Source organism: Dama dama, chromosome 23, assembly GCF_033118175.1.
Source record: "Dama dama isolate Ldn47 chromosome 23, ASM3311817v1, whole genome shotgun sequence".
Classification (NCBI taxonomy): Eukaryota; Metazoa; Chordata; class Mammalia; order Artiodactyla; family Cervidae; genus Dama; species Dama dama.
Genome location: NC_083703.1, coordinates 62,181,288 through 62,323,835, shown reverse-complemented (window position 1 = coordinate 62,323,835; position 142,548 = coordinate 62,181,288). Strand labels below are relative to the sequence as shown.

At 47.4% G+C, this 142,548-nt stretch overlaps 4 protein-coding genes and 1 non-coding gene across 8 annotated transcripts in view; 2 read left to right on the top strand and 3 right to left on the bottom strand.

Moving 5' to 3' along the window:
- Window positions 1-45,612, bottom strand: part of EFCAB8 (EF-hand calcium binding domain 8) — a 51,940-nt gene extending 6,328 nt beyond the window's left edge. Inside the window, exons 1-23 of the mRNA XM_061127069.1 lie at window positions 44,473-45,612; window positions 40,127-40,178; window positions 37,275-37,443; window positions 32,735-32,853; window positions 31,111-31,214; window positions 30,503-30,638; window positions 27,229-27,334; window positions 26,912-26,996; window positions 26,227-26,351; window positions 24,216-24,289; window positions 22,004-22,134; window positions 17,391-17,458; window positions 16,916-17,067; window positions 14,873-15,010; window positions 13,416-13,529; window positions 12,058-12,285; window positions 10,565-10,635; window positions 9,325-9,529; window positions 8,289-8,501; window positions 7,221-7,355; window positions 4,906-5,127; window positions 4,225-4,362; window positions 1,205-1,373 (exon numbers count right to left, since the gene is read on the bottom strand). Of these exons, the coding sequence (XP_060983052.1) occupies window positions 1,205-1,373; window positions 4,225-4,362; window positions 4,906-5,127; window positions 7,221-7,355; window positions 8,289-8,501; window positions 9,325-9,529; window positions 10,565-10,635; window positions 12,058-12,285; window positions 13,416-13,529; window positions 14,873-15,010; window positions 16,916-17,067; window positions 17,391-17,458; window positions 22,004-22,134; window positions 24,216-24,289; window positions 26,227-26,351; window positions 26,912-26,996; window positions 27,229-27,334; window positions 30,503-30,638; window positions 31,111-31,214; window positions 32,735-32,853; window positions 37,275-37,443; window positions 40,127-40,178; window positions 44,473-44,561 (3,043 nt within the window). The 5' untranslated portion in view covers window positions 44,562-45,612. The remainder of the gene's footprint in view (window positions 1-1,204; window positions 1,374-4,224; window positions 4,363-4,905; window positions 5,128-7,220; window positions 7,356-8,288; window positions 8,502-9,324; window positions 9,530-10,564; window positions 10,636-12,057; window positions 12,286-13,415; window positions 13,530-14,872; window positions 15,011-16,915; window positions 17,068-17,390; window positions 17,459-22,003; window positions 22,135-24,215; window positions 24,290-26,226; window positions 26,352-26,911; window positions 26,997-27,228; window positions 27,335-30,502; window positions 30,639-31,110; window positions 31,215-32,734; window positions 32,854-37,274; window positions 37,444-40,126; window positions 40,179-44,472) is intronic.
- A 5,775-nt stretch (window positions 45,613-51,387) lies between these two features.
- Window positions 51,388-80,081, bottom strand: MAPRE1 (microtubule associated protein RP/EB family member 1). Of its 3 annotated transcripts, none has more exons than XM_061127071.1 (8): window positions 80,031-80,081; window positions 75,650-75,773; window positions 64,350-64,495; window positions 64,113-64,211; window positions 62,460-62,667; window positions 59,779-59,900; window positions 54,834-54,986; window positions 51,388-53,098 (listed from the first exon to the last, which is right to left on the bottom strand). In XM_061127071.1, exons 2-8 carry the CDS (start codon window positions 75,768-75,770, stop codon window positions 53,042-53,044), a joined length of 906 nt encoding a protein of 301 aa, XP_060983054.1. In that variant the 5' UTR covers window positions 75,771-75,773; window positions 80,031-80,081; the 3' UTR covers window positions 51,388-53,041. The 3 variants fall into 3 exon arrangements, with proteins under 3 accessions (XP_060983054.1, XP_060983053.1, XP_060983055.1); XM_061127070.1 differs by lacking the exon at window positions 80,031-80,081 and adding an exon at window positions 77,776-77,798; XM_061127072.1 differs by lacking the exons at window positions 64,113-64,211; window positions 80,031-80,081 and adding an exon at window positions 77,776-77,796.
- A 5,761-nt stretch (window positions 80,082-85,842) lies between these two features.
- DNMT3B (DNA methyltransferase 3 beta) lies at window positions 85,843-120,069 on the bottom strand. The gene is made up of 22 exons (XM_061127068.1): window positions 120,002-120,069; window positions 107,561-107,741; window positions 106,763-106,824; window positions 105,212-105,319; window positions 104,200-104,325; window positions 103,355-103,564; window positions 102,215-102,373; window positions 100,431-100,538; window positions 99,463-99,607; window positions 97,765-97,890; window positions 97,608-97,652; window positions 96,438-96,517; window positions 96,023-96,135; window positions 95,480-95,663; window positions 94,913-94,997; window positions 93,873-94,018; window positions 93,478-93,568; window positions 93,050-93,198; window positions 91,957-92,042; window positions 89,475-89,544; window positions 88,663-88,781; window positions 85,843-87,374 (listed from the first exon to the last, which is right to left on the bottom strand). The coding sequence occupies exons 2-22, from the start codon at window positions 107,733-107,735 to the stop codon at window positions 87,233-87,235; spliced, it is 2,529 nt and encodes an 842-aa protein (XP_060983051.1). The 5' UTR covers window positions 107,736-107,741; window positions 120,002-120,069; the 3' UTR covers window positions 85,843-87,232.
- TRNAG-GCC (transfer RNA glycine (anticodon GCC)) lies at window positions 115,895-115,966 on the top strand. Its single transcript has one exon. It is a non-coding gene; the product is annotated as a tRNA-Gly (tRNA).
- An 11,876-nt stretch (window positions 120,070-131,945) lies between the features above and the next one.
- Window positions 131,946-142,548, top strand: part of COMMD7 (COMM domain containing 7) — a 23,172-nt gene continuing 12,569 nt past the window's right edge. Inside the window, exons 1-3 of one of the 2 annotated variants that reach the window (XM_061127067.1) lie at window positions 131,946-132,111; window positions 139,994-140,047; window positions 140,145-140,247. In XM_061127067.1, the coding sequence (XP_060983050.1) occupies window positions 132,028-132,111; window positions 139,994-140,047; window positions 140,145-140,247 (241 nt within the window). In that variant the 5' untranslated portion in view covers window positions 131,946-132,027. The remainder of the gene's footprint in view (window positions 132,112-139,993; window positions 140,048-140,144; window positions 140,248-142,548) is intronic. The other variant, XM_061127066.1, reaches the window with a different exon arrangement.

Genomic DNA, 142,548 nt, shown 5'->3' with positions numbered 1-142,548 from the left:
GCAGGCTGCATACAGGAGACAAGTTTAATGAGCTGGAAGGCAGATCAGTAGACAATATTCAAACTGGAATGCAGAGATAGGGAAAAAAATGGAAAGAACAGAAGAGAGAATGAGAGACATGGGGCAACTATAAAATATATAATTGATCAATAAATACATAAATCGATGTTCAACCTCACTACTCATCAGGGATTCAAATTAAAACCACAATAAAATGCCACTACATATTCACCAAAATGGCTAAAATTTAATGCAATGACAATACCGAGTGTCTACAAAGTTATGAGACAGTAAGAGTTGCTGTATGCAGCTGGTGAAAGACTGAAAACTGGTAAGCACTTTGAAACATAGTTTAGCAGTATCTACTGAGACTGAATGTGTATACTCTGTGGTTCAGCAATTCCATTATATCTAACAGAAATGCATACACTTGTTCAAAAAAAAAACCTGTATGAGGGTGTTCATAGCAGTGTTTGTTTTTAATAGCCTGAAATAGCCCAAATGCCCACCAACAGTAGCACAGATAGATAAAGTATGGTATCAACAACAGAATACCACTCAGCAGTAAGAATGAATGAGCGACTACAGTCAATGAATGGCTAAACAGCACAAGTATATGGTGTTTGAGAGAAAGAAGTCAGACACAAAGGAGAAACTGTCAAATGATTCCATTTAGACAAAGTTCAAGCCAGGCTAACATAAGCTTTGGATTTAGGAACCATAACAGTGGTTACTTTTGGAAAGGAGTAGGTAGAGATAGCAGAGGTCAGGAGATAAGGGAAGCCCTGAGTGCTGGTGATGTTCTGTTTCTTGAAACAGTGGTGGTTATATGGCTATATGTTTACTTCCTGAAAATTCACTAAGCTGAAAACAGTTCTGGTTTGTGTGCTTTTCATTACATATGTTATACCTCAAGAATTAAGTTTATTTTTAAAAAGAGACTGTAATGTACCTTATCAGATATATGATCTGATATGCAAAGGCAAATAGTGTTGCGCAGATGAGTGAATGAGCAGATGGACAGACTGCTGAATGGACAATTGGACAGACTCACACCTTGTGATACTACTTGAGGAAAGACAGCTGCTGTGGTCTGAAACTCCCACCCCATGGGATATGAGGTTTATGCCAGCTTGTGTTCTAACAGGGTCAGGGCCAGGAAGGGCCATGGGGCATGACTGAGCTTCAGCAGGACCCTCCGTACCAATGGCGTCACCAGAGAGTTTCCAAGCCTTGACATCCCGGTCCTGGCCAGCACTGATAACCAGCTGGAGGCTGTCCACATATAGGATGTCTGCCACACTATCCAAATGGGCCTTCCAGGTAATCAGAAGCTGGGGTGGAATCAGGGAAATGGTCTGGCCGGCCTCAACCTACAGGGGACAGGGCAAGAGAATTAATTAAACGCCCAAGACACTGGCTCATGAGAGGGCACCCAGGGCTGGAGGTAGCAGAGGCTTCTGGAAGGAGCTGGGAAATGGGCCAGGGTTCTAGTTCTAGATAGACCCCCACATGAACTTTCTGGTGACCTTAGGTAAATCCAAGCAGTTCTCTGGCCCTCACTGGTCCCTTCGGTAAAATCATTAAAAACAAACAAAATAATTGCATATTGTTGTATTGCTTGCCAGCTTCCTGTGTACAGATTATTTCATTTGAGCATCAGAATAACCTTATGGGATGTGTATGAGTCTCACCACTGCAGAGCGGAGAGAAGTGAGAGTCAGAAACATTCAGTAACCAGTCCAGAACCACACAGCTAGAAAGTGATGGGGCTAGACAAGAACCCAGGTCTTTTTTTCAAGCTATTTAGTTGAGCATCAGGCATGGAATAGGGTGAGAAATGGCGTAATATATCACATTGCACTATGAAAGAAAAAAACCTTACTTAATTGGAAAACAAGTGTAAATATCCAAGACTATTTTCAAATAAAACAGAAAAATTGATGCTTTTGAACTCTGGTGTTGGAGAAGACTCTTGAGAGTCCCTTGGACTGCAAGGAGATCCAACCAGTCCATCCTAAAGGAGATCAGTCCTTGGTGTTCATTGGAAGGACTGATGCTGAAGCTGAAACTCCAATACTTTGGCCACCTCATGCGAAGAGTTGACTCATTGGAAAAGACCCTGATGCTGGGAGGGATTGGAGGCAGGAGGAGGAGGGGACGACAGAGGATGAGATGGCTGGATGGCATCACCGACTTAATGGACATGAGTTTGAGTAAACTCCAGGAGTTGGTGATAGACAGGGAAGCCTGGCGTGCTGCGATTCATGGGGTTGCAAAGAGTTGGACACGACTGAGCGACTGAACTGGACTGAACTGAACTGAACAAAGGAGGACATGTTTTATCATACTCAAGTACTTTACATCACAGTAATAAAAACTAGACAATGGAAGACAATATCTCAGAAACCAACCCACATATATATTTAAAACATTGATAAATGACAAGAATGGTAGGAAATTGGTGGTAATAGAGAACAGGATTCAATCAACAGTGTTGGAATTCCTGATAAACTAAGTAGTAAAACTTAATTCATTGCCCTATATCTTATAAGTAAACACTAGAAGGGTTGAAGAATCCTTTTTAATGAAACCATAAAACATTGAAGAGAAAGAATGAGTAACTATTATCTCTGAATTATTATCTCTGATAAGAAAGTGATAAGCAACAGGAAATATCATAAGGGGAAGAAAAATTGACCACCAAAAAATATGTTGTAATTTAAAACTCATCATAAATTAAAAGGCAAATGACAAACTGGGGGGAGGAGATGTTTGTAATACATATGACAGGCAATGAGCTAATATCTTTTAATATATTTTAAGATGATTGTACATCATTTATAAAAGATGATCACCACAAAAGAAAAATGGACCAAGGACATGAAGAGGTAATTCACAAAATACATATAGCCAATAAAATAAGGGCAGATGTCAACATAAGCAAAAATATTTTCATAAAATCAAAAGAAACTATTTATATCTAAAAATCAGCTAAAAGGTTTTTTTTTTTTTACTTTAAACATTTATTTATTGAATGCCTTATATATCTATCAGGGGGCACTCACTCAAATAAACACTGTTAATGATAAAAACTTTATGCTGTCAAGGATAAAGCAAAACAAACTAATAAAGTGAAAACCTATATAAACTTTCTGGAATGCAGTATGGCAGTACACATTAAAGGCCTTAGATTTATGTCCTTTTACATACTACTTCCTTGGGATAAATTACCACATGTGTAGATAAACAACTACAAACAAGGATTTGTAAAAAAAACAAAACAAAACAAAAAAGAATATCTGCCCTATTGTTTCTATAGCCTTTAAACACAGTTTTATTGAAATACAATTCACATACATCTTATCTAATAAAATTCACATACAACTTATCTGAAGTGCTGGCTTCAGTGGCTTTTCATATATTCAGAGTTGCGACCATCAACATAACCAGTTTTAGATGGTTTATCACCAGTTGACCTATATTCTTGCCAATATTTGGCATTGCCTATCCTTTCAGTTTTAGTCATTCTGGTAGATATGTAGTGATATCACCTTTTGGTTTTAATTTGCATTTTCCTGACAACTAACGAAAAACTGCTCAAATTCACTAGTCATCAGGGGAATATCAAGTGATTTTTGAACTATGTAGATGCATTATCTGGGCTTCCTAAGGTGGCCTTGTTGGTAAAGAACCTGCCAGGAGATATAAGACACGTGGGTTTGATCCCTGAGTTGAGAAGATCCCCTGCAGGAGGGCATGGCAACCCAGTCCAGTACTGTTGCCCAAAGAATCCCACGGACAGAGAAGCCTGACAGGCTACATCCATAGAGTCACAAAGACTGGGACACGACTGAAGCGACTTAGCACACATGCAAATGCATTACCTACTCAAGAAAATACATAAATATTTTCATTATTTTTTAAAGGAATTTATGACCTCAGGGCCTTCATTGCAAAGATCAAAGCCCATGGAAGGTATGCATATGTGTACATATGCATACACGTGTATACATGTGTGCATATATGTATATGCACATGACTATTTGGTGTGCGTGTACTTATGTTTCACTGGTTAATAGTGACTTCTGGTGAGTAGAAAACCTTTTCCACACCAACCAGACAACCTTGAACAGAAAAACATGAAAGATTCAGAATCTCAGTGTGGGACTCTGGTGGGGCTCAGAGGCACTTTTCTCAGCAATTGTCCACTAATCATCCTACCTTTTTCTCCTCCGGGGGACTGTAGTTTGGGAGGCTGACCTGAATCCGTTCAGAAATTAAGAACCGAAACTTGTTGATATCACTAGGATGGTTCGTCTGCTTGTCAGAATGTGCGCAGTAATCCTTGATGTCCCAGATCTAGGCACAAAGCGTGGATTAGTAGCCCAGCACTCCTTGACCCCAAACACCTCCTCACTCTGAGGATCCCTCCCAGACCATTTCTCTTCACCTCAGGGAGCTGGTTCTTACTCACACCCCTGAGGGGACCACAGCATCTTCTAGGCCAGACCTTTAGCTAGCATACAGGGAGAGTGTGACCGACCCAAGGACGGGACAGTCACACCTCACGTCACCACAAAGCACAAAATCAGCTGCTGAGACAGCTGATCACAGATCAGATGCACAGCTGGGGGTGAGGGAGTAGCAGGAAGAGAATTCTAAAGCACAGGACCCATAGGAAGGCTTCTGGGCAGGGGGCCTCCTAACCAAGCCCTCCCTCACTTCCCTGGGCCCACAAGGGCAGGAGGGGACTCTGAGGTAACCCATCCCACTGCCCACTGCGTCACAAGTGAAACGAGTGCCCAGAGGGCATAGGGACTAGGCAAGGACCACAGATGGCAAAGAGGTGGCCAGAGCTTTGCTCATGCCAGCCCCTCGATCCCAGCGCCAGTTCTTCCTCACCTTGATGCATCCTTTGCAATCCCCTGTGACAAGAATCCAGTCATTCTGATCCGTGGCCATGGCACCCACAACCACGTCCCCCTTGTCTACAGCGTCCACAGGGAACTTGCCCAGCAGGCCTCCGCTCCCGTGGATGGACCAGGCATAGATGTGACCGTCCATGCAGCTGCTCAGCAGGGCCGCCGAGTGGGGCAAGCGGGGCCTGGTCTGTAAGAAGATTATCTATGCGAGAGAGGGGAACCCGCTCAGGGGTGTTGTGAGTCAGAGCTCCCCTGTGGCACAGTGTTGAGATGCCCAGGCAAGGAGCCACACCCGCCTGGTCACCCAGTTTCCTAGACGCCCAGTGAGAACAGTGATGCAATACCACCCTACCTACCTAGTTGGTGACCAGGAACTTTTGGCCAGATTATGAGCTCCCCAAGGACTGGGATTTGTATCTTTTTTGTTCACGACTTTATCCCATACGACACTGCCTGACACATCATAATAGACTGATGAATGGTTACCAAATGAAGACATACAAATTTGATTGGTCCAAAGGCTCAAACAAGATATTCTAAAGACCTGTACTCAACTGAATGATGTAGAGAACAAACTCATTCCCCTTGATATATTTGTACAGTGAAATGCCAGGGTTCAATCCCTAGTCCGGGAAGATTCTACATGCCACGGAGCAACTCAGCCCATGCGCCACAACTACTAAGCCCGCGCTCTAGTCCCCATGAGTCGTAACTACTGAAGCCGCATGCCCTAGCGCCCATGCTATGCAATAAGAGAAGCCAACGCAATGAGAAGCCTGTGCACCTCAACAAAGAGTAGCCTCTGCTCGCCGCATCTAGAGAAAGGCCTGTGCTGTGTCACAGCAATGAAGACCCACAGCAACCAAAAATAAAACTAATTACCTAATTTAAAAAAAAGTTAAAACCTCAGTGTGACACCATGAAGGCTGATGAGGTGAAAATATTTCCAAGACACAACAGGCAAAGGATTCATTTCCAGAACATATAGACAGCTCCAAGAAATTAACACAAAAAAGAATGGAAAAGGATATGAATATACATTTATTCCACTGAAGAAATGCAAATGTCTAACAAATTTACAAAAAGCTCAACATCACAAATAATCAAAGGAATATCAAAAGACAATGCTATTTTCCACCTACCAAACTGGCAGAAATGAAGACAAGGCTGATGTCTAGAACTGGCTTAGTGTGAGGACAAATGCAGATTCATGTACTATTAAAGACATGGAAATTTAAGAAAATAATTTTTTAACCTAATAAAGGGATACTGCTACTGCTACTGCTAAGTCACTTCAGTCGTGTCCGACTCTGTGCGACCCCATCCCTGGGATTAAGCTGAATCCAAATTACTAATGAGAAAACATATCTATAATATAGTATAGCTAAATTTAAAAAGCAAATACACATAGCTATATAATTTAACATCACTCCCCTTAAAAAAAAAAGACAAAGCTAAACCAACCTGTTAGCAGTGATTGTGACTACTGCTATTGGGGGATGAGATGGAGTACACAGGGAGAAACACGGACCTTTTATTTTTTGCTTTACACATATTTCTATTTTTTTTTTTTAACCAATACTACTTTTTTAAGTTTTGGAGGGTGTTCTTAAGCCATTTTTTTAAAATAGAGGAGAGCACTTTCAGAACCTGAAGGACAGAAGGTCCAGCCACTGGTGGCTCTCTGCTCCATTCCACAGGACCCAGTCCCACAGGACACTGCTCCCCTGTTCTTGAGTCCCAGAAACTAGGCCATGGAGCAGTCCTGCTGCAACATACAGCTATTAATTATGTTCTCACTGGGCTCATGGTAGGAACCTAGGAGACCCATATAGAATTACCCTATTATTTCAGATTAAACCTGGAAGGGGCCTTAGAGGTCACCTTACCCAGGGGTGACAGCAAACAGAGATGTGTCCAAGCTCAGAAAGGAGGAAGGTACAGGAGGAGGAAGAACAGAGATAACCCGGTCCCCACTCACGTGTCATGCAAAATTCAGGAGGGCATTTCACCAGTGGGTTCTGAAAATGCCACATCTCCTACTTCCCAGTCCAGCCCCCCAACCAGGAAGGAACACTGCCCCCCTCCCTAGACAGCCCCCCAACACTGGGGACACCCCCCCAAATGGCAGCCCCGTAGCCAAGATCCTGAGCACTGCCATCATCTCCAGCAGGCCTCTCCAGGTCCTGGGAGAATGAGGCTGGGCCCCCAGACCTCCAGGTGCCACATCTCCAGTCTGTATCCCAACTGGCCAGCCCCTGGCTCCAACCCAGCCCCTGCCTGAGCATGGCCAACCTTCTCCACCGATGCATTGGACTGCAGCAACATCGTCTTCTGAAAGTCTGCTTTTTTCCTTTCAACCTCTTTGAGAGTTAAGTATCTGCCAAGGGATAATCTTGACTGACTGAGGCTGTTAGCACTGAGAGGTTTCTGGAAAAAAAATAAGTGGACCTCTCAGTTCAGGTTGAAACAATCTCTGGGGAACAGAGACAGAGGCAAATGCTGAAAGAGTGGACACCCCACTCCAAAAGATACAGCTGGGTGTCCAGAGGATCCTGGGCATAAAGACACTCCGACGCTGGAGAAGCTCTGGTTTAAGTTACCGGCAGCATCTGCTCTCTGGGCAGAGAGCACAGTTGGCTTTTGGGGAAGCCCCCTCCTTCATCCTGGGAAAGACACTGTGGCTAGAGGTGAGGATCAAGGGGTGTGTATGTAGTTATGCAACCCTGACACTTCAAGGATGGTCTGAGAGCCTCAGAGTGACAGGTGTGCATGTATCCAGCAGGTCGTGTGGGTCGAGGTGCAGATTGCCCTGCGCCTCACAAGCCCTCTGGGTCTGCCCAGCTCCCCGGAATGGGAATCAGACTGCAGGTGCTGATTCAATCTGACTGGTCCCTCAAGCCCCTCACTGGAGATCACGGTTTTTGTGGTTAAGGGTCAGAGGCCAATGCATGTTGGGTCAGCAGGAGAGAATAGCTACCCCCTGCTCCTCCTTCCAACTCCCCCACTCCAAAACAGGGCTGTCAGACAAGCCTGGGAAGGTTAACCTGGGGCAGAGGCCAGGACTCAGAGGAGGAGGGAAGTAGCGGCTGCCTCTGGGCTTCAGACCCCCACAGCTCGTTCTCTGGGGCAGGAGGTATGGTGGCTCATCTCTGCCTGGGTGATGAGAGCCCAAGGACAGAGAAAGGCTTTAACCTTAGCTGTACCCTTAACCCTTGAGCCTGCAGACACTAGGTCTGTACTGGCCGTGCTCCTGGAAGAGACTGGGCCCAGGCCCGAGGCAACCATGGGCCTAAACGGAAGGGACCCCACCCGGGCCTGGCCAAGGCGCCTCTTCGGATGGTGGGGACACAGGGCAGCTACCTTCAGGGGCACTGGCTTTGCCGGCTCCTTGTCTCTGGGGTCTCTCATCACTGGAGGCGCTGACATCAGGTTCCGCCGCGGGTTGGCATCGACTGTGGCCTTCGTGCCGAGGCCCGGGGGCTGCGGGTGCGGCTTGTAAGCCCACTTCTCCTGCTCAACGCAGGGCTTGCTGGGCCTGTGGCTATCGAACACACAGTCGTCCACATCCTTCACCTGTGCATGGGAGGGAGACCTGTGAGGCGCTGCTGCGTCCTGGATGGAAGGGAGGCCTCCCCGCCCAATGCCAACACCATGGGGCCCTCCGGGTGCATTGGGCTTGCTTCCCAGATGGGAATCGAACCAGAGCTTAGAAGCCTGTCCCCGGGGCACCCACAGGCAGGGGACAGTGCCCATGAAGGACTCAGTCTCCCCATCTGTAAGTGGACAGTGCTTTCCAAGTATTTTTGAGGTAGCTTTTAGTCTGAAGGGAAACTCCAAAGTGTAAAATAGACAAAAAGCTGAAGTGTTCTGGAGAAGCTGCTGTAATAGCCTCCAAGCCTCTCTCCACAAGTTTGGAAAACTACTGGACGGGGTGACCCTGAAGGCCCCTTCCAGCTTTAATCTGCAAAGATAGAGTCATTCAGAGACTGTGGGGGCTTCCCATGTCCTACCAAGAGCCCAGTGAGCCCAGAGCAGTAATCTGTAGTAGCGATGGGTCAATGTGAGCCACCTTCAAGGAAAGAGTAATCTCCTTGGGAGAATAGGACTAGAGCCACAAGACTCTGGAGTCAGACAGCCTGGATTTGGATCTATTACTTGATGGCTATGTGACCTCAGGAGAGATACTTAACCTTTCTGTGCCTGTTTCTTCATCTGTCAAGTGAGGATAATTATAAGAACTACCACCTACCTCCCTAGCTCCCAAACTCCTTCAGAACAAGTCACCATCACTCCCTTCCACTTCCCAGGGTGTCCCTGACCCACCCCCCAGCCCTACATGGTTCTGGCCCACAGCTGAGAGAGCGCGAAGAGGACAGCATGCTTCTGCTGACTGTACCCTCTTGGGCAGCAAGGGCAAGGGGCTCTGAGAGGCGTTGAAATTGAGGATGGGCCTGAAGGTGCCGATGTTCCAGAACAGGATGTCCCCATTGTAGGAGGAGGTGGCGATGAACTGGTTCTGGTACTTTGCCATGCTCAGGACATCCTCCGTGTGGAAGGTCTGCCAGTGGTAGCACAAGAGCACCGGCTTGATCTTGTGGAACCTGCACATGTGCCCGGAGGCAGGAGGATGGAGCACTCAGCTTTATTGGTATCCTGGGAGAAGAACATCAAAGTCTCTAGGATCCCAAGCACTGACCCAGAGAAGGACCCCTCCAGAGAAGGCGTAGAGCAGAGTTGGAGCTCTGCCCTGCTGACCGCATTAACTGAGCATCTGCTATGTGCCTGCTGTAAGGGCCCGGTCCTAGGGGCTTCACATACATTAATCTTACAGATTTGCCCCATTCAGACACCTGAGTAAGACCTCAGGCTGAAAGAAGGGGAAACCATGACTCTAGAAAGGCTCTCTGAAGAGGACGGGACCCTACTCTTGCTACTCCTCTGCCTATAATGTCGCTCCTGTCCCCAGCCCCTCACTGCTTCACTAAGACCTCTCCTGCTCACTCTTCAGATCCCACTCCATCCATGTCACCTCAGATGACCCTTTTCTGATGGCCCCTGACACTAGATCAGATTTCGTCCCCTCCCCATAGAAACCTGTATTTTTTTTTCATAGCACTGAGCAGACTATCATTATAAACTAAGTTATTTGATTAGTGTCTGAGTTCCAGGAGGATGGAGACTTCATGTTCTTGCTTATATCCATTCCCAGCACCTAGTACAAAGCTTATTGGCCTCATGGAGTGATGAATAAGTGGATAGATGAGAGGACGAAGCAGTAAACCTTACCCGGCACTAACTTCCTGCTTGGTGTTCCAACCGCCAGCAAAGTTAGGGATGGAGGAACCCATCTTTAGTAAAGAGAGAAGGGTCAGCTGCCCTCACCTCCCACGTGCACCCTGGCCGGTGGTAGTGATTTCCTCACTCAGTCGTGTCCGACTCTTTGCAACCCTATGGACTGTAGCCCGCCAGGCTCCTCTGTCCATGGAATTCTCCAGGCGAGACTACTGGAGTTGGTTGCCATTTCCTTCTCCAGAAGATCTTCCCGTCCAAGGGATCAAATTCAGGTCTCCTACATTGCAGGCAGATTCTTTACTGTCTGAGCCAAATCAGGGAAGCCCTGAGCCCTGGCTACTCACGTGTAATAAGTGATTCTCTTACTCCATCCAGTCGTGTAGAACACTTTGTTCATGTGGACAATCCCACTAATCTATTGAAGAGGAAAGGAAACAGAACTCTAAGGTACCTCAGAGAAAATGGCCCCAGGCCCCAAATGTCTTCCTAACCATACCAAGCAAGAAATCCAAATTCTCCATGATGATGAGACTTTCCCTAGCAGTGAAACCACCATATTTTTTTTCAGAGTGCTCTCACATCCCGTTATCCATGTGATGGACTTGGAGGTGGCAGGCTGGGTAAGTGTCCACGTCCATCTTATAGGGGACAGGAGGGAAGCCAAGGTCAAGCCTGGCTAAGGTCACACAACTGAGTCATAGGATCTGGAAAGTGAAAGTGAAGTCACTCAGTCGTGTCCAACTCTTTGCAGCCCCATGGACTGTAGCCCACCAGACTCCTCCAGCCATGGAATTTTCTAGGCAAGAGTCCTAGAGTGGGTTGCCATTTCCTTCTCCAGTGGATCTTCCCGACTAGGGGATCGAACCCGGGTCTCCCACATTGCAGGCAGATGCTTTACCATCTGAGCCACCAGGGAATAGGATCTGGACCAGCCCCTAATCCCTGGCTTGTTGGCCAAGTGCTCCTTCTGAGTTTCTTAAAGAACTGTGTCACGAGTTTGTAATAGGCTCAAGTCTCAAAGAGGAACTGCTGGCTTTGCACTTTGCCACACCCAGAGACCTTCCTCACCACCCTGGTGGGTATTTCCCAAACAGGGGTATGGGTGGCTCTGAATCACATGACCTCACTGCCAACAATGCCACCTAAAGCCCTAAGATGTAGGGTGCCTGTGTGCTCAGTTGCTCAGTCATGTCTCTTTCCGACACCATGGACTTCAGCCCACCAGGCTCCTCTGTCCGTGAAATTCCCCAAGCAAAAACACTGGAGCAGATTGCCATTTTCTATTTCAGGGGATCTTCCTGACCTGGGGATCGAACCCACTGACCCAGGACCTCCTGAGTCTCCTGCATTGGCAGGTGGATTCCTTACCACCGAGCCACCTGGGAAAATCCTCCCAAGATATAAGATGAGTAGTGCTAACACACTAAAAGAGCAAGAGTAGCTGACATCTGAAGAACGTCTGTGGAGGACAGGCCCTATTATCTATCTTCATTTTATTTAAGATTTTTTTTTTATGTGGACCATTTTTTGTCTTTATTGAATTTGTTACCATATTGTTTCTGTTTTATGTCTTGGTTTTTTTGACCTCAAGGCATGTGGGATCTTGGCTCCCCAACCAAGGATCAAAGCCCCACCCCCCTGCAATGGAAGGTGAAGTCTTAACCACTGGACCTTCAGGGAAGTCTCAACTATCTTCATTTTATGCACAAAGGCTCAGGAAGGCACAATGCCAGGGAGTCTGTGTGCACAGCCTTTCGGGGAGATGTGAAAATAGCATGTGCTGGGGTCACAGGAGCTGTGAGGGGCCCCCCGGCCCCAGCTGATGGGCCAGACTGACCTCTAACTGGTCCGCGTTGGGGAAGGTCAGCAGGCATTCGCCAACACTGTAGTTCCACATCTTCACGGTGCCGTCACGCAGGCCCGTGAGCAGGCACCCCTCTGACTCATCCAGGGACATGGCGGTCAGCTCCACTTGCTGGTCCCCCGTCACTGAGAACTCCATCAGCCTCCTGCCCGTCACGACCTCCCACACACTCACCATGCCGCTCAGACAGCCGCTCACCACCTGCAGGGGAGCACACAGCCGGGGCTCCTGGGGAGGGGAAGTCCCCCCTCCCAAGGGCTGGGCTGGCAGCCCAGCCACCACTCAATGTACTGAGAAGACAGGCGCTCTGGGCCCTCCTGCTGCAGGACAACCCTCTCTTGAAAACAGGCCTTCCTCTGCCCTGTGCAAACTGGCACGGTTCTTTTAGAAGGAACCGCTCTGGTGAAATCCCCTTTAACTCTGAAATGGAATTTATCAGAATCTTTCCAGAGAAAATCATATCTAATCCAGAAAAGACACTTACTGAAAAAGCATTAACAATGGAGGATAGGAAAAAAAACAGGAAATACACCAATGACCCCCTAAGCAGGGAAATGTTGGGTAAAGATAGGTCACTCCACCTAAAGCAACATCACGACTGTGACGATGAAACAGTAACAGGGGATGTTACTTCAGACTAACCTTCCCATTGAGAACATCTAGAAAAGCTGGATAAGGGGGATTTCTTTTTAACTGTCTAAGGGCATTGAGGAGCCCTAAGGTATGGGGAGTGTGGTGCCAGGAGCCAGAACGAGAGGGAAACCCAAAGAGGTAAGCGCTGGCCTCCCACTGCCAAGGCCACATTGCAGCCGACAGAGCCGCCCTACCCAGAGCCCGGGCCAGGAAATGGGTACCAGTGGGAGGGGGCAGAGGGCCCAGGAGCCCTTCCTGTCCCCACGCGTCAGAATCTACACACCCAGTTGCTCTGCCCAATGCAGAGATCTCTGCTCAGGACCACAGCCTGGGCCTCCCTCCCCCTTCCATAACAAAGTCGAACCACTGTTTCTCTGGAAATGACCTCCAGGGGCAACACCCACTCCAGGATCCTCAAAGAGCAGCCCACACCCCGTGTCCCATCACACACAATGGAAAGAAGGCTGCCCATCCAGAAGTGACCTGGGGTGGCACCCAGGGGCACACAGGCTCAGAGGAGTTTGGTGACCCAAAGGCCACTTGGTGGAGCTCTGGTCTTCCCCAGGGCGACCCCGGTGCAAGACGGCTGCTCGCCGACCTCCCGCTGCTCCGTACGACCACGCACACTCTCAGAGCGCTGCCGCACCCCAACCCTGGTGCCTGCTGCCAGCCCTGGAGATGGGCTGCTGCCCGCTGACCTGCTTGAAAACCTTGCTGTAGAGGACAGCGCACAGGGGCGAGCTGTAGGTCGTGGTCTTCTCCTCTGCTCTCCCAGGCCCGTGTGTCTCCAGGTACCCTTTCAGGATTCCAATCTGCAGGGGCAGAGGGGCAGACGGCTGGGCAGTCAGAAGGGCCCGCTGTCAGTGACTGGCCCCAGGGAGAAACTTCCAGTAAACCAAGACACCAAGACATCCTCGACTGCGTGCAGGCTTGCTGATTCCTGACCACAACTCCATGCCCGCACTTCCTGAGATCAGAGCTTCCAAACCCTAGAGCTCCTACAACCCCAAAGCCCAAGTCCAAGGTCCCTTTTATAACTTCTGAAAAGCACAAGGCCTCGATCTGATGTCCCCTCATCCAGGAAGCCTTCCCTGACTGCCTTAGCCTCCAACCAGGCTCAGGATCCTTTCTCTGTGCTCCATGAAGCACCCAGCCCACATCTACATCATAACACACAGTGTTTTCTATTAAAATTATCTGTTATGCTACTCCCCCATGAGTTCCTTGAGGGATGGGCCAGTGCCTAATTAATATACTCTCTGCTTTGAAATGGACTTCAAAGGTCTGTTGAATTCAACAAGTGCTGACAGCCGTCCTGACGCTCAGCAGAGGGGAAGGAACCCACCAACTCCCTTCTCAGGACACCTGCCATCTGGGGGAGTCAGCCAAGGGCACAAGGACACTGTGTGTCACCTGCCAACAGAGGGAAGAAGAGCCGTGTAGAGCTACCACTTCGCTCAACCACAGATGACACCCTCGTCTCCCTTTCTGGGTCGAACCTCTTCTACTGGCTGCCAAGCATCCCTGTAGCCCCCTAACCTCCATCTGGTCACAGCCCTCCCCAACCGGCACCCTGGACAGTCAGCCCCTTGTGCTTCTCCCAGGCTGTCCCGTCCTGAGGGGTTCAGGGCAGACCTCACGTGGGCACCAGCTAAGTCATGGCTCACAGACAGGCTTCACGGTAGGTGCCTCCAGGTTCTCACCTTCAGAGGGACTGCTCGGGTGTGGGTGTGGGCCCTGCCCTCCTGGGGTTCCGATTTGGCAGGAAAGACAGTCATGTAACCCTGACAGGACAGTCATAAGGGCTGTGATCCAGGGCAGGCAAGGGAGCTTGGAGTGAAGGCTTCTAACCTAGCCTGGGAGTCAAGGTGGGCTTCCAGAAGGAGAGACTGGAGGAGACAAAGGTCAAGAGAGCAGCAAGAGCAACATAGAGGGTGACCACTGGGGGCCTAGAAACGGCCTCCAGGAAATCGCAGGGGACAGCACTTTGAGGGCCAGGCCACAGAGCCCAGTGGCTTTGTCCTCATGACATAAAGCAGTCTCGGTTCGGACAGGATGTGACCACCCCTCGGTGTCCCGTGGGTCAGAGACCATGGCCCTGGCCCCTCCCCTCCTTGTGCAGCCACGGCCCGCCTCCCTCCCGCACAGCACTCACTGAATAGGTGCTGCAGATGAGCGAATTGTCCTCTTTGTGGAAGTAGATGCTGGTGATGGGGCAATGTCCCAGGGCAAAATGCTTCCCGCAGAAGGACTGAAGGCAATGGTAGTCTTGCATGTCCCACACACGAATATTCTGGGGGTGGAAAATCGGCAGGGAGGTCAAGAGTGGGTCCTCAGGGATGTGGCTGGCCCGAGGCCTGGGGGTGCTCCTGGGGGCACAGCCACCGTGCTAAGTCACTCCCACAGACCACAAGCCTATGACAGAGACACCGTGCATGTGTGCTTAGTCGCTCAGTCGTGTCTGACTCTCTGCGACCCCACAGACTGTAGCCTGCCAGGCTCCTCCATCCATTGTGTTTCCCAGGCAAGAATACTGGAGTGGATTGCCATGCCTTCCTCTATGGGATCTTCCCTATCTAGGGATCGAACCCGCATCCCTTACATCTCCTGCATTGGCAGGCGCGTTCTTTACCACTAGCTCCACCTGGGAAGCCCAGAGACATCGTTCAGTTCAGGTTCAGTTCAGTCGCTCAGTTCAGTTGCTCAATCATGTCTGACTCTTTGCAAACCCACGGACTGCAGCACGCCAGGCTTCCCTGTCCACCACCAACTCCTGAAGTTTACTCAAACTCATGTCCATTGAGTCAGTGATGCCATCCAACCATCTCATCCTCTGTCATCCCCTTCTCCTCCTGCCTTCAATCATTCCCAGCATCAGGGTCTCTTCAAACGAGTCAGTTCTTTGCATCAGGTGGCCAAAGTATTGGAGCTTCAGCTTCAGCATCGGTTCTTGCTTATGGTCAAATGAGGAAGCTGAGCGATACACACTACTCCCAGTTTCCTCCTCCCAAGGTGTCTATCCTGCTTGAGCACCTGCTGCTCATCAGCTGAGGATGGAGCCCTCACCAGGCCACCCGTGCCCCACCCCCAGACACTCAGCTCCGACCCCGGCCTCCCTCCAGTAAAGCCAGGTGGTGAACAGACAGAACTGCCAACATAGGGGCCCAAAAGGCCAGCCTGTCCCCCTGGGTGCCTCCCAGGATGAGGAAGTGTCCCCAGAGGGGCCCGTGGAAGTCCCTGCAGGACACTCCTCACCTGGGGGCATCGGCAGCAAGCTGGACAGGGCAGGGGCTTGAACCCACAGACCCCATCCACACCCTGGCTCTGCTCATCACTGACCGTGAGCGTCTGTTTCTGTCTCCCCACTCCTCCAGCCTCAGAATCTTCATCAGAGGTGACGATGCCCAGCTCACGGCACTGCCAGCAGCATTCCAGACAATAACAAGTGTGGGGTGTGCTGGGGAGCATGTCCTGGTGACCCAAGGGCCCTGCCTGCTCCTGATCTACTGAGTCCCAGAAGACACAACCTTGTCCCCTGCAGGAAGACACCTGCGACTGTTGATGTGCAACCTCCAGTAGGTGGGGAGAGACCCTGAACCCATAGCTCAGAGGAGCAGAGTAACGGACCTGAGCAGAGGAGCTCAGGCATTTGAAAAAGGTCCAGTCTGGCCCTGACAGCCAGGGCAGCCGAGAGAGGTCACTGGGAGAGCTGAGGGCAGCAAGTCTGGGTCTGGGGGAGGGGAAAGGCTCACCTGTGTTGTACATCTACTCTGTGCCAGTCAGGCCACTGCTCCTTTACCACCTGACCTCCTCTAAACCCCTCAACAGCCCTTCTCTGAATGAGGAGGCTGAGACCCAGTTAAGCAAAGGGCCCCACCCAGGGCCCCAAATTAAGTACCCAGGCTGGGCTACATGGAAACAGCTCTGGTGAGCAGCTCATAGCTGGGCTCAGGCTTCTATTGTGGTGGGGGGTGAGGTGGTCAGAGACCCATGGTGCCACCTGGGCACCCTCCTCTAGGCCTTCGGTCAGGGGTGGGACCATGGGCAGGGAGGTCCCACCAGTCCCTGAGCCTCAGGCCCCTGCCAACTGGCAGCCCCCTGGCTGACTGAGCTAGCTCACTATCCATGAGCCAGCATCTTTGGGAAACAGGGACTATGGGCAGGGGGGCATCAGGGCTGGGCTCCCCGAGGGTGACACCTTGTCCTTGGAGACGCTGAGAAGGATGCTGTTGTCCTTGTTGTTCACAACGATGTGTGTCACCGAAGTCTGATGCCCCTTCATCATCCACACAGGCTTTCTTGAGAAGAAGGGGTTCCACAGGCGGATGAGGGGGTCATAGCCACCAGTCACTGGAGTTGAAAATCGGGTATCAGCCACTAGGGGCTTGTGCTGGCACCTTGTCCTGGGCAGGCCTCAGACTCCAGCCAGGATTGGCAGACGATAGCTATTGTCACAACGCATCCGTGCCCTCCCCGCCCCATCCCCTCCATCACCAAGCCAAGCAAGCCCATGTCACCACTCCACCCCAGGTGCCCATGAGCAGGCACCGGAGCGGCCAGAGGCCAGGCGCCACGAGGCCTCCCCCTCAGCTCTGATGGGTCCCACACCCTCAGGATCCCTCAGCCTAGTTCTGCCAGACCAGCACCTTCCACGTGATAGAAAGGTCACTTACCCAGGACGTTCTTTCCTGGGCAGTAATCGAAGCAAAGAATCCCTTTTCTCAAATTCAGCACTGAAACCCTACAACAGCAAAGGAGGCAGGCTGGGACCAGTGGCCTTGGGAGAGCTTCTGAGCCTGGGGTGGGAGAAGCTGGAGGCAGGGCCGTGGGGGGTGGGGGTTACAGGGACAAGTCATTACCTCTCCATCCAAGGAGAGGAGCAGCCCCTGGGACCCTGCCCTGGGCTCACCCTGCAGCCCCCAGCTCATCGGGAACCAGCAGCGCCTGGAAGAGACGCCCACCCCCACCTGCATGTGAAGGTGAGAGCAGCCCCCAGAGCAGGAGACTTCACTCCATCGGCACCTTCACTCTCCTGGGATGAGGGTCCTCCCACCCAGGACGCAAACCCAAAGGCGGGGGAGGGGAGGGCCCCCAAAGGCTCGGGGGAGAGAATAAAGTTCCTGCTGCCTGCTGGTCCCTGTGTGGGGTACCGTCTTGTGAGTCACCGGCACCCTCACACAACCCTGAAGACTGTCAGCAGCCACGATGAGAACGTGGAAAGAAGGAGCTTGGCCAAGGAGGCGGGTGGGGGGTGGGGGAGGGGTGTCGGGACTCAGACCCAGCGTGGGCGTGACAGGAAGAGGAAGGAGGCTCAGAACCGGAGCCCCAGGAAAGTAAGAGGTGCGGTAGGGCTGGAGGGTAGGGGGGTTCAGGGGGTGCTCAGGAGGGCAGGTTGGCCCAGGCAGGGGTTCCGGGAAGGTCAGGGAGAAAGTCAAGCCCAATGGCCTCACAGGCCCCAGAGCCCTAGAAGCTCTGTGCCTTTGCATGTGCTGTTCCCTTATGTCCACACATCCTACCCCACCAACTCTTTCCACTCAAACTCTCCCTTCAAAACTCAACTCCAGGCCTTCACTGGTGGCACAGTGGATAAGAATCCTCCTGACGACACAGGGGGTACGGGTCGATGCCCAGTCCAGGAAGATTTCACATGCTGTGGAATGACTAAGCCCATGCGCCACAACTACTGAGCCCATGTGCTGAAACTACTGAGCCCATGTGCTGAAACTACTGAAGCCCGTGTACTAGAGCTTGTACTCTGCCACAAGAGAAGCCCCCGCAACGAGATGCCACCGCACTACAATGAAGAGTAGCCCCCACTCACAGCAACTAGAGAAAGCCCGCACACAGCAACGAAGACCCAGCACAGCCTTAAGTAAATAAACTCAACTCCAGCATGTTCTCAACCAAACTGGGCCTTGAACTGCTCCTCTGCCACTACCCAGGGGCCTAAACCTGCTTATCACCGTAGAGGCTCCCTCTCCTGAATTCCCATTATTCAGCCGAGCCCCAAATCCTCTTTGCCCACATCCCACCAGGGCCCAGGCCCCCTTCACTTCTGTATCAGCCTCCTTGGGTGGGGGCTCTTAACCTCCTGCCTTTCTCCCACTTCCCTGTGCTCCCCACTCCACAGCCAGAAGGATTCCTCTAAAACTCAAAGGTTCAAGAAAAGGATATGAAACACCTGTGTTGTCAAACCACATATGTCTCCCTCCATGCATATGTGTTGCAAAGGAATATTCTGGAAGAACTGTCACAAAATGTTACTAGAAATTATTTCAGGCTGATTCACCCATTTATTCAACCAAGGTTTCCCAGTTCCTATGCCCTTCCAGGATGAGCAGACAGGATGCTCCTGCCTTCACTGGAGCTTGCCTTCTAGAGGAAAACCGCCTGAGCGAGTAAAGAATAGAGAGACAAGGAAGTGGGCATATACCCATCATGGCAAGTCCTGCAGGGAAATAGACAGCTGGAGGAGACCAGGTCTGCAGGAGACTGCTGTGTGGAGAAGAGACTGAAAGGTCAGGGTGGGACTCAGGGAAGAAGTCCACAAGGCCACTCCAGAGGCAGAATTTGAGTTGACAGTGCCGGCCCCACCTGCAGAGGCCATGCCCCAAGAGGGTATCACCTGACTCACTGGAAAAGACCCTGATGCTGGGAAAGATTAAAGGCAGGAGGAGAAGAGGATGACAGAGAAAGAGATGATTGGAAGGCATCACGGACTCAATGGACGTGAGTTTGAGCAAGTTCCAGATGTTGGTGATGGACAGGGAAGCCTAGCGTGCTGCAGTCCAGGGGCGCGCAGCATTGGACACGACTGAGAGACTGAACAAGAGCAGTCAATGGTGCCACCTGCTGGCCAGGGTGTGAACTGCACTCACACATGAAATGGGGTTTGTGCACTTGTGTATATATTCTGCAATCCACCCCTAAAATATATCTCGATTTCCACTCCTGGCGGACTCCAGGCCACTATCATGTGTACCCTGAATTAATACAGTGGTGTCCTTACTGGTGTCCTTATTTCCCCTCCTGCCCATATACGGCTTCCCTCTTAGCTCAGTCGGTAAAGAATCTGCCTGCAATGCAGGAGACACAGGTTCGATTCCTGGGTCAGGAAGATCCCCTGAGAAGGAAATGGCAACCCACTCCAGTATTCTTGCCTAGAGAATCCCATGAACAGAGGAGCCTGGCGGGCTACAGTCTATGGGTTCACAAGAGTTGGACACGACTTAGCGACTAATACCACCACGACCACCACTTGCAACAGAGCAGCCAGAAAGATGCTCCGCATGTCAGACCACACCATTCCTCTGCTCAGAACCGTCCTAGAACCTTGCCCATCTAATTCCAAATCATAATAAAAAGATGCTTTCGAGACACTTGGGTAAAGATTAACTTGGACTAGTACTAGGAATATTAAAGTGTTAGTTGCTCAGTTGTGTCCAGCTCTTTCCAACCCCATGGACTGTAGCCCACCAGGCTCCTCTGTCTATGAGATTTTCCAGGCAAGAATACTGGAGTGGGTAGCCATTCTCTTCTTAAGGGGATCTTCTCAACCTAGGGATTAAATTTAGAAAGCATTATACTATTTCTCTACTTCTATGTGTTTAAAATCTTTCATAAAAGGAAAAATGTTTAAAAAACAAAAAAGCAGGCAGAGAGGAGCAATGCAAAGGCCTGGGGGCAGGAACATGCTCGAACCACGAGGGGGCCAGTGTGGCTGGGGTGGAAAGGCAGCAGGGCCAGCCACCGAGGCCCTCGTGGCCACAACGCGGTAATCCCCGTGACAGCCTCCTGCCATTGAGACCCAATAAAACAAGAACCTGAATGAAAGACAGATCACCAAGATGAGGTAATACTCCCACCAAATCAGAGGAACCAAACCAACAAACCAGCTCCAAGCAAAATGCCACCACACCACTTCCCTCAAAGCACAAAAAGCAAGATGGAAGCCTCCCCAACACCTCAGAGATATGCTCCCCTCCTCCAGCCTAGAGTTAGTTCCAGGACTTGAGGATTGGATAAGGGAATGGGGAGGCGGCCCCACAAGATTCCAGATTCATTTATGTTTGAATCTTTTTTACATATATACATATACCTGTGTGACTAACAGTTGATTTTATTTTCTTGGCTGCACAATGCAGCTTGTGGGATCTTAGCTGCCCAGTCATGGATGAAACCTGGGCCCTCAACAGTGAAATCATGGAACCCTAACCACTGGACCACCAGGTAATTCCTAACAGTTGATTTTCAAAAAATAAAAAAAGACAGCAGAAGAAAATATTCCCTCTGGGGTAAAGCAATAAAAAATGAAGGAAATATATTAGAACCATCTCCAAAGAATTAGTGTGGCCAACTACTGAACACAGGCCACGTACGGCACTCACTCACGTAAGCCTTGAGGTAAGTGAAGGGCTGTTATTGTCTCCTTTGACAACAGGAGGAAACTGAGGTTCACAGAAGTGAAGCAACTCACACTCATCCCTTCACTCAGAAAACATTTTTCTGACTGTCTCATACTATGTGCCAGCCTTTGTGCTGAATTTTGTGTATAGATAGGTGGATAAAAGAGACCTTATATTTTTGCTGCTGGTGGCAATGCCAGAATGGTTAAAACCAGACTCCATAAAAGTTCTCATCACAGGAAAGGAAAAAAGAAAGGTGTAACTGTGTGTGGTGATAGATGTTAACTAGACTGTGATCATTTCACAATATATGTGTTTAGTCACTCAGTTATGTGCGACTCTTTGGGACCCCATGGACCGTAGCATGCCAGGCTCCTCTGTCCGTGGGGATTCTCCAGGCAAGAACACTGGAGTGAGTTTCCATGCCCTCCTCCAGGGGAATCTTCCCAACCCAGGAATCGAACCCAGGTCTCCCACACTGCAGGTGAATTCTTTACTGACTGAGCCACCAGGGAAGCCCTCACAAATTATATATGAGTATCGAATCATTCTATGGCACACCTGAAACTTAATATAATATTATATGTCAATTTTCAAAACTGACAATCTCAATTTAAAAAAACAAAAAAACAGACTCCAGAGCCCACATTCCAACCACCACAGCCCACTGTTGGCTTTCAGGACACACAGTGGTTCTTCGTACCCAGCCTGATCCACAGGCCTCTGTACTGCCCACAGGAGAGTCCACTGTCCTGGAGGCAGGCCACCTCTCAGCAGTGACGGCCACGTGTGGCTAAAGTGAAGCCGGCATCCCAGAGTCAGCGTCACCACCCACCCCCTCCCAGCCCCACCACCTCTGCCTGGAAGTGGGTGCCCCTTACTTGAGGCTCTCTGGGACTTTGGATGGCAGCACTGTCAGCACCAGAGAGGACTTGTCAATGGCTGAACAGGAAGCCACCAGGTTCAGCTGGGGGATGAACTTGACCTGTTGACACCAGTTGAGGTGGAGAGCCTGGAAAGAGAGCGGTGGTGGTGGGAGACCCAACCCAAGCACAGTCGTCCAGGCCCAGCCCCACCTCGTCCAGGTCCAGCTCCCAGAAAGTGGCAGGTATCGGGCGCTAGAGGGGCTAGGAGATCCCGAGTCTAGTGCCTTCAACAAAGTGCTCCCGCCCCGCAGTTCTAGCCCAGGTCACGTGACCAGGACAGTATGGCCACCAGTTGTCCATGGAACAGGTGAGAAGCACTGAAATCTCCTGTCACGTGAACTCTTGTTTATAGATTAGAGGACAGGCTAGGTCAAGTGCATGCTAATACCATTCTCTGTGGCCCCATCCCAAAGTGGGAGGAAGGATGGATCCAAGTCTGCCTAGTCCACAGTCCCTGTCATCCACCCTCATCCCTAGTCGACAGGGAGCCAGTGCTTCCCGGCTCCCCCATACCCGCCTCGTGTTTGTCAGGATGAGGTATGCAGAATAAGAGGATGTCATCTGGTGCAACTTGGGTGGAAAAAAGGCTGCAACCCATAGGCAAGGGCATGGCCTGGCTGGATGCACTCTGAGGTCTGGCCCCATGCTTGGCCTACCAGTTGGGAGATTTCCCTCTCCAGGACAAGAATGGACAAGGTGACTGGAGGGGTCGTCAGGCACAGCTTGGTTTCACATGCGCTGTTTCACCAAGTGCCTGTCACAGTGAAGGCTGGAGGATGATTTTATTACCAATGGCTGAGGAAGCGATCAATCATGCCTATGTAACGAAGCCACCATAGAAACCCAAAAGGACAGGATTCAGAAAGCTTCTGGGTTGGAGAAAATGTACAGGGAGAGTGGGGACCCAGACAGGGGTGGGAGCTCCACCCACCTTCTGCCGTGCCTTCTGCATCTCTGCCACCTGGCTGTTCCTAAATTACATCTTTTCATTAAAAAAAAACAAAACGGTTATCTAGTAAAGTAAAACGTTTCTCCAAGTTCTGTGAGCTGCTCTGGCAAATTAATCGAACCCAAGGAGGTGGGTCATGGAAACATCATTTATGCTGGTGGGTCAGAAGCACAGGTGACAACCTGAACTTGCACTTGGCATCGGAAGTGAAGGGCAGTCTCATGGGACCCTTAACCCGCAGGGTCTGATGCTATCTTTGGGTAGACAGTGTTAGGATTGAGTTGAATTGTAGGAAAGCCAACTCGTGTCACAGAACAGCTCAGAGGTATGGGAGAAAAACAATCATTGTAACAGATGCCATAATCCTATATGCCAGGGGGTACCCAACCTCCAGGATCTAATGCCTGATGATCTGAGGTGGTGCTGATGTAACAATAATAGAAATAAAGTGCACAATAAATGTAATCACCCTGAAACCATCCCCCACCCCAGTCCATGGAAAAACTGTCCTCCATGAAACCGTTCCCTCATGCCAGGTTGGGGACCACTGCTATTAGCGCTGCAGTGAGGGGATGACGGCAGAGGCGGATGGCGGGCAGGGCTGTGCGAGGCTGGTTGGGGAGGACCTGAAGGAAGTAGAGGGGTGCGTACAGTAAGTGGGGGGAGAACATGGTAGCCTGAAGGAATGGCACGTGTCAAGGCCCTGCAGTGGGAAGGGCTCCATACTCAGAGAACAGCACAGTTTGCTGGCATTTCTGTGGCAGAGGGAGGAGAAGCGGGGTAGAGAGCAAGACCAGAAACAAGCCAGGGGCCAGAGCCCTTCCTGTCCTGGTCGTGGGTGCACTTGAGACTTTGTTCAAACAGGACAGCTACTGGGATTTTGAGCAAAGGAGTGACCTGACTATATTTCTAGCTCATCTTTCTTGAAGTTGCTGAATGCAGAAAGCACCATGTGGAGAAAGGAATTGGGCAATGGTGAGAAGCCACCCAGGAGGGGCGTGTCTGAGCAAGGAAGGTGGTGAGAGGGACCAGCCTTGCCTGGGGATTCTGCAGAAAGAGCCGGGCGGGATCCAGCAGGTGCCTCCACCCCTTCCTTCCCCAGATACCAGTGCCCAACGCCACAGACCCAAGGGCAGATCCACCTGCTGTGTTTATTTCTGAGTGGTACATGTGTACAGCTAGTTACCATGGAAGCAGCCAAGGAAAGAGCCCCCTTACCTTCAGCCGGTAACTTCTATACATAGGGGACTTCTCACTTAGAAGCCTCTGGGTAGAAACGTTGGTCCAGTTATCTGATAGGGGAGAAAATCAAGGCCCAGGTCACCAGGTCTTCCCATTTGCAGCACAAACAAGACCTCAAAAGCAAGACCCCTTGAGCTGGTTTGCAACTCCCATGCATCTCAAACGGCATTCCCATACAAAGGCTTGCTCAAGCCTACCTGTGTCCTGGCAAGTTCAGTGCAGACACTGAACTGGGCACCCAGAAAACAGACCCGAGCCGATAAACACCGCTGCCCAGAATCCCCCTGTCAGCCCCTGGCAGAGCTGGAGCCAGATTTTAGAGACTCAAGTCTCCCCTGTTGAGTCTCCATTAGAGAGCTCGGACTCCGCAGGGGCAGAGAATGAACTGAGATCCTGGGCTCTTATTCATTCTGAAAACAGTCATTTGGGAGTTTGTCATTCTGCTTCAAACTACATGCCCCATCTTGTCTGGCAAACACAAGTTCCAAGAAGAAGTTGCATGCATGCATCGTAAAGCAAGCATGTCTGGAGCATGTGTGGTGAGCACAGCCCTGCCCCTCCACTTTCTCTCCTTCCACCTTCTAGCAAATCCATGAACTGAATGTGTTCATCCCCATTCGAATAAGGGAACCGAGGTACAGAGAGGTTAAGCAACGGGGTCCAGGTCACACAGAGCTGGTCTGTCCAGCCCCTCCCAAGTCAACACACTGCTGGATGCCCCTTCTTGTTTGTCCCCAGCCTCCAGGCAGCATGTGGTGTGGAAAGACTCCCATCCAACACTCCAGTCTCATCTGCCTCCCTTCCAATTTCCTGTCCACCACTCAGCTCAAAGACCACCACAACCTCCTGTGCCAATCTGCAGGGTGGCATAGAGTGTCCAGGGTAGGCTGGCTCAGGGCAGGGTGGGCACCAGGGGTAGAGGCTGATGAGGCAGGCACATGGGGTGCCAGACCCCTTCTGCGTCCAGGACAGGACCCATCTTCCACCTGGCCAGTGATGGATGCTGCCCAACAAGCTAGGCAGGAGATGTCACCAAGGCCTGGGAGCCCCTGGAGAGAGTCCTGCTCAGAAACTCCAACTGGAAGCTCAAGCGGCCGCTCTGGAGTCCTGGATGGAGGGGAGTCAGTGTTCCTGGGGGCTGGGGCCCCTAGTGGCCTCCGCCTCCCCTAGATGGATGTGGAGCGGCCTGGAGGACTGACACTGTGGGTTGAAGCCTCGATCCTGGCCAGGGTCCAGTCCAGACAAGCCCCGGACAGCCCCAGACTCCGAGGCCGTGGGATCCCTTGCCACTTGGCAGAGCATCCCCAAACAGCACCCTCCAGCATTTAGTCAGCTTGAGATACAGCCCAGCAAGAGGTTCAAGTGCCAGCTCTGGGGCAGACTGCCTGCCTGGGATCTCAGTCGTCACTGTGGGGCCTGTGCAAGCCTTCACCCCCTTTAGCCTCCCCTGCTCCTCCCTTAACAGACGGTGAAACATCAGCCGCTCCTGGCACAGGTGAACTGCAGGAGGTGCTCAGCCCCCAAGGGCTCGGTGAAGGTCACGTGCTGGTTCATGCTGGGGAGGTGGGCTTTCCTCCGGGCCCCACAGAGCCCACCTTCAGGGCAGCCTCTCAGCTCCGCCCCACTGCCCACCCACAGGCAGCTCCTAGCCACGGGGAGCAGAACTCTGCTCACACGATGGAGGAAGCATGCCCTGTCCCAAGGCCCAGAGGGGTCACACAGCTGCCACAGGTTTTCTCTCCCTGGGATGAGGAGGGTTCTGAAGACTCCCTGCTTCAGCCCCCAAACCAGCTCTCACAGGCACAATTTCCCACCTTCAGAGAGACTGCCCGTCTCCTCAGCCCTGTCCCTGCCCCGCTGTCCCCCACCCCCTACCCCCTATAGGTGGTTCTGAGCTGAGCACACGGGTGTACCACCTCCCCAGGGATGGGACAGGGAGGAGCTCCCAGGACAGGACCATCTCCTCCGACTCCCCACGTCTCCCTACCCCATTTGGAGGTCCTGGGGAGGACTCGGGGGTTGAAGAGGCCGGTGGTCACATCGTCAGAGGTGAAGATGATCACATTGCCTTTGGTGTCCCCATAGCAGAACACAGCCCTGTGATAGTCCGACCTGGGAACAGGGAGACAGAGGAGATCGCGGAGCAGCTAAGCACATCCGGCACCACCGCCCACCCCTCCCTGGCTTCCGAGGCCCTCCTCCACCTCAGAAGGGAGGGCAGAGCCCACACAGCTTTCCAGCCTGGACCCCAACAGCCAACAAACATGGGCCCAGCCACCCGGATCCAGACCATCAGGGAACCAGGTCCAAGAGAAATCAGCACATTTTAAAAAAGCAAAATAAATGGCTCCCTGGTCCTTCGGCTGCTCTTTGCCAGGTCACCCTACCGATGGACCATGACATGCTCAGAGCCCTCAGGCCACAGCAGGACAGGTCAGCTTTGATGGCTGACCTGGTGCGGGAGGGAAAGGAAGAGGAGCTGACGACGACTCTGCGGTCTGAGTGACCCCGAAGAGGGGCCTGAAAGAGGAGCGGCTTGGGGGAAAGAGGACATAGGCACAGAGGGTGGGGTCACTCCAGAGCCGCTTCCAGAGAGGTTTTCTGGAGACCCCAGACCCACGGAGTGATGCGGCTGCTGCCAAGACCCTGCAGCGCTCTCCCAGGATTCTCACCAGTAATTCATGGTCAGGACGCAGCTGTCCAGATCGGTGAAGGTGAAGACCCGGGCACATTTGTGGCTACTGATATCAAAGAACTCTGGGGAAGAGACAGAGGAGGAGGCCCGCATGGGAACCCAAACCCGTGTCCCAGGCCCGGGGTTGGGGGGTGGTATCTCTGGTGATGGTGAGCAGCCTCACTAGTCACCACTTAGCAGTCCTCCCAGGGGACTCCAGTCCAGCTCCTGGTTGGCTGAGCGACAGATCTCTCCAAGTGCAAATGCATGGCTCCCAGTGGCCGGGCGCAGGCCTGGGGAGCAGCGGGGACTCACCTATCTTCTGGTCCGTGGACGCAATGGCCACCAGGTTCATGTTGTGCAGACACACCATGTCAATGACCCACATCTGCTGGCTGTGGAACGGATGGATCTGGTAAAGCTGCCAGAGGGGGACAGAGGAGACCTGGTCTGGGGCGGCTCACCCGGAAGACCACAGGAGAACAGGGTCCCCACAAACCCTCTCCTGTCCCCTGAGGCCCCAGAGCCAGGCACAGACCTGGTGAGGAGCCCAGCCTTACCACCAACTACAATGATGGGGCCTTGGATAAGCTTCCAATTTAAAAACCAATTTCCATGTCTGTAAAATGCTTGCTCCTTGGAAGAAAAGCTATGACAAACCTAGGCAGTGTATTAAAAAGCAGAGACATCACTGCGCCGACAAAGGTCCTTCTACTCAAAGCTCTGGTTTTTCCAGTAGCCATGTATGGATGTGAGAGTTGGACCATAAAGAAGGCTGAGTGCCAAAGATTTGATGCTTTTGAACTGTGGTATTGGAGAAGACTCTTGAGAGTCCCTTGGACAGCAAGGAGATCAAACCAGTCTATCCTAAAAGAAATTAACCCTGAATATTTACTTGTAGGACTGATGCTGAAGCTAAAGCTCCAATACTTTGACCACCTGATGTGAAGAGCCAACTGGTTGGAAAAGACCCTGATGCCGGGAAAGACTGAAGGCAGGAGGAGAAGGGGACGAGAGGATGAGATGGTTGGATGGCATCACCAACTCAGTGAACATGAGTCTGAACAAACTCCGGGAGACAGTGAAGGATAGAGAAGCCTGGCGTGCTGCAGTCCACAGAGTCACAAAGAGTCAGACACAACTGAGCAACAGAACAACAAAAATTGGGCTTATAGAACACTTAGCCTCACAACCCCTTTCTAGAGCAGTTTGACAAGCTCATCAAAGTTTTAAATGTGCAGTTTGTGATCCTGGGATCCATTTCCAAGAGGCATCATCTGATGTGTTTGCAGGTATTCACAGGGAAGTGTAAGCAGGAACGGACACTGCTGCCCAGCTGTGATAGCAACAGGCCAGACATTGCCTGGAAAGGATGCCCTACATAAACCCACACACCAACCGCTCGCTGCCCAGACATTAGGAACGAGGGAGCTGTGTACATGCAAGGCAGAAAAGTTACCAAGATCTGTTATTAAGTGAAAAAGTGAGGTGAAAAGCAGCATTCTAATGTGCTACCGTTTGTGAATTTAAATAGAAAGGTGGGGGGTGTGTACAGGCTGGTCGCTGCAGTTGCCTCCAGTGAACAGAATTAGGGACGGAGAGAGACAGAGAAACTGACTTTTCCACACCTGCCCCTCAATGCCTGAATCTTTTTTCTCCGATTTTTACTGAGATATAATTGATACCTAACATTGGTATTCATTCTGTTTGTTTTGCCTGAATCTTGTTTACCATCTGCCAGTGTCACCTGGCTTACGAGAAACCGTCCTGCCAGGTTGTGAGGAATGAATGGAACCATGACAGACGAAGCATCTGAGTGCTGCCTGGCATTGGGGGGAGCTGGGCCAGGCAGGGGTGCCTCCCGCCCTGGTGCCAGCCTCACACAACTCTTACACAGACAGAACCTGAGCTGGCATTCCCGGCGGGGGACACCCCATGCAAAGATGGGTCAGCAGAAATGAGCGGCGCTATCCAGGGAAGAGGAGGAATCTGCATTTTACTCCCTGAATAATGCCACGCAGGCTCTGAACTGTCCCATCAGAACCCAGAGCAGCAAGAGCAGGGGCCTGCACTGACAGCAGGGATGGTGAGGACAATGGACCAGGGCCCCAGAAGCCCCTCTCTGGCACTAGGCTAGGGTCTCACCCACACGCAATGGAGGTGATGGTAATGCCCATCACACACACCCCCCACTACATACACATACACACACGCTGGTGTTCAGACTAGAAACAGACCCCTGGGAAGTCTCAGAGACTTGCCCAAGCTTGCACAGCTGGTAAGTGAAGCCCAGACTCTGGGGCTTTCAGTCTGTACGACCGTGGACCTACAGTGAGTGTGTGAGGCTGGTGTTTGGTGGCTTACTCTTGCCAACATCCACTTGCCCAAGCAGCCCGCAGGGAAGGAGACCCACGTCTGCGGCCCTCTAGGGGACCCTCCCTCTGTCCTCTTTGTCCCTCCCAGACTGTGGCCCTTGGGAGCGCTGAGGTGACCATGTAGAGCCACAAGCAGAATCTCAGGCTATAATATGTTCCCCCAATAAGCACAGAAGAGAAAAAGAGGGTGGAATGTGCCAGAAACCCCAGCCTCAGGAACACAGGGACAAATTTCCAGGAGCACCCAAGAGAGTTCCTGGAACTCCACAGACCTCGGTTCCCTCCTTCGGCCACCAGGGATGGGGGGATGATCTAGAATCCTCCTGCCCCGAAGGATGACATGACCCCCGATGCAACTAGGAAACACTCTGCAGGCACACACCATGCTCACTCAGCCTCCTCTGAAGAGCAGGGCTTCCTCGTCTGCTGGAGGAGGCTGGACTGGCCTGGCAATGCCAAGTCCGCAGCGGGTGTTTCTGAGCATTTTATCATTCACCGCACTGGGCCGGGAGCCAACGGCTCAGATGACCGTGGTGATGACAATGTCGGCTTATGTTGGTTGGGCGCTTGCTGTGTGCCTTGTCCTGCTCCAAGCACCAGGCATGGATTATGTTGTGATAATGCTCCCAGCAGCCCTGTGTGTAGGGGTTGCTATTACTAGGCCCATTTGACAGATGAGGAAACTGATACATGGAGAGCGCTCTAGTCACTTCCAAGGTCACACAGCTGAGAGATGGTGCAGTCAGGGCTCTACGCCTGGCAGTTGGGCTCCAAGGCCCATGTTCGTAGTCACTGTGACTTCCTCCCTCGTCCAAGCAGAAGATCTGAACCAGCAGGACTTGGTGGTGGAGCGGGTGGGACAGGGACAGGAGGTTGATCACAAGAAGCTTGGTGGATGGTGATGCCATTCACTGCCCTGGGGTCACAGGACAAGGAAGTCTGGTGGATAAGGTGGGCTACAGTGACAGTCAGTTTGGACCAAGTGGGTTGAGGGTGTCTGTTGGGCATACAAGTTCAGTGGACATCCAGGTGGTATCCTAGTCTCAGAAGAGAAGTGTGAGGCTCATGGCCCCACAGAGAAGCCAGACCTGCCCCCAAGAGCAAGCACGGATGCCTAGCCCACAAGCATGGATGCCTATCCCACAAGCCCAGAAGAGGAGCCTGCTGGGCATGAAGGCAGAGGCTCTTCGACCACCCCTGTGTGCCCCGCTCACCCTGAAGGAGCTGGTCAGCGTGAAAGACTCCGACCAGAACTGCAGGATGCCGTTCTTGGTGACAGTCAGGAAATGCCCAATCTTCTTGAGCCGCTGGACTAAGAACTCCACTTTCACAATCTCACACCCATGATTCCTGTGGAAGGTGATGAGAGGGAAGCCCAGGCCAAAGTGGGAAAACGCCCAGAGGAGGACAGACAAGCTTCCCACACCCGCACCCAGAGAAACTCGCTCCTTGAGACGCGGGTTCTGCCTCTCCCCCAGGGGACTGTCACCACTAACAACGGTGGCCAGAAAGAGAGGAGACCCACGAATGATGCTGCGGTGACACGGGGATCCCAAGTCATAAGTTTAACCCATGAAATAGCCAGTCAGCTTCTTCATGATGGGAGGGGCCAGACGAGACAGGGAATAGATGTTCTTTTAAGGGAAAAACAGCCCACGGAAGGCAAGTAGAGTGGGCTTGTGATGAAAACTGTGAAATAACAGTGTATCCAGCCACAACTCTAGTGCTTAGAGATGGAGAAGGGACTCAGGAAGGGGCGCAGGTGCAGGCCAGCCCCAGCCTTGTCCAGACACACCCTTCAGCCCAGGCAGAGGCTCCTTACAGGGGGATGATCCTCATGGGAAGGTGGAAGCGTAGGCGGTACTGGCCCCTCATCATTTTCTCCTTCCCCTGGAACTCGCGCATCACATAGTCCACGTACTCCTGCTGCCTCGGGAAGAAGCGCCAGCAGGGTGGGTGTCAGCCAAACCAAGCACCGGCTTCCAGTGCCTTCCCCTTCGCCCCCAGCCCCTTCCAAGGGTCTCTGGGAGCCCCCGGAGGCTCTGGTGGAGGGAGGCTGCCAAGCACCAGTGCTGTTCTTGGATCTACATTGTGCAGAGGGCCTATTTGCACATGTAGGTGAAGATGGCACAACAGCACCTCCCACCTTATCTCATGTCTGTAATTCTATATGATCCTCACCTCGATCCACAGCTGGCATCTCCTTGGAGTCCCTTTATTCCTCCCACTGTACAGATAATAAGACTGAGACCCACATAAGTATAGATGAGTTGCCCCAGCTCTTATATCAAGTCAATAGCAGGGAAGCACCCCTAAGCCACAACAACTCTAGGCTCTATTGAGCAGCCTCACGAAAATATCGCCAAGGCCAGAGAGAACCACCAAGTGAAGCCATAACAAGACACAGGGAGCTGTGAGGAAAGACCATGGTGTAGATGACAGAGTGCTAGAAACATGCTTAGTATAGAATATTAAGAGAAATGGGCAGTGGAGGTTCAAGAAGGAAGGGACATATGTATACTTATGACTGATTCACATTGTTGTATGGCAGAAACCATAAAGCAATTATCTTCCAATTGAAAGTAAATTTTAAAAAAGAAATAAAAGCAAAAACCACACATAAAAACAGAATGTACGTCTATGCTTGGGGGGAGGTATGACAGAGTTGACTACACATGGGCTCTTGAAGGAAAATCCCTAGGTCTGAAGACTGACTCAGCTAAAGTAACTCTGTAAGCTCGGGCCAGTTTATTCTTCTTTTGCCTCAGTTTCCTAGTCTCTCAAATAGAGGTACATTACCAGCACCTACCCCATGGGATTCCCGAGAGGTTTGAGTATAATATTTAGGCTACTTAGATCAATTCTGCTGTAAATGCTAGTTGTCATTGTCAGCATTTCTATATCAATACATCAGACTGATTTTTTTTTGTACTTTACTGTGTTCTGCATTCTTAAATGTTGTATATGCTCATTGTAGAACATTTAAAATTGGAGCAGGGGGTAGGTATGCTGCATGAGGGCATATTAGGCTCTAAAACTCTGACTTTTTGTGATTTAACAGACACTGAGTGAGCACCAAGGGCCACGAGACGGTTGTGGCATTGGCTGGAGCCCCCTTAGTCAAATGGGAGGCCGGTGTGCAGGCGTGTTACATGGCAGCTGCAGGCCTCTGCTGCTCACCGCTGGGGGCACAGCCGGCTTCACGCAGGGGTCACTGGCCTTTGTCACACTCTCCTGTCCCCTGGAGGGGAACAAGCTGCAACAAGTCCAGTTCTCAGGAGTCTCAAGAGGGCCCCCTTGAAGACTCCAAGTATTCCCTCTACCCAGAAGGTCCCCCAGAATCTGCCCCCCGATCCTCAGCCCTCCTTGTGCTCCTCTGACCAGCCACGGCCCATGCCTTCGAGCCTCCCCCCAGCTCTCTGAGGCAGCAGGGGCGCCCTCCTCACCCAGGTGATGAAGCCATTACAGTTCAAGTCCACCTTCAAAAACAGCGCCTCCAGCATCTCTTCTGACATATTGCTCAGAATCTTCTTCACAGCCTTAATGAAAGTCTTCATGTCCAGGGCTTCAAGAGAGAGAAGGGAGAACACCGTCCACTTCATCGCAAGACCCCTGGCCCCATCAGCAGCCACAGTGTTCCTGGACGTCTGGGTGTTGGAGGGGCGGGACACACAGAGGGTCACGCTGCTGGGTCATCTTTTCCATCTTATCTGTTCAATATTCGATCACCCACAAATCCTGGCTCCATACCTGCTGCATGAGAGCATTGTGGTGGCCCCAGAGCAGTGAGGGGGGACGGGTACTAAAAAAGATTAGATCTGAGATCAGATCCCATTTCTGAGCAAATAAGACAGACCAGACATTGAGACAAAGAAAACTCATAAATAAATAAATAGGAAAGGAGAAAAACTTCAACAATGGCAACAAAGAGACAAAAATAAATCCAAAGCTGTAGAGGGAGAAGAGATGTGCATCTTTTAGAGGCAATTAAAATACAACCTTGGGCTGGAGAGAAAGATGAAAAGGGGAGAGGAACAAGGAACAGAAGGACAAGAACCAATTTTTTTTCCCCTGCTGGGTTTTGTGGCTACAAGGGAATCTGTCTGCAGAGGGGTCGATTACTCCTGTCTAGGTTTTTAAAAAATAATCACAGTCTTTAAAAAGCACGCTCCTATGGGGACTTCCCTGGTGGCCCATGCTCCCAGTGCAGGGGGGCCTCAGTTTGATCCCTGGTCAGGGAACTAGATCCCACATGCTGCAAGTAAAGATACCAAGTGCCACAACTAAGACCCACTGCAGCCAAAAAAATAAATAGAAACATTTTTTTAAGTGCTTCTAAAACCCGCTCCAAATACATGGAACTCTCACCTCGGCCTTAAGGCTCTTCTCTAGGACCTCACCCCACCCCTACTGTCCCCTTCATTTTCTGCTGCAGCCACCATGTCTCCACACCTGTCACCTCAAGGCCTTTGCGCTGCCTGGTTCCTCCACAGGGAAGCCTTTTCCCAGAGACTCTCTAAGCAGGCGGCACGCCACCCTGCCTGGTTCCACTGCCCCCTGACCTTCCTTATCACCACCCTGGCCATGAGCTCAGGGAGCACAGGGCTAAACCCGTCCCCTCCACGACCGAGTCCTTGTGCGAAGCAGACGCTTGTTCCCTGAGTGTTTCCTTCAGCACTGGGGGATGTGATGATGATGACCGAGCGCCAGTATCATCTGAGTTTATTCACACTGACCACCTGATGGTGGCAGGGTGGGTGAGTGGGGTATGAGGAAACTGACACGAAGAGGAGGGGTGTGAGCCCAAGGTCACATAGCTGGTGAGTGGTGGCACTGAGCCTTTCCCCCCAATCTGGGATCACACTCTCACCCTGCTCCATGCTCCTCATAAAACAACCCGCTCTGTGCTAAAGTGACAACTGTCATCGCTCACGGCTAGACTGAGGAACAAATGGAAGGCTGAACAAAAGGTGCCCTGCTTAAAGAAAGATCCAGCCTGCTCATCTGAAGTGATAGCCAAGAGCCTTACATGTTTGAGTGACACGTAACGGTCCCTCTGTGTATCAGACGGATGTCAGCCCATGAGCTCGGAGCCATCCCCTCGGGAAAGAGCTGGCAGTCAAAGCGCCTTTGTGCAGAACAAATGAACAAACTCCTCTTGACAGCACTACAGGGAGAGTCCTTTCATTGCTCTTTAAGAACCTATATATATTGTTCACTGCTCTATTACTTTCATATTCTTCTTAAAAACAGCTTACTGGAAAAAAAAAAAAAAACTGTTGAGTAGAACAAAAGACTAGACACAATGGTGTCCTGGAAAGGATGGGTACACTGTGGGAGCCAGTCAGGTCCCCTGCACATTGATGCTAAAAGGAAATGCTCACCCAGTCTCACACGTATAATGAACAAATGGTTCATTAATAGCTCTTGTGGTCCAGTGGTTAAGAATCTGCCTTGCAACTCAGGGGACATAGGTTCAGTCCTTGGTTGGGGAACTAAGACTCCACTGGCCGAGTAGCAACGAGTCCCACATGCTGCAACTACTGAAGGCCGCATGCTCTGGTGACGCAACTAGAGAGTCTGTGTGCCGCCAGGAAAGATCCCGCGTGACACAACTAAGACCCGACGCAGCCAAATAAATAAATAATGTTTAAAAATAGCTCTTGAAGCACAAAAGTGAAAATATCATGTCCCTGGGGAGGGAGGGAGTGAGTGAGTGAGAGTCACTCAGTCATGTCCCACTCTTTGTGAGCCTATTGACTGTATGCAGCCTGTCAGGCTCTTCTGTCTAGACAAGAATACTGGAGTGGGTTGCCATTTCCCTCTCCAGGGGACCTTCCTGAACCAGGGATCAAACACGGGTCTCCTGTATTGCAGGCAGATTCTTTACCATCTGAGCCACCAGGGACGCCTGGTTACCTTTAACACATTCCCTAGGATCAGCATTGTAAAAATACTGTTATTTTTACTGTTATTGTTTAAAAAAAAAAAAAATAATGGTCTACTTCAAAAAGAGGGTGAGGTGATGGCACTTTTTAAATTTTTACCTGTGTAAATATATTACCTGTTCAAAACAAAATACAATAAAAATTGTGGCCAAAACTGGGATTGTCGGGTCCTCCAAGACAGTGGTGGCATCTCCTGGCAGCCAAATACCAACACTCAAAGAACTCAGATGAGGAAGCATCTCAGCTTCAGGTCAGACACAAACCATCCCTCCCCAGCCTCACTTTGCTCTTTATAAACAGGCCATTTGTTACCCTTCCTGCCCACATCACAGTGTGGCTGTCAAACTCAAATTGACGGGGTAAGTAGCCATGGCCCCAGCATTGGTGCTCCGAGTCTACTGGATAGAAATAAAGATGCCTTAAAGAACTCCAATAGGAATAATAAGTAAACTTTATGTGTATTTTCCCAAGGGGAAAATTCAAGCTCTGAAGAGGAAAAAAAAAAAAAAACACCTCATGTATAAAGGATGCTCTTCACAATGTTATTTAAACTTAGTAAAAATCTAAAAGTTGGGGACTTCCCCATGGTCCAGTAGTTAAGAATTCTTCTTGCAATGCAGGGGACATAGGTTCAGTCCCTGGTCAGGGAACTAATATCCTGCATGTCGTAAGCCTATGCATTGCAACCACAGAGACTGTGCTCCAAGATCTGCACACCACCACTAGAGAGTCCGTGCACCGCCAGGAAAGATCCCGCATGACGCAACAAAGATGCCAAGAGCCACAACAAATAAATAAATGTTTAAAAAAAACTAAATGTTTCGTTTAGGGAAATGTCTTAGTCAACCAGTGGAGCCTTTGCATTCACTGCTAATGATGGTTCAGCAGATCACATAACATATGAAAAAAAAACCCTTAAGGAATTAACATTAAGAGAAAAAGGAGGGTGTGAAATTAAAGTATGGTTTACAGACATGTGAAAACACGTGTAGTCATCTGGGGCAAAGAGACTGAAGGTGGCCCCGTAATGGCAGACCTCCTAGCATTCATGCCCCCTTGCGTGTGGTGGAACCTGTGACCTGCTTCTGACCAACAAAGGACGGCAGTGGTGACAGGATGTACAGGAATGTGTATGCAGGACTACGCGATGGTAGCACACCTCCTGCTGGAGTTTCCACCTGGCCTGAGTGTTGAAGTCAGCCATGTTGGTGAGTCCCAGAAGCCAGGAAGCAGGCAGCTCTAAGAGCTGAAGACAGTCGCCCTCCAATAGCCAGGACAAAATGAGAGCCCTTAGTCCTGTAGCTTCAAGGAACTGAATTCTGCCAACAACCTGCATAAACTTAAAAGTGGATCTTTCACAAGGACGTCCCTGGTGGTTCAGTGGCTGACACTCCGCACCTCCCAAGGCAGGGGGCCTGGGTTTGATCCCTGGTCAGAGAACTAGATCCCACATGTCCCAACTAAAGATCTCACATGCTGCAACTGAGAGTTTACATGCCACAGCTAAAGATCACAAATGACGCAACTAAGACCCAGTACAGCCAAATAAATAAATAAATATTTTTCTTAAAAAAAGAAGTGACTCCTTCCCACTCAAGCCTAGTTGATACTGCAGCCCCAGCTGACTCCTTGATCACAGCCTAGTGAGACCCTGAGCAGAGGAGCCAGCTAAATTGTGCCCAGACTCCTGACCCACTGAAATGGTGAGATAGTAAAAGTGTGTTGATTTAAGCCATGAATTTTGTAGAAATACTGTTACACAGCAATAGTTAGCAAGCCATGCATATGAAATTGTTCAGTTGCAAACATGCTGAAATGCTGACAGTGGTTACCCAAGTGTCTGGATTAAGGGTATTTTTTCCCTCAGTCCCAAATAGCCTCTAGTGGGCTTATAATACTTACAGAGCATAATGATGAAAAGTTTTAAAGGACATACAGGGTGCAAAAATGCTTATGCAGCCTGCACCCTCCACCCAGGCCGGGTCCTGGGTCCCACCCTGTGCAGAGGCCAGAGGCTGGGTCCATGACACAGCCTCACCTCCAGTCGAGTTGACCTTGCTGTGAAATGTCTTCTCCATCTCAGCCAGGTGTGCCTCAGTGAACAGCTGAGACTCATATTGGAAGTCAGACGTCTGGCTAACGGAGACGGATGGTGTTGGGGAGCTGAGAACCTCCTTGTTCTTCCCAGGTCCACCTGCAAAGGACACCTGGAACACAGATGATGACAAGAACCAGGCCCTGAAAGGGGTGACTTCCAGAGCTGAACAGTTTTAAGCACATCTATTGAAAGAGAACATCTGGGATTTCTCTGGTGGTCCGGTGGCTAAGTCTCTGTGCTCCCAATGCAGGGGGCCCAGGTTCGTTCCCTGGCCAGGGAACTAGATCCCACATACTGCAACTAAGACCCAGCGCAGCCAAATAAAAATAATTATTTAAAAAGAAAAAAGAAAGAGAACATCTGTGGGGTACATGGTGTTATGGTGTGTTACTTACTGATGCAAACAAGTAGATATGAACCACTTTTAGCCCTAAGAAGTCCAAGGAAGATCTAACTGCGTCCCCTGACTCTGGGGAGTTAACTGTTGCTCCTCTTTTACAGATGTGCTGTGACTGAGGCTTAGAGGTTAGTGCCCACAGCCAAGATCCCACCTCACACATCACAGGACTCTAATTTATAAGGTGCTTCGTTTTGGTAACTATATAGTTCCACATCTTCAGTGGTCAGAATTCAAGACCCCAAAGAGTCCAGCTCCATCTTCCCCAGCTATCACAATCTTGTCCTGACCAGACCAGACACCCCAGGTCAGATCAGATCACCTGTGCACACAGCCAAGTTCACGCATTCCCCACCATCAGGGACTCTCAGCCCTCCACAACGCTTCCTCTCTGCAGCCCCTACACGAGACTCATTTTGACACTCAGCACAGTGTTTCAGGTTACTGGAGGCTCAGGTCATCAAAGGCTGCCTCTCCCAGAAGACTCCAGGTGTGAACTATGTGGTAACCATTGAGTGTTGCCCACTGAAATACACTGCTTTGGGTGTTGGGCAGTCAAGGAGACATCAGTTCAGAAAGTCAAAAGACAAGGTGGAGGTTGGATTACTCACTTGCCCTATCCCAAGTGCACCAAACACAGAGCTCATCCAACTGCAAATTCAACTGTGAACTTGCCCTCATTCACTCAGGGTCTGTGCACATTTGTTGAGTACCAGACACTGTGAACACACCAGTGAACAGAGTGGAGACCTGCCTTCATGGAGCCCAGCAGATGAGCTGGTTAATTCTCTCACCAGCCATGCAGCCCCCAGATTAGACATCCCAGCACCATCTTTGGCTCCTCCCTCTGCATCCCTTGCATTCTTACTGACCTTCGTGTTGCTTCTTACTGTGATCCAGTTCCTACATCTAAGCCCTCCTCACCCCCACCCCTGCCCCACCTTAAGCCCTAGCCTTCTGCTGGGACAAGTGCAGTGCCCTTCCCCAACTGGGACCAGAGTTTGTTTTTCCCTTCCAATCCACCTCCCAACACTGGAGCCAATCTTCTTTCTGGAAGGCAAGTCTGATCGTGACTTGACCCCAGCTGACGCTTTCCAGAATACTCCCATCATCCCTATCAACTCCTGAGCATGGCACTCAAAGCCCTTTGCCATGCAGCTCTGACCTGTCTCTAGTTTCAATGCACACACCACGATTCAGGTACACCAATTGCTCTCCACCGCCCCACAATCACAGCCAACATTCCACATCTACTCATGTCTTTCCCTCTCTGCGGCACAGACCACCACCTCCAGAGGTGAAGTCCCACCTATTCTTCAAAGTCTGGCTCAAATGCACCTCCTCCGTGGAGCTCTTCAGTGACTTTTAGGTGAAAGTCATCACTGCCACCTCTGTGCTCCCAAATTCTTTGTTCCCATTTGCCATGCATGCATGACTCCTGTGCGTGTCTGTCCATATATGTAGCAGCAAGACATGATGGGAAACATGATGGTAGAGTCCCAAATCTCTGGACTAGGATTCTGCCTGGCTCCCTGCTCCCAGGCTCATTTGGTGTGGGCTATTACCTCACTTCTCTGAGCCACAAGTTGCCTTGTCTGCAGAATCTCTCTCCCTAATAACCACCTTGCAGGGTTATTGACACCTGAACACACATGAAGCCCCACCACATTGTATTACACAATCCATGAGAACTGTTATTTCTCTCCATCTCACAGTGAGCTCTTTATTTATTTATTTTTGGCTGCACTGGGTCTTCCCTGCTGCACATGGCCTCTTTGTTTGGGTGCACAGGGGCCTCTCTAGCTATGGAGCACCAGCTCTAGGGTGCATGGGCTCAGTAGCTGTGACACGCAGGTATCACAAGCAGTTGTGATACCCCATGACACATGGGATCTTATTTCCCCGACCAGGGATCCAACCAACCCACATCCCCTGCATTGAAAGGCGGATTCTTAACCATTACACCCCCAGGGAAGTACCAAAGTGGGTTCTTTGAAGGCCAGGGCATTTTAATTTATCTTAGTTTAATCTACATTAGTTATCTCTCTGTTTCCCAGCCCCAAGCACACAATGGACACTGAATACTCATCTGACTTGATAATACTCTGCACAGCCCACCCCATCGTTATCACAACTTGGCTGGACAAAATTAAGTAGAGTCCAATTAGATACTATAAATTGGTGACCTCAGGTTTATTCCATTTGGCCCATGAAGTGCTTTAAAAGGCAAAACCAGCCAACTGCAGCTTAAATTATCAACATTTTATAAATATCTAAGCTTGCAACCCCCCCATGCGGAGGCTGATAACCTGATAATCAACAGACGTGGAAGCTCAAGGATGATGTCTGGCATCTCTGGAATACCCCTCCCATTATCAACTCAGGATTTTCTTACCTTTCGAGGCAGAGGCTTGTCTTTTAAGTCCTCAGAAGACACAGGTCTCGACCTAGAATAGGGAATCATAGTGGCTTTAACTCTTGATCTCTGTAAGGACCATGAGGAGGCTGACCTAGCTGCATCACAGGAGAATGGAAAAGAAGTCAAGGTCAAGGGAGAAGGTGGCTGCCCTAGGCCTGTGGACCCCCAACTAGCATTTGACAAGCACCCCACTTCCCATTGGGGCTCCTCCAACACAGAGCTTTTCCAGAGCTTATACCTGCAAGCCTTCTTTCCGCTGATGGGAGAGCTGTCTTCCTGATGACCTGAGGCTTCTCAGGTTACTATACTCCTGGCTTCATGCCAGCAGCTTCCTAAAGGGAGTCACCCATTTTACAGAAGTGGAAAAGGCTTAGAAGGTCATGCGGGGGTCCAACTGTAATCCCACAGATTAGGGAAATAAGGTCCGGGGAAAGCATGTTTCCAGAGGGTCAAAGGCTTCCATTCACCAAAGGTGGGACAAGAAGGGCCCCTGACTCTCCACAATGGGCACCCCCACGCCCAGCCCTCGATGTCCTTGGAGGCAGGACATCTTTAGGGAGCTGACAGGACTCCCTCACGCAGCATGGGGGGTAGTTTTCCAACCAGGGATGGGACCTGCAACCCCTGCAGTTGGATGTGCAGAGTCCTAACCGTTGGACCACCAGGGAAGTCGCTCAGTGCATTGCTTGAGGGCAGCCCTGCCTAGGCTTGCGGTGGCCGTGGAGCCATGGAGGCATGGGATGTATGGGTGTATGGGTGATGGTGGCCATCCACATGCCACCGTTTACAAGCTCCCCTCCTCAGCAGGAATGAGAGGGCAGCAGGACAGAGGGCTTGGAGGTCTTCCATGTTGTTAGGAAAAGTATTTGTGAAGGCACATGAATGTGGGTGCAGGTCCCATCCCTGGTTGGATGTGTGTGGGAGAGGTCTGTTCCATGGAGCTCTGCTCTGAGAATATAAAGGGCACACTGCCCTGGGTCAACAGACTTCCACAGAGGATGGAAGACAGTGTTGTGTTGGGTTATTAGGAGCATCCATCCACCCCACCAGCAAGTGCCACCAGCAGGAATCAAGAGGGCATTCCAGGATGGCAGGGGAATGGCCGGGAAAGAGATGAGTCCCAGACAGGTTCGGGGGACAGAGCAAATGAGCCAGTCTGGCTTGACAAAGGGCTCCTGGGGTGGGGTGTGGGGAGGAATAGTGCAAGAGGAAGGAGGAGAAAAATGGAAGCAGAATCTTAAATACCTTCACCAGGAAGTCTGAACAGGATGAAGGGCAGTTATGAAAACTCACCAGCATAAGATGTGCGGAGTGAGGAGGAAGAAGACTAGATACTGGCCAATGGTATCCTAACCTAACCGTGTCCCAGTGACAGCCCAGATATAAGGACCAAAGGGGCGAGAAGAGCCAAAGGAAAGGAGACTTGGAAGCCAGGAACCAAGTAACAGAGGGAAACGCCAGAAACATTTCCAGGAAAGGGACAATGAGGGAAAGTGGTTTAATGCACGTGATGCTGGCTGGGCTGTCCAGTTAGAAATAAAAAACAAGTTCCCAGAAATATGGGGGCTGAAAAATGGCTGCACTGAGGGGATGGGGCGGGGGGACCACACAGACGACAGGGTGGGTCAACTAGAAGTCTGGGATGCTCCAGAATGAGCCATGGTGATAATGAAGGACACTGAACATGGTGACGCAAGGTCACCAGTGAGAAAGCTGCAGAGGTGTATTCATGAGTCCATTTCTGTCAAGAATATTCCATGTAGGTGTTGGCACGTGCCTAGAGAGCCTGGAAAAATATACTCCAAAAGTAATGGCAGCTATTTCTGGGAGGTGAGATCAAAGAGAATGTCTACAGTATAAAACCATGTATTTCTCTTTAGCTTTTAATTCAGAAAAGATTCATGGTAATCTTGAAGATTTATTTCAAGAGAATGAATGGTGGGTACAATTTACTCATCTGTGAAAGATCACAGGACGGGAGTGCTGGCAGCAGGGTCGTTCACAGCACCAAGAAGTACGGTGAACGACTCCTAGTAGATGAATGGCTGAATAAGTCAGGGCACCTGCACTCAGGAACCAAAAAGATGAATCAGACCTTCAGCAGATGACTAGGGGGAATTTCCAGGAGATACTCAAAAGAAAAGAGTGCACAGAATGAGGCCAATATTTACAAAAGGATGATGAATAGGTACGTGCTGATACATAGAATGTGCGTGTACATGTACACACGTCTGTAAACAGGTCTACCCTTAATAGTTGCAGGGCCAAGGGCAAAAGAACAAATACTGGTCCACACAGCAAGTCTAGTTACTTAAAATGTTCATAGATTAATATACTGTTAAATAAAATACATTCATGTGCCTTCACAAATACTTTTCCTAACAACCTGGAAGACCTCCAAGCCCTCTGTCCTGCTGCCCTCTCATTCCTGCCGGGGGGGGGGGGGGGGGGGGAGCTTGTAAATGATGGCATGTGGACGGCCACCGTCACCCATACACCCATACATCCCATGCCTCCACGGCTTCACGGCCACCGCAAGCCTAGGCAGGGCTGCCCTCAAGCGATGCACTGAGCGACTTCCCTGGTGGTCCAACGGTTAGGACTCTGCACATCCAACTGCAGGGGGTGCAGGTCCCATCCCTGGTTGGAGAACTAAGATCTCATATGCTACAAGCAACAGCCAAAAAAGTAAAAAGAATTTTTTAAAAAGGTTTTAATGATGCACTGGAGAATAGGCCCCCAGACTCTGGAATCCGGTTCAAAGGGATTTGGGCAGGGAATTTCAGAACTGAGAGCAGTGGGGAAGAGGGGCGGTGGACCAGCAGGGCTGAGCGGCCATCCTCTCAGCCCCTGGACCTCCCTCATCTAGTAGGAAGGGACACGGTCAGACAGGGACAGAGCAGCTTGCCTGGCTCAGGGCAGGGGCCTTTTTGGCCTGGGTCTAAGGGGCTCCTGTACTGTCAATACACACAAAACTATGAGCATAGAAACTAGGGTGTTGATATGGATCATGGAGAGTAGGGGGCCAGTGTGGCAAAAAAAAGGTGGGCCAGAAATAAAGGAATACAAAAAGTCTGCACTAACAGAAGGCACATGTATCATCCCATCTATATTAAGAAGGCAAGCATGGGTAGGTATACAGAAAATGACAGTATTTTCTCTTGCTTTAAAGTCTGGGTTAACAAGTAACTAAAGTCAACATCACTCATGAAGGAACCAAAGGCCATGCCTCATGGTGTGCTGGACTCTGGACCACTGTTTCTGTGGTATCCCCTACAAACCCATAACCTGACAACCCCAAACTGAAGGACATTCTACTAAGCAAGTGGGCTTTACTCTTAAAAATCTTAGTGTCATGAAGGACAAAGATTAAAGCACACTGAAGGTGACTGGAAAGAGAGGTAACAACTAAAGGCAATGTGTGATCTGAACTGGATCCTAGGCTAGGGGAGCAAAAGGTCTCAGGGCCATTAGGACCATCAGTGAAATTTAAACATGACTTTACATTTTTAGGTGATATTGATGTTGTTTCCTGCTTATTAGATCTGGGCAAAGGGGAGTTCTTTATACTATTCTTAAATCTATTTAAAACTTTATTATTTCAAAACTATAAGCTTTATGAGAAATATGAGTTTAACCAGAAGAGGGGAGCTCTGTTTGCGTTCAAGGACTGAGGCCACAAAAGGGAAAAAATACTGGTGGAAGACAATTAAAGATACCCAAGAGCAAAGCACAAAAAGCAGAGAGAAGTACTGGCAGGAAAGAAGATTCAGCTGGAGAGTTAAACATCCATGTAGGATGAGAGCAGATGAGAGGAAGCCCGCTCTTAAGGGAAGGCTGCTGGGTTTGGGGTGAGGGCTTTGGTACAAACCTGGAAACAAGGCTGAGAGCTTAGAACTGCCTCTAGGGAAGCAGGCGGGGAATAGGAGAATAACTGGTTTGCTGTTTCTAAGAATCTGTAGCAGCAGGTGACTGAAAACCAAGGGCAGTAAAACTGCCCTGGAAATCGAGCTGAGAGGCTCAGCTCTCCTGTTTGGCCCTGAGTCTCAGGTATGCAAAGAACTGACTCATCAGAAAAGACCCTGACGCTGGCAAAGATTGAAGGCAGGAGGAGAAGGGGACAAAAGAGGATGAGATGGTTGGATGGCATCACTGACTGGATGGACAGGAGTCTGAGCAAGCTCTGGGAGACAGTGAAGGACAGGGAAGCCTGGTGTGCTGCAGTCCATGGGGTGACAGAGTTGGACACAACTGAGTGACTGAACAACTGGATCTTAGGGCCCAGGGGTCCAGTGTTTTAGAGACTAACCCCAGACACTCACCCTGACCCGATCTGCTCTCCCCTGTTAATACTGCTCATTGTATTTAACGGAGACTTATCGGTTTTCAACTTCCTTCCCGAATGAGACATCTTAGTAGCCTCCCCCAAGTCCAGAGTGGCTCCTCTCTGAAGTCGCTGTGGAACTCCGAGGGCCTCCACAGACTGCAGGGTCAGTTGTCCACACTTAGAACCAGGGAAATGAGACAAAATTCCACATGCAGAACACAAAATGGAACATCAGAATCCATCCCACAAACGGTTACCACGCGGCCATTTTTCCTCCAATCTGAGACATTCTTGTTATTGATGAAGTTGAGCTGAGAGCAGACAGCCGACAGGAGGAGCTCCAGTAGTTGCAGCCAGGACAAACATGAGTGGAGGATGATCCACAGGACAAAGGCAGCACAGAGAACCCACCTGCCATGGAAACCATGGAAAACTGCCAGCAAGTCTAACAATAAATCCAGAAGGCCAATTGGCCCCACAGTTGGGAGGCAGTGGAAGGCACAGTAGCCCTCTTAACATGAGCTGCACAAGCTCCAAGTCTTCATTTGGCTGCATCAGGTCTTAGTTGCAGCACGCAGGATCTTCACTGCCACTGGTGGGATCTTTTGTTGCAGCGTACCAACTCTCTTAGTCGAGGCTCGAGGGCTCTAGTTATTGTAGCTCAAGGGCTCCAGGAGTTGCAGCACGTGGGTTGAGTTGTTCTGTGGCAGGTGGGATCTTAGTTCCCCAACCAGGGACTGAACCTGTGTCCCCTGCACTGCATGGAGGATTCGTAACCACTGGACCACCAGGGAAATCCCGAGCTCCAAAACAGTGGAAGGTGACAAGAGAAACGTGTGTAACACGAGGGTCTTATAAACCCAGACTTCATGGCAGGCCTGGACTTGAGACAGCACTGTTCAGTCTTGCCCCTGGCACAATTCAGCAGCATCAGTTGGCCAAAGATAAATCTCTTGGGGGAGAATTCAAACAGGGACACGGATTCCACGCTGAGTCACATTTCATGATCACCTAGATGTTACCAAAATGTTAACTGACCACCAAGCCAAGACCCCCCTCCCCAGATCTTCACCACATAGAGACCACCCACAGACAGAAAAAAATTCCTGCTCCCATTTCATCAACAGTGAAGACAAAAGATTTCATCATATTGTAAAACATGAGAAGTGGTTCAATGAAATGTCGTAAAAGACTCAGGTCTTTTAAACCAGTTTTATTAAACTAGGTATTAATAAACTAGAAGGGTTTATTTAAAATTTAAAAAAAAGAAAAAACAGAAACAAGGCTGATGGTGCTACATCTGACTGTTCCCCACTGTTTTTTTGACTTGAGGCTTTCATTTTCCAATCCAATGTTATCATTTCTACTTACAGCTGTCCGTGTTTATCCACATTTTTTACATGGGTCTAAAGTATGCTAGATTCATTCACAGTATCATTTTCCTTCCCAAACAAGAAACATCAGGACAGGGAAATTAGTTAAGATGCATTCCATTTTTTAGGTAAGAAAAACTTCAGAAAACCCCCACCTAAAAAGAATAAAATCATGATAACCAGTAACTCATTTAAAAACAGAAGCAGGAGGGAAAGTGTTGAAGGGAAAAAAAAAAAAAATCTCCTAAATAAAACCTCTGTACAAAACAATCCTGGAGAGAAGTCCTACTCAATGCCTACAAGTTCAGGCATCACTTGCCAATGCCAAGGAGACCCTACTCTGCTCCCTAACACTGGAGATGTGATGGGTGCTGCCGGAAGGCTTCAAGGGCACTCAAGGACACGGCTGACTCATCCAGGGAAGGTGGCCCTTCTGAGCTCTGCTCAGAAGTGGTACCAACTCTGCTCTCTTCAGCTTTACCACTGTGGGTTTTTAAAATGTCAAAAATTGTATCCTGGGACCTCCCTAGGGGGTCCAGTGGTTGAGACCCCACATTTCCAATGCAGGGGGCTCAAGTTCAATCCCTGATCAGAGAACTACGATCCCTCATGATTCACGGTGTGGCCCAAAAAAATATTTTTAATTTTAAAAAGTTGTATCCTAACATACTTTTAAAAAAAATTTATTCCTTAATAAAGCTAACAAAAGTGAAAACCTGTATCCTCAGCTTTATAAAATGTATCAAAAGCTTTAAGGTGCAACTTGATGCTAAGGAGAGGCTTTTTCCTTTTCAAAATCAAATAAACAAGACAGAAGCCAGTGACTGTTGGGAACTGCAGAGGACCCAGAGGATTAATGAATGTTAAGATTACACCTTCAGTTGAGACCAACAACTCAGCTCACATGCCACTTAAAACAATGCTCTTCCCACCATACCCCACTGCCAGAAAGAATTCCCAGTTCAAATACCAAAGATTTCAAAATACCACTCATGATTCAAGAAAACAGTAGCTTCAAAAAAAGAAAAAAGAAAATAGTAGCTTCTTTGGGCAGTTTACCACCTACTTACCCACTTCCTCCCAAAAAAGAATGAAAAACAAAAATTAAGTCAAGAGAGCTACAGATGCTTGGGGAATTTTTTTTAAAATAACTTTATTTCATTCAACATAATTGTTTCTTCTCTCCGCCTTTAAAATTAGTAGGAAGGGAGGGGCACACACAGGGGCAAGCTGGGATTTGCCTACAGCTACCTGTAAAAAAAAGTTTATTCCATTCTTCTTGGTAGCGTTTAAATTTCAAAGTAAAAACAGCAGTCATATACAATTACACATATTTAACTCACATTATTTTGTAGAAAAACACATAAAATACAAAAAAAAAAAAAAAGGCAATATCAGGTGAGAAACCTTTAGAATGCGAAAAACCCAGATGACCCTGAGGTATGCTGGATCTTAAAATCATTAGAACTACTCCAAAATATATAAATGAGCCCGATCAGGAGAAATATAAAATAAGAAGGTGATAAAGTAACTGTGAAGTAAGCAAGAGAGGAAAGAAATCTGAAGGTCACTCAAGATTAGACAAGGATAAACCATGACAGATCTGGAAGCAATACATTTCGATTCCTGCACTATATGGGGGGCCAGGAATGGCTATATTAGCAAAGCTCTCCCTGCAGCTTGCAGCCTATGGGGGGAGGGCGGGGGCGAGAGAGAGCCAAACTCATGTGTTGAGCCACTTTTTATTTCACCTGTCAAAATCTCTTCTTTCAGGGTCAAAACTTTTATTAAAACACAAAAGGATGTACACTTTACAAACCATTTCATTGTCAGTGCGAGTTTTTTCAAAATTTCACACACAAAATGTCATTGATGCCGAAAAACATTGTGCTTTTTTTTGAACCAAAATTGTTTAACTAATGAAACCTGGCCTCCAGAGGCAACACTTGATGGAACTGGGCACTCTCCCACTCTTTCTGGCTCTGGTATCCTGCTGGCTTTTACAGATCTAAGTAATTTTTCCTGGCTCAGAAGGGATCCCAGGGAAACCATCCTCACTTATCTCCTAACTGAGGCAAAGAAAAGCTCTGCAGACTAGGGATGCAGGGCCTGGAAGAGGACACTAGTCTCAACTCCTTGCCCTTGGCCTCCTGATCACAGCACTTCTTCGTTCATCTTGATAAAGGTCAGAAAAGGGCTCCAGACACATACTCCCTTTATATATTCAGTCCACCCACTTGCACGCTTGAGCCTGGCTTAACTTTATAATAGTCTACACTGCAGTTTGTGAATCATCCATGAAGGTTGTCTTAGAAACCCATCTTTGTCCCTGCTGGAAACTAGTAAGAGACATAAAAGACAGCTTTGTTAAGATCTACCCTGGTGGACTGAACCTCACTACCAGCTTCCCAAATCTCATTCTCCCACTAGAAGTGAAAATTAAAAACATCAGCAAATACAGTAAATTGCTCTTTCTCCTCTTCTTCATACCTGCATCCAGCCTATCCTCACCAATTCCTACATACACCGTGAGAAATATTCAGTCGTCCAGGAAGAAGGAACAATTTTTTTTTTTAATTTTAAAGGTAAGACATCTTACAGAATTTCAAACTGCTGACAGATCACTCTGTAATTCTGTCTCTCAATGCCATTTACGAAGTTCTAGGCTTTGAGGGCTAACTTGCTTTGCTCTTCCTATGATCACAAGATAAAAGATTTTTTTTTTCTCACCCTACCCCCAGAAACATGTTTGTGAAGGCTACATTCATTTTATATTTCAGAACCTCGGAGCCTCCAATTCAAAAGAAATATAGGTTATTTTAATTTTTAAAATTTCTATATGTATATATACATAGTCCTGGAATAAGGGGCCCAGAATTCCAACTCTAAGGTTAGACCTGCTTATCTAGATAACGAAATTAGTGAAGCAACCTGACCACAACCTCAACAGAAAGCTGTATGCTAGGCTAAGGTAACACTGCTTTCCAACTCAGATTAAGCCAAAAGGGAAACAGACCTTCACAAATTATAGCTGCTTAACAATCTGGCTGAAGGCATGTGGGGTAATGGTCAGGTTCAGTGTAAAAGCACAGAATTCTTCTGTGGGCTTTCCTTCAGAAAAGGACTCTGCATACTCAAATCTCACATGTGAAAACTGAGAAAAGAGCAGCAAGTGTCCGAAATAAACATGAACTCATCAGGTTTTAAAACTCTGTAACTGTAATGTATGAATTCAAAACTACAATATACGCCTGATTTTAAATCAATGGGAACAGTGCCAGACCAGCAGAATGACTGGTGATTCAGAACACTGACCACAGACAGGCTCAGGCTCAGGTTCAGCTTGGCTCAAAGCAATCATTTCCACTCTGCTGGTAGCAGTCAGATTTGGGTCACCCACATACTAGCAAGCTAATCTGATCAGGTTGATCAGGCCTAAAGCTAAGGTTTTGTTTGTAGACTATGCTGAACTATGGTAACCATCACAAAAGGAGTTCTTCATACCAAATCTCAAAACAATCCTTAAAGAAAAACTTCCCTATACTTATCTTGGTATAGCGAAAGGAAACTGCTTCCTTTCCAACACATTATATCCTGAAGAAAACACTTATCTTTAAATCAATGAATCTGAATTACTGAATCACTGAATCTTCATTCAAAAGAAAAAGGTGAAAGGTGTGTTTAGACCATGATTTCACTTGGGGGAAAAAAAGGGATGAAAATGATAATCTCAAAAGAAAGGAGCTGCACTCATCAATCGTCCAAGCTGGGGGGAAAATAAAAAAAATTAGAACTTGTTACTTGTAATTTTTACAAAATACTCAAAGCCTATCTGAAGAATCTCCTGCTTGAATTCTCAGGATACAAAAACCCTGGCCTAAGCTTTTCTGATCATAAACTTCAAACTGAATCCGAAGAACCAAGCAGCGCTTTCTAACGCTGTGGTCACCTTTTCTGGTTCTCAGCTCATCTGATGTCAACAAGCACCCGGTGAGGGAGGCACTGCAGTCAACACTGCCATCCTTGTTTTACAGGTCAGAACAAGAGATCAATTATTAATAGCTTAAAAGTCACGAAGCTAGGAGGAATCTACAAGGACTCCAACCTGACACCCCCCTGCCAGTTACATTTGAGCTTGCAGAGATAAATGTTAAGACGAAAATTAACTCTGAAGATTACATTAAACCATGTCATCTGAGGCACATAGTAAAATGCAGATTTCTGATCAGCACGGGAGTTTTGACCTGCTCCGTTTCCGACCTGGGCCGGTTCACCCCTCCTTAGGCAACCTGGTGGTCCCCCGCTCCCGTGAGGTCACCATATTGATGCCGAACTTAGTGAGGACACCCGATCAGCATAGCGCACTGCAGCCCAGAGCTCCTGAGCTCAAGCGATCCTCCAGCCTCAGCCTCCCGAGTAGCTGGGACTACAGGCGCGCGCCACCGCACCTGGCAAAAATGCAGATTTCTAATCGCCTAACTCAGAATTTCTGTCAATTGGACTTTAGAAATTCTATGTCAATCAAGTTCCACAGGTGATTCTGAAACCCATCAGTCTGAGGACCACCAGCATGAGTGAATCCTAAATCCAAATCCAGCCATCTGTTTACCTATCCTACATACAACACAGACCTTGCCAAGCAAACCAAGCAGCTTATTCAAGATCACGGTACCCAGGACCTAACCTAAATGAGACCCGTTTAAACACTACGTGCCTCAGCCTAAAGAGCCAGGCCAATGGACTTACTAGGTCAGAAGTACACACAGTAACAGCTTCACTCTTTCCAAGGTAACTTCTCAGCTGAGAATACTCAACATTTTATTCACAAACTCCATGCACTCCTGGACATATCTTCTTACAGATTATCAATCAACACACATGGTATCCAATTCCTTCTGTGTAACAGAAGTGTGTAACATTTCAGTGAAGATATCATACTGTTAACTTCTAGAGGAAGTAACATGAATGTAATCCTAGTGAAAATCATGAAGTTTGGTTTACAGATCATCTGTAACTGTGGTCGGTACCCTAAAGATCATACAGAAAACTTATCTTCTGCCCATTTATTTCATACTGAAAATAGCAGTACATCACCTTCTGAACTCATTTCTGAGTACAGAATTTTTAAAGATGATTTTGGATTGTTATAGATTGGCTGCGTTTACTGACTTTGAAACACAATTTCAGGGGAAAAAATACAACAGTACTGCCCCATGGTATCCACCAAGCTCTCGGTCCTGAAGATTTTCTCTGAAGGAAACAGCCTGAAAAAGCTCCATGGCATTGAGGCCAAGCCCCACACTTCTGAAAGCCCTCTCACAGTAACATGAAAGTGTGAAAACAGCAGGAGGCTTAGAAGTGTCCTGTTTGAATGAAGAAAAAAGAAACAGCCTTAGAAATAAGCACATCTGAAAAAAACAGTGAAGGATTTCAAAAGATCAGCCCTAATTTAAGGAAGAAGCATGGCCGGCTACCTTATCATTTGAACCTAAAAGGAAATACCCAGGGCAAGACAAATTTCAGAAGACATGACACTCTTGAAATACAGAATTTTATTTAGAAACTGTTTAAAAGTAGAAAAAAACCCTGTCAAGAAAGACCAGGTGGAAAATGGGTTCCCAACAAAATGGAATTTTAGGGCAACAAAAGTCTAAAAGGCCACAAAAGAGAAATAGCACCACTGTTATTTGAACAATGGCTAGTTACTTGCATTTTTTGGCATTGTTAATCACTGAATCTGGGTTTTCCTCTGAATTCCACACAGAGCATGCACTACACAACAATTTTATCATAAAATACCTGCTTGCTACACACATTTCAGGACAAGCTACCACCAGAAACAAATCAATACAAATACATCAGGGGCTGAACAATCTCAGTAGTGGGTGACACACATGTTGCAGAATTCTGCCAAAGGAACTGAGTCAGCTGTGAGCAAAGCAAATGAGGGAGTTAAGGAATGAAATATTTTAAATATTAATAATTAATTCAGACATGGTACTATATTTTCTGCAAAAGAAAATTAACATTTAGTAACACGCTAACATTTTTATCTCCAAAGAGATTAGTGCACTGGCAAAGTATTCTGATAACAGTGGAGGGCTGTGGACAGCAGGTACCGAAAAAACACCCAGCCTTGCAGATCCCAAGGGAGTGGTGGCCTTCACTGATCACTCCCTTTGCCAGAGGTCCAGAAAGAACTTGCAGTATGATCACCTGCCTGCTGAACTTCCACTCTAAGCAGCAAATTTTAAGGAGCCAAAGAGGAGTCCCCAGTGGGCAAGGGGAGCAGAGAAGAGGAACATGTTAAATGTAAACTTAAAAGACAGTAAAACGGGACACAGCCCCCATTCAAATCCCAGAGATGTGGGCAAGTCCCCAAAAGTAGTTGTTAGGTTTAAAAACTGGACACACCTCATTTCCAAAAAAAAAAAAAAAAACACACACAGTACACAGAATTATCAGGGATAACTGGAAAAATCACCAGAGAAATGCTCAATGAAAATCAAGCTCTTTGACTCAGACATCTCAGGCCTGAAACACACCCTCTATTCATCCAGGCAACAATGCCTCTTGCTTCTTAGTAGGCATGCTATATTGGTCAAGGACATCAAAATGGCTTACAAAATAACTTTTCAAATTTTGCTTTTGGGCCAATGTCTGGGCTTATGAGGATCAAGCAGTCCTGCGAAGGCTGGGAACAGCAGGTCCCAAAGGCTCCAGGTTCCAGCCCTTCCTTCCCAGACACAATGTCAAACACACATTTTGTATTTTGAAATATGGAAGCATCTTTTAAATACTCTTAAGGCATTTATTTATTAAAACGTTCTCTGCCAAGATTTCACATTAACTTAAAATTCAAATCAGTCTTTACATTTCTCTACTGAGGTCTCCACCTTCTCCAGCTATCAGTGCTACCAGCATCCACAAAGTGAGCCCCATGGTCAGCCTCTTTGTTCCCTGGGTGAACCAGCTAGATGTTAATACTGCTCTGCTACAAGGTAAACGCTCCTAACTCAAAACTTATTGGAAAAGGAGTGAAACTTCTGCAAAGTGCACTTTTAGAAGAGGTACTTTTTGCTTATGAAAAGAAACCAGTGAGTCCTCTAAGAATAATAAAAGGGAGTATTTTACAGTTAAGCACATGATTTGGAGTGAAGAATTCGGATGTTGCTCGGCTGGTCCAGGCTATTAATACTCTTCCTGTTCCTCCTGTGGGCCCCCTTCATCAGGTATCACGAAGCCTTCCTGAAATGGGAAGATGAGAGGGGAAAGCGATTATTCAACACTGAATGAAAGATCAGTTTCTACTGTAAGTTCCCTTTCCTCATATTTGAAGCCTCTGAAAGTCAACGGTTCTTCCTGTCTCTACCACACACTTGGCACTGAACAGCACAAGACCAAGTGGCTGCTTTTCTATTAGCGAGGCAGTGGAGCCACATCGCCCAGAAGGCCAAAACTGAGCACAAACGCACCCTCACACTGTTCAGGGTGATGGATGTGTCCACTGGCTTGATGATGGCAATGTCATACATCAAGTTGGACTTAAATACATGTAGTTCATTACACCAACTGAACCTCAATAAAGCTATTTAAGAAAACTGACCCTCAAAAATCCCTTAAGTCACCATAATAGTACCAGATCATGTCCTCTCAATAAACTGTCCACACTGCCAGCTTTTCCTTCATGCCTTCTTTTGACTGCACTTAGGAACCTGCATCCCCCTTAGGAGAAGGGAACAACAGAAGATCAGACAGTTGGATGGCATCACTGACTCAATGGACATGAATTTGAGCAAGCTCCAGGAGATGGTGAAGGACAGGGAAGCCTGGTGTGCTGCAGTTCATGGGGTCACAAAGAGTCAGACATGACTGACTGAACAACAAGAAGGAACCTGCATGCTACTGCAGGTGCTGTGGGTGGTCTGTTTACCCACAACTAACAAGGCTGACCAAACACGAGCGGCAAGGGAAACCTCGGATGTGTGACTCCCACCTCACACTCACTCCAGGCATCTGGCATGAGCTGATGGCTACACCACCATAAAAACTTAAAGACTCCCCATTCAACCACTATCTTTTTTTTAAACTAAACCTCTATGGCTAAATCTACTTAATGTATAACTCCACTAAAATAATACTTGGACTAAACCCAAAGACACCTATATCATCATTACCTTTGTTTGCATTATCTGGCACACTACAAGCCTGAAATACAGATTTATTGAACAAATTATCAACTTTTCAGTCATCAGTCTTAATAACCCCAAATTCACTTAATACATTTAGAGGACATTGCTAATAACACTAATGTTACCTTGTATTTGTACATGGCCACATACTGTGAAACACTTAGACAAGACAGACTATAGCTTGATCCTCAAGACACTGCTGGGCATGGCAAAAGAATTATTAATAATTATAGCCATTAAATAGTGGACAGAGCAAAATGTCAAATCCTAAATCCAGGGAAAATGAGTTTTTCCTATTCAGCTATAGAATACACATAACTCCCAAGAGACCTGACCACAAGACAGTGTGGAGAAATGGGAACCAGGCACATTCCAGTGTGGGCAGCAGACATCAAACAGGGGCCATGCGCCTGGTTCTCCAGGGCACACCTGGGGCCATATAAAAAGAGGCAGTAACTCAGACTGAGGGATCCAAGCTGAGCGGGGTGGAGCGGGGACGGCAGGATTAAGAGCACTTGGTGGCACTCGTGACCTACCAATGGCCACAAGCTACAGAAGCAGGGCAGCTGGCCACCTCACCGTCCTGTGCCAGCCTCAAAGGCTTCAGACCTCAAGGCAGTGGGTGAAGTACCCCCTCTGGCTTACTCTGAGGGTCAACAATGAAGTCTTTAAATGAATGCTATGCTGAAACACAACAAGCATCAGTACTGAGCTTGCCAAAACCACCAGATAAAATGTATTTTCTCTTAGGTGGCAAAATGGCAAGAAAACATCCCCAAGTCAGCACATACGTCTGTGGCGTAGAGAATGTCCACGATCCTCTGCAGCACAGGGTTGTTCTCCCCCTCGTTCTCCTGGCAAATCAACTCAATGTTCCTCAGCTTTCCAAAATAGAAGTCTCTCTCCTTCTCCAAGTCTTCAACAGTAAGCTTCAATACGTTGACCTGCACAAAACATTAGAAAGGGTGAGACACCTAGAATTCATACACCAACAGGACATCAGATTAAACTTTCAACCCGAACGGAGATGTGTGATCTTTCATCCAATTCTCTAACAAGGACAAAACTCCCATTTTAATTTGATGTCAATTTTCTTCAGCCCCAGATCAATAGCATGGGCTTATTCATGGCACTCTGACTATAACAATTCCCGTGAAAGGACAGGCTACATGAGGAAACATGCAGGCACTTCTCAGAGACTAAGACAAGATCAAAGAGAAAAAGGCATGGGTGCTGAGACAAATATAGAAGCAGAATCCACAACCTGGCCCAGCAGAGTGGCTGCCAATTATATACTGAGTCCATACCAGGACACTTGGTCAGTCAAGTCCAGGACTTTCTGCAAGCTAAAGTCAACGGTAAGAGAAGGTCTGGTCCAAGGGAGCAGGGTAGAAATGATGAGCAGGAGAGCAAAACTAGTTAAAGACAACTAATACGGGCCAAAGATGGCTAGTACTGAGGGGGACCTGGGCACAGAAACTCAATAGTTACTTCTCTCCCCAATATCTTGGGGCTAGGGTGTGATCCATGGCTCAAAAGAAAAGCACCCTATGATGAAAGGGTCCCTGCGTCACTCTCTCCCCCAAGACAGTCTCAAAAGGGAGAGACAAGAGCAGACGAAAGGGGCACACCCCACCATATTCCACCCCTAGATCCCTGAGCATATCGTCAGCTCACCACTCATGCCACAGGATCTTCCAGGAGCCCCACTGAGGGACTCTAATTTCCACAAAGAGGCAATGACAAAACAAATCTCAATGAATGGGTCAGGATTCTGTTCAGCCAAGAGTAATAAAAGTCATAAAACAACTCTCACAGTCCAGTGTGTCTTCATTCCAGTATATTCAACTATGACTCTCACTGAAAGCAAATTACATGGCAAATGGTACAATATAAAATCTTCACAGGCCTTAGAGGCTAAGGCCATGGAAAGCCCAGCCAGGGAATCAAAGGTGCAGCTGCTGAGAACAATGTGGGCAGTGGAATTCTGAGAGCCAGAAGCACTACAGGAATCTAATCCACCTTCTGAACGTCTAGTTACTAAAACAGCTCATCCAGCTTCCCCACCGCCTGAAGCAGCAGCCAGGCCCAACCAAAGGAATCAGGTCCCGCCCCCTCACAACCTGCAGTTGAGAGGCATCCAGAGATGAGGAGCAGGTGACTGGAACCACCAGGACCATTTTGTCAGACTTAATTTCAATGTTTGCTATCAAAGGCCTGAACAGACCGATCCAGAATCAAGGCTCTAGAAACAAGGTTCTAGACACTCTCACTATTCCTCTAGCAACCACAGGAATCACTTTTAAAAATAACTGAGGGGCCTCCCTGCTGACTCAGCAGTAAAGAATCCCCTGCCAACGCAAGAGACACAGGTTCAATCCCTGATCCAGGAAGATCCTACATGCCGCAGAGCAACCAAGCCTGTGTTCTGCAGCAAGAGAAGCCACTGCAATGAGAAGTCCACATGCCCAACAAGAGAGTAGCCCCCGCTCTCTGAAACTAGCGAAAAGTCCACAAAGCAACACAGACCCAGCACAACCAAAAACAAATAAATAATTTAAAAATAAATAAAAATAACTGAAAAAATTTCAATAAAGTACTAAACACCACCTAGTCACCTGCAAAACAAAATAATTCATCCGCCCCCACTCTCCCCACCCCTGCTTTAAGTGCTGTTTGTAGCCTTTCCTTAAACCATCAGTTACTCCCAAAGCAGAGGGGGAGAAGGGGACAAAAGGATCAGAGGTGACTATCCCCAGCAGTGAGAGCTGCTTGGATCTTCAGCCCAAGGCCCCCGAGTGAGAGAAGAGGCCTGTAATCACATGAGAAGGAAAGGGAAGCATTTAACACGGCACGCAGCCTGGAGCCCACTTGTACACGCACGTTACACCGGTGCCTCCCCCATAAGCCCACTGAAACCTTCTCCCACCTATAAATCATTCAGGGCACCAGAAACCAGCCCAACAGGCCCCACCCACAAGGCCAAGGCAGCAACCCTCCCTGACATCCCTCAATAACCATGAACCCACAGGAAACAGTCAACAAGCATACAATCCTCTTACAGTGAAGTAACAGCTGGAACCTAAGAAGCCCAAGGAGAATGTTTTAGACCTGGCACTGGCCAATACGGTAGCTATGAACCACAGGTGGTGTTCTGAGCACTTGAATTGTAGCCAGTGCAATTGAGACAGGCTGTAACTATCAAATACACACTGTATTTCAAAGACCCAGTACAGTGTTCAAATGTAAAACATCTCACTGATAATTATTTGTAATGATCACGTCAGAATGCTAATACTTTAAATATATCAAGTAATGTGTTATTAGAATTAACCTGTTTCTTATTACTTTTTTCAGTGTGACTACCAGAAAACTTTCAGTTCTATACATGTATGTCTCACATTTCCAGTTTACATTCTATTTCTACTGAATTCTATTTCTACTGAATTGTGTTACTTTGGACTAGAGTCAACTAACAGTACACTTCCCCAGGATGACTTAAGAATGTGGAATCGGGCTTCCCTGGTGGTCCAGGGGTCAAGGGCCCACCTTGGAGGGCAGGGGACACCAGTTCAATCCCTGGTCCGGGAAGATCCCACATGGCTTGGAGCAACTAAGCCCATGTGCCACAACCACTAAAGACTGCTCTAGAGTCTGTACTCCACAAAAAGAGAAGCCAACCTGCAACAAGAAGCCTGTGCACCTCAACTAGAGAACAGCCCCAGCTCTCCGTAACTAGGGAAAAACCACGCACAACAGTGAAGATCCAGTGCAGTCAACAATAAAAATTCATTACATTTAAAAAAACGAATATGGAATCACTGAAGCTCTCCTAAGGCTATGAACACCAAAAGGTAATTTGTGTAGAAAACACTGCCCACCAAGCCCATGAGGCTCCACTTTTCAGGACCAATATGGTCATGTCCCCCAGACCTCCATCCCTTTATCAAGTGCACCACTTTAAATACTCTCAGGGTCAGAGAGATCGTGTATACGAGCCATGGGAGTCAGTAACAGTGTGTGCACAGGACTTTGATAACCTGCAAAGAACCTAAAATCCTTCACATTGAAAATAATAATGATAAAAATCAAAGCCCTGTGCTGGCCACACATGTTATTTCTGAAGCAGGGCTGGACAGGCTGGATGTGAGCTGCACTGCTGTCCTTCTCTGGAAACCCTCACAGAAATGCTGCAAAAGCGAAAGCAAAATGCTTAGTAGAGCACTGACACCTGCACTCTAAAAATGCTAGTTTTGTTTTTGCTGTTAACAGTTGTATATTTCACAAAAAAAAAAAAAAAAAATCTGACTCCTGTGAACTTTGAAAACATATTTCAAAACCTTTTTCACTCTATCAAGACCACAGACAAGAACCATAATAATCACAACTGTCTTTCATCCACCCCCACTTACCCCATTTACTCCAAACCCATCCAGGCACTTGGCAAAACAACAGCTTGTAAAATCCATCCAACCACCGAGAGTAAAGGATTGGCCCCGCTGCATATGAGGCAGTGAGTTCAGAGGTTAAGTGACTCGCCCGCCCCAAGTTAGAAGTGGCAGAGTCAGGACCGGCTGCAAATCTACACCCCCCTAAATCCAGTGCTCGCTCACACAGCAGTCCCATGGAATCCACTGCATCTTCTTCTGGAGAGCGTGAGGCCAACCCTGTGCTGGCCACCGAGTCTCAGTACTGACACCCCTTTACTCTACTTCTGACACCACTTTCTATGTACACCTGTGCCTGGAAACCAGCAGCTCCGGGGACGCTTCCTCACCCTCAAGGACTCCTGCACTCACAGCCACAGTGCCCACCGCGTGCCTGAGGCCGCCACAACAACGGGGATGCCGACCCAGTCACCTCCACCCTCTCAAGGCACCTACGCCATGGGCACACACAAATCAAAGAACGAGAAAAAAAAAATGTGATCTTGGGGGCAGGCTTTTATGTCCTGATTTCCTCAGAGTATGGTCTGGGTCACAAGAGGTTCTGGATTAAAGTGAGGCTAATTCCCCCAAGCTTTAGGACTTGGCTTTCAGCAAAGTGAAAAGGTTCATTCCCAAACATAAGAATTACAGAGCATCCTTGATTTTTAAAACTGGAATTAATTACAAGGATCATCCAAAAGCAAACAAAACAACTATAAGAATTAGTGAGAAAATGTTTAAAAATCTAAAATTTGTTCTGATCCACAGAGGCCTCTACCAACTGTCTTCAGATACTTTACTAGGTTAAAAGAAGACGTTTTAAATCATCTACCTATTAAGAACAGAAAAGCCATAGGCTTTGCCACTCTCCACTCGATTCTCCAGTGACCCAGGATTTCAGCAGGGACACTGCAGAATATTTTTTTTTAATTATTACTTAGAAAGGAGCTCTACATCATCTCCTGTCAGAGCCAAAATTCAAGAGACATTCTCTGAACCCCAGGATCCCTGACAGTGTTCCAGAGACTTTCAACAGGGTTCTACCTTATGCGTGCATTTCCAAACAGATACTGGTTTCTAATAGAAACAATCAAGCTTAGAAACAGCTTCCCGTCCCCCCTCTTCCACCTTCATGTCCACACTCACAGTCCCCACACAGGTCCCAAAGCCCTGACACATGTCACGAGCACTGCTGTGATACGCAGACAAGGCAGGTCTTCCCACAAGAACACAGACCAAGCTCCCCGCTCAGGGCAGCAAGCGCCCCTTCCCCCAAAGGGTTCCTGTTGTGGACACAGGAGATGCCTACCTGCTGCATCAACTCAGCTGCTTCGTCATCTCCATTCCCTACACCAGGATTCTTCCGCACCACACCCGGGCCAGCCTTAGGGGTTGCAGTAGTTCTGTGTGTTGCAATGGGCCTCTGTGGAGCTGAGAGAGGAACAGAGTTGGCTTTTGTTCCAAGAGCAAAAATTTCAAGACAAAAAGAACCCACCAGATAACAAGAGGAGGTTGTGACAAACTGCTCTCCACAGCTATGCAGTGAAGAGACCCACCGCTGAGAGCCCAGCATGCAAGATTACACCCCATGATCACCCAAAGTGGTTCTGCATCCTGGCAGCACAGGGAAGTACCAATTTTAGCCATGATCTTTCGTGCTGGCAGTAAGTCTTTAGGTGTGGTCTTTTTTCCGCTGGGGTGGACTGGACTATCATCTGAAAAAGGCAAAGTCAACCTGGTACAAACTGATGAACTACCTGAACCCCAGCTCCAACTAAAGGCACAGACAGGCAGCTTCACAGAGCAAAGGGAAACTTCACGTCAGGAGCTCACAGCCCCAGCTGTGGGGCACCCAAGACACCCCATCTGGAAAGTAAGGTGTCTCCTAACTCAGAACCTCACACTCCTTCGATTGAGGAGATGAGCGAGCGGGTAGAGACTGCTCTGACCACTAATGGCTTCAAAACCCCTTCCTGATTCCGGTTAAGAAGGTGTTTAGAGGGTCAGGAGAGAAAAGCAGCACACTGACTAGGATAGAAAGACTTCTCTCAGTAAGAATGACCAAAGCAAAGACAAGGAAAAAACAGTAAAGGGGCGAATCTATTGATAAGTTAAAATAATAAAGAATAATCAGGAATGGGCTACCTCAAGGCAAATTTATCATTCGTGACTTTAGTTATTCATTCAACGAATATTTTGCAAAGTTTATATATTATGCCAGGTTTAGAAATACCTCAGTCTTCCTAACATTCCAAACTATTCAACAACCATATGACCTTAAGGCCACCCAGAGTAACAGGCATTTCCGCTGGAGGATCTCTAGCATATGTTTAAACTGAAGACTAAATACTTAATCCAAGTCTCCACATGCCTGTTAGCAGCATCTGAAATATGAAATGCACAGGGTTATCTATGCAATTCCCCATTCTAAGAAGCTGAAGAATCAAAGTATTCAATATCTGGAGAAATCTGAACCCTCATATACTCTGCTTGGGAAAATAAAATGGTTCAGCCACTTTGGAAAACAGTCAGGTAGTTCTGCCAAAGGTTAAAACAGAGTTATCACATGACCCAAAAATTCTGCTCCAAGAGTATGTACTCTTGGACACACACCCAAGAGAAATAAAAACGTATGCCCACACAAAAACTTGTATATGAATGGTCACAGCAGCCCTATTCATAATAGCTTAAAAATGGAAAGCACTCAAATCACCATCAACTGATGAATAAATAAAATGTGCTACAGCCACACAATGGAATATTATTTAGCCATAAAAAGGAGTCCTGATAACATAATACAACATGGATGAACCTTGAAAACATTATGCTAAATGAAAAAAGTCAGACATAAAAGGCCACATATTCTATAATTCCATTCAGAAATATTCAGAATAGGTAAATCCAATGAGGATCAGCAGTTGCTCAGGACTGTCAGGGAGGGAGTTTTGGGGTGAAATGCCAAGTGACTAATGCTGGGCGCACATGAGGTTTCTTCTGGGGGGGTAATGATAATGTTCTAAAACTGATCATGGCAATAGTATAACATTACCTATGTATGTACTAAAAACCATTCAATTGTACACTTGTATACTTTAAATGTGTGAACTGTACAGTAAGTCAATCAAGAGCTCAATAAAGCTATAAAAATTACAAAGCACGCAACATCCCTCTCTACCTACCAGATAGATCAGGCCCTCTCTCAAGGTACTATGCAACTTTAATTAATGTTCTTACCACCTTCTGGAAAGGAGTTAGCGTCTGTAGAACACCCACCGCTCCACAAGGTACACACACGTTCTGTGAGTGTATCACTACAAACACATTTGGGAAAACCCACTAGGCCGGGACTTCAAGAGACAGTCTCTTAAAAACAGCCTTCCCCTGCCTCCTAGATTCTGCTGGCATCACAGAACTTGGCAGCTGAGGTTCTAGGAAGGGCAGGGAAGCCGTGAGTAAGCACAGGTAGCTGCTCTGCAGACAGGAGGACAATGCAGAACCAAGAACAGCCCCCGAGGGACCTGGAAAGCTCTTTTTTCTGAGATTTCAGGTCCAGTTGCAACTTCCCAACCCAGGGCTCTAAGATGAAATGTCCTTGTGTTCCAACTAACTCTCCTTTATGTGAGCTAACCTGAGGGATTTCTATTCCATACAACCAACGAGTGTTGGCAAAACTGCGAACAGTAACTCATTCAGGCTTCAAGAACAGACTTCTGGGGCCAGTACTGAAATTCCCCTATTACAGAGGAGGAAACAGGGCAGAGGTGAAGTGCTTATAGAGGCTCCAGAGATCTCAGAACAAACACAGGGCCCTGATGTCACAATCCATGCTCCTGCCATAAGGCTGGGATTATGCTACTTAAGATCCCTAAGCCTATGGCTACCCAAACACTTCTGGGTAAATACTGAATGAATGAATAAATACCTAGACTACCATTATTTGGACATGGCATTATTTGTCTGTGGGCAGGGACGGTTTGGTTTGTTTTTTACCTGCACTGCTAGAGCTGAGAGGTTTCTTCGGTTTGTTCAGAGCAGGAGCAACGAGGGAGGGGGCCACTGCAGTTTCTTGACCTTGTCTGGCAGCTACAGGGTCATACTCTTTTCCATCATAGTTTGCATCAAAAAACTTCTTGAACCACTGAACGAATTCAAAATTGTCCTGAAACTTTCCTTTTACTAATTTGTCCACAGGAATTATCTGCAGAAAAACATAAGATTCTTTAGTTCAAAGCAAGAGGTTTCTGGCAAGCATCAAAGGTGTTCACCTTCATCAAAATCAGTATAAAGCTCTGCTAAAAGGAGACAAAGAGGCAAGAACTAAATGTTCAGTAAGCCCCTGGAAGGTTGTAGAGCAAGTTTCATTCAATTTACCTTCCACAAAGAACTTAACAACAGCCAATCCCCACAGTTCAAGTCCATCAAAAGAAATCAGAAATGCAAAAGAAACAAGTATCATATAGAAGTCACACACACACATCCAAACACATTTTAAGACATGTCATTCCACTGTAAAAAGTAAACCTCCCATGGAACTTGCAGGGCCACAGTGCCTGACACAAGGTACCAAGTCCAGAGCACAAAATAACAAGCATTCATGATGAACTGTGTTAAAAAAAAAATTATCTTAAAAATAGGTCAAGGTACAGAATCAATCCTGGGATAGACTTCTACAAAATGCATGTTTTTCAAGTAATTACAATCCTATTAAAACATACTTTAAAGGACCCTCTAAGGTTTTTATTGTATAAGAATACTGTGATATCAGGTATTACTTTAAATGGTCAGAGCTTAACTATCTTTTAACTCCTCAAGGATTTCAGTTACAATCTAACTATCCACCCCTATGAGCAAAAAAATTTTTTTTAATTTTTTGGTATGAAACATTAACAAATAAAGTTTTATCTGGAACTTATTTCAAAATAATCCAGGACTACAGGGGGTATAATAGAGTTATATATGAGTTGATATCCCTGAGTTGATAATCACTGAGGTACATGAGGGATCCCTGCACTATTCTCTCAACTTTTATATACTCTAGGAATCGGCCTTATTCAAAAAAATTAATTCCATAAAAAGAAAAAGTACTGTGTATAAGCTAAACCTAGTTTAAACCATGCTTGATAACTAAATGATATCCTTACAATACAAATGCACATTTTATATATTGCAGAGACAAAATTAAATTAAGACTGATTTCAAAGTAAATAAAAAATCAGATATAGAAGCAAGATAATTAGGGGGTGATTACAAGCTTTTCTGAAAAATGTTTACCCCCTCAAAATGGCTTAAAGGATAAGCCCTTTTAATGGGGGGGGGGGGGAAATTGCTTAATTGTGCAATAACGTATTATCTACTAAAACAGAGATATTTTTTCCAATGAAGCCTGGTGGACTCTGTTTCTTATAGCTTCATGTAACCTTGAGGGCAAGAGGGAACTTTCCAGCACCTACTAGCTATAAAAATATTGTAGTTTATACTTTGGTTTTATACTTCACTAAAAAAGTCAAGTAGTTCTAGAATCTTCTCTATTAGAATTACTTATTCTACCATATGGTATGCTTTACAGAAGTAAATTCAGAGATTAAAAGAATTAGATCTCAGATTAATATATTAAACAGTTTAAAAAAAAAAGGGTACATTTACAGATTGATTTTCCAGAGAGCCGCCAACTTCACGATGAAGAAAGATGACCACAAGGAAACCAGGAATAGGACAACAGAGGGACACATTGCTCCCGGTAAACTGTTAACATGAGAAAAGATAACTATACAAACTGGGAAAAGAAAAACAAAACATCCAAAGTCATGGGTCAGCACTGGTAGCCTTGGTAATTATGACGAGTTAAGAAATACCCTAAATGAAAGAATAAAGCTTACTTACTTTGTCAACACCCATCCTCTTAAAACCTGCTTGTAGTATTTTGAAGTTCTGGATGTATTCATGTTCTAGCTTAGCTTGGAATTTCACTTTCTTCAAGGCAATGGAGCCAGGGAACAACATGTCCATAAACTGACAATAGGCAGCCCCTGAATGAGTAAAAGAAGAAGAAAATACACACCCCAACATTAAATGCACTAGCTATTAAAGAAGAAGGGTAAAAAGTTACCAACTCGCTTAACCCCCATACAATTTGAAAAGTTGTGGAAGTGTACCTACAAAATCCCAAAGCGTCATTTCCACTTGACTTTGAAATCAGTAACAGAACTGTGGTTCTATTTAAGTTCTACAACATACTTGCAACCTGAAATCCCATGATGAAGGGAAAAGGAATGTTCCTATGAAATTTTAACACTATTCTTTGTAAGAAACAGGCATGACAATAAAATGACAACTGAAAGAAAAATGAATGCCAGCAGGAGAAGGAGATCCCCAATATGGCAACGATCCATCCTCTGATCAAAGATCCATCCTCTGACTTAGGTTAAAAATGTGTTTTTCCTAAGATTCTGCCTCCCTGGGCTTTTTACATCTCTAAGTAAACTTAATTAACCTATCAATTTATAAACAAAGTTGAATAGAAGGAATCTTTGTCTTCTTCCATTTAAATTTTTTCTATTTTAAAGGCCACTATAAGAAATTACTGCATATAGTTCATCCCATTTGCTTCCCAATTTCTTCCTTCCTCCACTTGTTCATTCTTATCCATCACTACCCCCAAAAGTGTTTTCTTGGCACTTAAAATTTAGGAATGCAATTTCTCTAATGCCTACTAAAATGCACTCTCCTAACACAGGGCAGGTTCCATGTACACTTACTGCCTTTTCAGGAAAAGGAGGCAAGAAATCCAGCAACTACGCGATAGGTGTTCTGCAGAATGAGGCAGCCTTAATAAGCATATTCAACTTATTTTACATCAGGCCAAACTGGCTTCCTGCCAGATCTGGCATAAAGAGTGCCATTATCATTATTTTTGGAAAGATGCAAAAAGAGCAGAAACACTTCAGTGATCAGAGTGACATTCTTAGTAGAAAGGAGCACTAGAAAGTGAAAGCCTGATTCTTGAGGTGGCTTGATTTATTTATTCATCCAACAAAAATGTACTATGGGAATTCTATGTACCAGGCAGTGAATTAGCAATATTTATGCTTTTTTAAATGGAGGCACTAATAGCTTCCTAAATTTCATAAGACAACAACCCAGTCTCTTTAACAAGTTAGTAGCACAAAGATGATTGCTATGTTTTAAGAGATTTAAAAGTCAACTTTTTGTTGACTGCAATAATTTACCAACTGCAATATATAGATCTGGTTTGGATCCTGATACATACAAATCAACTTAAAACACACATATACACAGAAGATAATCTATGAAGTATCTATACCTACAGCACCGCTTCACATATGAAAGGTATTTTTTCTGAACCAGCAAAATAAAGTACATTTACTAAATACACAGTTTTCTCAAACCATTCATGAGACTTTCCATTCAAAACCACTTAAAAGCGTCAGTCATCTGCTCCTCTAAAAAAACCTGCCTGAAGAACTTTCAGTTTTTATTTTAGAGCTAGAAGAATCCTTAGAGCCATTATAAATTTAAAATCTGAGGACCAAAAACTGTGGCTCAAGACCACAGTGGCCAGAGACCAAGCTCAGAGCCAGACCCCAGGTATTCTGACTCCCTGTCCACTGCTCTTTCCTATGTCATTATATACTTTCTTAGAACACCCTACCCTAGACTAAAGCATTTCCTGGCTCAGGGAAGAAAGAGGTATATACCACGCTGCTACACTCTAGCTGGCTGAAACAGAGTTAATATATGAAGAAAAACATGAGGATTCCAATAAAAATAGACAAATCAATTGGACAATTCACACATACAAAAATGTAAATACCTAATAAACACACAGGGATCCAACCTAAGGGATCTAAGGGAATAATTTCTTTTTTTTGAATATATAGCAAGGGGAATTCCCTGGCAATCCAGTAGCTAGGACTCACAGTGCAGCCAAGAAAAAGAAAAAAAAGTAAACTTCCAAGAAAGGGGAAAAAAAGTAAATTTAATAAAGTAATACACATTAAAAATACATCTAGCAAAGATTTACACATGAAAATTGTATAACTTCATTCACGAGAGGAAAAAATGGAAGCAACCTGTATGTCCAACAGTAGGAGCAATCAGTTACATAAATTCTTAAAGAGAATATTATGCAAGCAATCAAAGCACCATTTTTTGGCGGGGGTTGGGGGAAGAGCTCAAGATTTAATGTTAAAAGAAAACATAAGATACAAAAACGTATCTATAACATGTCTTCATATATGTAAAAACATTCATCTTTATATGTATAGAAAAAAAACTGGGAGAAAGCACAATGTATTAAACCATACAAGGTTACTGTTTTGGAGATCAAATATGACTGAACATGGCCATCTCTGGGAGGTGGTACTGAATGAATATATTATTTTTTTTAATTATATACAATGAAAATTACTTTTATAATAAGCACACAAAAGAAGAAGATAAATGCTTAAAAGGAAAAAGTCTGTCAGGTGGTTTTTTACAAAAGGGCTCAAAACTCCTGACCTGTATATGTCTCAACTGGGTACAGAAGAGGTTCAAAGGGGTTTTCCTTCCAGTCTCGGCCTTAATAACAAAGTCTGGCAACACAAGTAGCACAAGGGGACTGCTCTCAGATGACCACTGTCTCAATGCTTTGGGGCAGGAGAGCAGGTTCACGTAACCTGTGGCTGGAAGATGCAGACAGCCTTAGGGTGGGACCAATGTGTCATGACATCAACCACCAGGTCCCCGCTGACCAGCACAGCCCCGTCCTACAGAGATCTGTGCTACAAGCAGAGAACACACCGGGCACGATGCGGCCCCTGCGCCAGATGCCTGCACTATCTCAAGTGCACAGGCTCGCAACCATTTTGGGCCAAGGCCCCTTGGAGAATTAGATGGAAGCTGAAGTCAACAATCTATGCAGGCCAGGACTTGTCCAGGGGTTGGCAAGTCCATCTGCCAATTTAGGGGACAAGGGTTTGATCCCTGGTCCAGGAAGATTCCGCATGCAGAGAGGTGCCACAACTACTGAAGCCTGGGCACCCTAGAGCCCATACTCTGCAACAAGAGAAGCCACAGCAATGACAAGCCTCTGCATGGCAACCAGAGAGTAGTCCCCATCTTGCTTCAACTAGAGAAAGCCCACAAGCAGCAATGAAGATCCAGCACAGTCAAAAATTTATTAATTTTTAAAAAATGATTCATGTTGATGTACGGCAAAAACCACCACAATATTTTAATTATCCTCCAATTAAATTAATTTTTTTTTTAATGAGTTTAGGTCTGAGAGTCTGACCAAGAGTCATCACCATAACTAAGAGTGAGGGGAAAAACAGATTAAAAAAAAAAAGAATTCTACATAAGACAGATGCCCTATCAGAAAACTCCACATTAAGAACTCTCCAAAGTTTTACACACAGGAAACACATTCCATTAAATGCAAAAGCCTTCAGGCTTTACGAGTAGATGAAGCTTAAGTCATTTTAAACGATGAATACAATTTGGAAACAGTCCCTGTCCAGGCATCAAAAAAAATAAATAACCAGAACAATTTGGAAATGGAAGGCTGTGAGGCGTCATTAATGCAGGCATTAAAAGTCAGTCTGAAGACATCTTAACATGAGAAAAACTACCTTATTTTATAAGAAAGACAATGTACAACACTGTGTGCTTGTATTTGATACCTACTACAACAGTCTGTAACAGCAACAGACTGGAAATAAATGAAATGTCCATTAACAGGGGACTGATTCAAAGAAATTATGGTACTACAGAGCCACAAAAAAAAAAAGAACGTGACACACACTGTACGGACAAGGGAACACTCTCCAGAATGTCCAATGTGCTCAAATACGCCCCTGCTTGTGTAAAACAGGGGAAAGAGAAGAACACGCACAAAAGATGTGGACAGATGGATGTTTCTGCTCCTACACTCTCTCTGGAGGCCACCCAGCTGACGACACTGGTTACTTCTGCTCTTTCTTTTCACAGGAAGGCTTTTCACTGTTTACCTTTTTGTTTCTTTTGAATTCTAAAGCATTTTGAGACTTGGTTATTCAAAAAGTATGTCAATTATGTTTTAAAATTATGGAAAATACTGAAAATACAGCTAAAATGAGTAACCTTGGACAAGTTAGTTAACTTCTCTCAGTTTTTCTATCTATAACATAGGGATGACAGACCTTACCTTCCAAGTTACACAGGTGAAGCACTTTGGAAAGTGCCTGACCTATGGTAAGAGCTCAATAAATAAAACCTTAATTAGAGGGAAAAATACAGTTAAAAGATAACAGTGATTATCACTTGTAATAAAACAAATAACAGTTTTATTCTTGTTTCTATGTTGTTGTTCAGTGGTAAGTTGTGTCCGACTCTATGCAACCCCATGGACTGCAGCACACCAGGCTTCCCTGTCCTTCACTGTCTCCCAGAGTTTGTTCAAATTCATGTCCATTGAGTCAGTGACACTATCTAAACATCTCATCCTCTGCCACCACCTTCTTCTTTTTTGCCTTCAATCTTTCCCAGCATCAGGGTCTTGTCCAATGAGTCAGCTCTTCTTATCACGTGGCCAAAGTATTGGATCTTCAGCTTCAGTCCTACCAATGAGTATTCAAGGTTGATTTCCTTTAGGATTGACTAGTTTGATCTCTTTGCACTTCAACAGATTTTCAAGAGTCTTCTCCAGCACATTTCCCAAAGCATCAATTCTTTGGCATTCAGTCTTCTTTCAGTCCAACACTCACATCCATACATAACTACTGGAAAAACCAAAGCTTTGACTCTATGAACCTTTATCGGCAAAGTGATGTCTCTGCTCCTTAATACACTGTATAGGTTTATCACAGCTTTCCTTCCAAGGAGCAAGCATCTTTTAGTCTTGTGGCTGCAGTCACTGTCTGCAGTGATTTTGGAGCCCAAGAAAATAAAATCTGTCACTGCTTCCAGTTTCTCCCCTTCTAGTTGCCATGAAGTAATGGGACAGGATGCAAAGATGTTAGCTTTTTTAACGCTGTGCTTTAAGCTAGCTTTCTTTTTTAATACACTTCTATAAAGAAGATCTAATTACTTATACTCAGAAGAAAATAAGTTTGTCTTCTGCTTCAATTAACACAAAGAGGTATTTGAAGAATTAATTAAGCAAAAATAAATTTAAAGAGATAGTTCCGTGAGCAGAAGAGTAACTCAATAAAAATGGTCTCTCCAAAAGGCCGAAGACAACCACGGGACAAGGAGACAGGCGTGAAGGGCCCAGACTACCATGGGACAAGGAGACAGGCGTGAAGGGCCCAGGCTACCACGGGACAAGCAGAAAGGCGTGAAGGGCCCAGACTACCACGGGACAAGGAGACAGGCATGAAGGACCCAGACTACCACGGGACAGGCAGAAAGGTGTGAAAGGCCCAGACTACCACGGGACAAGGAGAGAGGCGTGTAGGGCCCAGACTACCATGGGACAGGGAGACAGGGGTGAAGGGCCCAGACTACCACGGGACAGGGAGACAGGCGTGAAGGGCCCAGACTACCACGAGACAAGGAGACAGGCGTGTAGGGCCCAGACTACCATGGGACAAGGAGAGAGGCGTGTAGGGCCCAGACTACCACGGGACAGGGAGACAGGCGTGAAGGGCCCAGACTACCATGGGACAAGGAGACAGGCGTGAAGGGCCCAGGCTACCACGGGACAAGCAGAAAGGCGTGAAGGGCCCAGACTACCACGGGACAAGGAGACAGGCGTGATGGGCCCAGACTACCACGGGACAGGCAGAAAGGCGTGAAGGGCCCAGACTACCACGGGAAAAGGAGAGAGGCGTGTAGGGCCCAGACTACCACAGGACAGGGAGACAGGCGTGAAGGGCCCAGACTACCACGGGACAAGGAGAGAGGCGTGAAGGGCCCAGACTACCACGGGACAGGGAGACAGGCGTGAAGGGCCCAGACTACCACAGGACAAGGAGACAGGCGTGAAGGGCCCAGACTACCACGGGACAGGGAGACAGGCGTGAAGGGCCCAGACTACCACAGGACAGGGAGACAGGCGTGAAGGGCCCAGACTACCACGGGACAGGGAGACAGGCGTGAAGGGCCCAGACTACCACAGGACAAGGAGAGAGGCGTGAAGGGCCCAGACTACCACGGGACAGGGAGACAGGCGTGAAGGGCCCAGACTACCACGGGACAGGGAGACAGGCGTGAAGGGCCCAGACTACCACGAGACAAGGAGACAGGCGTGTAGGGCCCAGACTACCATGGGACAAGGAGAGAGGCGTGTAGGGCCCAGACTACCACGGGACAGGGAGACAGGCGTGAAGGGCCCAGACTACCATGGGACAAGGAGACAGGCGTGAAGGGCCCAGGCTACCACGGGACAAGCAGAAAGGCGTGAAGGGCCCAGACTACCACGGGACAAGGAGACAGGCGTGATGGGCCCAGACTACCACGGGACAGGCAGAAAGGCGTGAAGGGCCCAGACTACCACGGGAAAAGGAGAGAGGCGTGTAGGGCCCAGACTACCACAGGACAGGGAGACAGGCGTGAAGGGCCCAGACTACCACGGGACAAGGAGAGAGGCGTGAAGGGCCCAGACTACCACGGGACAGGGAGACAGGCGTGAAGGGCCCAGACTACCACAGGACAAGGAGACAGGCGTGAAGGGCCCAGACTACCACGGGACAGGGAGACAGGCGTGAAGGGCCCAGACTACCACAGGACAGGGAGACAGGCGTGAAGGGCCCAGACTACCACGGGACAGGGAGACAGGCGTGAAGGGCCCAGACTACCACGGGACAAGGAGACAGGCGTGAAGGGCCCAGGCTACCACGGGACAAGGAGAGAGGTGTGTAGGGCCCAGTTTGGAGGCCACTGTGGCAGCAGCCTGCAAACTGCCAAAAGGCCACAGCCAAAAGACCCTGCAGAAGCCCGAGAGAACTCTTGAGTCAGCCTCAAAAGATGCTTCTCAGGCCTGAGACATGGGAAGAATGGTGGAATTAAGGTCCAAAATGGAAAAGGGAGTCAATTTGAGGAGAAAACAAAGTAGGAGACGCCTGGTCAGGGGCATGGTCTCACTCTCAGAACGGCTCCAGAACAAGACTGACAAGCTGTTTTATATAAACTCAAGGGCCACCAAGGTCCCACAGTAAGCTAAGGAAAAAGGAAATCTAGCATTTGCCTGGGAGCATCTGAACACCTCTCCCATTCAGCAGAGAGCAGGAACTGTGAAGCTGGCTGGCCTGAACAGAAGGCAAGGAAGGGAGATCTGAGGACATTCACGCTCAGAGCACCACGCTGGGCCCTTGGAAAAGTGCAGAGGGGCCTGATCAGGGACTAGAACCGAAAGGAGACAGGAATGGAATGGAAAGCAATCAGCATTCTTCAACCCCTTCTCCCCACTCCAGTTTTTTGGTTTTTGTTTTTTGGGCCTTGCTACCAGGCTTGTGAGATCTTAGTTCCCCAACCGGGGATTAAACCCAGGCCACAGCAGTGAAAGCCCCAAATCCTAACCACTAATCTACCAGGGAAATCTTTTTCTTTCTTTCCTTTCCTGAATCCCCCTTTTGACATAAGCGATCCCTCATCGCAATCACTCTCTGTGATCAGGGTCTTTTTTCTTGATAACTATCTTTCCAAAATACTTGATGACTAAGTCTCCAAAACAGAGAGCCTACAGAATATAACGAACCTTGAAACAACCAGCCAACCCTATCACTGAAGTCCTCTGCACCTTATCTCACTACAAGAGCCAAGCAGAGGTTCCTTTCATCGTTGGAGGCAGGGAGCCCACGACGCTGATAAAACCCAGCCACTTCACAGGCAGCCAGCACATGAACAGTGTAGAACCTCAGGGCTTTGCCCTCTCAAGGGAAAAATCTATTTCTACCTCTCAAAGCTTGTGCATGGTCAGAGAATTCTGGTGTGCACGGCTCTCTGCTTAACGAAGGTAAGATCAGGATAGGACCCTGCCTACTATCCCAGGCACCAGTGATAAAGGTCCCTGGGATTCTCCTCAGGCCTCAGTAAACACAAGGATCTGAGGAGCCTCACTTTCTCTCTGATTCAAATCCCCTGGGAGCAGACCTTCTTCAGGGACACACTGTCCACAGTTCATCCTGTTTAGTCTCATACTGGAAGCTGAGACCCCATTTCCTAAACACTAACATGAAACACAATGCAACCTCTACATACTCAGAAAAGCCCCACACCACTCTCAATGGGGGAACAAGCTGTGAACAGAAGTTTGTTTTCAAATCACAGAAAGTATTCTGAATGTTTCACTGGGAAAAAGCACTTTATAATAAGAAAAATGGCAGGCAGCAGGCAAAATTCAAACTCTTCACAGATCTTTAATGAAACAATATCACTATAATTGGTAATATATTTTACATTTGTTCACCTCTCTTCCAAATGCTTATTTTCAAAAGATACAGCATGGATGAACTTCCCTGGTGGTCCAGTGGTTAAGAATCTGCCTGCCAACACAGAGGACACAGGTTCAACCTCCTGCTCTGGGAAGATCCCACATGCCAAGGGCAACAAAGCTCAAGTGCCACAACTACAGAGCCTACGATCTGCAACAAGAGAAGCCATGGCAACAAGAAGCCTGTGCATCCCAACTAGAGTAGCCCCCACTCACTGCAACTAGAGAAAGCCCATGGGCAGCAATGAAGACCCAGTGCAGTCAAAAAAATAAAATAAAAAGATAAAGCATGTACACAGCAGAAAGAGTTCCAGCTATGTGGCCAGAAAGATCTGGATGCAAGATCAGGCTCTATAATGCATAAGCTGTGCCCCATGCAGGCTCCTCTCTGTAAAACAAGATGTGTCCTGTCCCAGGGGCTGGTGCAGAATCAGTATCTGAGAGCTAATTTTACAGGTGAGTCTCACAACAGTCCAACAGGTGAACCAGATCCTACTATCCCAGATTACAGATGAAGAACCAGAACATCAGGGCCCCATCCAAAGTCACATGGCTCAGAGCAGACTGCGGTCTCTTCGTGCCCAGCCCTGACTACCAACGACAGCTCCCTGACTGACTGAGAGAAACCTGGAGCCAGATCAGCACACGTACACCTTACCTACACATGAAAAGAGACCTCATTTTTTAATTAAGTGAAATACATCTTGAAGTGTATTTATAGAAAGAGGCAAATTTCAGGGAAAAATTGCTGGTGAAAAAGCTGGCTCCAATCAAAATTAAGATGACCTCATCCCCCCCATTAGTCATTAATCACGGGGCAAACAAGAGCTTTAAAAGCCTCCAAGAAAAGGGGATGTGGTGGTGAAATGAAACTAGAGGAAAAGCAACACAGATCTAACAGCACCTATGACTAACAGTGCAACTGACGTTTAGTAGGCGTGACTCTTGGGCACCCCTGTCTCACTGTACAACTTCACAATGAGCCTCTCTGACCATCTATAAAACTGGGATTAAATCTCACAGGGGAAGTAACAAGACCAGCAAATGAAACTAAGACCAAGACTCAACTACAAAGTAAGGAAGTACAGAAGCTGAATTCATTTAGTAAATTTTCATATAAATGAAAGCAATAATTCTAAGGAGATCTGAATGGCACTAGTTGGTAAAAGAAAAGTCTGAAGAACAAGTATGGTACAGAGGCTGAAGGACATGGGCTCTTGATTTCAAACATGGTTCAAGCCTCAAATCTATTCTTGGTTGTTTAACCCTATACTTATTATTCAATTTCTCTAAGTCCATTTTCTCATCCATAAAATAAGGTTAATAAACATCCCCACCTAACAGTTCAGTTCAGCTCAGTCGTGTCCGACTCTGTGACCCCATGGACTTCAGCACACCAGGCCTCCCTGTCCATCACCACCTCCCGGAGTTTACTCAAACTCATGTCCATTGAGTCGATGATGCCATCTCATCCTCTGTCGCCCCCTTCTCGTTCCGCCTTCAATCTTTCCCAGCATCAGGGTCTTTTCAAATGAGTCAGTTCTCTGCATCAGGTGGCCAAAGTATTGGAGTTTCAGCTTCAACATCAGTCCTTCCAATGAATATTCAGGACTGATTTCCTTTAGGATGGACTGGCTGGATCTCCTTGCAGTCCAAGGGACTCTCAAGAGTCTTCTCCAACTCCACAGTTCAAAAGCATCAATTCTTCAGCACTCAGCTTTCTTTATAGTCCAACTCTCACATCCATACATGACTGCTGGAAAAACCACAGCCTTGACTAGATGGACCTTTGTTGGCAAAGTAATGCCTCTGCTTTTTAATATGCTGTCTAGGTTGGTCATAACTTTCCTTCCAAGGAGTAAGCATCTTTTAATTTCATGGCTGCAGTCACCATCTGCAGTGATTTTGGAGCCCCAAAAAATAAAGTCTGTCACTGTTTACCCATCTATTTGCCATGAAGTGATGGGACCGGATGCCACGATCTTAGTTTTTTGAATGTTGAGCTTTAAGCCAACTTCTTCACTCTCCTCTTTCACTTTCATCAAGAGGCTACCTCACAGAGGTACAGTGATAAAAAGATATTTGAAAGCACTTACATAACCCTCGCACACAAGTGTTCAATTAAGTAACTGTTGTTATGATTACTAGGAGAAGCTGAAGATTCTAATTCTCCACCCCAAGATCAAGATAAGAATTCAAGTAGCAGCAGGATGTACAGCTCCTCCTTCTTCATCATATTCTTGACCCCACCTCCTATCTAGGGTAAATCCAATTTTGATAGCCCTAACACATAATGTATGTTCTTGTTTTAAATCAGCACTTCTCTGTCAGATTCTTAATAAACAGTAGCTCAGTAAAGTTGTGGCTGAAATGGCAAACCAGCCTGACTCTGGTCTTGAGTTATGTGGGAGTAAGAAACGCCACTGATAAACTAATAACAGAACTAGAACAATTACAATTATTGTCCTCAAATAAGTCACTTCAAATCTGGATGTAAACATTGCAGATGGAGCAGCTGAGGCTAAGCTGCAGGCCTCGGAATGGAGCTGCTACAGCGGGAGACGGTGGACATATAGGCCAGAAGAGAGCAGGCTCCTTTCAAGCAGTCCCACTCACAAGTGTAACCAAGGCAGGAATGATACAAACAGAGCAGCCCTAAAACAGAACTCAAACCTGTGGCTTTTGCAATCAGACATGGACCGACCTGTGCATCCCTGAAGGACTCGCAGGCTTTCCTGGGGAAAGGCGTCTACTGAACTTCTCTTACCTGAGCACAACTGTTCAATCTTTGTCAGATTCAACTGCAGAGACTCATTGATCCAGGCCAGCATGTCATGTCGACTGAGGTTATCGCTGGTGACCGACGTTGAGTACACGTTCACTGCCATCTTCTACAGCATGTGAGAAAAGAGAAGGGATAGCATTATTGGGCAGTAAGAAAGCGCAAGCATTTCCTGGAGTCACCAGAGCAGAAGTATAACGACACTCAATTTGGAAGCCTCACCCCCATTTTTCCCCAAGACGTCAAATCAAAGACCTAGGATTCCAGCCACGAGCCTAGATTTCCAGGAGTAAACAAGACCTGAAGTGAATGGCTCAACACCAGCCAGCCTAAAATTCAGGCCCCATTTTAATGTGATTGGTATAAAAATGTGCTCTGCTTAGAAAACGTCAATTCATTTATCCATTAATGTATCAAAATGTTTACACCAGTTTTCTTCAGATGGTGGGCTTTTTATTAACTTCTCTTTATAGTTTCCACTACGAGGTTCTCCAAATTTTCTTAAAGAATATGTCCACTTTTACAATCAAAAAAGTAACCTTTGCTATAACCTAAGTACTACAGAGGTGGTGGCAAATACCTCACAGAGCAGAGTCCTTAGTAAAATTCTCTGCTGAACCTACTGAGGACAGGAGGCCATCTGCAGGCCTACTAAGAAATCAGGAACTTAGCAAACACTTGGCTAAGCTAAGTGAGAAGCTTAAGCAGAGTGGCTACAGCCCTGTGAGCAGGAGGATGAGGAGGAATAGAAGTGGGAAAAGTGAAGAAGCCAGATCCTGTTAGGACTCTGCAGGCATGATGAGGAGTTCAGATGTTATCCCGTAACTGTTCAAGAATGCCTTGCTGGGATTTAAATGGGGGAGAATCACATTCTTATTTAAGTTTGAAAAAGGTCACCGACTGCTGGTGAAACAGATAATGGGAAGAGAAGATCCAAACAATAAGGGCAGGTGGATCCAGATCTAAATGAAATTCCTCGGCAATTACCATGAGGACTCATGACTACAAAACAGCAGTCCCCAACCTTTTTGACACCAGGGACTGGTTTTGTGGAAGACAGTTTTTCCATGGACAGACTGGGGAAAGGGGGGAGGGGGTAGGCAGGATGGTTTTCAAATGATTCAAAGTGCATTACATTATTGTGCACTTATTTCTAGTATTATTATATCAGCTCCACCTCAGATCATCAGGCATTAAATCCTGGAGGTTGGGGACTCCTGCTATAAAATACTAAATTTCACAATGACCAACACTTGTAATTTTCCTCATTTCATGTGACATCAATATGATCAATGGGGGAAGAAAAACTCAGGACAATTTGGAATCACCATGGGACTCTGAGCGCTCCTATGGCACTTCATTCCTCCACCAAGGGACTAGCTAGTCTTCCTTTGCGTCTCCAGCACACCTCACAAGTCAAACAGCTACAGAATGTGAGGGCCGGAAATGATGGAGATCTACCACACAACCTCCTCTTTAGCAACAGGCCTGGAGAGATAACTGACTTATCAGGTTTGTGCCCTCACACCCCACATTCCCCCTTCCCCCGAGGACTTGGCCCAGCACATTACACACAGTGGGCTCAGTAAAGGCTACTTGTTTTCAGGCTCGCAGGCCAGTGTCAAAGAGAGAAAAATGTGTCTCAGAAAGCAAATTATCAACTCTCTTACCTAAACTCAGATGATAAAACCATGTTATACAAGAAGTCAATACAATTTAGTTCCTGACTCCACTGGGAAATTAATCCCTATGTTCCCACAGCACTTCATTCAAACCTCTGCAACTGTCATTATCTCTTCATTTCTGAATCGTTCCCAGATGGGATCTGAACCAGTAGGAAATTTGCACTAAGAAAAGAGCTGAGTATTTGAAGCCTGGGTTTGAACATGAGGCTCTCACTCAGTTGTATGAACCTGGGCAAGTAACTTAGCTTCAATACACCTCACTTATCTTGTGAGTGAATGCCCCCCATCTGAGGTGAGGTTTAAATGAGGTAAGGCACAAAAAATGGTTTGGTATTAAACAAACAAGTCCAGGAGAGGGACGTGTCTCATTTATCCTATCTACAGCACCAAAAACAGCACCTGAGACCTGTCACTACCATCTCTCACCTCCATCCACTGCAACAGACGTCAAATTAGCCTCTGTCTCAAACTGTTTTTATACAGCAGCCAAGGAGAATTTTCTGAATCAAAAATCAGACCAAGTGACTCCTGTGTTTAAAATCCCTAAAGGAAGAAAAGAAATGCAGACTGTGTGGTACCAAAGAGAGACACATGCAAACAAAAACCACCACAGTCCTAGGGTGAGCACCTGTAATCCATTTTGGCAACATTCATACATACGTCCATCAGACACTGTGTGTATCATGCTGCCATAAAATGTAAGCAGCTGGTAAAGCCACGTGTGTCTCTTGACCACACCTCAGCTCAGTAAACATTAATGGTCTTTCCCCATCATAAATTTAAAACTCTTTCATTAGCAGCACATTAATACCTGGCCCCATGTGCTCCGCAAACTCAGCAGCCACTAAATACATGGGGCTAGGCACCCTGTGGATGTGCAATAAACATCCACTGACTCAACTATTTAATTTGCTCTTCCAGGCAGTCAAAAGAGACCAGCTCTCAGAGCCTCAGCTACAGCTAGCGACAGCTCACTCTCTTCCTCCATAAGGATTCCTCTGCTTGGCCTCAATGGAAGGAAGACCCCATGATCACCACACAAACCTCACCCCTCCTTGATCCACCTTTAAACTTCCTTGAAAAAGCATTCCCTTACCTCTCCATATATACCCTCTCCTAAAGGCTCCCAAGCCCACTCCAATTCAAAGCTGGCTGATGAGCACTTATTACTTTCAAGGTACCATACTGAGCACTATGGAATGGGGGGGGGGGGTGACCCCTCCCCCCCAAAAAAAGCAATGTGGCCCTAGGTAAATACCTCACCTTTCCAGATCACAAATAGCTCATTTGCTCATCCCGAGGAGGCAGTGAGGATTAACTAAGACTCTAAGTGAAAAACACAGCATGTCCTAAGCTTCCCTATGTGCCAGAAAGCGCTATACATTTCTTAGCCACAGAAACTGTATACATATATACACCATCATAAAGGGCACACTGGAAACACATTATCTAGATCTGGACCTCAGGGAAGCAGTGTAATACAGAGATTAAGGGCCTGGACTCAAAGAGTCACAGACTTGGGTTCAGCCCCTTGCTGGACACCATAAAGCAAATAACCTCTCAGAGTCTCGGTCCCCTAATTTGTAAAATGAAGATAAAATCTGTTAAGAGACAAGCACAATATTAAATGACATAAAACCACAGAACACCTGGCACACAGCAAGTGCCCAATTAGCAAAGAGCTGCTATTATCACTTTTCTTAGAGATACCCCATCCGAGAGGTGGATGGCAGGCCTGGTGCATCTTCCTTCAATGGACTTCAGGAGTTTCATTCCCAAAATGGAGCAGAGGCCCAGCTCTGCTCTGCAGCACCCCAGATTAGTAGTGAAACAGGGACTGAAAGAGCACTGTTCATATCACCCTATTACACTGTCTCGCCAGTGATCATATGAAATTCTTTCCCATGTATTAATTTTCTCATTTCCATGTATTTTTAAATTTTCGGTCTCCCCACCACAGTGTAGACTACTAGAAAGCAGGTCTTTGCCCTCCTACTCCTGGGGGTATAGCCAATGCTTAACACAGTGCCTACAGCTCAATGGACGCTCAACAAATACTGATGAAGAAAGGAAGAAGTCCAGGGAGCTGGCTTGCTTTTCGCCATACTCGGGGACAAGACCTTGCTACGTGTAGTATTATCTTTCTCCCGCGTTTTACAGATGAGGAAACTGAGGCCCAGAGAGGTTAAAGCACCTGCCCAAGGTCGCACAGCTGGGAGGTCAATACTCCAAAACCTGGACTCTTAAATCATCAGGCGGCCCCGTCTCCTACAGTGGGGGGGTCCTCAGAACTTCCAGCAGGCCCACTCCAACCCCACACACGCCCCCTACCCGGCCCAACCATCCCGGAACCTCCTGCCTCCTGTCCCGGTTCCACGCCTAGGCCGCGGCCCATAAGCCCCCACGCCGCCGAGGGGCAGCCCCCACTTCCGGCCCGACGCCCCGCCCCCCCCGGCGGAGCGAAGAGCGCGCGCCCCCCAGCCCGCGCTCGCCGGGTCACGGCCCCGCCCTTCCCCCACCCGGCCCGAACCGCACCGCCGCGGGGAGCGGCCCGAGCACTGCCCGCGAGGCCCGCTGGCGCTCGGCTCGACTCGAGGCCCGCCCAGCCGCCCCCCAGCCACCGTCCCGTGCCCGCTAGCCGGCTCACCGGCTCTCGGTTGGACCGCGTCCGCTGCCCGTACCCGGCTCCGGTTCCGTCTTCGTCTCGTTCAAACCGCCTGACCCCGCCCGCCCGCCCGCGCGATGACCTCACACGCACCCCCCCTTACGCGCCGACGTAAAGGCTCGTCATCCCCCGCCGGCTCCTTTTATAGAGAGAGGGACGAAGCCGCGCGCTGAGGGCGGAGCCCGAAGCTTGATCGACGGCTGGAGTACCATAGGGGCGGGGCGCCGGCTGCCGGGGCCATGCAACTGCGCGAGGTCTGCCGCAACCAATGAGATCCCACCTCGGGCAGATGTGACCCCCGCCTAGAAGGCGGGATCCAGTTACAAATTCTCCACCCCAGTAGCCAAAAAATTGGTTTTACAATGAATTTATACAAAAAATGGATTATTAGATTAAAAAAATAAATCGATAGTCTCTTTGAGGAAGGACTTAAAAGTCACATTAGAGACATATTCTGCGACTTTTCTTTCTAGAATGACCCTGTAATCTCATCATCCATTTTTTTCTTAGTATAGTCATCCCGTTTAATTGTTTATGCCTTTATTGTCTGCATTTCCGTAAGTTCCACGGAAGAAGAATCTTCTCAATCCTGTTCCCACGGTGTCCAAGAGCCTGATATTTGGAGTCTTAGAGACTTGTTCAAAGAATGACTTACACCCACTTTACAGAAGAGAAAACTGAGGGTCAGAGAGATCCGTTGCCCTGCATCACAAAGACTGATCCAAGTTTTCAGCTGGTTTTCTTGTCAAAGTATCATTGATTCATGTGTTCAGCAAATATTTCTTTTCCCTGATTAATCAAACCCTAGGGATTTGGCGGTAACCAAGAAACAGACATAGCCACTGAGCTCTTAAAAGTTTCCAATCTGTCAGGGAAGGCAAAGCACATCACTAATTACACATCACTATTTAAGTACAAGGGCTTCCCTGCTGGCTCAGCGGTAAAGAACCAGCCTGCAATGCAGGAGACATAAGAGACACTGGTTGGATCCCTAGGTTAGGAAGATCCCCTGGAGGAGGAAATGGCAATCTACCCCTGTATCCTTGCCTGGAAAATGCCATGGACAGAGGAGCCTGGCGGGCTACCGTCCAAAGGGTCACAAAGAGTCAGACACCACTAAGCACAATGAGCATGTTTAATTACAAACCAGACTTAGTTAGACAGGAACGGGCTGTGGCAGGAGAGATAGCACCTGCGTTGCAAGGAGTAGGGGCCTAGAGGCCTCTTCTGGGCTGGATCTCACCCAAGTAGTCGCTGAAGCAGGGGGAAATGTTCAGGGAAGACTGGGTTAGGGAGCTGGGGCAGGAGCTATTTATCAACTGGTCTGGAGGCATTTCAATATTTTAACCACCAGTACTGCTGGGTTGTCTTGCTGGTAAGTAGTGCTCCAAGAGTATACAGCAGGAAAAAACCTGACCTCACCTAAACAGTGTGGGAAGGCTTCCTAGAGATGATACTTGCCCTAAAATATAAGATGTTAACCTAGCGAGAGTTAGGATAGAAAGACAAACAAAAGGATGCAGCAAAGAACCCTGTAACAAATGATTATAGTAATAGCAGTAACAGTAGCACTATATGGATAATTGAATAAAGATAGTCATAAGTGATTTGGGCATTTGTGTTAATTACCCCCAACTTATACACAAGGATGTTAAGTTTCCAATGCTTTCAGTAAATTTTCTAAGTAGCAAAGCCACCAAGTTTGGGTTCAAATCCTGACTCTGCTAGGGGTTAGAATCAAATGAGATGTATATAATGTTCTTAGACCACTCCTAGCACATAGTATGTGCTCAATCAATGTTAATGATTTCAAAGTCCCTTTCAGTTGATGTCAATATTCAATTTCTGTCAACTGATATGCTGTCAGCAGTACCTGAAAGCCATTTGGGGTGGGGGAGGAATGGGTGTGGGAGATGAAAGTCAAGTCAAGAAGGGCCTCAGGTGTCGGACTAGCATTCGAACCTGGTTCTGGAGACACAGGACATCACAGGTCTCTGAGCTAGAGCTTCAGAAATAAAACTCATCTGCCCTCCCGGACAACAGCAACCCAAAGAGATGAGAAAGGGCCACGTGACCTACTTAGGCTCCACCCTCCTATCTGAGAAGGGGGTTAAGCCAAGGTTGTCTGAGTCACATTAAGCTCTAACTGTGAAAGACCAGAGGGTAAAAAGAAAAAAGAATTTCCATCCAGTAGGACAAAGTTGGGAGATTTTACTATGTGCTTTTAAGTGACTTTTAATATATGTGGTAATCTCTAAACTGTAAGTATCCTCCCTGAAAACAAAATAAATAAAAAACTATGATTTCAAACCTGAGTTTTCCAAATGTATGACAAGCTTATTGAACTAAAAACTGGTGTTAGGAGGGCTCATCTGCCTTGAGCACCTCACAAGCTCATGGAAGAGATGGGTACAAAAATAAGTAATACAGAGTACTTTGTGCTGAGATATTCTTCTATCAGTCCACAGCGAAGGACAGCTCAGATTAGAGGATGTCTCTTAGTGCTGCCTAGAATGGAGGCAAAGAAGGCTTCCTGGAAGAGGTGAGAACTGAAGGACCAGGCAGAGGGGAGAAGGCTGTTCTGGGGAGAGAACAACATGCGCAAAGACTCAGTAAGCAGCCACCAAATCCAGTTAATAAAGTTAAACAGAAAGAAGAAAGGAAAGAAGGCAGAAAGGAGAGAAGGAAAGTAAGTTGGAAAAAAGTAAGAGAAGGAAGCAAGAAAGGTCAATTGTATCATAGGCTGCAAAGGGCAGCAGGTAATTTCAGAATCCAGACACACACACACACACACACACACACAGATGCAGGGGAGACCAATGGATTCACAAAACAGATTTCAACTCACAACTTCTTTGCACTGGCTGTGTGACCTTGGGTACTCACTTCTGAGTCTTTTCTTTTACCTGGGATCATGGTAACCACTGCCTCACTTCAGGGTTGCTGGGAGGACTCTAGACAGTAAACAATAAAGCAGCTGCTGTGTACTTAGCACTCACTACCCACAAGCACTCTGCATGTGCTTCACACACACTGGATCACTTGATCCACACATCAGCCTTATGAAGTTATTATCCCTGTCTTAACAGCTGCATAAACGGAGGCTCAGAGGGGCTACGGAGCACATTCAAGGTCCAAGCTAGGAGGAGGTAAAGCGAGGAGAGGCATCCAGCCTGGCTGCAGGAAGGAGGTAAGGACCAACCAAGCACAAGCCTCGAACAGAAAATCACTAAAGAGCCGGTTGACTGGAAAACCAGAGGGACTGAGGTAGGGTGGGGGACCCCCTCTGTCCAGTGCCGATCCCCCACCAAATAACCATGGAACTTTTCAGAGGTCAGTCAAGCACCCCCAGGGAAGATCCCTTTCACAGATCTCTGGGGTACCAGACTCCAAAGCCACCCATACTCACTCTCCCTAACAAGGGGCAAGGGGACCCCAACATGTTGAGGGTGGGCTGATGGACACAATTTCAGCACCAAATACAGCTGTTGCTCAGCTCTTTTCCAACACCTAGATGAAAATTACCTGTCCTTCTTTTTTTAAGATTTTACTAATACATTAATATTGGATGTTACCATCACTATAAGGGTTTTGTTATCACAATGCCATTCAGTACATGTGAGGGCTTACTGTGTGCCAGGCACCAGGCAAAACAACTTACCCAGGTTACAGCCTTGAACATTCACAGCAGCCCTAGGAAGCAGGTAGGATTTATGATCCTCACCTTTTAGAGATGGAAAGTTCCAAGGGTCACCTGCCCAAAGTGATACAACATGTGAGCCCCCAGATACAGCCCCAGGCAACCAGAAGATATTTTTAGAAAAGGTCTACTTGTAGTATCAACCCCAGCTGCTTCCCCAAGATCAGAATGTCCATCACATTCTCCACTTGGTCCTGGTCCTAGGAGCACTGAGATCCAAATCTTGAGAAAACAGAGAACTGCCCCCCACAGACCCTCCAAGGTCTCCCCTTAAGGCTGCTCACAAGCAGGCCACAACACCCCTCACCTGGAGGGCTAGTCCATCTCCTCTCTTGGGGTTTCGAGGCCGAGGCTGTTTATGCTTCATCCTGTCCTGGCACTTCGTGCAGCACTGTATACAAGATGGCTTAATAAGGCAACCAAGGCCCCTGGGGACTGAACACCTGAGCAGAGCACCAGCAGGATTGGCTTGCTAATTGCCAATGTCTCACCATGGTGACTTGCACCCGGCTGTTCTAGCCTCAGCTAAGTCGCTTCAGTTGTGTTCAACTGTTGTGCAACCGCAACCCCATAAACGGCAGCCCACCAGGCTCCCCCGTCCCTGGGATTCTTCAGGCAAGAACACTGGAGTGGGTTGCCATTTCCTTCTCCATGTTCTAGCCTAGTGGTGCCTAAAAACAGTTTCTCATGCTCCACTCCAACTCTGGGCCAGATTATTTCTGAACTTGCTTTTGAGTTATTAAGGCTCATCACTCCAATAGTGGGCTTCCCAGGTGGCTCGGTAGTAAAGGAGCTGCCTGCCTGCCAATGCAGGAGACGCAGGTTCACTCCCTGGGTTGGGAAGATCCCCTGGAAAAGGAAATGGAAGCCCACTGTTGTATTCTTGCCTGGAAAATCACACCAGGTGGGTGAAAATAAGAGGGTTGCAAAAGAGTCGGACACAGCTTAGCGACTGAACGGCAAACTTAATCATAGAGGTGGCAGTGATTACAGCCAAGCTTATGTGAAGATACTGAGGCTCAGTCATGCCAACTGAGATATTCAACTGATGCACAAGGGCATCCCTCTTTCCTCTAAAGGAACCAGATGACCAATATTAACCTCTGGAAAGCTACTGGAATCTTTGTCAGGACCGTCTCACTGACCAAAGGCTAGAGGTAGTGACACAGAATTATGACATGATGGACTCTGGGCTTTGGGAAACCTGGCTGGGTGGACCCAGGTGAATTACTGAAGGGAGTTGCAACGTTAAGCTTACAACGGCAAGAAACAGTCCACCCAAAGAGTTGGGGGCCACAGGCAGCTGTGTTAAAAATTGATCCTGGGTCATTACCCAGGAGTCTTCCCTCACTGGAGCCAACTCCCCTCACTAACCATGGCTTAGTTATGACATGACAACTTAGGAGCAGTGGAACAAACTGCGGGAGAAGCCTACAAAGGGACAAGGAACTGGACGGTCAGCCCTGGGATTTAACTCATCTCAACCAGCTACCCAATAGCTATGAGAAGTAACCTGGACATGACTGTTCCAGACATCAAGGCTTTCAATGAACTTGTTATTTGGGGAAACAAGGTTTAGATATCCATTCACTATCCCAGATTGATCCTTGGGCATAGAGGAAGTCTCAGGCTCCACTTCAGAGTTAATGCATCAGAAACTCTGGGGGTAGGTCTTGTTCTCCACTGAACACGCCTTACAGGAGATGTTGGAGTTTGGGGACCATTGTACTAGACTTGGGGGGCACCTGTGGTACTTAAAAGGGCTTCCCAGGTGGCTCAGAATCCACCTTCAATGCCGGAGACACTCCCCTGGGTTGGGAAGATCCCCTGGAGAAGGAAATGGCAACCACTCCAGTATTTTTGCCTGGAGAATCCCATGACAGAGAAGCTGGGTGGGCTATAGTCCATATGGTGGCAAATGAGTCGGACATGAATGAAGCAACTTAGCATGCAAGCACAACTCAGCTCGCATGCACATGAAACTTCTGCACTGGACTTGAAGGTGGGTAATTTCAACCATCTACCTTTCCACTTTCCCTCACATGCCCCACCCATTTGATCTGCAAAAGAACAAAAGGGACACCAGATTGTTAGAGAAATACTGATTTTAATTCAACATAAGGTAAACTCTAGGCATCTGTCATCTTTCAGCCTAAAAATTAGCAAAACTGTTGAAACAAGGCACAATTTTCCCCCATACTTGTTACGTGGCTCCAGTTACAAAAAAAATTATGAAAATGTTTCAACAAAAATAGAAGTCTGAGATTTTTTTTTAAAAAGTGAATAAAAAAACCTCCCACAAAACCTGTCAACATTGTTCCTTATTCTACAAAATAGCACCAGTAAGAGTAAAAGGTGTTAAAAACCATTACGACAGCATTTCTGAAATGCAGCTTGTCTGACCTCCCATTCCCCCTTAAAAAAAAAAAAAAAAAGATTTATCGATTCACCTTGGAATAAAAAAGGACTTTAAAATCTCAGGAGGGAGGGAGGGTTGAGCTTTTATTGCAGTTTTCCCCCTGCAGTCTCTTAGAGAAGGGGAAAGTGCGAGGACTGTGCTTCTGCCCCTGGCTGAGAAGTTGGGGTGTCATACTGGGGACCTGTGCCTGCAGAGTAGCTTGGAGGGGTGCGGGGTGGGGTGGGGGGAGGGTCTTATGTAAGCTTCCTCCTCCTCTCACATGGGTATAAAGGGGGAAGACAGTGAGAAGCCATACCTGTCTATACCAATATATGGCAGCTTATAACCCAGCCCACCCCTTCCTGAGTTTCCAGAGGGTTCTATTGCAGTCACTGGGAGGGATTTAGCTAAGGGTAGCCCTGCCCTCGGATTTATGGGAAAAACATAGCCCTGAATGTGATGATGATGTCATCCCTGCTGAAATCATCATCCTTGTGGAAAATACTCTAAATGGGCCAGAGATCCCAGCCCTTTACACTGAGGTGGGGGCGGGGGAAGAGGGGTGGACGACGAGCCAGGGAAAACTCAAGACAGACATGGACATCATGTCCTCTCATGCTAGCCCTAGAAAAAAAACATACTGGGCCCTTCAAAGGTCCCTTAGCTACCTGTCTATTGCTGCACACTCCTGGAAACAAGGAGCTGCAGACATTTTGAAAAATTAAAGTCTTGCAGTAACTGTCTTGGGTGATTTTTCAGCGTCAACCTGAGTCTTGGAGAGCTGTCGGCACTGTGGTTTTGGTATCTTAGCCATCGTTTCTCTGAGCGGTAAACCCAGAAAGGAGAAAAAAAAAAAAAGCCATCTTACTACCTATTTCAAGTTTTAAAGTTTTAGGAGAAGATAAAACGAGCACCATGTCTGGCCGCTCCGAGCAGCCAGGTCTGTATTGTGCAGAAGGAGGTGGCACCTCGGGGTCCCCCGGCCAGGAAGGGGACAGGCAGCTCTGCTCCCAACGAGGTACTCGGCGCAACCCCGCAAGCACAGCTGGGCTGGCAAGGGCAGAGCCAGGCTGCACCTCCTGGGTTGTGGCTCTGCCCACCCGCCCTGGTGCCTGGGGGACTATTCACAGGCAAAGTAGTCCTTCAGGGGGGCGAAGAGGTGTCGGATGACAGGCACACTCCAGGACCTCCCAAGCAGCTTCTGACGGGCCACGCGGCCCATGTTGGAGACGTCTGTGTAGTGTACAGGGAAGCCGAAGATCCTGGGGGCGGGGTATCAGAGTGAAAAGACGGGGAGTCAGATGCGCCCCCACCAGCGTGCTTAGCGCCTCTGGGAGACTCCTGGCTGTGGCAGCCCATGTAGCTCTCTGCTCTTCCTGCCCTTTGACCCGTCCCTTCCGCCAGGCCTTCCCGTGAGCCCCCTTTTGACCCCCAAGGTCAAGTCCACCAGGTCTTCATTCAGCTCAAAGATGCCCGTCATGAGGGCATGGTCCCTCTTTTGAGGGTACCTGTCTTGTGCACGCCCCCACACTTGCACTGTACTGTTGCCACATAGCTGATGCTTGCTGGACTTTTCTTGCATGAATGACTGAATGAATGCCAAGATGGCCAGCCAGCCAGCAGACAAGTACCTATCTCCACATCACAAAAGGTGAGAAAGTTAAGCCATTGCCTTACTAAGGAATAGGGACACTCACAAAACAGACCTTATTTCCAATCATCAGATGCTCAGGTAATTGACCATGAGTAAACTGAAGCATTCTGCATTTTCTTTCCCTCTTCAAAGCAAATTGCTGGACCAAGGCCCAAGCTGGACTTAAATGGCAGATGGCAATGAAATATACCAACAGCCTCCTGAGTGGAATTCTACCACAGAAGAGGTACAGGTCTGGAAAGAGGCTACTGATACACTGGACCTCACTCTTTCCCAGGTTTACAGTCCTATACTACAAATTAAACCAAGAAATACATCCAGTTATAGAACTAAACTATCTGGAGTGAAAATACTCTATCAAAATAACCCTAAGACACTGCCAAAAATGTAGTGTTCACAACCCTTACTACAGTCTCATCACAATAACAAAATAAAACAAGGAAAGAAAAAAGTTAAATGCAGAACAGGAGAAATTAAATCAAAGAGTTGGTTCTTCAAAATGGATAAAGTTCCGACTTAGCCAAATAAACGGATAAGGGAACAAGCAACTCAGGAGGAATCCTGAGAAAGAAGCAACAGCTTGCTGGTAGAACTTCCTTTAGCTGGATCCTCATACATCCTAGCATCCCAGCATGTTAGGGCAGGCAAATGCCAGAGAAACACAGCCAGATGAGACAGATGTACTGTCTCATGGCCTCAGGTTTCAGATTCCTCACCACCACAGCCCTTTGCCATTTCTGCTAGGAAATAAGCACCAACTGGAAAGGTTACTCCCAGCCCTGCTAATGTAGAAGGTCAGCAAGACTACGTGGAACACGCTGCTGGCTTTAACCATGGTTTCTACCCCTTTTCTCTCTGTCTGCTTGATTTCCCTTTCCATGAACATCCTTGCTCACCTTTCTAGCTCAGTGCACCACAAAACATCTTCTTTGCCATTCATGACAACAGGGAAAAGTTGGTTTTTCCCCTGTCTGATCGAGTTCGACTTGGTGGTTATTGTCTGTACTTTCTTTAACTGGAGAACAAAATGACATCATGGAGTGAGCACAGAATGAACGGTTCTGGGTCAAGGCTCAGAAGCACCTAGGGAAGGTGGAGGAGGGAGGGCAGGTGGGGGAGAGAGGGTGGCAGGGCCAGGCTCGGATAGGGAATGAGAAAAAGAGAGACGAAGGACACACTCTGTGCTTCCCACAAAAGCCAAGAAGTTAATGAGCAGGAAGGACCAGCCTCAGAGAGAACAAAGAGATAAACAAAAAGTGACCATAAATGAGATCAGATGGGCATCAAGGAAACAGTTACTGATCAAGCAAGATTAAGCAAAAGGAAAAGTTCCCCCAGATTATAGAGGATGGTCAAGCAGGGTTTGAATGAATGGAACTTAGCTTAATGGAAGCTTTGAAAATTAAGTTTCTGGAGGTATTAATAGAATTATTTATAACTTAATAGCAGATTTTTTTTTTTGGGCAAAAGTGTACTCATTTCTCACTTGGGAGTCTCCATGGAGTGTGCATTCACAATAGGAAACTCTAGTTGCCTTCTCTCATTTTTGTTTATCAAGAACCTCTCCTACTCTGTATTTGAAGATGGGATAGAACAACTGTGTGGGGAAGGAAGCCCAGCACCAGGGAGTCTTGTGGGGGAAGGACACCAAGGTCAAGTCCCATTGAAAGGTCACCGAGTGGTGGGCCAGGCACAGAGCACTGCTTACCTTTGCTGTCCTATTGAACTCCAGGCAGTCCTGCAGCTCGAGTTTATCATTCTTGGATGCTATCACAGGCCTGGGAACATCCAAAACCCATTACTTTCTACCGCCTGGAAAAGGGCCTTGGCTCGGTGCCTCCCAGGGTGGGAGTGAGAGCCCAAGCTGCAAAATGTGCTCTGGCCGTAAACTTGCTACAGATATATGATAAAAATGGCCCAGGCGTGAGCACAAGCCTGGCTGTCAACTCAGGGACAGGCTAGCTGCTTGGGGCAGGGAGCCCTAGGTGCAGCAGTGAATGTTCCCCCTACCCAATGGTAACAGTAGTCAAAGCTCCTTCACTGAGGAGAGCAGGATGGTGAAGCATAAGGTTAGAGGGGTCAGGAGACACCTCAGTCTCAGCCCCACTGCTCAATGGCTGAATGAGTGACCCTGAGCAAATTCTGCCATCTCTGAGCCTCAGGAGCCTGGATGAAGTCTTTGTGGGTCTACTCACTACAAGTAGCACATCAAACCCGTGATTTGGTGGCTTATTGCTGGAACACAGCCTCAGGAGGCTTTAACAGTGGGGCCCAGGTAAGGACAGTAGTTAAGAGGTTCACTTAAGGGCTACAATTCCCCTTGTAACTTTCACCATTGAAACCTGCAAATGCAGAGAGAGGCAAACAGATGCTTGACAAGGAGAATGGATAGAACTTTAGATACTGAAGTGGTTAAGCAGGTCCAAAGCAGAAAACTAGGAAGAGGTCTGAATGCACAGGGTTGATGACCACCACAGCATCCCTGGGTAAGGAACTCAAGAGGCCAAAAACAAATCAGATGTCAGATTGGACATGGTGTCCACAAGAGGAGCCACTGAACACAAAATACCGCACTGACCTCACCCTCTCTCCATTCCCAACTCTTCCATGGACTAAAGGAGCTAAGGGTTCATAGCCCTGCCCTACATTCTGTTGATTCTAGGACTGAAATCTTAAAAACCAAGGTGTTTAGTCCAAGGGCTAGATTTGGTCTGTGACCTACGGTTGATGTTGTCACTGATCCTATAGATCCCAACTGTAGCAGCTCACTGCTCATCCCAACTCAAAGTTCTGCAAATCCCAGTATCTAGAATCTGACCCCTCTTTGCACAGGACGCCATGCTCACCGATTTTAGTGCACGTGGATGGTACTTCTTGGTACCGACACAAGCACAGAGCTGTCCTCCTCTGAAACACGTCTGAGCTGCCTCCCCACGTCTGTTCTCATAATAGTCTATTCTTCCACCAGAAATCCCAGAGAACAAGAAACACATCTCATGCACCGAAAAACTCACCTGAGCCAGAGTACATTTAACTGTTGCCATGACTACAGGCCTCACGTAATTTGGCCCATTTCACCCTCCTCTCCCTGAGTCCTAGAACACTGTTTTTTGGACTGCAATCCCTGACCTTTTCACTCTGAACTTCATGCCTCTGGCTCCTCCTCTTCCGGTCCTGCTGGGATAAGAAGCCTCCCCATCAACTTTTCCAGTGCCCCCTCCAGCCCTGACCCTGAATTCATCTGTCTTCCCTGTGCCTACCCCACTGGCAGGGTCAGCTCTGTTAGAGCCAAGACTGGCATTGTCACTGAACAACTGGCAGCAGGGACTACAGCGTCTGGCAGAGTGAGAGGGAAGGAGTGGAATGAAGAAGCAGTTCCAGACCTGGACACTGCTCCATCTGACAGGCAGATTAGCCAAATGAAAATGTAATATACCCAATAGAAATTCCAAGCTATTCCAGTACCTTCTCACCTCTGTCCACACTTTGTGTAAATGCCTAAGTTATGCTTCCAACACTTCCTTTTAAAGAATCTTTTTTGTGAAGCTAATTCATTTGCAAGTCCTATCGTCATCACATTTGGTATCTTAATTAGCAGATTGTTCTCCCTGAAGCTACATGAAAGAGATAATTAATCGTCAGTCATGCCACTTGTTTTTTGGCTTTCAACATGATAGGACTAATGAAAAGTTGGGTAAAGAACTCAGTTAAGAAAATCCAAAGAAGACAAGCTTTGGGCTACTGATGGTTAGCTCAGCTCAGCTCTGCCACCTGATTGGTTACCTCAGGCCTGGTCCAGGGATTATCATTTCATCCTGGAGGTAAGGAAACTGGGAAAGTTCATTTCCCAATGGACCACAACAGGGAAGTGGAGAAGCATCAGTGTCCCTGGCTGCAACAAAGCCTGCTCCAGCACATAGTTACCAGATTTAAACACCAGGCTCGTGGGCAGAGCAGGAGAAAAGTATATTGTGGAATCCTGGCCTGAGTCTCAGGCAGTTGCTATACAGCCTAACAGGCTTCAACAGTAACACTAAGGGTTGGTCTGAAGCAGAGGGTGAGGCCTTTCTCAGCAGAGCAGCTCTTTATACAAGGTTCCAATGTGTCTCTCTCCAAAGAGTTGGTGGTTATGGCTCATACCATTATATTTAACTTGGCTGTTACTGGTCCCACTGGGAGCCCCTTGTTACCTGTTCATCCCGGGCAGGTTGCCCCAGAAGTATCGGGCTCTGTGAGCAGCAGACACTTTGATGGCATCAATCATCACTGGGTTACACTGTGGGGAGAGAGCAGGGCAGCTGCTGGGAGCCCAGGGCAGAATGCAGGCAGCACTGGAGACATGGCTGTCCCTGACTGTGGGGGAGCTATGACTCCTGCCAGGCAAGGGACTGACCACCCCTCAAAGTCTGAAGGACCAAGCCTGTGTCTCTCTGTTAATGGTGCGGAAAGAGACCAGATCAGACTGGCTACTCTGAGAGGCGGTATTTCCTTGGCATGTCAGATCATTACAGAAGCTCTGGGTATGGGTGGTGAAGGCAGCTCAAAACTGAAATCCAGCAAAACGGATGCAGTCCTGGTTATGGAAATGCAATGCTGGCAAAATCTGCCTTCTGTCACTGATTGGCCAACGTTCACAAGGCATGAGGAATGGACCAACCAGTTCCAGAACCTCCCTAGCAGAACAGAGGCTTTAAAGTCAGGGGGAAGTAAGTGTATATGTGTGTGTGTATGTGTGCTCAGTCTTGTCTGAATCTTTGTGGCCCCATGGACTGTAGCCTGCCAGGCTCCTCTGTACATGGAATTTTCCAGGCAAGAATACTGGAGTGGGTTGCCATTTCTTCAAGATCTCCCTGACTGAGGGATCAAAACCTCCTGCATTGGCAGATTCTTTACCACTAGCACAACCTGGGAAGCCCTTATACACACATACATATATATACACATATAGTATTTACTACAATGCTTGATGCATACTAAGCAGTAGGTAATTATCTTGCTTATGATCCCTAAAGCAGAATTTCTGAGCATACAGGAGAGAAAATTTCTGGTAAAAATGTCTGGTCCGCTCTCATGGTGCCTCCAAAAGTATGCTAGTTTCATCATCTTGACTTCAGTGGGTTTGGAGTGAGGCGAGAGATCAAACATTTCCCACATACTCTCAGAACTAGCCACGCCCTCCATGGGAAACCATCAATTCCAACCCTGGAAATAACCCTCACCCCAGTGCCAGCAGGGCCTTCCCATTTGTGTTATCCTGAGAATCAAGACTCCAGACATCCTCACCTCTAAAAACCGAGAGATGTCCCGCTTGTCGCCAACCTTCATGGCCACCACGTTCTCAAACATCCAGAAGAAAGGCCGGTCTTCACCCTCCTTGGGGCGAGTGTAATTCAGCAGGTGGTAGAACTCAAAGAAGAGCCGGCCTGTGCCCTCTGAGTCCACGAAAGACAAGGGCAAAGCCAGATTCAAACCCTTCAGCCCAGTCTTCCATAGTAAGAACAATGTATTCCCAAGGACTAGCTATGCTGATGACTTACTGTCCCCTCTCCCTGCCACCCTCTAGACAGGCATCAGCAGTGTGAGACTCATTCTTATCTCTGGGAATTGAGGAGTCACAATGAGGCATGAACAAAGCCAACAAGTACAGCTGGCCAGAAGATAACAGTTCCTCCTCAGGGTCTCTTGGGGTCTATGTGAGAAAGGATGCTCACCATACAGGCCTTTCCTGGCAGGGTTCACATTGGAGAGATCATTGCACGGGCTTCCACCAATCACCAAGTCAAATGGGCCCCATTCTTCAATCTGCAGAAGATAAACAGTCAGGGCTGGGGCTGGGGATGGAGAGATGAACAGCCTGGATTCCAGGTAACTAGCTACAAGAAAACCCACTTCCAAGTCTTGCTTGGTCATTTAAATTTCCTAACTTCACTTTTGACCCAAGAAATCCAAAAGCTCAGGCTTCTCTGAGATTGATTTACATCTGAAGGATTTTCAAATTGTAACCAAAGCTGCTCTTCTGCCACAACCCTGGGCAGGTAGGCAGTGACCAGTTGGTTGTAAGGATGTGTGGGGTTCAGGGAGAAGAGGAACGGGGTCTTTCCCTCACGTTTTTCTTTGTGATGTTCCTGACGTCATTCACATATTTGATGTTGCCCTCATGCTTAACGGTGCCAACGGCAATGGACTCTTCACACACTTCAGAGGCCACGTATTTCTCCACTTTGATGCCCAGTTCTTTGAGGACCAAGTACCCTATGGGGTGGGGGGGTTGTCAAGGGGGAGAGAAAATGAGTCAGGATTGTCCTGCCCAGGGCCCATCCTTCCAGTGATTGTCTGGAAGCCATCTCCAGACAATCTTCAGAACTCAGACCAGAGACATAAAGATCGTGGCAGTCCTCAAGGGAACCCGTGCTGATAGCAATGAAACTGGGCTCCCCAGACCCTCTGCTGTGTCCACTGGCAGTTATGTACGAAAAGTGACTGGTGCATAGCCAAATGCAAGGCAAAGCCTCAAATCTGGCGAGCTATAGTGGGAATAAGCCATTGTACAAACATAAATAGGTCTTTAGAACCTACTTTCCCCAAACGGAGGGGAAAACAAGCCACTGGTGATGACCTGGTAGTCTTTTAACACTGTCAGTATTTTAGGCAGGGGGACACTGGTGAACAAAAATACATATTGATACAAATGATGCTAGATGCACAGCAACTGATTCCCACTGCTTCCTACTCTGGTAAAAGGGAAATGTTCCTAACAATATATTATACGGCACTTCTGAGAAATGAATCAGGCAAAGCCCCCAGAGGCAACACATGTTGGCTATGCTAATTCTACACATGGGAAACCTGGGGGAAATGGGAAGGAACCAAGACTCAAGATACTAGGTGATGAGTTCAGAATTAATCTCCAATATATCTATGATATGAAACAGAAAATAATTTCCCAAGATTCCTAAACATAATAAAAAATAAAATCCATGCCTTTAAAGGAGGACCAGTTGGGTGAAATGATGGAGAAGTTCAAGGAGAGAAACAAGGAACCAATGGATTTCTCAGGTGACCAATGGGTAATCCCAGGAGTCTTTCCTAACATTGAAATCAGATACCTGAGGCAGGTAAACATCTCTAGGTCAACTCTAAACTCACCTGTTGCAATTCCATCAAACAGTGACAAGACTCGAATAGGCCGCCTTCGGTTTGCAGGAATCGCAGGGTATAACTTGGGGGCTTCCTGCCAGGTTAATTAAAAAAAGAGGTCATAGAGGTGAAGCTGCGGAGGTGGGGCTGGCCTTCCTGAAGGGCTACAAGCCATGTGTTTTAACCTTTCTGAGCTGGGATGCCCTGAGGAGCTTCAGCACAGATGACCCTTCTACCCTTAGGACATGGAGCAATGAGACTTTGACACTACTCCAGACATGTGTTCCTCCATGAACCACAGCATGCAGCCCAGGAAAAGCCACTTTCCGCCAGACCTGAGAGTAAGTCTAAGGCTTCCCTCCCCGCTGCAGTTCTACTAAAACTAAGACTGGGTCGATTCCATCTTATTTTTTCAGCAGGCCCTTGAAAACCCAAGCCAAGGAAGGGAGGGATGAACCCCAGAGCCGCCTGGGAACTGTACCCGGGACCATTAGCCAGGTCTCCAGCCTGAGCTCTCAGATGCTCCTTTGGACAGCGGAGCTTTGTTTGACAGACTGGGGCGGACGCCAGGCTTACGTATTCGAGCCCAGGGTCGCTGGTGAAGAAGGCCTGCAGACGCACACTCCAGTCCTTGCGGCGCCGCAGGACGCCATGGCAACGCTGCGGGAGACACATGTAGCAACTCCAGGGTTCCTGCAGCTTGGCCTCTGCCGCTGTGCCCGTACCCACCAGCACCTCCAGGCACTCCACACAGAAGCACCTGTGCCAGGCAGCGGGGAGGAGGGTGCCTGTCATCCGATGGCTCTCCTGCAAACCCACCCTCCCCATGGAGATGGCTCGTGCTGGCTGAAACCTTCTCAGGCCCCTAACTGCCCTCCCCATGGGCGGGAAGGCCTGTGTCTTTCTTGGGGACCCATGCCATCCCCAGAATTGGCTGAGCTCTGGGGTTGATGAAGAGTCTTGCCAAGCCTGTCCCTACATCCTAGTTCTACTGTAGGGATGCACAAGCACTTCAAGGACAGGACCCCACAGAATAATCCTGCCTCCAGGTCCTGGCTCCAGGTTAGCGAGGCGCTGGTCCCCAGGCCTGGATCCCGGTGGGGGAGCTCTGTGGCTCACCGGCAGCAGCTAGTGTTGCTACATAGGAGTAGCTCGCGGCCCTCGCAGCACACGGTACAGTAGGACTGGTAGCCGTCGTCATCGTACATGTAGAAGAGCTCAAGGAAGCGGTCCTGGCAGCCAGAGAGAAACACCTGTGAAATCGGAGACTGGGGACAGCCAGCCAAGGCCAGCTGGCTCGTCTGCCCTCGGACGCAGCCACACAACAGTGGCTTGGTGACCTGGCGGCTTGGTGCTCTTTACAGGGACAACTGGCCGGGTCTGCAGGCCAGCACCCCTGGGAGGGAAGGGTAGGGAGATCGGCTCCCCTAGAACCTTTCCTGCTGCCTACACTCGGGAGGCTTTTCCTGAGTAAGTGTGGGAAGTCATGGAGCAGGCAAGGGGCAGGAAAGTTCAGGGTGGGGATTGGACTTACCCGGCATGTCTGGCAGAGCCCACCCTCAAAGAGAGGATGGAAGGACACGGGGTTTTTCCTACCACAGGACAAACAGCTATCTGTAAGAAAGACAAGGCCGCTGCTAAAGCCTTGGGTCTCACTGCGCTTTACTCCATGCTAGGATTATGCAACGATTTGTCTCTGGAACCATCCTCGATCCCACATGGAGAGGGCTAAATCAACAGCTCCAAGCAGAAGGTCCCACAAGACAGGCAAAGGATCGGCCCAGAAGGAAGACGCAGGGGGCAGGGGTGGGGGGGTACCTAGGTGTGCTGGGGGGCAAAGAACAAGTAGCTGCACCAGCAGAGGCATATGCTTGGAGAGTCTGGTATGAAAATCTTCATAGCCTGGGACTTCAATTTGTGGTCATGCCAATTTGCCCATTGTCCTAGAATAGGACTTGACTGTGACCAATCCTACACACAGCCTGTAATCTGTGATTTCAAGAGCCAGGGTCCTTTTCCTATTAGGCTTTCCTGCCTCCTGTCCCATCAGCTGGTCTTACAGATCTGACCAAGTGGGCCAGGCCTATCGAATACCAAGCACCCTCACCCCACGCCAGTCCAGGAAGCAGACAGATGGCCGAAGGAGTCTTGAGGGCTAGGGAAGATCATGGGTCCGCGTCCTAAGGATTGTCAGGGTCTGCTCCAAAGGTGGACTCCCTGGGTCAGCAACTGTGGTTTTCTGACCCTGAAGTGACTAACCATTTCATATGTTGACTAAAGGACATGGGGCTGAGGATGCAATAGATAGCCTTCCTCACACATTCTGAGGTCCATTAGAAGTGTACTGGGTTCCCAGCCAGGGCAAAGGAACCAGAGCTGGTTTGAGAATGACAGTCCTCCACCTCTGAGCCAGTTGCAGTGCTTATTCAGGGGGCTCAAGAGGCCACAGATCGTGGTTTCAGGTTTGTGCCTCTCCTGGCCCAAGTGTCATTTCCTTCCTGTCCCCAAGCATCCTTCATGAATCATCCTCTGTGAAAATCGGGCAACTCACTCTAAGTAGCACCTGAGTAAGGTAGATGTCTACACCTCACCCCAAGGTCAAGGCTCGGGGTTAACTTCTGCAGGGCAGGGCAGACCAGCAGCACGGGAGCACTAGCTGGGAGCATCACTGAGGAAGGGAAGCCAGCAAGGGAGAGGGCGTTACCTTCCAGATTGCCTTTGTTGCTGGCAGCATCCGAAGCCATTTGTTCTGTTAAGAAAAGACAAGGTAAGGTCAGAGAGCCTTGTGCGGGCTGTTCCTCCCTACCTGCCCACAACCAACTGAGGTTGGATGGATCCCCAGCCTCCTGCCCCATAGTCACCTCGACTCTGGTCCTCATCTCCTCGGTCTTTGCCGTTGTTATAACAATTTGTCTTGAGGCGCTTGGCTGGGGGACAGTAGTCAGAGGTGGCTGAGTCATCAGCTGTGCGTCTCCGGGTCTTATTCTCTGTGAAAGGTGAGGAGAAGGCAGCCGTGGCTGGGTGGGAGGAGGGTGCTGGGAGCAAAGGACCCTGTGTGCTAGCTGCATCCGGCTGTGACCCGCTGGGTGTCACATGGCCCCTCTATGGACAACTTGGATGAGTTATCTGAAACTCACGTGCCTAACCAATGAACAGGACCTTAAACAGCTATAGGTGCAAAATACCTCCTCTAGATCCAGCACAAGGGAAGTAAAAACAGCTCAGTCTACAGATGTAACCAACTCTGCCCAAGATCTCTAATAAGCTGAAAGCCACAGGTAGCTACTGAGAATTGGCAATCTCACCAGTGTGGCTGAGGGAGTGGGTTTTAATTTAATTCTGATGCAAATTTTAAAACTTCTGATAGATCCCATTAACTAGTCCATTTGGAACAAGTTGAACATTGGTGAAAACACAGATCAACTGTTCGTAATGAAAACTCAAGTGTCCCAATTGAGATGTTCTAAGACACTTAATAAGTGATGGAAAATAGACTATGATTTTTTATACTAAATGCTGGAAACAGATTAAGTATATGATCAATATTAATTTCATTTTAAGCTTTTTGAGGCGGCTACTGTTTTTATTTCTATAAATTCTATTTTTTATTCAATCTACACAGCATAATCTATTAAGGGACATGGTTTAATTTGACTCTGTCCCTAGGAGAGAAAATTACACAGCCATTAATATCATAAGGACACTTCAGTGAAAAAATGACACTTAACAGTGCTTATACCATAAATATTGAAAAATGAAGGGAAAGCAGGAATCCAACCAGTGTATGGAAAGAGCTGGAAGGAGGTGCACACCCAACCACAGTCACCTGGAAGGGCAGTTGTGAGGGTTGGAGTGAAGGGGGAGGTAAGAGTTCAGGGTGACTTTTAAACAGATTTGATTATTTTCAGAGTACTTTATGTGCAAACAGATTGAAAGAAAGTGCAGAGGAAAGAGTGCATAGTCAAAGGATGGTGACGGAATACCGTGTTTCCTGGCTTCTAAGTTCCTACTGCCTGTGCGACGAACCTTCGATTTATTAACCACTTTTTGGGGGAGGGACAAAACAGAACAGAGAACACTGCGTTAAATGGAAGGATGAGGAGGCATATCCTGGGTTTCTGGAGACAACAGGAAAGCAGCTGTCTAAATATGGAGGCACTGCGGTATTGGTCAACGTGAGGATAGACGGTGCCCCTTCCTAAAGGGAGGTGACCTAGATTTGGGGTGTTTAGTTTTCTCCAATATGCAGAGCTTAATTTTTTCCCCTTAAAAGAAAAAAAAATAAGGTGCTAGTGAACATTCCACCTTGAGTCTGTTTACTGAAGCTTTCAGAACGGATTCAATCTTTATTTGTTATTTGTACTTGACCGTTTAGCAGGAAAAGTGGACAGTGAAACTAGAAATGTTTGGGTTGTTTTGGGGGAAAAAACTAACTAGCCAGCCAGGGATAGCTGACTGCTGGAAAGCCGGGGTGAGGAGAGAGGCAGCAGGCGTGGCCGCACCGCCCAGGAAGCTCTCACCAGCAGCGGCAGGGGTGTGCCACAGGGACTCACTCTCACCTGGTTGCTTGTTGTTGGGTTTGAGACCCTCAACCCCAGTGGGCTTAAAGCCTCCATGGGCCCACTCCAACATGGGCTTCAGCTGATCCTCCAGTGAGTCTCCAGGGCTGCTGGTGAATGTCTTGCCAGCCCGGATTCTGGCTTTCTGCCGAGATAGAGATAGAATCTGATAAATAGGAGGGGTGGGTATTTGCCTGGCTTGCCCCACCCAGGCCTCCCCTTGCTGGGGCCTCATTCCCCTTCACACTGGGCCCTTTCATAGTCAGACAGCTGTCCTGAGCTGTGGTATGTGACAGGGAGGGAGGAGCAGGGACAGTGTCCCCGCAGAGGCACCAAACATGATCTCTTCCCTGTAGAGAACTGGATGGTCAGCTCAGAATTAGCTGGGCCACTCTTCGCTACAGGAGAAGTATCAGTCAGCGCTGGCTCATGGTCTCTGAGAAAGCTCCAAGTTATTAATGAAGGTGTGGAGGTGAAGCCTTAATGATGTTTAATTAAGCCTAGTGCTTGGTCTCACCCATGCTGGACAGATGACTCTGATGCCTGCAAATCCAAGTGAAGGTAGAGGAAAGGCAGAGCCTGACGGGTCCCAAGGACAAGGGGAGGAAGCAGCTGACCTCAGCAGCTGCATAGTCTTGGCCTTTTGAACCACAAGCTCTGAAAAAGCTTGCTCACTAATGCTTATATCGCCTCCTCCTTCCCAGGGCTCCTCCTTCCTCATTCTGAGCACAGTTCAGACAGACACCAGCGGGACACAGGAGCAGCGCTGGGAAATTATGGACAGTCTCAAACCCCTTCCTTCTTCTCAGCATAGCCCATTAGACCACTGTCTTTTAACCTCCTCCCACTGGCTGCCCAGGTCCCCTCCAAGTCATTCTTGGCCACACTGTGTATTGAGTTGGTTTTCTGTATGTTTCTTGCTTTAATCCCATTCTTGGGGCCAGGCCAGCCACCCACTGCCAAGTTACCTCCAAAGCATGGTACATGGCCTTCCTGTAAGAGACCAGCTTATTGAAGGTCGCCAGGTTAAAGTGCTGGCTGAACAATCCCAATGCCACCAACTTATCTGCTGGAATCTAGAAGAGAAAGTTGTCATCAACATCCACCCACAGCCTGTATCTGGGGTGCCCTGGGTTTCTCTTGAGTTTATCTCTGGGGATCAAGTGTACAGATATTTTAAGAGCAAATGACCTAAATAGTCCCTGGCGTGGCCCCCTTGCAGCTCAGTTTTACTATTTGCCATGGATGCTCCAACTTTCAAAGGGTTTGGCACATGTTCTTACCTCCTTCCTAAGCATGACAAATAGCTATGATTACTATTTACTATTTATTTCAGCCATTTATTAATTGAGCTAAGGGATGGGATTAGAGAATAGTACCTGGCACACAGTTAAGCTCTTTTTAGTAATTATGATTTGCTGATACATGAATTCCACTGGGGCTAATGATCTAAAAGTCTCATTCCCACGTCCCCAAGTCATGCATGAACCATTCAGGTTGCCAATGATGAGATGAAACTGGGCATTCAGGTTTCAGAGCTCAAGAGACATAAAATGTCTCATTCTCCCCAGGGCTGGCACTCATGATCACCTCTATTTACATTTCTAAGTCTGGTCACCCATAGGGCTGTCATCACCACTGATGAAAAGAAACTGGGGTTCAACAGCTGTGCATGGAAATGCAGGTGCCACCGCAAGGCCAAACTGTTTCAATATAGCCTACAGCCTAAGCAGGCCCCATATTGCAATCACATCCTGTAATGCTAAGACAACAGCATCTTACTAGAATCAGATGCGGTTGTGCTAAGCACATTTTATGTCTCACTCGCCAAAGAAATTACAAACCTTCCATGTTTCTTTTCATTTCATTTCACACAAGTCATTGTCCACATTCTTAGAATTAGATGCTTCAGGGGGCGCACAGGTCCCAGATATTTGTCCTTTGGCTCCCCCTGCTGGCCAAGGAGGACCTCTACATGTGAACTCTCCCCATCAGGGAGGCTTCAAGTCATACTATTGTTACCCTTTGAGAACAATGTTGCTAATGGGAAAGATCCAGTGAGAAAACCAGAGTCTCAACTTACTAGCTGGTCCTTCATTCCCAGATCTGCCTCCATCCCTGCCAACCTGCGAACTTGTTCCTCACCTAACCTCTGGACACACTGAGGGATGAGCTAAAGACAACATCACAGGAAAAGTATTGTTCATTGCATTCTAATCAAAACCTGGGGTCTAAGATGATGTCTTCAAAGGTGGAAGAATCAAATCAACCTGATTCATCCCCAATACAGATTCTCAGTAAGAAAAATAAGCTTTAAATGGCTAATATCAATAATCAAGAAACGCTGAAATCTCCAAACGACTTTCCCATAACTGTCACCAAGCAACCCTGGATTCATCTCTAAACCCAGCAAGGGATGCCCTGGACCCCAGGGATAAATGAGTCAGAGACACCCCCTTCCTATCTCTTTCAGGCTTCTCAGATGGAATACTTTGAGAGTATTTTCCCAGGTGGCCACTCTCGCCCCTCAGAACCTATACTGGTGACTGCCACAGAGAAATAAACCGGAGGCCAATTTGTCATTGATCAGAGCTCTGAGCCGATGTGAACCTCTGGACAGATGGAGTCACTGAGCCACATCCAGCGCAGAGCGCAGGCTGTTGTGTTAAAGGGCAACTGTAAAAGTAAGTGAAGGAAACCCTGGCTCTGTCCATCAGCCCATTAAGTAAGGTCCATCTCACCCTGGACTCACCTCAGAGAACTTGCCATCACCAAACCACTGGACCCACCGCATGCCAGACATTGCCTGCCGCTTGGAGGTAGCTTTCCAGGACACCACCATGGCAGGCCACCAGGAGAAACCCTTGATCTTTCCCCATACAAGATCTCCTATTCCAAACTCTTTCCCATCCTGCAAGAAGAAACACCACATGAACAAAAAAAATCACAATGAGACAGATTGGCTGGACTGAGGAAAAACCTTCCCTGTTCCACTGACCCTGATGGCAATTGCCTTAAGAGTCCAGCACAGGGCTTCCTGCAAGTGCAGGCAGAGTTCCTCAGGAAATTCCCTACCCCCTCCAACACTTCCTGGTTGAAAACTCAGAAGAATTGCCTGAAAATAAGGAGCAGAGGATGGGCAGGTTTTGTTGCATGACAAAAACATGGGCTTTTACAGATTGGACCTATAGTATGTCACCTGTAACATCTGACTTTGTATCTGGGAAACATGTTAAACTGCAAACTAAAAAAAAACCTGAAAACTCACAGGAAGAATTGAGCAAAAATCCTGGATATTCCCAAAGGCCATCAAATGGGATAGTACAAGTCATTAAAATGCAAAAAGAAAAATTTTGCACATAAAATACTTGCTACAACAAAAAAAGGGGAGATGCCCATGGAATCATGCAAGCTATTAAAATGTATAAGATCTACTCTGAAGTCATGTACTCGGAAAACAGATTTCTATATGTACATACATAGGGAAATACATATGTAGCAAAGCCTGAGTGAAGCCAACCAAAGCTCAACTGGTTGATGATGAACAAAACTCAATGGATTAGACATGAAAGTGAGGTAACTTCAGTTCCTAAGGAAAAGAAGCCAATCAAAAACTGTGTTTATATATATATATACACACACACATACATGATGAATAGAATTATGAAATATCTATGTATATACATTTCTAAGCACAAAGATGTAATGTTCAGAAAAAATTAGGAGGCAAACTAATCTGGTGCCTGAGTTAATGTCAAGATAAGGATACAGGAAGGGCCACTCAACACATGGAAACACACTTGGAGAATGAATCAATTATTGTAATGAAAGTGACAAGTCATAAGTCACCTCTGGGTAACTTTTCGCTGTACTCAGCCCTTCCCAGTAGTACCTGATACTCAGTGCTGTCTGCATCTCTGCTCTCTGCGTCCACCTGCGAGGTCTCCATGCTCTCCTGCTGGCTGTCCTGGGCCAGGCGGGCGTAGGGTGTACTGCTGCTCTGCGGAACCACATCCTCGTCTGTCAGGTCGATGGTGAGGTAGGGGCTGGCAGGGGACGGCCACGGCGTGCCTGCAGAGGATCCTGTCCGTCGCCTCAGGGACTGTGAACACAAGGACGCACAGCATGGGCCACAGCAGACCGGGGCGGTGACCAGAGACAGAGGCGCCAGCAGAAGTGAAGCAGAGTGAAGACATAAGTTCATGGAACAGAGACCAACAGGGATAGTTTCCCAGGAACAAGTACGTGTCTCTTAGGTGGGGAGAGAAACAACTTCCGGAAGAACAAGGACAGAATTAAGGACCAAGACAGGATAACAAGTGATGCTCAGAGAGGGCTTCCTGGTGCCTAGCCTTGCCGTAGGAGTTGAGACTTGCCGTTACCCATGGGGTTGGCTCTAGAAGAGTCACTGAAGATACTAGGGAGACAAGACAGTTCTGAAATCAGCGGTGTGAGCTTATTCTGAGGAAGTGTAAGGACCTAGTCCACAGGAAATCCTTGTACTTCCCACCAGGGTTCCATCTAGGGATTAGGCCAGGAGAGAAGTCATCAGGCTTAGGAAGAGCTTAGCCAGCTCCCAGGAGAGAAAGGAAAGGCAGGAACCTGAAAGGGAGAGGAGTGTGAAGAAAGGAAGCAGGTTTTATATATATAGCAGCCACTTGGCATGGTGAAAGGGGCAGAGTTTCCAGTTAAGAGACTGGGCGGGGGGCTAGGGATCTGAGCATCCGGGAAACCAACCCTGGTAGTTGAGAACTCCACGGGGGACTCGTCCACGTGGTTGCGGCCCTGCCGGCCTCGGGTGGAACGTGGGGAGGGCCTGTGCCTCTCCCGGCTGGAGGTACTGCTGTTATTTCGGGTTCGGACCTGGAAGCAAGAGCGGATAAGCACAAGGCCTTTGTTGAATGGAGGCCGGGGGCTCGGCCCGTGGGCCCAGAGGACTAGACTTGAGAGGCCGCCTCAGGCCAACAGGAGTGAAGGCAGTGGTTGAGTCGCTCTGGTCTGGTCACTTCCCACCCCTGAATACCCTAGTAAGTGGAATAAGGGGGCAGCGTGACTGGCAGGGCTGCCTGACAATCCACAGCAGGTCCCACTTGGCCTGGTACAGCTGAAACTGGCACCTGCAAGTTGAACTGACAAATAAAATCCACATTTATTCCCAAAGACTTCTTTTCTGCAAGCATTATTACAATTGTTGCATTCTTCAAGACAGATGAGAACTCCCTTAGGCTTTCTTCTCAAAATGGCATGAGCTTGAGTGTTGCAAACCGTGTTCAAATCCTGCACACAAGAGTTAATGCTTAACCATGGGTAAACTACTGACATTTTCTGTCATCTGTAAAAAACAGGATGATACACATCATGTGCTGGATAAGATTATCAATGGCACATGCCACGGTCACCAAGTGTCAGTCTGCTTTCTAACAGCAGGCTGGGTGACCATGAGCAATAACTGCCTTCCCATTTCCAGACTTTTCAGTCATAGAATCCACCTACAGAAGCAACTTGGTCTCAAAGGTAACTGCACCACAGTCATCCACCTGTAAACTATAACCCTCGGCACTTAGAATGCTCCCCAGAAAAGTAGAGAACTGCCATGTGAAAACCATCACCATCATAATTAATGAGGTTTGCTGTCATTTTCCAATTTCAGAACATTTGTTCAAAGTTCCTCAGGGAGATCTTAGACAAGGCTTTCAATGCAGGCATGTGTGTGTGTCTGAAGTGCCTCAGCTCAGGGGTAGACACTTACAGCTGGGCTTTCAGACCGAGTCCTGGTTTCCCGGAAGAGCTTTGGCATCACTGGAGTGTCAGAGCCATCCCCGTCTTCTCCCTCGCCATCTCCATCACCCGTCAGGTCCTTTAAGTGAAAAATTTTAAACCGAAATAGTTTAAAAATGAAGAGTCAATCATATTGAAAGCAATACTGGTCTGAGTGACTTTAAAGATCTGCAACCTCATTTTGTTCAAAAGATTTTATAGGTATGGGCACAAAAGGCTTCATGATGCCCTTTGCATTGACACCTTTTCTTTGGTTTTCTAATTCCACTGGGGTTTCTCCTGAATTCAAAAATCATGATTTCATGGTTAGACTAACTTGCCATGCCCAGCAGGGAGACCTGGTCAGTTTCCACAATTAACAGCATCTGGGAGAAACAGGCTTGAGGAAGATGCTTCCTGATACAATAACCAAGAAGAAATGGCACCAGTCCTGTGTGAAGTACACGTCCCATGCTGCACACCAAACCCAACAAAAACTGAGCACAAGAGCCAGAGAGGTGGGGAGTGGTCCGATGTCTGGCCAGAGTGTGAAGAACTTGACTTTTCCCTTGCCAACTAAGGTATTGAGTGGATCCGTTCCTCTCTTTAAAACTAGTACAATGGTTCTTCCCATATAGCACAACAGAGTTATAGTGAGAATCAAGTAATGCATGCTTGGCAAGGCAGAGCAAAGAGGAAGTTCCAAAAGATCAGAATAGCTGTTCTGAGCCTCTGTTCCAGTGCTGTCCCTACCGGGTCCCCACAGCTCCTGATCCTCATTATCTGGGTGCCCACTGGTGGTCCTCCATGAGGACAAGACAAGCCGTATGAGGGGGAGTTTTCATTGTCTAAAACTTTCAACCGTGACTTTGTCCCCAATGCCTGATACCGATCCTTTGAAAAAATTAACTGAATTAACAAAACTCTAATATGATTCATAGGAAAACAGAAAGCATAAATAGTGTCAGGAGTTAAAAAAAAACATGGAAAAGCTACAACTTGGAAAAAAGTAACCAAGTAGAAACCTTGCCATTGCAACACTGGTAAAAGATTTCAGTGATTATTGAAAATCCCCTAATAAGGCAGGCACATTCTTTCCAAAAGGAAAAAAATCCTTGAGGCCACAGGGCCACACAATCTTGCTATCAAACCAGACACAGGTGTATTATAAGAAATAAAATCATACACTCATTTTACTCATGAATAGATGTTAAATTCCAAAATAGATCAAATTCAAAACATACCATGAGCAAGCTGGATTCCTTTTGGGGATAAAAAAAAATCTTGTTACAGTATAAATTTATCAGTCCAATTGATCATCCAGATTGAGAAAAACATTCATTTCAAAAACTCAGCATGTGACAGCAGCAAATGCCATTCTAAGTGAGGTTGTTCTAAGTCTTCTGTGTACCTAGCAGTGTTGAAATTCCTCATTCAGCAAGTATTTGCTAGCCACCAGTTTAAGTGGGCCTCAGGTTCCCTACTTAATATGCAAACCATAGAGTTCCCCTGAATCCCAGAAACGTGACCACAGAACCAGTACCTGAGTGTAACTTAGCAGGCTGGAGACCTCCCTCTTGGACAGTCGTGAGCTTGATCTGCGGCCTGGAAGAAAGAACCAGAGTCTGTTGTGAGGAAGGGGCTCTCCTGGTCTCCCTAAACCCACTGACATCCTCAGGGGTTAACTCCTAGCCCTTGAACAGTTCCTTCCTATGCTGCCCAAATCAGTGGCCACTAATTCTACTAAAGGAGCAACCCAGTGCTCACATGTGGCTCCTCACTGTTGTGTGAACAATGCAGAAAGAGAATACTTTCACCCTCTAGAAAGTTCTATGGGAAGGCGTAACTTGAAGAGTTCGCTTGACAGCAGGATGAGACAATACAGGGGTTTCCAAACCAGCTGGGCTAGAAAATCTCAGCAGGGAGGATCCCAGGTGATGTGATCTGGGAGCAGCAGAGGGGAGGGGAAGAGAGAGAGGGTGGGAGGCTGGCAGCAAGCCTGGGATGCTAGCTGCCTCTGTTTCCTCCCAGAAAAATGACAGGCCAAGCTGCAAGGGGAGAGGGGTGTCCCCCACAGAAGTGTCAAAGACCCCAGTCTACCTGTGCTGTGTCCACCCCCTTGTCTGGAACAGAAGGGCTCATTGGCTTGGGGTCACCTACTCTGTCCCAGCGGAGGTGACAGGAGAACAGGCAGCAGCTCTTCCCTTCCCTGGGGCTGGGGCAGGAGTCGTCAGAGGCACAGGTCGTCACAGCCTGCCCTGAGCCTGCTCAGGGGCCCGTGTCCCAGCTGTGGTCCACCATAACCACCCTCCCCACCCCTCCTGCCCACAGGCCACGCCACCTCTGCCACCTCTGCCACCTCGGATCTCAGGGGTGCTGATAGCCTCCAGGATCGGGGGCGAGGGCGCATCCTTGGAGTCAGAAGACTGGTCGCTGCAGCCCCCATTGGTGAGGATGGAGTCTTCCCTCCTGCTGGCGTCCTCCTCTCCGTTGAGTTGTCTGGTGTCTCCCTTCATTGTTTCCTGTCGGAAGGCCAGAGTGAGGAGGGTAGCAGAGATGCAAGGGTGGAAGGGGGTAGTGTGCCCCCAAACCTCTGCCAATGTAGCCAAGTCCTCAGGCCAAGAGAGGGCCTGTCAGTGGTTCTCAGGACCCCGCCCAGGCCGCCCCCCAGAGCCTGCCCCCCTCACCAAACTCGGAGGCTCGGGACTTGGTTCCATGTGGCCACTCGACCCGAAGGCTCAGAAGCCAGCACCCAGGACAGAAGAGGGGGCTGGGCCGTGGTCTGAGGCTCAGGCTGCTCTGTGCAATTAGCCGGCCACTTCAAACAATGCCATCTAAGGCCGGCCTGCCTGCCGCCAGCCTTGGTCCCCTCTGCCCCTGGCGCGCTCTCCCTGCCCAGTCTCTGCAGGGCCTCGGGAAGTCAGTGCATTATTTTCCCTCCTGACCCCTTTGTTTGCTCTCTCCCTTCCCCTCAATCTCCAGGTCCTCTTCCCACCGTCCCCTCCTCCCCCACAGAACAGCTTCTCTCCTCTCCATGGCAGCACAAGCCCCGCCCCATCACAATCTCGGGGGCCCATTGGTCTGCTGGCCTGTCGCTCACTCTCCTCCTCCCTTACCAGCTGGGGCTCAGAGTCCCAAGTTCCCAAGAAGGGAAGGAATGGAGGAGACACAGGGAGAAGGACTGGGACGGGTTATCCAGGAACATGTTCCCCATCTGCTCCAACCCCACCCCACCTCTGGGCCTTTGCCTCCCCACCCCTGTCCATCCCGGTAAGTGCATCATCACTAGGCTATTAAGCTAAGACCAGCTCCAGCCAGGTCTTCAGGCATGCATTGGAGGGCTGTGCGACCTTTGACCTGACCCTACTGCCTGCAACATGTTGGCCTCAAGAACATGCACCTTGCTCTCATTTATTCCTCTTAATGTGATTGTGGGCCCATTTTATAGAACAGGTAAACTGACCCACAGACCTGGTCAGTCTTCAACATCAAAAATAAAAACCTCACATGTAAGAGGAAGGATGAAGCCCCAAATGGAGGTGAAGTATTTGGTGCCACAGCCTCCTGGTCCTGGAACCCTGCTTGTGAAGTTTCCCCAGCTAACAGCTGCCTATGGGCGCTGAGCACTCCTGGCCTGTATTCCCTATCTTGGAGACAGACTCACCACATAGTACCCAATGACCCAAGCAAGCCTCCCAGGGTACCTTCTAGAACCGTCATCTAGGCTACGGGGCTGTGAGCTGCAGTGGGGATGCTGCCAGCACACCCACCAGGGGGCGCTGTGGGGCTCACTGATGAACTTCTCAGCGCCCCCGGGTGGATATGCAATGTCCTGGCAATGGCACCCCACTCTGGTACTCTTGCATGGAAAATCCCATGGATGGAGGAGCCTGGTAGGCTGCAGTCCATGGGGTTGCTACAAGTCGGACACTGAGCGACTTCACTTTCCCTTTTCATTTTCATGCATTGGAGAAGGAAATGGCAACCCACTCCAGTATTCTTGCCTGGAGAATCCCACGGACGGGGGAGCCTGGGGAGCCTGATGGGCTGCCGTCTACGGGGTCGCACAGAGTCGGACACGCCTGAAGCGACTTAGCAGCACCATGGATTCTCAATTCCACCCTGGGAACCAGTCCATCCCCCAGGTAAGTAAACCTGATACTCCCCACAAGGCAGAGGGACCACGGAATCATCCTGCAGAATTCTCAGGCACCTACTAAATCAGGATCAACATTTTCACAGGATCCCTTGGTAATCAATATGCAAGTTAAAGAAACACTGCCTTGGAATTCCCTGGCAGTCCAGTGGTTATTTCTTTCGCTGTGGAGCCTGGGGTTTGACAGAAATTCTGCAAGCTGGATTTTGAGCAGATCGATGAAAAGGAAAAAAAAAAATAACTGCCTGGGTCACAAACGCATACACTGATATAGAGCATTTAACTAACCCAAGTGGTCCAGAGTGTGCAGGTTCACAGTTCCTGGTGTATTTTCACTCAATTCATATTAAGGAATCTTACCAGCCCCAAGGAAAGGGAGGACTGCCTGACCCAGCCTGATTAGCTGCTTCTCTAGCCCTTTTTTACTCTTAAGCCCTGACCCGGAAGAACAGGTTGTCTGACCCCATGGCCAGTTCCTGTCAGTCCAAGTGGCCAGTATCTCAGGAAAACTGCTGGAGTGTAGTTCAGAGTAATCATTAATTTCCAGTGTTTTGCCTCAGGCCAAACCAGTGAACTAAGTAACCTCGATGGCCCTGCAGAGGGTGGGAGACTTGGCCGTGGGGTGCAAGACAGCAGGAGGCCCCACAGCGAGCTCTGGGGAGGGGAGAGGGGCAGACTGAAGACAGGGCTTCGGTCAGGAGCGGGAAGCAGGTCAGCGGCTGAAGTCTAGGGACAAGGCTTCCCTCTTATACAGGGCTCAGAGGTCCCTCAGATAGTCCCCACCTGGGTCAACAGGAATCTCCCTCCTAGACAGACCCATCTGGAGCCTGCAGCCCAGAGCAGACAATGATTAACTATGACTAACCACCTCAGGCTTCCCTGGGGCCTCAGCAGTGCCAACTTGTCTGCCAGCCTGCTGGAGGGATGGACAGGTGAGCAGAGCTCCTTCCCAAAGCCAGATCTCAACAGTCAGGAAAAATTCTGCCCCTAGAACCAAACCCACAGGGACTGGAGGAAGATTCAGGGAAGGAAACCAACCTGCTCTAAGACCAACTACCTGGGTGCCCTGGGGTGAGCTAGGTAGGTAAAATATTCTTACTTCCAGTGGCATCATTCAATGTGATTTCATTAAAAGTTCCTTCCCTGTAGTTTTCACCAACCAGAATTTGCAATGACATTAGATTCCTGGGTCGGGAAGATCAGCTGGAGAAGGGCTAGGCTACCTAATCCAGTATTCTTGGGCTTCCTGGTGGCTCAGCTGGTAAAGAATCCACCTGCAATGCAGGAGACCTGGGTTCAATCCCTGGGTTGGGAAGATCTCCTAGAGTAGGAAGCCAACTACCCATGCCAGTATTCTGGCCTGGAGAATTCCATGGACTGTATAATCCATGGGGTCGCATAGTCGGACACGGCTGTGCAACTTTCACTTTCACTTCACTAGTTACAACACACACACACCTGAGTCCAGAACTGGCAAGATTTAAAGATGCCCAGCTCGATTCCTCAACATTTTACCCACATTATATATCTCCTCCACATTATATACATGACCCAAACAGCTGCAGGCATATGCTACTGTTAGGCCCTCAACCTGGAAGCCCCATCACATATTCAGATTTCAGAAACCACAGGTCAAAACAAGGAAGGCTTCTCTCAGAGGCTTCCCTAAGTAATCATCTGGCCCTCACAAAGATCCACAAATCTTGATCACTTTTCTCAGTATTTACTACCATATGCCAGGCACCCTTCTGTGCTTTACCTGTATGAATTCACTTAATCCTTACATAACATTAATGTTATCCCTGTATAACAGATGAGCAAACTGAGGTTAGGCAACATAATACGTACTCACTCAAAAGAATGCTCCCAGGGAAGAAGAAGGTGTGAATTTTAACCACATGCTTTTTGGCAACAGGAAGATCTTAGCACCAGGGATTGGTTTGTAATGGTAGATAATACATCTCCCTCATGAAGTTGTTTAGCTTCTAATGAGTCAAAATTGGCATTTCCCAGATAATGTGGCCCCCAACACAAGCCAGTTCCTTTATCTAGAGGGATCCCAACCCTGAGAGGTGGCATCTTTCCCAGGGATTTTCCCAGAGGGGCTGACACACCAGCTCCAGGACACTTGCCACTTGGCTGTTAGCACGTCCCAGGCCCCTCCTGTCTGCTAAAGGCAGAACTGACACCTCTTAACCCCCACCCCAACCCGAGGCAAGTCCTCTCATCTACCTGCTCTCAACAGGCTCAGATGAATTAAGTCACCCAGCAAAGTGGCAGTGCCAAACTCATGCCCAGGCAATCCAGGGCACGTGCCTGGAACTGTTGTGCCCGAGAAGAGTTGTGAACAATGAACCATCCGTTCCAGGAGCTTTAGGAGCTGTATGGCTGAGGGACTTAACACCAGCTGAGTGTTCACCTTCACAGGAGGTGGTGGTCCAACCTCGTGACGCAGGTGAACTCTGACCCTTTCCCAGAGGCTGGGGTCCAGCACGTGACTTCGGGGTAGTCAGCGGTGCCGGGTGGGCTCACAGGCAAGGTTCCCTCTGCAAGACCCTGCCTCATTAGTGCAGGATGCTTGTGTCCTGACTGAACCAGGTCAGACGTGTCCAAATGCAATGTGGCAGACAGAAGGGTGGGTGGCACCCCCAATTAGACTCAGGGAGGAGGCGGCCCAGGGACTCCCCACAACCCAGCTATAAACCTGAGAAGTGATGTCATTCATTTCCTCCAGGCTGGTACCAGCAACAGAACTATTTCCTGGCACCCTGTAAATGTTAATTGCATTAATTAAACTTACAGTGCAGGAAGGGGGTGATGGTGGGCTTGATGGCGAGGTCAGTGGGGAGGATATTGGGCATCCCTGTCCCATTCTGTCCACCCAGGGTTTAAAGATTTGTGAAGCAAAAAAGGGAGAGAGGGTGAAAGACATTCCCACCTCCCCTATTTAAAAAGCTCCTCCTCGGGCTGTGGGAGGGGAATCGACTCCTGACTCCTCCCCTTGAAATGCTCAAGTATTTCTTAGCTGTTTCCCAAAATGGCTGAGATAGAGCACTCAGCACCGCAGAAGAGTTAGTTACTCTTATGATCCCCATTCTGCAGATGGGGAATCAAGCTCAGAGGAAACAGATAGGTGGCTTCCTTGATGAGGTTCCCAGAGTGACTGCGTGATGGAGACTGAGGCCTTAATCCAAGAGGCAGATCTTAAAGACATCATAAAACAATGCAGTACGCACAGTTTTTAAGTTTAAACAGTTGAAAAAGCTTAAGGCCGGGGAGGGACAGCTCGTCCAGGTCGTCCAGAAGGGAGGCAGGGGAGACAGTGCAGAGTCAAGGACAGAAACAGCTGTCCCCCTGGCTGGGGACAGGGCACAGGGTCCCAGGTCCCTGTGCCTGATCAGGAATCTCCAGTCAATTCCATAAAAAGGATCAGGTTCACAGGGAAGCAGGGAGAAAATGTCCTCATTGTCCTTCTCAAGCCTCAGTCATACAGCCTAGGCAATGAAGTGCCCTCATCTAATTCCCTAGGTGGTTGGTGCTACAGATCCCAAAGCAGATGGCAAACCCTTAAAACCTGGAGATTACACAGTCTTGTGTGCTGTCGTGCCAGATTCCCAGCTTAGGCTCACAAAGGGATGCATCCCTTCATCCATGATGACTCAAGTTTGGAGAATTTTTCAGTGCCCCTGGGTCATGCATACATGCACCACTGCCATTGTACGGTAATAGTTGGGCCTGGGCATATTTATCAGAATCATCATAAGGACTGACCCCAGTAGTCAGTCTGGGCAAGTATGAGAAAAGCTGTCTATGAAGATGTTCCTTTGCAACACTGCTCATTAATAGCAAAATAATAGAGAAACATCGGTACAGCTGGATATTTGTCAATAGACTGTAATAAAATTATATACCATTAAACTTCTAGATAATTTACAGGAAAACCTAGGAACTTACAGAAACCTCTGAAATGAGAGCTTCAACTGGAGTTTGGAGTCAAACTTTTTACCCTATGGAAACAAATTGCAAGCAACTAGCCCCTTCTGCCTTCAAGTTATTTGAGAAGCCCTAGGAAGGTCATGCAGATGGAGACAGGGAACCCATGGGTCACCCAGAATGCCAAGTGGGGCATCCTAAGGCCGAGGATTTGGGAGCTGCTATACCCACTCCTGTGGCCTTGTTCCTCTAGGCAAAATCCAGCCAAAGTGTCCTCTGCCCTCTTCCCAGCAGGGATGGAAGAAAGGAGACCGCTATTCTCAAGGTCACTCCCTCAGCTCTGCCCCTCGCAGCAGCCTGCACCTCTTGCTATTACCATTGCCTAAAACCTCAGCCCATCTACATACCAATGTATGTATGCTGTGGGGATACTGATTCAGTATTGAAGATGGCAATCTGACAGCATGACCTCAAGTGCCAAGTGTCCATATCCTGTTATACAGGAATGCTACTGCTAGGAATCCACTCAGCGCAAAGCTCTTCCCAAAATCTGTGGGAAAGACTGGCATTGCTTTCATTGTCGAAGTAAAAGCTACCAACAAATGATCAATGGGAGACTGTCTACATGCAGCCACACTGGGGAGACCACCGAGAGGCAAAGAATAGGGCAGCTGTTGCTAGATGAAACCATGTAAAGTGAAAAAGTCCACCTAACAATACAATCGCACTTAATAGGTTACTGTGTGTATTAAGCCATGCTCCTCCAGCAATTTTTCTTTAACTTCTCAGGAAGGTGGCTTGTGGAAGAACTGACAACCATATCCCCATGTGACTTTTGCAATCAAAAAGTCAACTTTAAGATGTTACTTTTGAAAGTGACCATTTAAGTTTAGTCAATCTGAAGTTTTTTTGAATGGTATAAGGTAGAACTCTCAATTTTCTCTACAAGGAAAGTCAGACATACAATGACTAGTATGACCTAACTCCACCTCCTCTATGTGATTCCCCTATACACATGGGATGTTTCTGGTTTCCCTTCTCTTTTTGGTATTTAGCCCTTGCCACCTCTTTTAATCACGATACCTTTTACAATAAATGCTCATATCTGCTTGGACAAGCCTGCCAACATTAAAGCTTCATTGATTCTCAGTTTCACCCATACCTCTATGTACATTTGCTCAGAACTGTCCATATCCTATTGTCCAGGTACATGCTGCCTCCCTGGTAACCGAGAAAATCCCTGAGGACAGCACCTGCCCATCCAGGCATCTCGCCTAACACTGCACATCTCCCTGTGTCCCAGGTGAGGTTTCCTTCCGCTCACCTGCAGTGTCTCCTCCGGTTCCAGTGCTTCAGCTATGGGACACACAGGCTTGTCCAAGGCCTGCTTTGGGTGTCACCCAGCACACATTCACGGAGCCAGGACGCCAAGTGCCCCAGCACCATGCTGGCCGCTGGGAACATCCACCGGGAAGGCACCATCCCTTCTCCAGGAGCTGAAGGGCAGTGGAAGGCCCTGGCTCTGACCCCAGCAGAGCCATTTGCAACCGGAAACAAATGCAACTGGAAATAAATGCTGCTTAGGAAGCCCCATTAACCTCAGAAGGTGGAAGTACAGGAAAGGACGGAGAAGAAATAGGTGGTTATTTCTCCACCCAGGCTCCAACACCAGAGACCTGACTGAGGGGAAAAATTAATGCCAGACTGAGAACTCCCTGGTCCCTTTTCTAGCTGCCAGACCTGTAGCACTGGGCAGGGCATTGGACCATCCCTCTGCTCCAGGGAATGTGGAATAAGACAAACCAATATTAGAGAGATACCTTCAGATTTTGGGAGACCCAGAGACAAGTTCCAGTCCATGTCCCACAGTAAGCCTCCAGTTTTAAATCCTTCTCAATATGGAGATACAGTTCAAAACTAAAATATGAAAAACAAAAACAGTAAAAAAAAAATATTGGATGGAGCTCTACACACTAAAATTAAGACAAGGGGATAAAGGATGTGTCCAAAAACAAGATGAAGACACCATTACAAATGAAATTCTTAGGACAAGAACCCTTCAAAACACAAAAGCTGAGGACAGCAGAAGGCAGAACTAAGAACAAATGGCCAAAATGCCACCAGGCCAGGAGGGGCTGCATCTGATGAGTTGTACAGAGTACAAAAAACAAGGGGTGTGATAGCTGAAGGAAATTTATTCCCTCAACTTTAGGATAGGAGCCCTTAGTGACACTGAGCCCTTCTCCTCCCATACCATCTCATACACACCTGGTCAGCATCATCTATCCCCGAGAGGAAATTAATTGGTTAAGAACATTTCCCCAGGACCTCTCCCACCCATCAATTCTTAACAATGCATTTTTAATTTCCTGCTCATAATTTCTCAATGACTAATGCTCTACCCACAAATTTCATAGACTATTAAAGGCCATTTTTCTAGAAGATCTAAGTATGATCCCTGTGTCAAAAAACTGAAAGGCTGTGGGGGGGGGGGGGGGGGCAGGGGGAACACCACCACAGGCAACAGCTTGCCTGGGGCACAGTCCATAGACTGCATCCTTTGAATGGAGAAATCTCTGCAGGGCTTCCCTGGTGGCTCAGTGGTAAAGGATCTGCCTGCCAATGCAGGAGACCCAGGTTCAATCCCTGGTCTGGGAAGATCCCACAGGGCAACTAATCCCATTGTGCCCCAACTATTGAGTCTGTGCTTGAGTCAGAAGCCCTACTACTACTGAATCCACACTCTCTAGAGCCACTGTAATGAGAAGCCCACACCACCAACTAGAAGAGAGTACCCGCTCACAATAGGGAAAAGCCGACACAGCAAGGACCCAGAACAACCAAAAATAAAATTTTTTAAATATATATATGAAGGCGAAAAAGTTACTCTAAAAAAAGAAGAGAAAAAAAAAAGAGAAAAACCTCTGCAGGTGAAGTTATTTAGAAAAACTTGGTCAGGCTGAGCAGGGAAAAGAGCAGAGGCCAGTGGTTCTCTAAAAGTCCTCCCATTCACTTGGGGAGCTGGCCTCAAAGATGACCACAGTGCACTGGGAAACCTCACCAGTGGAGGGCCTTTCCTCCCCACACCACACTTTCCCTGGGTTCTTGTCTTTTTCCTTAGGATGGACTGCTGCTTCTCTCTATGCTTTCTCCACTTCTGGAAGAAAACTGAGAAGGCCCCCAAACATTGATTACCTTGAAACTGTGAGATTACAGGCCATGATCTGTTTTTTCTTGACATCTGAAGATGGCAAATTTTATTTTCATTTGTATCAAACACAATGAAAATCCTTTTGATGAAATATTCCAATTCCCTACACAAAACAGATCCTCCTCATTTTTCGCTTACTTCCTCAGGAATGCTAACTAGGACTGTTTCTCTCAGCAAGTAAATAATGACCACTAGCCATCATCTCAATATTGACTACACAATGTGACATTTATCAAATCCTCATTATGTGCACTTTTTAATAGGATCTCAACTGACTTCAACATCCCTTTAACTGGGCAACAATGCATCCCCATTTTACAGATGGAGCAACTGAGGCTCAGGTCACTAGCTTATAAATGTAGTGAATTGGATATAAATCCTGATTTGATTCGGCAGCCCAGGCCGCACGAGTATGTTGATTTCAATGACTAACATCACCTACAATATAACAGACTTTTTACAATACTTAGGGGCCCCCACCTAACTTATTTTGAAAAGGGCCTAAGTCCTAAAAGGCTGCTGAATTCCATTTCATCCTCCTTCCAACTCTACTGGGGGTGTGTATACCTTCACTCACTTCACATACAGGTAGTAATCAGCACCGGGTCCCCACATGTGGTCTCCCTCTGCATTTAGGAGGCCACTTCCCGCTAGCCACAGCCAGATACATTTGAACACCTGGACTTGGCTTGTTCCCTTTTGGGGGATCACTCTTGTCCTGGGATAGTGGCAGATGTGAAAGCTTGTAAAGCACTCATCAGCAGGCTGCCGAAGTACCTGCAACTCTCGAGTTCCATCAGCGGCAAATTTTTGACCCTGTGAGAACATAGCCCATCGCTTTACAAAGAGAGTGCTGACAACAGGAGAATTCGGTACTCCTGCAGCCCTGATCTGCCATGAAACTGGAAAAAAAAAAAAAATCACCCTAAATTCACGATTTTAAAACTCCAAGAGTGTGCCTGTACCTCCGAAGGGTTGGGGTATAGGACCTTGCCATGGTGTCAGACCAAGCAGCCTTTCAGATTTAGCGAGGATCATCTCAGGTGAAATGGAAAAGTATCTGAGCCTGGAGGGACAGCAAGCAGGAGAGTTGGTCTCAGACAAAGGAGTTAGTCCCGGGGAAGTTTTTCTGGGAAGAACTCACCCAAACCCTCCATCAAGGAGCTTGGAGCTGTAGTATGAGAAAGGGAGACAGGCCCCTCTGGGCTGCAGGCCCCACATCGCAGGAGGAAAGGAAGGAGGGGAAGCAGCTTCTCACAGCCCCCTCCCTGGCTCCTCCCCTGCACCCCCTGCAGCTCCCAAGTATCCTCCTACCCTCCCTGCAAACTTTGCAGGGGTTGGAGGTACTGCTTATGGCTTTAAGGAGCGGGATGGAGCAGGCCCCAGCCCCAGCCCCAGCCCCAGCCCCTTTGTCTCAGCCTTCTCCACCCTAACAGAAAAGGAAAGGCTCTCCCATGGTTCTGCACCCTCAAGGCAGGTCCCAAACTTGGGTGGGGGTGTAAAAATGGCCCCAACCCATAAGACAAAAACCTGCTCCTTTCAAAAAGGAACAAAGGCACACTTTCCTCCAACTTCCAAATCGAGGACAATGATTTGGAAAACCTTCCATAGTTGAGAGGAGTACCTTGGTGGGAGGAGAGAAGGAGGGGATGGCAGAGTTGGCCTGCATCCTCCCCAATTCTCATTAATGGCCAACCTAAAAAGAGGGGCTAATGGTTAATACAATACCATTCACCACCTGCTATACCAAACACTAAAGTATTGAGTCCTAACCCAAGCCTAATGTGATAGGAATTATCACGTCATCTGAGGAACACAGAGGGTTAGAGTTTAAATTGTATAAAACTGGTTTCCTTCTTACCCAACTTGGAGATATTAATATGCCTGTTCCTATTTCACAAATGTAATAGGCACAGAGGGCCGCAGGTTTACATGGACAGACTTAAACACATGCCAAAGATCTATGCATCCCCCTAAAGGTAGCAACCTACTTATCCCACATGATAGATAAGGAGTGGCAAGACTTTATTGGGGGATTTCTGTATGCCAGCCCTATAAAATAGGTAGCATCATTTCAAAGCTGGAAAGACCAAGTCTGCACCTGGGGATTCCAATGGCTGGGGTGCAAGAAGTCACAGCAGTCCTGGTGGAGAACAGAGGCATTTCAGTGTCCTGGATCCTGGAAATGGGGGCCCCAGCAGGGATCTGGCTCCCTAAAACAACTGCCAGCAGTTTGCCAAAACTCACAGCATCCAGAAATCAGGAGGCAGAAAGTCAGACATCGTAACCTTGTCCTTAATTCTCTTTAATGGATACGCCTCTCTGCTCGGGGCGGGGAAGCATCAGGGCCCAGCCAACCTCTTTCAGCCTGGGAGTGAAGGAGGCAGCGTGGACAAGCCGGCCTGGGCCCAGAACTCCTGCAGCCCTTCCCTGCCACAGGTGAGTGACTCCAGCAGGAAAACCCAGGCCCAAGAGCAAGCAACTCTGTTGCTAACTTGCTACCTCTGCCGGCTCTTCCCCAACTTCCTTTCTCCTCTTGACAGTGGGACTCAAAACCTACCCACCCGCGGCAAACAATCTCACTGGGCACCGAGGTAGCGCTGGAGGTTTTCAGGCCTCAGTTTGCAAGTTTGCGAAGTGGGACCAGCCTGACTCTTGGAAGAGGGGGAAAAAATGGAAAGTGAGGCCCCAGGGCAGGCAGCGTGGCCGAGTAGGGACGCGCCGCTCCGGGCCGGCTCCTCCCCGGCTAGGTGTGCACAGGCGTGAAGCCAGCCTCTCCCTAGGGCATCCCCGCAACCCCGCCGCACCTCGGTCTCCGTAGGTCCCCCAGGGGGGACCCCGCGAGCCCGCCCCTCTGGCACATGCCCCTGGGAAGCGCGCACATACCGGTCCACCTGCTCTCCCTCCCGCGCCCATCCACTACCTCTCCCCTGTCCCCGGGAGGCAGAAAGAAAAAAAAAGTTCCTTGGCTGAACCCCCAAGTCCCACTCGTAAAGGACGGACGCTCGTCTCCTCGGCATAACTCTCTTCTGCTCCGTCCCCCTTCCCAAGTAGACTCCCTCTGTAGCCGAGGCCAGGTAAGAATACCCCTGCTTCACTAACTCCACTTCTCACCAGTAGGAGACCTCCTCCCCTCGACTCTAGACCCCGGGAAGGCCGCCCGGCGCCCTCCCTGGGGACGAACCTCTCTCCTCCTCTGGGTCTCCGGAACACCGCAAGTATCCCTTCCACTGGTCTCCCTGTAAGACACATGCCTTCGCCGTCGCCAATTTTATCCTCATTGCCCATTTCCCCGCAGTAGGATCAGGGACTTCTCCTCCCCAACCATGCCCGGTCTCCAGCCGTGCGGGAACCGCCTCCCCAGGACGTCCCGGAACGGGATTCCCTCCCTGCGGTGCCGGGACCCCTCCACGGTCCCTTCCCCCACCAGCCCACGGAGCCCTCGGTCTGGCAAGCCTCCCCGGGGGCCACGGGGCGCTCACCTGCCGAGAGCCTGGCTCGGGCGCGGCTCCGCGGGTCGAGCCGCGGGTTCGGACAGGCGGGCGGGAGGCCGGCGGGCGGCCGCGCAGAGCGCTCGGCTTGCGAATCTCCGGCGCCGATCGCCGAGCTACGTTTACTTGGGTCACTTAACCCCCGCGATGCCGGCCGGGCGCGGCCGCCCGCTCGCCTGCCTGCCTGCCAGTGAGCCGGTGGCGTCCGTCGGGGGGCGCTCGGGGCGTCCACGAGGGCAGCTGCAGCCGGGCTAGGGAGGGGGTGCGGCTGCTGCGAGGAAGCGGCGCGGGCAGGACCCGGCAGCAGGAGTGGGTGGGGAGGGGGCGGTGCCGAGTCCCCTTGTAACCCCGGCCGGGCACTCGCCCCGCCCCCGCCCGGGGGCGCCCCTGCCGCAGCCACTCAGAGCCGGGCCTCGGGCGCGGGGGGCGGGGGGCGGGGACGAGGGAAATTTGAAATCGCTCCGGGGCCTCCCCTTCGCCCCTCCTCCACAGGCGCCGCCTCCCGGCCCCCCCCCACCCCCACACACACACTGGTCGGTTAAATCTCCACCCGGATAACAGGCGCGTCTTGGGGACCCCGCAGACGTCGCCCAAGTCTCGAGACTCCTCCCGGGGCCCCTCTTCCCCGGCCCCCACCCCGACCTCGGACACACGCGCCGTCCTGGATGTCCGGGGGTGGGGGGCGGAGAAGGAAGAACGCCCCCGCCTTCCCCCCCACAGAGTCACACAACAGCCGGGTCTCCCCTTTACCCCAACTCCCAGTCGCAAGGCCACCTGGGCGCGGCGGTGCCCCCGCGGGTCAGTCTACCCGCTCTGGACCCTCAGACTAGTCCTTTCTCCCTTCCTCCCACCGCGCTGGCCCTTTGTCGGCCATCTTGAGCGGAGGAAAGGGAGAGCGGAGGAGCCAAGGTAGTCAGGTCCCTGGCTGGCTTCTGGGGTCCAGTCGGCATTACTTGAGGGAGAAGCCCCACTCTGTTAGCAGGTCTTGATGGCCTCTGCCCTTTAAGGGACATTGTGTGTCAGTCGCTCAGTCGTGTCCGACTCTTTGTGACCCCATGGACTGTAGCCCGCCAGGCTCCTCTGTCCAAGGGATTCTCAAGGCAAGAGTACTGGAGTGGGTTGCCATTTCTTTCTCCAAAAGGGGCATTGAACTATTGGAAAACGCACTTCCTAATGTTTCTCACACCTGGCATCTGCACTTACTTACCTGCTTATTGTTGTGTTAGTCTGCAATGCAGGAGACCTGGGTTCGATCCCTGGGTTGGGAAGAACTCCTAGAGGAGGGCAAGGCAACCCACTCTAGTATTCTTGCCTGGAGAATCCCCATGGACAGAGGAACCTGGTGGGCTGCGGTCCATGGGGTCACAAAGAGTCGGACATGACTGAGCCATTACGCACAGTGCATTGTGTGTCTAGGTATCTGACCGTGAGGGCAGTGTCTCAGTATGTCTTAGCACACAGTAGATGCCAAATAAATGTTGAATGAATGAGAGAGCAAATGAATGATGACACGATGGCCTGCAAAGGCCCTAGGTGAGCTGGTTCCTGCCTGCCTTCCCAGGCATCTCCTATTCTCATCCCTCCCTCACTTCACTCTAATCTTCTAATCCTTGCTGTTGATCCTCAAACGCATCAAGCTTGGCTCTGGGTGTTCTTTGTCCAGATCTCTGTACCATTCAGTTTTCTCCCAAAATGTCACCTTCTGGACAGACTTTTCTGACCAAGCAACCTGAATAGTCCTCTCATTCACACCTATTTCATTCTCTCTGTAGCACGTATAGCTATTTGGTGTTGGAAATGTGAAAGTGAGATGGGCTCAGTGGCCAGGCAAGCCTCATGTAAATGAGTGGCAGGAACTCCTTGACCTTCTGGCACAAGCATCCAAAACTGGGTTCCAGTCAGTTGGTGCAAGAAGAAGATCTCTCAAGAGGGCCTGTCGCTTGTTACCACCATCTGGGGTAAGTCTTCAGAGGAAAGAAATTATATATGAACCTGGTGGGTCTGTGGGGAGGGCTGCTGGGTCTCTGTTTTCTGATCCATAAGCTCTAAGACCTCCATGTGTCAAAGGATGTCTGTATACCACCGGGAATGCCTGGAAGGTATAGTTAAGATGACAAAGAGTAGGGTTCGGGGGGGACATGGCAGACATTTCTGGGGACGTCAACGTGCCTAACTCCAGGAAGAAAAACAGACAAGGTCTGAATAAGCAAGTGGTCTCTGTCCTGTCATTTGGAAAGGAAGTGAAACAAAAATGGCATGTTTCCCTGTGGCACAGAACTTTACAGTTTACAAAGTTCATTGGTCATATTCACTACCTCCTTTGAGCCTCTCAGCCACTCCACGAGAAATCAGGGCAGAGAGAATTGGGTGCTCATTTCAGATTAGGTGACTGAGGCCCAGAGAATAGAAGGACTTGTGTGAAGTGAGTCAGCCATGCAGCCTGACTTTGAACACCTACTACCTGACTGGGAATTCAGAAGGGAAGGTTCAGAGCTTACCTGATGGTTGGGGAGGGTAGCTAAATCTGGGAAGAAGATAAAATGGAGACTGGAATGATGTAGCCAGGGGAAGACCCAGGTCAGGATCCAGCTTGGCATGTGGGAGGGACAGCCAGGAAGCCAACGTGGCCAGGGCATAGGGAGTAAGGCGGGAAAAAGTAACAGGGGCCAAGCTGTGGTGGCTATGTCCCCATTTAAGCCACGTTCTGACTCAGATGTTTAAAACACACCTGAGTAGGATGCCAATCAGTATTTATTAAGGATACAACAAAAATTCTGTGATTAAAGTACATTTGTTTTCAAAAAGATAGATAGATAGATAGATAAGAGGGAGTACTCTGGTGGTCCAGTAGGTTAGAAAGCCAGGCTTCCAGTGCCTTGGCCTGGGTTCAATCCCTGCTCCTGGACCTGAGATCCTGCAAGCCAAGGGGCATGGTCAAAAAAATAAACAACAACAAAATAACATAGAGAAGAGAATACTCTTAGGAAATAAACAGGAAGGTATTGAAGCATAAACGGGCACAATGTTATCATCAATTTGCCTATAAAAAGGTTCAGAAACAATAATATGCATATATACGGCAGAGGGAGAGTGGATAGCAAATGGGGCAAAAATGTAAACAAATGGAAAATCTGCTTTAAAAAGACATTCTTGAGTTCCTTATGCTAGTCTGTAAATTAGGAACTATCTCAAATTTTTAAAATCCTTCTCCTAAAAAAATTGACATTAAAAAGAAAAAAACACACATACATTACACCCTTAATGCCCTCATGCTAATAAACCAACGGATGATGGATTTTTGCCTGTGTTGAGATTAAATATTCTGTATGTGTGGAATTATACCATCCTCTTTTCAGCTTTTAGAGCAGCTGCAGCTTTTCCATAGCACATGAAAGTGCCTGATGCCCAGTAGGCTCTCCGTATATGGTCAGTATTTTTTTATTTGTTTGTTTTTTGGTATTTTTTAAATATTATTTTTGTTTATTTATTTGGCTGCACCAGGTCTTAATTGCGGCATGCGGGATCTAGTTCCTTGATCAAGGATGGAACCCGGGGCCTCTGCATTCAGAGCATCTTAGCCATTGGACCACCAAGGAAGTCCCTATGGTTGGTATTTTTATCAGCAAGTAATTTTATCTCTGTATGCCTCAATTTCTTCACCTGTAAAATGAAAGTAGTAACTCCTTCACAGGGTTGTTGGAAGATCTGTATGGGTTAATACATGGGAGGTATTTTGAACATGTAAACGACCATAAAAGTGCTTATTAAATTATAAAACTACCTTGTTATTAATGATAAGTATGTGCTACACTGGGCCCCTGGCTGTACAGAGATGAACATCCATCCTTCCTCCTCAGGGTCACACAACCCAGTCCCTTAGGCTCCCAGCTGCTGAGGCCAGCCCAGTTCACCTCTACGAGCGGAGTCTAGTAGGATGAGCTCCATCTTACAGATGAGACTGCGTAGTGAGGTCGTTAGGCTGAGCCACAGCTGGTGGGTGGCATCTCAGGACTAGACTCCCCGCTCAACCCCCACTCACTGTACCCGCCCCCCCAACTCCTCGTGTGCTATGCTAAGGAGTTTGAGCCTCAGTCTTCCCCTTCTAATTGGAATAATAATAATAGTGATGCCTACTTCCAGGAGTGACTGCGGGGATTCGCAGAGCCCATGTATGTGAAAGAACCCCATTGTAAAGTACTCAGTCTCAATTGCAGTGTCATTAGAGGCCACGTTCATTTGCAAAGTGGGTTCCTCACCTTCCCTTTTCAACAGGAACACCCAGACTTCTGCCCTGATTGACCTGCTACCAGGGAGCTCCTAGACATTTTCAGTTTTAAGAATTACTGTTAAACTGTCACAGGTGACTGACTATATAACAATTTATTAATTGTTTTTATAATGTTCTGACATTTTACTATGAAAACGTTCAAGTATTCAATGAAGTTGAAAGAAATTATGAAGAACACTCTTATACCCACCAAGCTTCCCTTGTGGCTCATCTGGTAAAGAATCCGCCTGCAATGCAGAGACCTGGGTTCTCTCCCTGGGTTGGGAAGATCCCCTGGAGAAGGGAAAGGCTACCCACTCCAGTATTCTGGCCTGGAGAATTCCCTTGACTGTATACTCCATGGGGGTCGCAAAGAGTCAGACTGAGTGACTTTCACTTTCACTTTCCCTTATATCTACCACCCAGCTTACACATCTATACTTTTATCCATCTTACTTTTAGAAGCATTTCAAAAAATAAGTTGCAGACATCAGTATACTTCCTCTAAACATTTCAACCTGCATATCACTAATGGGAGTTTATTTTTGTTTACAGTTGCTTTGTCTCCAAGGTAAATTTTTCACACACTGATACACACAAATCTCAGATGTACATTTGCTGAACATTCATATACACACACACATGCCTGTGTAACCCATCCCCTATCAAGATATAGAACATCACAATCTGATATGTAGTAATAATAACAATTATTGTTGTTGTTGAGGGACTGGAAAGGAAGAATTCTACTTCCTGAGTTTGCTCTGGATCTGGACTCTGCCTCCTCTTTTATTTCAGGATAAGCATAGAAAAGATGGAATCCCCTTGTCCAGACCTGCCCTTATCTCTTCTGGGCAGGCCCTCTCCCTCCAATCTGCAGGAAGTCTACACATACAGGGTGGCGATAACCCTGCCTGCAGGCTGGGCTTTGGAAAGTGACTGTGAGTTGTGGAGTAGTGAAAAAGGCTGGGTGACATGCTTAGGGCCCCAGGACTTCCATCGGGTTGTTTAATTCATATGTTCAAGGCCTGAGGACCCTGCTTAACTTTCATTTGTCTACTCATGCCTGGCTTCTTCTACCCCTGTCCTCACTGAACCTGCCCACAAGTTCCTACTGTCTTCCTGGGATTTATCCAGGAAGTGACTCTTGGATAAAAAGTGACTCTTCAAAAATACAGCATGTCTCCTCCATCAGATTGGGAGCTGCACGGAGGCAGTGCAGTAGCCTGTCTTGTTCACTGCTATGTCCGGGGCACCTAGCACAGGGCTGCCTTGGGGAAGAATGGATACATGTATATTTATGGCTGAGTCCCTTAGCTGTCCACCTGAAACTAACACAACATTGTTAATGGGCTATACTCCAATATAAAATAAAAAGTTTGAAAAAAAGAGTATCTGCTACTTCAAAGAATCAGTAGGCTCCTCCAGGTTTCAGATAATCAAAATGGTCTAGAAGAGAAAGTTCCCCAGGGACTCCTCCAAGGTTACACCCAGGTTGTGTTCACAACACCCAGCAGCAATTTGCATTGCAGTCCTAAATTGGGGCCCAGGCCAGGCATTCACTTTATAATCATCCTGAGGAGAAAAACAAAGCAGACAATAGGGATCCAAGGCCTCATTTTCTCAAGCAAAGTGAATCCCACCTTGAATTTGAAATAAGTGGTGAGATTCCAAAAGGGTAGAGGCATTATCACCCCCACCCTCAAAACTAGGAAGTGCCAAAGGGCCCTTTAAGAAGCAAATTTCTGGAGGGGACAGTGTAAATGTCCACTGGAGCTAATGCCAAGGATCTTAAACAGGTTTAAACTTTACCCCAGGAATTCCACTTCTCAAATTTGTCTCAAGGAAAAATCTTGAGGTTTATTAGAGAAATATTTTTGAACAGACAAGTTAAGTATTAATACATCACCACATCCTATATAAAAGTAAAAAAACTGGAACTGTCCTGGGAGTCTAACAATAGAGTATTGTTTACATTCATTTACATGCATAAGGATAAAAAACTAAAAGTGGAATGACTCCTCTCCCAAGGCTTCTTTAGTCCACAGGGTCGCAAACAGACTCAAGTAACTTAGCATGCACGCATGCACCCCTAGCTTCCAGCAAGCTCAGAGCCCATTTAAAAAGTAATCAGTAATGCCTCCAATGCCCCATGTGTTAGTAAATTTGCTCCCTACCTGGTCCTGATTTACTATCTTTCTATTTTTTAAATCTTTCTATTTTAAGCTCTTTATTTCCTCTGCCCTTAATAGCCTCCCAACCAGGGCATTTTTGCCTAGCTCACTGCTTTGCCCCAGCATCCAGCACCATGCCGCATAATAGGTGTTCAGTGAAGATGTGTCCCATGAATGGACAGACGTATTCACAAAACTGACTCCAAACCTTGGGCATTTGGCAAATCCTTCCAAAATGGAAGCTACTGACCCAGTGAGAATTCCCTAGTTGTCCAGTGGGTAGGGCTTGGCCCTTTCACTGCCAGGGCCCAGGTTCAATCCCTGGTCACAGGGATTGAGTGGCCTGACCCTAAGTGCCCTTACCGGAAAAAAAAAAAAAGGTACCGACCCAGCAATTCCATTCATTAGAAAGCAGCTATCTGTATCTGTAGGAATGTCCCCTCCAGCTTTGTTCTTGAGTTTGTAATAGTGCAAACATGGATAAACCCTAAGTGTCCATCAGTAGTAGCCTGGTTAAATCAGGTAGGATTTATCCAGGCTCTACAGCTGTTATTAAAGGAAATAGCAAGTCTGTAAATGCTGATGTGGATGGAGCTACAAGATACACTGCTAAGTGAAAAGGTAAGATGCTAAGTGCTGTAAACTCTGTGTGTGTGTGTGTGTGTGTGTGTTTCGTCGCTAAACTGTGACTCTTTTGTGATCCCGTGGACTATATAGCCCACCAGGCTCCTCTGTCCATGGGATTTCCCAGGCCAGAATACCGGAGTGGGTTGCTTGTTTCCTTCTCCAGAGTATCAGACCTGCATCTCTTGCTTGGCAGGTAGATTCTTTACCACTGCACCACCTAGCAAGCTCTGTATATATGAGTCCATAGTTCAAAAAAAAAAAAAAAAATATGAAGAAAGAAGTCTATTAGGCCATTCCAGAAGGATCCTGAGAACACCTTTGGGAGGTTTCAACCTCAGTCCTACCCTTAATCAGCAAGTGTCCTAGATTAGCTCCTTTCTTCTCTAAGTGTATCCCCCCTTCTACAAAAAAAAAAAAGACCAAGGTTAAGTTAAGACTTCCTGGTGGGGTTACTGAGAGGATTAAAGATGAAAATGCATAAATGCCAGGCACCTCACCCAGAATGAGTACTCAAAGGTATATTAGTTAAAAAAGAAAATAATTTATCATCTGACAGGATGTGAGAAAAATTCTTTTAAAATATATTCTGTAAATAAACTGAAATTTACAAAACAGTTGCAAGAATAATACAAAGAATCCATGTATATTCTTTACCCAGTCACCAGCTGTTAACATTTGACATATTTGCACTATCCCCTCCTCATTTCTTTTCTTAAGTCACTTTATCCCTCTTTACCTTAATACATTCAGCTTGTATTTCTTAAGAAAAAAAGACATTATCTTACATAAATCAAACACAAAGATCAAATTCAGGAAATTAAACATTGATACAATATTATTATCCAATCCATAAGTTGTATTCAAATCTCATCAATTGTTCCAATAATGTCATTTTTAAAAACTGTGGTTAAAAGAAAAGCACATCACATAAAATTTACCATCTTCTTTCATTCTTTTAAAATATTTTTTGGCTGTGCCATGCAGCTTGTGGGATCTTAGTTCCCCAACCAGGGACTGACCCCAGGCCCTTGGCAGTGAAAGCTTGGAGTCCTAACCACTGGAGCACCAGGAGACTCCGTTAGCCATTTCTATGTGTACAGTTCAGCAGTGTAAGGATATTCACCTTGTTGTGCCAATAATATCTTTTATAGCAATCATTTACCTCCATCCAGGGTCTTACATTGCATTTATGTAGTCACTTTGTCTTTTTCAGTATCTTTTAATATGGAAAAATTCCTGCACCTTCCTTTGCTGATGACTTTCATAACATAGGTGTTTTGAAGACTCTAGGGTAACTGTAATCTTGTGGCTTTTGTTACATGTTTTTATGATAAAGAAGATAATATTGAAAGTATGATGAGGATAATCACCAATGGAAACATGAAAATATCCACAGCATTTTCCCCCTAGTTTTTGGTAGAAGGAGGATCTGGAGTTTGTTCCTTCTGTTAAAATGCAGGATCCCTGTGGTGATGGAGATGTTCTGTATCTTTGTGCCAAAGTCAGTATCCGGCTTGGGAGATCTCACTCTAGCTTTGTAAGATGAGATCTGTGCACAGAAACTTGAAAAAGAGTGCAGTGGTCTCTCTCTCTGATTTCTTACAAGTGTAAGTAAATCTACAATTATCTCAAAATAAAAAGTTTAATTTTTTTTTTAAAGATGCCTTTTGGAATATCAGAGCCTGAAGCGTCAACCATTCTCCTGGGGAGAACCTAGCCCCTTGGTGAAATTCCCAGCAGGAATCCTCTAGCTTGAGAAAGGACTTCTTAATGAACCCCTTTCACTTGCAGGGGTGGGGGTTGGGGGCCTCTTTTGCCCTCCGCGGGGACATTTTAAAGTGAATGGAGGGAGCAAGGTCCCTCATTAAGGCTGAAATGGGAGCTGCTGGGGCGGGGGTTCTCTAGAAGGAGGCTTGGCCCCAGGTCTGCATTTCCTGCTACAAAGTTATCTCATTAACAGTAATCACCACTCCTTTCTGTCTGAGTGGGTTGTGAAGGAGAACATTGGAAAGATAATTTTTATCTATTGTCTTTGTTAGTTGCCAAATTCTTAATAAAATTGAAAAATTGTAAAGACCTGAACAGGCAACCCATGGGAATTCGTTACGAGCATCATTGTATTTTCACTCAGTAGGATATTATGCCGCATTTTATGATGATGTTTTTGTAGCATTTATAATTGAAACCAAGATGCTGTTGTGTGAGGTTTTGAGGTTTCTCTTAGAGGACTTGGAATTCTCAGGGCTGAGAGATGCAGGTTAGGGAAGCAGGGTCCTCTTCAGGGAAATAAGCCAGGTTTCTGTTCAGGCTGAAATGCTAATTTCCGGGTGTTCTCAGTCATCGTCTAGTCTGTCCCTTACTTGAAAGTTTGTCAAAAAACACACACACACAAAAAAAGAAAGTTTGTCATCCTAGCACTATTTTGAACCCTGAACGTCTGAACATAATATCCCTTGACCTTCTAGGAATTTCTCCTCTTGGAATAATCAGATGTGAAAAATGAATGTGTACCAGGATGCTTATTGCCATGTCCTTTTTATAAGATTCAAAAATTGGAATACTATTCCTAACAAGCATTTGCTGAGCACTTACTGTAGGCCAGTTGCTGTGCCAAGTGTTTTACAAGCATTATCTCATTTCATCTTTTCTAGTAGGTTCTACCATTGTCTCCACTTGTACAAATGAAAAAAGAAATGGAAGCACAAAAAAGTTAGTAATTTGCTCAAGACAACATAATTAGTAAACAGAGGAGACAGATGTATAAATGATAGCAAAAACACAATGCGATAGACATTAAAGCAGAAATAAAATGAGGGACATGACGTAGACAATTGGAAGTATTAATCTCATACAAGATGTGTCTTTGGGGGCTTAAAATAAAGCCCAGCATGTGGTGGGCATTTTAAAACGGTGATTATTTGTACCTCAAACTTGAATGTGATCATGAGTCACCTGGGGATTTAGTTTAAAATGCTGGATCAGCAGGTCTGGGTTAAGCCTGGGAATCTGCATTTCCACCACTCTCCAGGTAATGTCCTAGCTGCTGGTACAAGGACCACACTCTGAGTACCAGAGGTTAAATAGCTTGGTAAAGTGGGAGAGCCCCAAATATGTAAAAACGAAACAAATCACAGAAGCCCCAGTGACCTGTGAAGTACAAAAAGACTGGAAAACAATACAATTATTGTCTCACCGATGGTATTGGGCTGCAATTTCATGTGAATGTCTTTCCCTTTATCTATTTTCTGTCACATTCAATTCCACGAATATTTATTGAGTGCCTCAGCACCAGCCACTGTGAAAGCAGAAATGAAGGAAATCTAGTGATTTCCGCAAGGTTCTTTTTTTTTTTAAGTTAAAAATAATTTAAAGAAACATACTTAAAATGGGAGCATTTCACTGTATATAAATTACACCTGAACAAAGTTGATTTAATACTCAAAGATATGAATAAATGTAAGGCCCTGACAGGGATCATTTTTAATAGGTTAAGACTATTTTAAAATTAAAATTCCTGGACGGTGAGTCAGGGGGTCTGAGCTCAGTCCCTGTCTGTCAGTAACTTGAAGGTTTACTCTCTTCCAGGTACTTCGGACTTGGACAGGTGCCCTGTATACATTCTCAAAGCACTTTGTTCCTCTTGGCATCAGTTAATAATTTCACACACACACACACATGTGTGTCTGTCTCCCAGATTACACTCTGACTTCTTCTAGAAGTGGTGCACTACATCTGATTTTGTCACTGTGGAGTCCCAGCAGCTGTCAGGACATGTGCCCCAGGGGTGGCACTCACTTGGATTATCTGTTGAATGAATGCATGAAGGAGTTTTGTTCATACCTTTCCAGAAGGGATTTTTTTGCAAGGGTAGAGGAATGCCAGTCTTCTCCACACTCCCCTACCCAGGTTTCTAGGCACCCACTCCCTACTCTCAAGTCTGGGCTAAGAGGCAGGTGAAGATACTTTGGGGCTTTGGTGTCAGGACCTAGATTCCAAGGAGCATGCCTTTGTTTTCCCATCTGCCCAGTGGGAATCAGGTAATATCTGGGACTTCAAGGGATCCTTGGGAAGAGAACATGGGGGTTACAGTGTTTCAAGGACTGCAGTGATTGTCACTGTCCCCCAACTCTCCCCTCCACCAATCTGACCACCTTCCTCTTCTGTGGGTCAGTTTCCTCCACGCCAGAGTTTCCCCAAGTGTGGTCTTTGGGAAGCTGTTGGAAATGGAAAATTCTCAGGATCCATCCCAGGCTTTTCTAAGCAGAGCCTTTGGAGGTGGGTCCCAGCAATTGGCATTATAGCAAGCCCTCCAGATGACGCTGGTGCAAGTCCAAGTTTGAGATTTTATTGCTTTGCTCTGCTCTGACCCAAGCTCTCTCAGGGACACTGAGCCTGTCTGTTTACTTTTCTATGGCCAGTGCCTGGCATCTAAGAGGAGGCATACACTGAATATATGCTGAATGCATCATAACGATGATAATGATAGCAGCTAGCTATTGATTGGGGACCTTCAGTGTGCTTGGCTATCTTCTGAATGTTTTAGGAGGGTTAGCTCATTTAAGGCACCACCCCCGCGATCGTTTACACGGAGAGTGAAGCAAGTTCCAAACGGGCAAGCGCAGTGCACAGGGGTCATCCAGCGGCGGCAGAAGACCCCGCTGGGAGTCCGGGTCTCACCGCTTTGCTGCTCAGGGTCCTGGCCTGGGCACAGCAATCGCTGGTATCCTGGGCTCCACCAGGGCGCCCCTACCCCGCCCCACCCGGGGTCCGCGCGCGAGTGCGCGGCTCGGCCAGGGCGCCCCCGGGGGACCCGCCCGGGAGGAGCGCGGCGGCGGCGCCCGCGGCCGGTGGCGAAAGTGCTACTGCGGAAGCGCGGCCAGGGAGGCCGCGCGAAGGAGGAAGTCGGGGGAGGCGCGGGAGCCTGGGGCCTGCGGGGTCGGGCGGACGCCATGGGCCGGCTGCACTGCACACAGGACCCCGTGCCCGAGGCCGTGGGCGGCGACATGCAGCAGCTGAACCAGCTGGGCGCCCAGGTGGGCCGGGCGGCCGCGGCGCGGGGCCGAGGCGGTGCCCGGGGAGGACTGGCGGGTTAGGCCGCGGCAGGCCGCGGTGCGGGGTGATCCTGGTTGGGGGGACGGAGGGGGGCGGAGGGGAGTTAAGGGTCTCAGGCCAGTTTTGAGGGCCGGTCGATTAAGGGAGGCCTGAAGCCAAGCTGAAGGGTCCCAGGGAAACCTCGGCGGCCCAGAAATGGTACTAGGAGACTTCCGGGGGTTCTGGGGACGAGAAGAGTTTGCAGGATCCCGGAAGAGGGGCTGAGGGGAGTCTTGATGTGACCGAAAGGAGTTTAAAGTAATGCACTAAGCGCTTTGGGAGGCCGATGGAGTTTGGGAGAGCCGTGGAATTTGGTAGGTCAGGTGAGGGACTGAGATGTTTAGTAGGAAGACGGGGGTAGGGGGATCTTGGGGGAGACTGAGGAGGGTCTTAAGATCTCAAGGGGGCAGAAGCTGCCTGGAGTGGCATCTGGGGATGGGATGTGGGTGCAGGTAATGGCCAAGCCAGAGTGGCTTTGTGGGCAGGCTGGTGATGACATCCTCTCCTCATCTCCACCCCCACCCCGCAGTTAAGGGAGATACTGGTAGTCCATGGCAACCCTCTCCAGTATTCTTGCCTGGAGAATCCCCATGGACAAAGGAGCCTGGCGGGTGCTACCGACCATGGGCTCGCAGAGTCTGACACGGCTAAGCACAGCACAGCACTTGTAGTCCCCAAGGAAAGAACCATGTACCCTATACAGTGGAGGGCAAGTCCTTGATGGTAGTGGAGCTGTCAAAGGCTTTTTCTTACTCTTCAGGCTGCAGGTGCCAGCCAGTCAACCTTGAAGGCTTCCTGCCCCTGTGTTGTTTGGGATGTCCCTTTCCTACCACCAAGGCAGCCAAATTAAGCAAATTAAAATGACAGGTCTCAGGATCACTGCAAAGGTGCATCTATTCCCCCCACTGCGTTGTAACTTCCCAGGAGGTGGGGCCACTCTCTGTCATCTCAGCACCTCACAACTTGGTATTTTCTCATGAAGGAACACTAACTGTGATGGCAATCATGTTCTACGGCCATAGTGTCCAAGAGAAATAAACTACAAGCCGCAGGTCTACTTTTACATTTTCTAGTAGCCACATTTAAAAACTAAAAGAGGAAATGAATTTAATGTGCTTTCTTTAATCCATTATATCAAAGTATTATCATTTTCAATGTGTAACCCACATAAAAAAATAGTGATGAGATGTTTCACTTTTTTTTGGTATTAAGGTTTTTGATTCTAGTGTGTATTTTAAAGCACATCTCAAATTGGATTAGGTTTTTTTTTTTTTGGATTAGCCTTTTTCAAGTGCTCAATATGGTTAGTGACCATTGTACTATATAGCACAGTTTTAAGTGCTTTTATGTGTATCAAGTCACTGAGTTCTTGCAACTACCCTAGGTGTCAGGTACTATTACCATTCCCATTTTACAGATAAGAAAAAATGGTTTAGGGAAATAATTTGACCAGTTTAAGGGCACGCAGCCCTTATCAAAGCCCTTTGGGCCATTTTTCCCCCTTTTCTTGGGTGGTCAGACTTCTCTGAGTAGCCACTCTATTAGCTGGCTTTCATTAGCTGCTAGTCTGGCTATTTCTATTAGCTATTACTTATTAGCTATTAGCTATTTCTATTAGCTAGTACTTTCATTAGCTTTTTACTTGAGACCTAGGCCTCAAGGAGAAAAAGAGTCATTGTGTTAATGTGCACATCACTATTTATTGCTTATTTGATAGATGTTTATCTGAATGCCTACTATGCACCAAATAGCCGCTAAACCCAGTAAAGTTTACGAAGTCTTGATGAATGAGGCCTGTTGTGCTGGGAAAGTTGTGATCTGCTGTGGCAGGTCAGAAAATGGAGACATGGTACATTACTAAGTGAATCTGCATGTTTTCTGTGATGCTGTGATCAGTTCTAGGTAACGTGGAGCCTTGAGAGTAGGTGGGATTAAAATAATCATTTTTAGCATGGTTATCAGAGGAAATTAAGAAAAAATATAAAAAAGGAAACAAATGGTTGACAGTCTGTCACCTAGCAGCACACAAGTTTAGAAAATTCAGAGAGTACTGAAAGATACAAAGTTAAAATAAAAATGCCTATTTCTCTTGTCTCCAGAAATCATCATTTTAATAGTTTCTCATATATCTTTAAAGAAAAAAATCTGCATCTGCCATCACATTTATGGGTATCCTTTAAAAACTTTTTTTTTTTTTACAGTAAAGGCATTTTGTGATATTCCTTGAAATGGATATAGCATAATTTAACCAGTCCCCTGTTAATAGACACTTCAGTTGCTTCCAGTTTTTTATTTTTGTTTGTTGCTGTCAACAAACTGCCTTGTTTATGTCTGGGTTTACTTTTTGGGACATCTCTGAAGGGTATGCTTCATGCAGTGGAATTACTAGGTCAAAGGGTTTGATAGTTTGAAAAATTAGATATGGATTGCCAAATTGTAATCCAGAAAGTTTTCTCCAGTTTATCTTCTCAACAGTGTGCAATCACGTCTGTTACTTTCCAACCCTGGTGCCATCAGACTATTAGTTTTGAAGATCTGACAAATGAAAAATGGTATCTCCTTTTTCTGCTGATTTGCATTTCTCATCTGGAATAATCTTGGGCATCTTTTCATATGTTTAACTGGTGAGAATTCATTAAGATTTTGATTTCATGGCTAGTCCTGAGCAGGTAAGCATTCCAGGGAGAGAGAGTTATGCAGGTACAAAGGCAAAGAATGGGGAAAGTGTTTAGGGAAGATTTGTTCAACAGATACTTAACTATGCACTTACAATAATTAAGGTACTATGACCCTAAGAAGCCGGAGGAGAAACCTTCTCTGTTAAGACAGGTTTGTACTCCTTATCAAGATTGAAAATTCTAAGTGCCCCCAGGTGAGGTTCCAAGAGGGAGCCTCAGAAGTTAAGAATCTGGGTAGGTCCCTTTCTTGTTGGGAGAGTCCTGGTATCTGGGCAGGGCTTTGAAGGATAAGGAGGGTTTGGAAAAGTGGAGATAGGCGTGGGGGTTGATAACAGCCTACAGACCAGAGTAGCTCATGGGAGGAAAGGCAGGGTTGTGGTCGCACAAGAAGCTCCATCCTGAGTGTTAGGCTGAGGCCTGGAAATGAAAGAGCAGCTGGAGGCCCTCTCAGCCACCCCATTTTTTTTAAAGGCCCTAGTGGTATGGGAAACATGCTTGGCCAAAAATGTGACCGTTCCACAGATCTGTAGAAAAAAAAAAATTAAAGGAATAGAGCAAAACTCAGTTTGAGGACCCATTCTCAAACTAGTCTTGACTATTTTTGTTTTTACTCTGTCAACATTTGTGCAAGACTGATACCCAATATCATAAATATCACAGAAAGGAAAACCCTGGACCAGCAAGGCTAGAGTGTTTCTGTGGAATATCCATGGAGTTTTGAGGAAGCAGAGACTTCTAAGATACCATTAGCTGGTGGGAGTGTAAATCCATGCAACTTCTCTACAAGGCAATTTGGCAATATTTCCTCAGATTTTAAAATGCATGTATCTTAGAGAATAAACTAGTGGTTTCCAGTGGGGAGAGGGGAGTGGGGAGGGAGATAGGGACAGAAGGTTAAGAGACACAAACTATTATGTAAAAAATAAATAAGCGATCGTTAGGATGGGCTTCCCTCTTGGCTCAGTGGTAAAGAATCTGCCTGCTAATCCAGGATATATGGGTTCAATCCCGGGGTCGGCAGAATCCCCCAGGGAAGAAAACGGCAAACCAGTCCAGTATTCTTGCCTGGGAATTCCCATGAACAGAGCAACCTGGCGGGCTACAGTCCATGGGGTTGCAAAAGAGTCAGACATGACTTAGCAACTAAACAACAACAATAATTATAAGGATATAATGTACAATACAGGGAATATAGCCAACATTTTATAATAACTATAAATAGATATGACCTTTAAAATTTAGCAATTACTGTGTTGTATACTTGAAACGGATATAATATTTTACATCAGCTATACCTCAATTTTTAAAATGTATATAGGACTTCCCCAGCAGTCCAGTGGTTAAGAATGTGTTTCCACTGCAGTGGGCACAGGTTTGATCCCTCACGGGGGAACTAAGATTTCACCTGCCATATGGCATGGCATGGCCAAAAAAACAATTTTTTTAAAGCGTATCCTTTCACCTAGAATACATTTTAAGAATACATCTTATAGACATACACATACATATTTCACAAAGATGTGGGAGGATATTCATTGCAGCGTCGTTTACATAAGATCAGCATATACACACACTAATGTTCATTTCTAGGGAGCTGAATTCTGCTGTCTTAACAGTTGAATGCCATGCGGTTGTTAAAAGAACTGAGTAGATTTATATCTGCTGACATGATTGATCTCTAAAGTGTAATTGAGTGGGAGAAAAGGTGAGGTGCAGGGAGTGGGTTCAGTATGATCCCATTTATATTTAAAAGAAACTAAAGAAAAATGAAATGATGGGAAGGCCACAGGGCTGTTAGCATAATTACCTGTGGGTAGTGGGATTGAGGTGGGAGGGGGCAGGGAGAGAGTGAGACATTTTATTTTATATATTCTTTGATGCTAGCTGGGTGGGTCTTTTTTTAAAACCTTGCATGTATATTACTTTTACATTTTCAAAGACTAGTTTTATATCTTAAAATAGAATACATTTTAGAATAAAATAATACAGAGCCTTGCCAGGGGTCTGTGTAAAGTTTATATGTCATGGGAAAGGGGGCAAATGCATTTGACAGTCATATGTACAGTTTTGGAGGCTTTGAGCCGCAATATCTGCCTGTTGTCTTTTTTGTTTAAATGTTAAAGGTGGATCTAATGGCGTAGTGACTTTAATTGTGGCTGTGGTAACTGCTACACATACATACATACTAGAGGCTTGTTGAACCTCTCGTCTGACACTACTGGAGGCTTTGTGTGAGCCAGTTAGCACTGTTCTGGAAGCTGTGTATTATTACTTCTGTCTTTCTGATGGCGACTGAGACACGGTGAGGCTAAGTGACTTGCCCACGGTCACCCGGATGATCAGAAGAACAGTGATCCACATCTGGGCCTTTTAAACTCTTGTGTCGTGGTTTCCTTCACCATGCCACACACACCCTGTCCATCGAGAGAGAACATGGGAAAGGAATGGTAAATGTCCCAGTCTGTGTGAGCTGCTGTGACAAAATACCACACACTGGGTGGCTTGGACAACAGAAATTTATTCCTCAAAGTTCCAGAGGCTGGAAGTCCAAGATCAGGGTGCCCACAGATTCATTTCCTAGTGAGACCTCTCTTCCTGGCTTGCCTTCTTCACGCTGTGTCTTCATAACGTGTGCCTCACAGAAAGAGCTCTGGGGTGACTTCCTCAGAACTTCCTGGTGCTTATAAGGGCACCAGCCCTACCAGATTAGGGCCCCACCATTACGACCTCTTTTTTTTTTTTTTCTTTTTTTTTCCTCTTTTTTTTTTTAAAGAATTTTCTTAACTTTACTTCTCAAGAGGCTCTCACATAGATTTTCTTTTTTTTTTTTTTCCATTTATTTTTATTGGTTGGAGGCTAATTACTTTACAATATTGCAGTGGTGTTTTTGCCATACATTGACATGAATCAGCCATGGATTTACATGTGTTCCCCATCCCGATCCCCCCTCCCGCTTCCCTCCCCATTATGACGTCTTTTAACCTTGTCACCTCTTCACAGGTGCTGTCTCCAAATACAGTAGTATTGGGGTTCAGACTTCAACCTATGAATTTTGGGGCACACAGATATTCAGTTCTTAGTAATATAGTGCTGATAAAGAGGTTCACATGCGCAAAAGAATAAGTGACTGGCAACCCACTCCAGTATTCTTGCCTGGAGAGTTCCATGGACAAAGGAGCCTGGCGGGCTACAGTCCATGGAGTCGCAGAGTCAGACATGACTGAGTGACTATCACTCACTAAGATAATGTATAATAACGTGTTAAAATTTGCTGTTCTGTCACATACTCAACAAGATGTTTGTTGTGGGGGAGAGAAACCCAGAAAACATGGATAGACAAAACAGAAGAAAATAAAAATCACCTAAAATCTTGCCACACAGAAGCAACTGCTTTCAAAAGCAGGGCAGAGGGGCTTCCCTCTTCCCTGGTGGTCTCAGTAGTTAAGACGCCATAGTTCCAGTGCAGGGGGCTCATGTTCAATCCCTGGTCGGAGAACTAAGATCCCACATGCAGGACCCCCCTCAAAAAAATGTAAGGTAGAGAAAAAGTTCCTGTAGTATGTTACCATTTGTGAGAGTGAAAATGGGAAAAATTATATATTTGGATTGATTTATGTTTGAATAATATGTGGAAGTATAAGCAAAAAGAGCGAGTGTGTATGTGCTTAGTCGCTGAGACATGTCTGACTCTTTGCGACCCCGTGGACTGTAGCTTGACAGGCTTCTCTGTCCACAGAATTTCCCAAGCAAGATTATTGGAGTGAGTTGCCATTTCCTCCTCCAGAGAATCTTCTTGACCCAGGGATCGAACCCACATCTCTTATGTCTTCTGCATTAGAAGGTGGATTCTTTAGCACTTGAGCCACCTGGGCCTTATCAAATAAAAAGAGAAGAAAAAAAATAAAAACCTATTTCAGTGATTTTCCCTTTCAGATCTTGTTTTGGGGGAGGTGTTAGAAGGTATTTGACCCCTTGAGATTTATGTGTGAACATGTGTGCACACTCAGTCTCTCAATATGTATCTTGTAAGCATCCCAACAAAATATATGAGTTTTTCAGATAATCGAGTGGTATGGTTAGATGGACACTGGTGGTGGGTATTGTGAATATTTGTAACTTTTTTTTTTCTTTTCTTAACTGAAATATAGTTGACATAGAATATGTTAGTGTCAGGTGAACTGCATACTGACTTGACATTTGCATACATTATGAAATGATCACCATGGTAAGTCTAGTAACCATCTGTCACTATGCTAACTTTTTACAGTGTTATTGACCATATTCCTTATGCTATATATTACATCCCTATGGCTAATGTCCAAACCTCTCAATCCCCTTAGCCTGTTTCATACCCCACCCCTCTCCCCTCTGTGTCTATGAGTCTATTTTTGTTTTATTCGGGTTTTCAGATTCTATGTATGAGATCGTATGGCATTTGTCTTTCTCTGGCTTACTTCACTTAGCATAATACCCTCTAGATCCATCCAGGTTGCTGCCAGTGGCAAGATTTCATTCTTTTCATGGCTGAATAATATTCCATTGTATGTATGGAGCATATCTTTATCCATTCATCTGTTGATAGACACCTAGGTTGCTTCAGTATCTCAGCTATTGTGCCTAGTGCTGCAGTGAACATTAATGTGCTTATATCTTTTCAAATTACAAATGTTTGTAACTCTAAGATAATCAAAACTGATATCAACATCGATGTTCTCTTTACTTCTCTTTTTTTAAAAAAGATGAATTGTTTTATTTGGCATTGCTGAGTCTTTGCTGCCAAGCAGGCTTTTCTCGAGTTGTGGTGAACAGTGGCTACTTTCTCTAGTTGCAGTTTGCAGGCTTCCCATTATGGTGGCTTCTCTTGTTCTTAGGGGGCTTCAGTACTTGCAGCACATAGGCTGAGTAGTTGTGGCTCCTGGACTCTAGAGCACAGGCTCGGTAGTTGTGCATAGGCTTGGTTGCTCCGCAGCATGTGGGATCTTCCCAGTTCAAAGATCAAACCTGTGTCTCCTGCATTTGCAGGCAGACTCTTTTCCGCTGAGCCACCGTGGAAGTTCCCTTTTCTCTAAGGGGCTGTGGTTGGATGGGACGGGGAACACTGATCAGGAGTAGAATTTTCTGATGTTCTGTGTTCTTCTCTTCACAGCAATTCTCAGCCCTGACTGAAGTGCTCTTCCACTTCCTAACTGAGCCAAAAGAGGTAAAGTATCTTGTGATAAGGAGAGTTCCCAAGTGTGGGTCTGCGGTCCTGAGGTGCTTGAAGTGAAGGCCTGGTTTGTGCTGTCCCCCGCCTGCAGGTGGAAAGGTTTCTGGCTCAGCTCTCTGAATTTGCCACCACCAACCAGATCAGTCTTGGCCCCCTGAGAAGCATCGTGAAGAGCCTCCTCCTGGTTCCAAATGGTGAGTAGCCCCTCCTAGCAGCCGAGGCCAGAGACATTGTTTGAACATTCCCTCAATCCACCGAGTTGGCAGGCATGCTCTGGGCACTGAGCCAGAGCGCTTGGTAGGGAACCAGACATGGGCGGGACTGCAGTCTAGGCAGGGAAGCCAGGTAAACAGACAGCCGTGGGAGAGCATAATTGTAGTCTGCATCCCCACTTCGGTCCCCAGACTTACCTTTCCTCTACGTGGTAGGTGCAAGATTGAGAGTAAGGGTTTCTAAACTTTTATAGCAATTTGACAGTTTCTCTCTTTTTAAAATATTTTATTTTATTTTATTTTGGCTGCCTTGGGTCCGAGTTGCAGCATTCAGGAGCTTCATTTCGGCACACACTCACTAGCTGTGGTGCACGGGCTTAGTTGCTATGTGGCACCTGGGATCTTAGTTCCCCGACAGAGGATGGAACCCTCGTTCCCTGCATTGCAAGGCAGGTTCTTAACCACTGAACCATCAGGGGCAGTCCCTTGAAAAAGTTTCTTGAATCTACTAATTTTAAAAAATGGGGCTTGCATTTTTTTTTAATGTGGTAGAATATATGTAACATATAATTGACCATTGTAACCATTTGGAGCTTTTTTGTTTCCCCAGAGTGTAAACATTAATCAGTACATGTTTTGTGGCCAGTTTTGGATACATAAAGTTTTTTCTAGCAGGGTAGCATGCCTGCTAAACAAAAGTGAAGTTAAATGCAGCTCAACAAAAACCTGAACTAATGAGAGTCTCACAATCTTTTAATGATTTATTAGGGTAATCATGGCATAGAAATTTATCTGAATTTAAAATTTTTTTTTGATCCAGTTATTGGATGAGTCTCTAGCTCAGTTATCCTCACCCTTATCCTTGCTAAGACTTTAGTACATATTTTGTAAGAACAAGAACATTTTCTTTCATAACTGCAATGCAGTTACCAAAAGCAGGAAGTTTACACTGATTTAACACTTTTATCTAATCTGTGATGTGTATTCACATTTCACTAAGAGTTATTTGGGGCTTATATTTTGTAAGCGTTTTTTTCATTTCATATTTCTAGAAATTAATTTTCATTGTATGGTACAAAAATACCAGTCCATGGGAGATTGAAAATTTTTAAAATAGGTTTTTTGATGCAGATAGTTTGAGAAGCGGGGTTTGCTTTAGAGCAATTAGGGAAAGATTCTAGCCAGGAGGGAGGTGATCACAAAGGTTGAACTGCAGGGTTATCTGTCGTAGCACTGTTTATCACAGAAAAATTAGAAGCAATCCAGTTACCCAGCTGTTGAAAATTGGTGTGATGTGCTGTGGCCCAGTTTTGCAGAGGAGTATGGTGGTGGTGCTATAGTAAAGAACCTGCCAGTCCGTGCAGGAGACGTAAGAGATACAGGTTTAATCCCTGGGTCGGGAAGATCCTCTGAAGGAGGACATGGCAGCCCACTCCAGTATTCTTGCCTGGAGAACCCCATGAACAGAGGAACCTGGTGGGCTGTATAGTCCAGAGGATCACAAAGAGTTGGACACGACTGAAGCAACGTAGCACACACGCATGGTAGTGATCAAGAATTCAGTCTGAGTTGGTAGGAACTGGGTGTGAACCCCAGTCTGACCTTGATAAGTAGTGTGGCTTTGGTACCCAGTCTCTTTCAATCCCTAGCAATAACCCTCCCCCAGCAGTTGTTCCACTCCATCTAAGCTTGTTTTTGGTGTGTGCATGGGGTTGTTTTGAAGATTAATTAAGATAATATAAATAAAATGCTGAAAAAATATTAATGAATAAATGTCCACCGACTCAATGGACCTGAGTTTGAGCAAGCTCCTGGAGTTGGTGATGGACAAGGAAGCCTGGCATGCTGCAGTCCATGGGGTCGCAAAGAGTCGGACATGACTGAGCAACTGAACTGAACTGAAATAAAATGCTTAGCACAGTTCCTCAGCAAAAGGTTCTTATTTTTCATGTTATGTATTAATATTAATTTTTTTAACATGTTCTTGAGAAAAATGTAATGATATGGAAAACCTTTCACAATATTCTGTTTAGTTCTGTCTGCCACAGTCCTATTTTTGTGTAAAAAAAAAAAGAAAAGTTAACTGTGGCTCTGTCTGGGTGATAAGACTGCAGGTTATTTTACTTGTTTATTTTTAGCAAAGTATTGTCTTAAAAGTTGCTAGAATTAATTTGGCAATTTAATTAAAAGTTAATTTTATTTAAAGAGAGGTGACATTTGAGCCCAGGCTTAAAGAATGAATAAATGTTGACCTGGCTGAGAGAAGGTAAAGCAGCATCCCCA

Bases quoted from the DNA above. Each gene is read 5' to 3' on its own strand.
- MAPRE1 (XM_061127070.1), bottom strand. The intron at 59,901-62,459 runs GTAAAAAACAAA...TTCCTCTCTCAG, and splicing joins TCTCAGCTCTAGCAGTGCAG to CTCCACAGAGGCCCATTGCA. The intron at 53,099-54,833 runs GTATGTGCTGAC...TTCCCATTTCAG, and splicing joins ACATTCTCTACGCCACAGAC to GAAGGCTTCGTGATACCTGA.
- DNMT3B (XM_061127068.1), bottom strand. From the start codon at position 107,735: ATGAAGGGAGACACCAGACAACTCAACGGAGAGGAGGACGCCAGCAGG. The intron at 103,565-104,199 runs GTTGGTTTCCCG...TTGTGTTCACAG, and splicing joins TGGAGTTCTCAACTACCAGG to TCCCTGAGGCGACGGACAGG. The intron at 95,664-96,022 runs GTGAGCCACAGA...TGCCTGGCACAG, and splicing joins AGCAACACTAGCTGCTGCCG to GTGCTTCTGTGTGGAGTGCC.